Below are 144,179 nucleotides of genomic sequence, written 5' to 3'. Positions count from 1 at the left end.
TCCAGCCCTATTAAATCATGGATCTGTTTTCTGTTACTATATTTTTTCCTTTCCTTTGATTTTGTTTTGAGTGTTAACCCAGTCTTGCATTTCTGAGTTAACTTGGTCATGGTATCTTTTATAACTATTAGTGAAGTTAGTTTCATTTGCCCCAACCTTTGCTTTCTTGTACTGTCCTTGCCTGGTTGGTGAAAGGATTATACAATGTTCATAAGATAAGTTGGGGAAAGTTTCCTTTTTCTGCAGGCTGGGATTCATGTAGTATTGGAATTAGTTTTTATTTGAGTACTTGGAAGAATTTGTAGCAAAACCATTTAATTTTAGACACTTTTGGAAAAGTATTTTAAAATACTGATTCAATTTCTTTATTCTACTTATTTAAGTAAAGTTTATTTTTTCTAGGACCTTATGCTTTTTATTTGCATTTTCAAATCTGGTTTGAAGTTACTCTAATAACTATTATTTAAATCTCATCAGAATATGAATTTATGTTTCCCTTTCTATCCTGTTTCTCCCCAAATATCTTTCTGTTGTTTTAAATGTAATTTCAATGTCAGAGATAATACCTTGTGTGACTTGAATCCTTTTATATATGGTGAGACTTGTTTTAGGGCCCAAAACAAAGTATGGCCTATCACTGTGTTTTTCAGCCTTTCTTTTTTTTTTTAAAAAGTCTCACTATACACTTGAACCTGTAGTTAAACTTCCATGGCACACTTAAACTATGTTGCTTAGAAAAAGAGTAAAAAAGGCAGCGCTTGTTGCTCAGTGGGTAGGGCTCCAGCCACATACACCCAGGCTGGCAGTTTCCAATCCAGCCCTGGTCAGCTAAACAATGACAACTGCAACAAAAAATAGCCGAGAGTTGTGCTGGGCGCCAATAGTCCCAGCTACTTGGGAGGGTAAGGCAGGAGAATCGCTTAAGTCCAAGAGTTTGAGGTTGCTGTGAGCTGTGACACCATGGCACTCTACCAAGGGTAACATAGTGAGACTGTCTCAAAAAAAAGAGTGGAAAAAAAAATTCTTACTGTGCTTTAAACTTCTTTCAAAAATAATTTAATTAATGATCTTTAAATTTTTTTGCAGCACATTTAAGATACTCTCAGTATACACCATTGTGCCGTGACACACCGGTTGAAAATCACTGGTCTATCTCATCGTTGTTCCCTGCACACTTAAAAGGAATATATTTTCTGCTATTGTTGAGTTTTCTGTAAATGTCGATTAGGTTAAATTAGTTGATAGCATTGTTCAAATATTTTATATAATGTTGGTTTCCTTTCTACTTTATCAATTAATAAAAGAAAGATGTTGACATCTCTGATTATAATTGTGAATTTATCTAACTACAGTTATGGTTAGTGTTAGCATGGAATATCTTTTTTCCATTCTTTTAGTTTAAAACAATGAATTTTTATAATTACATCATATGTGTGATATATTTTGTTATATTACTGTATTTTTCGTGTAGCATATACTTAGATTTTGCTTTTTTATACAATCTGAAAATTGTTGCTTTTTAAAGTCAAGTGCCAATATGGGAGGGGTAGTCAGGAACATGAAAAAACAAAGGTACCTGCCCCCCACATTGGTATGTACCTGTTAAACTATTTAGACCATTTACATTTAATGTGGTTATTAATATGATTTAAGTTTATGTTCACCACATTGGTATTTGATTTCTATTTGTCCTGTTTTTCTTTGTTAGAATAAAAACCTTTTTTGCTCTCCTTTATATTGAGTATTTTTTTTATTCTATTTTATTTTCTTTGTTGGCTTATTAGCTATAACTATCTGTTTTCTAATCTAGTGATTGCTTTACAGTTTATAGTATACACCTTTAATTTATTACATTATGTAATCACAACTCATCACTTAAGGTATTATATTACTTTACGTACAGTGTTAAAACTTCCCCATAGCATACTTTGATTCCCCTGCCTAATAATAGTGCTATTGTTGTTATACATTTTACTTCTACATATGTTTTAAACCCCATGTGATTTAAGCAATGACATTTTAATGAGATTTAATAACAAATAGTAAGAAAAATATGTCCTAACAATGTAGTTATAGTTTTTAGCTTTCTTCATTCCTTGTATAGATACACATTTCATCCAGAATCATTTTCCTTTTGCCTGAAGGTACTGATGGAAAATTTTTTATTTAACTTGACAAACTCTTTATTTCTTTTATTTTTGAAAATATTTTTGTTAGGTATGAAATTTTAGGTTGATTTTTTTTCCTTCCAGACTTAAAAAGGTTGCTCCACTGTCTTCCTGCTTCCATTTTCTAGAAAAAAGAAAATCTTTAAGATTTTTCTCTTTTCACATGTTTTGAGTAATTTTATTATGGTGTACCTTAGTATGTTTTTCTCATGTTCCTTTTCCTTGAAATTCATTGAGATTCTTAAGTCTGTGGGTTTATCTTATTTATCTACTTAGAAAAAATTGTATTTCTTTAAAAAAACACTATCTTCTTTCTTTCTTTTTATTATATTTTAGTTTTTAATATTATTAAATCATAGCTGTGTACATTAATGTGATCATGGGGCACCATACACTGGTTTTGCAGACCCTTTGACACATTTTCATCACACTGGTTAACATAGTCTTCCTGGCATTTCCTTAGTTATTGTGTTAAGACATTTATATCCTACATTTACTAAGTTTCACATGTACCCTTGTAAGATGCATTGCAAGTATAATCCCACCAATCACCCTCCCTCTGCTCATCCTCCCCCCTCCTCCTTTTCTTCTCCCCCTACCCCCTATTCTTAGGTTATAACTGGGTTATAGCTTGCATGTGAAAGCCATAAATTAGTTTCATAGTAGGGCTGAGTACATTGGATACTTTTTCTTCCATTCTTGAGATACTTTACTAAGAAGAATATGTTCCAGCTCCATCCATGTAAACATGAAAGAGGTAAAGTCTCCATCTTTCTTTAAGGCTGCATAATATTCCATGGTGCACATATACCACAATTTATTAATCCATTCATGGATCGATAGGCACTTGGGCTTTTTCCATGACTTAGCAATTATTAATAGGGCTGCAATAAACATTCTGGTACAAATATCTTGGTTATGATGTGATATTTGGTCTTCTGGGTATATACCAAGTAGAGAAATTACAGGATTGAATGGCAGATCTATTTTTAGATCTCTAAGTGCTCTCCAAACATCTTTCCAAAAGGAATGTATTAATTTGCATTCCCACCAGCAGTGTAGAAGTGTTCCCTTTTCTCCACATCCACGCCAGCATCTCTGGTCTGGGGATTTTGTGATATGGGCTAATCGTACTGGAGTTAGATGATATTTCGAAGTAGTTTTGATTTGCATTCCTCTGATAATTAAAGATGATGAGTATTTTTTCATATGTCTGTAGGCCGTGCACCTGTCTTCTTCAGAGAAGTTTCTCTTCAAGTTTCTTGCCCAGCCTTCGATGGGATCACTTGTTCTTTTCTTGCTTATACATTTGAGTTCTCTGTGGATTCTGGTTATTAAACCTTTGTCAGAGACATACCTGCAAATATCTTCTCCCATTCGGAAGGCTGTTTGCTTGCTTTACTTACTGTGTTCTTGGCTGTGCAGAATCTTTTTAGTTAGATCAGGTCCCAGTAGTGTATTTTTGAAGCTGCTTCAATTGCCTAGGGGGTCCTCCTCATAAAATACTCACCCAGATTGATTTCCACAAGGGTTATCCCTGAACTCTCTTCTAGTTTTTATAGTTTCATGTCTTAAGTTTAAATCTTTAATCCAGTGAGAGTCTATCTTAGTTAATGGTGAAAGGTGTGGGTCCACTTTCAGTCTTCTACAGGTCACTAGCCAGTTCCCCCAGCACCATTTGTTAAATAGGGAATCTTTTCCCCACTGAATGTTTTTAATTGGCTTGTTAAAGATCAAGTAACGGTAAGTAGCTGGATTCATCTCTTGGTTCTCTATTCTGTTCCAGACATCTACTTCTCTGTTTTTGTGCCAATATGATGCTGTTTTGATCACTATCGATTTATAGTACAGTCTGAGGTCCAGTACCATGATTCCTCCTACTTTGTTTTTATTTCTGAGTAATGTCTTGGCTATTCGAGGTTTTTTTCTGATTTCATATAAAATGAAGTATTATTTTTTCAAGATCTTTAAGTATGACAGTGGAGCTTTAATAGGGATTGCATTAAAATTGTATATTGCTTTGGGTAGTATAGAAATTTTAACAATGTTGATTCTTCCCAGCCATGAGCATGGTATGTTTTTCCATTTGTTAACATTTTCAGCTATTTCTTTTCTTAGAGTTTCATAGTTCTTTTTATAGAGATCTTTCACGTCCTTTGTTAGATAAACTCCCAAATATTTCATCTTCTTTGTCACTACTGTGAATGGAATAGAGTCCTTAACTGTTTTTTCAGCTTGGGTATTGTTGGTATATATAAAGGCTTCTGATTTATGAATGTTGATTTTGTAACCTGAGACACTGCTGTATTCCTTGATCACTTCTAAGAGTTTTGTAGTAGAATCTCTAGTGTTTTCCAGATATACAATCATATCATCTGTGAAGAGCAAAAGTTTAATCCCTTCTGACCCTATATGGATACCCTTGATTGCCTTTTCTTCCCTAATTTTAATGGCTAAAACTTCCATTACAATGTTAAAGAGCAGTGGAGACAATAGGCAGCCTTGTCTGGTTCCTGATCTGAGTGGAATGATTTCAATTTAACTCCGTTCAATACGATATTGGCTGTGGGTTTGCTGTAGATGGCCTCTATCAGTTTAAGAAATGTCCCTTCTATACCAATTTTCTTAAGTGTTCTGATCATGAAGGGATGCTGGATATTATCAAAAGCTTTTTCTGCATCAATTGAGAGAATCATGTGGTCTTTGTTTTTTAATTTGTTTATGCGCTGAATTATACTTATAGATTTACGTATGTTGAACCAGCTGTGAGACCTTGGGATAAAACTGACCTGGTCATGATGTATAATTTGTTTGATGTGTTGATGGATTCTGTTTGTTACGATCTTGTTGAATATTTTTGCATCTATATTCATTGGTGATATTGGTCTATAATTTTCTTTTCTTGTTGGGTCTTTTCCTGGTTTGGGGATCAGGGTGATGTTTGCTTCATAGTACATGTTGGGTAGTCTTCCTTCTTTTTCTACATTTTGGAACAGGTTGAGTAATATAGGTACTAGTTCGTCTTTAAAGGTTTGGTAGAATTCTGTCGTGAAGGCATCTGGTCCTGGGCTTTTCTTTTTAGGGAGATTTTGTATGGTTGATGCTATTTCACAACTTAATATTGCCTGTTCAAAATTTCCACTTGATTCTGGCTAATTCTTGGAAGGTGATGTGCTTCCTTACGATTTTCATATTTCTGAGAATAAAATTTCTTGTAATATTCATTAAGGATTTTTTTGATTTCTGAGGAGTTTTTTGATTTCTGAGGAGTTTTTTGGATTTCTAGGTTAGTCAAAGGTTTATGTATTTTATTCATTTTTTCAAAAAGCCAACTTTTTAATTTATTGATCTGTTGTATAATAATATGTTTTCAATTTCATTTAATTCTGCTCTAATTTTGGTTATTTCTTTTCCTCTACTGGGTTTGGAGTTGGAATGTTCTTCTTTTTCCAGTTGCTTGAGATGTCCCATTAAGTTGTTAATTTCCTCTCTTTCCATTCTCTTGAGGAAGGCTTGAAGTGGTATACATTTCCCTCTTAAGACTGCCTTTGCAATATCCCAGAGGTTCTGATAATTCCTGTCTTCATTGTCGTTTTATTCCAAAAACTTGGCAATTTCCTTCTTAATCTCATCTCTGACCTAGCTATCATTCAGCATAAGGTTATTTAACTTCCATGTTTTTGTATGAGTATGCAGATTGCTTTGTTACTGAGTTCAAATTTTATACCATTGTGGTCCAAGAAGATGCGAGGAATAATTTCTATTTCTTTAAATTTACTGAGGTTAGACTTGTGACCTAAGATGTGATCCATTTTGGAGTATGTTCCCTGGACATATGAGAAGTATGTGTATTCAGTTTTGTTGGGATGAAAAGTTCTGTAGATGTCTGCTAAATACAAATGTTGGATGGTTAGGTTTAAATCTAAATATTTTTTGCTCAGCTTATTCTTAGAGGATCTATACAACATTGCCAAAGGAGTGTTGAAATCTCCCACTATTATGGAGCTGGAGGAAATCAAGTTACTCATGTCTGTTAGAGTTTCTCTTATAAATTGAGGTGCATTCTGGTTGGGTGCATAGATACTAATATTTGAAATTTCATCATATTGAATATTACCCTTAACAAATATGAAGTGGCCATTCTTATCCTTCCTTACTTTTGTTGGTTTAAAGCCTAGTGTGTCTGCAAATAGAATTGCAACACCTGCTTTTTTCTGATTACCATTTGCCTGAAATAAGGATGACCATCCTTTCACCCTGAGTCTATATTTATCTTTTAAGTTAAGATGTGACTCTTGTATGCAACAATATCAGGCCTGAGTTTTTGTATCCAGTCAGCTAACCTGTGCCTCTTTAGAGGACAGTTTAAGCCATTCACATTAATGGAGAATATTGATAAGTCTGGTAAAATTTTGGGTATCGAGTTTTTTGAAAGTCCAATGGACATTTTTAATCCTATCACCACTGTGGAAGTTGGAGTTTGATCAAAAGTTTCTGGGTGAGTTTACTTTTGTGGTATAGGATTGGGCTGGTCATTATGGAGCATAGGTCTGAGAATATCCTGAAGAGCTGGTTTGGTTATGGGAAATTTCTTCAACATATGAATGTCACTAAAGTATTTAATTTCTCCATCATAAAAGAAACTCAGTTTAGCTGGATACAGATCTGCAGTTCAAAGTTATTTTTCTTTAGGAGATTAAAAGTTGATGACCATCTTCCTCTGGCTTGAAAAGTTTCAGCAGAGAGATCTGCAGTCATTCTAATATTCTTCCCTTTGTAGGTAACGTATTCTTACATCTGGCTGCTTTGAGAATTTTCTCCTTCATATTAACTTTAGTGAAGTTAATTATGATATGCCTGGGGGATGTCTTATTTGATTGAGTCATGCTGGGGTTCTGAAACTGTCTGCTATCTGAATTTCAGAATCTCCTGGCATGTCTGGAAAATTCTCTTTCATAATTTAATGGAGAAGCGCCTCTGTGCCTTGTGAGACCACTTCATCACTTTCACGGATTCCAGTGAGGCAGATATTAGCTTTCTTCGAATTATCCCCAGAGCTCTCTGAGAGAATGATCTATTTTTGCTCTCTATTTCTCTTCCTCTTTGAGAGTTTGGGAGCATTTAAAGGCTTTGTCTTCAGTATCAGAAATCCTTTCTTCTGCTTGCTCCACTCTGTTACTGAGGAATTCTACTGTATTTTTCAGATCTTTGAGGGCTGCGAATTCTTGCTTCAGTGCGTCAAAATTTTTGGTGGTTTTGTCTTTAAATTTATTAAATTCTTGGGACAATGTTTGAATTTCTCCTCGAATTTCTAATTCTGACTTTTGAATTGATCCTCAAATTTCTAATTCCAAATTTTCCTCCATTCTATTAATCTTGTTTGCAATCCAAATTCTGAATTCGATTTCTGACATCTTGGCCCACTATTTATGAATGGGATCTTCAGTTACATCTGCCATATGTTTCCTTGCGGGGGTTGATCTATTCTGGTTATTCATGTTACCAGAGTTTTTCCGCTGATTCTGCCCCATGATTGTTTTACAGCATTTGATTCCCCCCCTGGAGCTTTGTTGAGAACTTGTACAGTGCTATGGCCTGAGAAACTGGGGACCTGTTTGATGTGGTGGGGCTAAGTGGTTCTGTCTTGTTTTCAGCTGGTCTTTGTCCAACCCTAGTGAAACAGTTGCTCTGGGTTGAAGTCTCAGCTGTGGAGAAATACCAGCAATTAAGTCACCCTGCCCCCTCTCCCCCCGGCAACAATTGGAAAAGGAAAATCAACCCTTCCTACAATCACACACCCAAGAGATCACTTGAATAGCCTTCAGGTGGTTGGCTCAGTTCAAAAGGTCCAAATCAATTGTCTCAGTTAGTGCCTGTCTCAGGTGGGATTGTTTAAAAGGTCTCTGGCGACTGGATTGCAAGGGTCTGGTGACAACTCAGATATGACTTGCTCCAGTGCTCTGTGAAGTCAGGAGGACCCACCCAGCAAATAGATTAGTCTGGGAAGGTTGATGCCTCCTTCCCCACCTTGCACCTGTCACACCCAGTCACTGATAGCCCCGTAGGGCTGTGACCCAGTTGCCTCTAGTGAACAGATACTCCAAGGGTTTGCACCTGCCTTAATCACAAGGAAATCTATTTCTGCTCAGCCAGGCGGCAGCACTCTGCCTCTATCCAGCAGGGGGAGGTGAGGCCTGACAACCTCGGGTGCTTGATGGAGGCTGGGAGGTATTCACTCAGTTCTAGCCCTGCCCCTGATTGATGTTACTGATAGAACAGAACAGAACAACTTTGCGGGAATTTGTTTCTGACCCTGCTAAATTACCCTACAGAAGAGAAGCTGTTTTGAGTTCCCAGAGCCTGTGCCTCAGGCCCTGTCTTTGCTCCTGCAGGTTTGTATTCGGTTAGCTATCAGTTCTAGCCTCCTGCCTTCCTTTGTCTGTAGGCTGATGATCCCTTGAGGTCTGGGTGCGTCTTAGGCTCAGTAAAGTGGTCCTCTGGGTCAGCCCTGCCCTGGGAATTTCTCAGCTCTGCGCATGCATTTTCTGGTCCCAGTGCTCCACCCAGGCCGGTACCACCTCAGGCAAACCCTTTACTCATGGGGCCTGTGTTTCCATCCCAGATCTGTTCCGTGGTGCTTGCCACCTGAGAATATGCCCACCCTCCTCTGGTTGCCCAGGGAGACTGGGGGTGTGGCCTCAGAATATCCGGGAGTGAGCCCTATTGCCAAAAACGGCTGCTGGCTCTGTGCCTCAGGGCACCGCCACTCTGGTGTGGTTTCCTCTCAGTCGACCATCCTTTCCTCATTCCCATGCCACAGAATCAGCACTGACCAGCTGCAGTCTAGGCCCTGTTTACACCCCTCAAGAAATCACCCAGGAATCTAGGTTCCTGGGGGACAGGCCTCCTTACATCAGAGTGAGAGTGGAGGGGAATTCTGGTAGCTCAGAATTGTAGGTAGAGAACATATATAGTTTTATAAAGTTTTATGTCTGGCAGGAGAATGCTGTGGCCCTCTAGTAGGGGAGGTATGTCCAGTTTTTAGAGGGTCTCTCCCGTGAAGTGTAATGTGAGGACCTTTGAACTCTGCCCGTTTGTTTGTGGGTCACTCCGAGTCGTTCTCATGGGGTAGGGGACTCCTGTCTGCTTGGAGATGGATTTTGTACCTTTTGTTTGTATCCTTGGGGTCACAGCTTGCCTCAGTAGGGTTGATGTACTTTCTTCAACCTTCTCTCTTAGTGCAGCTCAAACCCACCAGATTACTTGCTAAATTTCTGTCCTTTAACTCTCCTGGACGGGAGCCTCTGTAGAAAGCTGGCTTCAGTCAGCCATCTTGTCTCTGCCCTCAATCTCTTCTTTCTTTCTTTTGGATACTTCAATTACAGGCATATTAGATCATCTGATGTGGTCCCACTCATCACCGATCTTTCTTCGTTATTTTTCTTTCTCTGTTTTTGTTTTGAGTCATTTTAAATTCTGCATTTTAGTTCAGCTCTTTCATGGTATTCAAGCTCACCAATCCTTCCTTTTGCAATGTCTAATCTTTTGATTTTTTGATTTTTAATCTTTCTTATGGTTCATATTGCTCTTTTCTTTGAATACTTGGTAATTTTCGACTCAATGGCAAAGACTATGGACTTTACCTCATTGGGTGCCAGATGCTTTTTGCATTCATTTAAATATTCTTGAGCTTTTTCTAGAATGAGTTTGTATTGCTTGAAGACTGTTTGATCCTTTTGAGTGTTGATTTTAAGATTTGTTTAAAAGGACCAGAAAAGTGTTTGATCTATTCATTGTCCTCACTTCTGAGATAAGATCCTTATAAATACTCTACCTACTCAACAGTGGTGGGAGCAGGTGTGTTTGCCAGCCTGGTGTTAGTGCCAAGTTCTTTCCCCAACCATGGATAGTTTTCTCACATAAACACACTGATAACTACTTTATTGAATAAGTAAAGGAAAGTCTCTGCACATCTCTGCTGTTCTCTGTCTGTGCAGCTGCCATCTCTTATATGCTGCCCAGTAACTTTCAACCACCTTGATCTATCCAGATTTTTTTCTTCAATTCCCCCAGTGGGAAGCTCTGTTGCAATCTCAAACTCCATGTGATGGCCTGGAATCTCCTGGACATCTGGAATAATCTTGGGCCTTACATGATTTTTTTCCCTTTTCTCTCAGGGATCACTCTTTCATTACCGATATCCCATTGTTTCCTATATATATTTTTTGTTTTATTTATTTGTTTATTGATCCTGACATCCTGTTCCTGATATGCTATTTTGGCTGAAGGTGAAAGTTTAATCATCTGTGTTTTAAAACTAATTTGTTGTTCAGTCTTACCAAAGATGTATCAAATTTATTACCCTTTTAAAATAATCCACATTTGGCTTTCTCAAGTCTCTTTATTCATAAATTTGTTATTTGTATATTTATTTGCTTCATTATTAATTTTTACCCAGATTTGTTATTTCCTTTTTTTAGTTTGGCTTACTAGCTTTACATACATTAAACATAAACTGCAGAGATTCCCACCCATGTTAAGCTCTTGTCTGACATACAGCATAAGAAAGTTCTGAGGGAGTTTCTTGCAGAGCAATAAAGCACTCTGTGATAATGCTAACCAAACAATATCTGCAAAGACCAAAAAACATGAAAACTCCACATAAAGCCTACCACAAATAAAGTACTCAGGTGGCAAGGTTTCTATTTTTGAATTAGGTCATGGTCAGTTATAAGTAAACAGAGTCCAGGGCTGAACCAAAATTACAGTCAAATTGTGGAGCTGGTGCATTTACATGACAACATAATGAATCTACACTCTACTTTGTCCTGTACCATGGAGGCACAAAGATGATCACTATTCAAGGGATTTGGAAGATGGAGAACTAGACTATCAGAAGCTGAGATGATAAAGAATGACTTCATGGAGTGGGAAATATCTTAATATTGTAGAACTGGATGCAACCTTTGGTAATAGAATACTTGAGTTTCTTTAAGAATACTTCATAAGAAAATAGCCCCTGTACCGCAGGTATAAGAGTTTGTGATTCTTTTCTTAGTTGTTCTGGGTTCTTTCTCACAAACCTCTAATGCTATGGTCTCCAACCCCTGGGATGGACCAGTACTGGTCAGTGGCCTATTAGGAACTGGGCTGCACAGCGGTAGCTGAGCACTGGGTGAGCCAACCAAGCTTCACCTGTAATTTACAGCTGCTCTCCATCACTCCCATCACCACCTGAGCTCCATCTCTTGTCAGATTGGCAGCAGCATTATATTTTTATAGGACTGGGAACTCTACTGTGAACTACACATGTGAGGTATCTAGGTTGTACACTCCTTATGAGAATTGAATGCTTGGAGGTGAAGCTGAGGTGGGTTCCCACTGATTCTGCCTTTTGGTGAATTGTGTGATTATTTCATTGCATATTCCAATGTAATAATAATTTTAAAGAGTGCACAATAAACGCCATGTGCTTGAACCATTCTGAAACCAGACCCCCACCTTACACCTTACATAGAAAATTGTTTTCTATGAAACTGGTCCCTGGTGCCAAAAAAGGTTGGGGACCACTGGGCAACAGTGGTCAACATTTCTAGGCCCTCTGGTACTAGCACTGTTCCCTAACACAAATATTGAGTCACTGATGCTTACATTCTCAGACTCTCCCCAACTGCCTCTCCTTTCCTACACAATTCAACAATTTGGGCTTGATTTCTTGGTCATAGAGAATTACAGAAGTTTCGTGAGGAAGTAAAGGTCACATAATTCAGTGCCATTAATTCAAGCTAACCTTATTTGTACCCCAACCACAAAAAAGTGTATTTGTTTTATTCCTATTCATGGCGAAAGTCTCAGATAAACCCAGCGTGTTGTTGTGCATTATGGGAGGTGCTGGGGTTAATATGGCCATCTTCACGGAGCTCGGTCTAGCAGAGAAGCTTTACAAACCAAAACATCCAGTAATGATGTACTTTCATTGAATTTTCATGAATGCCCTGCTGATATGTGTGTATATATCTGCTGAGATTTGTTAAACAGTCTCACTATGGCTTTTCCCATTGATGCTACATTTGTTGGGGTACAAATGTCGTCAGCAGTAGTAACTGGAAAGGACCACTTGGCTTAGTCTTTACAAGTTCCCTGCACTTAAGTTAGCAGGGTTGAATCACAGCAGGGCAAGAAATAAAAGTCAATACTAGAAGTAGAAAAGAAAGTATTGGGGCTCGGCGCCCGTAGTACAGTGGTTATAGCACCAGCCACACATACAGAGGTTGGCAGGTTCACTGGTAGGTTCAAACCTACCAGGTATGAACAACAATGACAACTGCAACAAAAAAATAGTTGGGCATTGTGGCAGGTGCCTGTAATCCCAGTTACTCGGGAGGCTAAAGCAAGAGAATGACTTAAGCCCAGTAGTTTGAGGTTGCTGTGAGCTGTGATGCCATGGCACTCAGGTGAGGCTGACATAATGAGACTGTCTCAAAAAAAAGGAAAGCATTGATCTATTTTTTTCTGTAGGTATTCTCTAATTTAATTTACTTTCAGGTTAGTGAAATACAGCGAAACAATCCTAAGTATATCACAATTCTATTGTCTAAGATGTGTGGTGTGGGTGTAAGTATTTATTATTCTGCATATATGATAATAGATGGCATTTATTAAATGCTATTCCACACCATGTGCCATGTGTTTTGTATGTACAAATACTCCTCAGCACATGTGGGGATTGGTTCCAAGACTGCTGCAGATACACAAAATCCACAGATGCTCAAATCTCTTATTTAAAATGGCATAGAAAATGCAAAGTTATAGATAGGTAAGAGAAACAAGTTCTAGTCTTCTATATATCCACAGAAGCACAACCATAGATAACAATAATACACAGTTTCAGTAGCTAGAAAGAGGATATTGAACATAATCACAAAGAAGTGATAACTGTTTGAGATGATGGCTGTGCTGTTGACAGGCACCGTGGATAGGGTGGAGCCAGGGTTTGAATGAGGGAAGTTAGGTCCCACCACCACAGGCTGTGCTGCACTGTTCACTGTTCACACCTGGGGCTATCAGGTGTGAACCACAGATGCAGATATTGTCAGCCAAAGAGACCACCAGTGTGTCTGGCCATATTATTTGAATGTAAAACAGGTTTCCTCTGCAGTAGTGTTGCTGAGAGAAAAAAATATTTATGTTAACATAAAGAAGCTTCACTTACTGGGTATAGCTACTGTGAAAAATTATGTCTATTCTCTCAGTAAATAGATATACACCTGACCAATAGGAGTATATATGTATACATAGTAAATATTAGCTACAAATTTATTGTCTTAACTAACTTCTTATAAATTGATCATAATGCTTCAACAATTTAAAAGAGACACAATTTTGCCTGGACTAGTGGCTCGTGCTTATAATCTTAGCACTCTGGGAGGCTGAGGTGGGTGTATCACATAAGCTCAGGAGTTTGAGACCAGCTTGAGCAAGACCAAGATCCCCATCTCTACTAAAAGTAGAAAAACTACCTGGACGTGATGGTGGGCACCTGTAGTCTCAGCTACTTGGGAGGCTGAAGCAAGAGGATCTCTTGAGCCTAAGAGTTTGAGGTTGCTTTGAGCTATGAGGCTATGGCACTCTACTCAGAGGGATAAAGTGAGGGTCTGTCTCAAATAAATAAGATACAATTTTAAAGGTAACATTTTAAAAAACAACAATTTTTCTCTATATATGTACATATATGTCTGTATATACATATATATTTATAGAAATTATGTGTTTTTGCTTCACTGAAGACTTGTAACACCTCATGACACAGCCATGGTCATCATCTTTATTTCATATGTTTGTATATATGTGTATTTATATACATACATATGTATGTGTATATATGTACACGCATACTATCTATCATCTATATATATAGAGAGAGGAAGATTCCAGGTGTGAATTGGAATGTGTACATATATATATATACACACACTATATATATATACTTATATATACATAATATACACTGTGTATATATACATAAATATGTATGTATGTGTGTGTGTGTATATATATATATAGACACATCCCAATTCACATCTGGAAAGTGAAAACAGTGCTTCCTTCCATGCACAGTTTGTTTTTGAAAGGGAAGAATTTCACCTTAGAAGAGCCCTCTCCTGTGAACATTTCTTGCCCATTTTCCAGAACAAAATGAATTCTCTTTCTAAATACATTGCTTGCATCTCTAAAATAGGTCCATTTTCATGCTGTCATATACAAAAATCCACTGTGCATACCTCTCCCTTTCTGGAGCTAAGTAAAATCCAAGGGACCTTAGTCTGGAGGACTCTGCTTGAATGTGGCAGCTGCTCAAGAAATGTCAGTATGTGTCTGAATGTTTCTTTCAAAGTGAACCTTCTTCTGGTAAATAAAAGTCAATTTTTGCCCCATATTGCTTTCCTTTCAGATGATACCCTTCATGAACACATTCCAGTCTTTCAGAGAATGAAGGATAAGTGTGAAGATGGGTATATTTACTTTATATTTATTGCATGTTTTCATTTATTTTTAGACAAGTTGGTTCAATACATGACTTTCCCCAGGCAGAGAGGCTGATGGAATGGGACAGGAATGGAGGTAAATCAGGCTGTCGCCCACATGCTCTGTGAATGCTGGCAGCCAGCCAGAGTTCAGGCCTCAATTAAGCAGATTAGGTCAAAGAAAGTACAAATGCAAACCCAGGCAAATTACCAAAAATTGCTGTTAGTCCAGCATTTTAACATGCTGGATTTTGGCATATAAGCTGTTCCCCAAAATACTAAGGGAGAGACTCAGGAGAGCAAATCCCCTGGTCAGTTCCAAATCTATCTGTGTGAATTTTAGAGATGCAGCCCCCAATCTGAGGCTTTCTCCCTTGTGCAAGACAGGAGAGCCCCCGAGACTGTGCATGTGTGCATGTATGTGCGTGTGTAAGTTCACGGGTGCAGGCATGTGTGCACACTGCAAATTCATCATGTCAAAGACAGCACTTGCTCTGCAGGCCTCGTTAGAATAACCACATCACACAATGGTTTCTTTCTAAATAAACAGACAAGGAGAGCTGAATGATAAGGCCCTTGTCGGGTATACTGGGCCAAATTCAATCATCAGCCCCTGAACAGACAACCAGCCTTCTATGTCAGTGGGCTTGGGAGAAGATAGCATCTCTCCTGGGCACAGGCCCCATAATTGCATTTCATTCTTGACTCCTGCAAAATAATGACCTTCTCCTCCCATGGTTTGAAGAACACATGGGAAGGAAATAGGTCTGAGCTAACTGGCCCAGAAATTCTAACCAGATGATGGAAAAATATTTTGTCAAAGTGAGAGTTCTTTGAATTTTTAAAAGCCCCGCATAATCTAATAAACAGTGTTTCCAGAAAGAGTCCAAAATGGGGCCAGCCAGACTACCCACCACTATTTCTATATCCTTTGGCTGGTTCTTTCATGTCAATGGACGCAGAGAAGATTCCCAAATACAATGTTCCTTCCTAGTCTTCCCTGGTTTCTCTTTTTGGACAAGAGTATAAAAGGCTTTTTCCTCTTCAGCAAAGCAGTAAGTGACACAATTGAAGGAAAAAAATACCTTGCAGAACTGCATTGTATTTTTAAGTTTATTAAATAAACCAAACAAAGAAAAAAAGAAAATGATTTTAAGAAGTGTATAGGCTACTGTTGGTTTGTGGAGGTGTTGGCTAGTTGTTTAGTTCCCTAAGTAATTGACCTCTTTGATTTCCTTTTTTATTGTTTGTTTTCACTTTTGTCCACAACCATCTCTTCAAACCAGGAAGTCCTAAAAGCACCAAGACTCCAGAAGTTGACGCTTTTGGATAAGACTGTGGATGAGGGGCAGGGAGGAAAGAGGGCTTTACATTTAACATCTCCTGAGTTACCTTGGAATCACCGTGATGTCTGGTTTTCTGGCTTTCCAAGGAATGCGGTCCACCAGAGCAAAGGCGCTGACCAGTGCCCATGCAGTCCGTGGTGTGCTTTGTTTTGGCAAATCCTTCCTCCTGACCTTATGACCTCCTGACTATTATGCTACCCAGATATCCATATATATCCTTTGCCTGGACAAGCTGGCAGGGGACAAAGCTGCACTCTATATTTATCTCCTGTTCATTTCAAAAAATGTTCCTTCCTGAACTGCAACTAGTTGAAAGTGACTTTATGGTAAGACTAATTCACATAAAAGTGAGAATGACTGGTACTCTTTTGAGGGATATCACTCAAGTAATTTGTTTATATATTAAAAATAGGGATATTGACTTCTTAGAGTGTTACATTTTCAAAGCTTTACATAATCTATCGCTTGTGTCCCTAGGTTCCAATATTAGACTCAAATATGTTATCACTATGTTAACCCAAGGGGGAAAATCTTTGTTGGTAATATTCTAAGGACTGTGATAGATAAATAAGACCTCTCCAAGGGCTTCTATCGTATCATGTTGGAAACCAATCACTCAGTTAACTCTCTATTCCTCTATCTAAACCATGACCAACAGCTGAATGCCCTCTGAAAAGGTGCCTTTGTAGAATGCTTCCTTTGCATGGGAGATGGCGCATATGGATGCCAACACAGGTGGGATCTTATCTACAAAGTAAACCAAAAAGGGCGTAATTAATCTCCATATCCATTATCTGCTTGATGAAAACTTTACCAAAGGTTTCCACATTTGATCCTCTGTGTGAGACGTGAACACAGAAGGGGAACAATGAAGCAGCTATTGGCACAGGAAGGGGCTTTAGTGGACTCCTGGAGCTCCTGTGGGTATGAAACTGCACAAGACAGAGGTGGAGGTTGAGGTGAAATGAGACCCTAGAACCTAACAGCAATGACCAAGATAGTATGGGTTAGCATTCAAAACGTCAGTGATCCATCTGGTTTTCTTGGTGGAAAACTCATTTATCTTGACCTAAGGCAGGAAGTGAGAAGGAGGCAACAGACACCAAGACAAAAGAAAACGTAATCATTTGAGGAAGGAAATTCAATGCACTCCAGGTGCCTGTAGTGTAAACATATCAGAAAAACTCCCAGGAGGTTGATGGAGCTCATGTGTGTCAACAGAGCTGTGATATCCTCCACCGTTCTCTGGAAGGCTAGTGAAACCCAGTGCAGGTTGCCATCGTCGCCAGACTCTAAGGAGGAAGAAATGAAGAAGGATTAGAACCAGGGAGGAGGAGGGATGCTCCCAGGAATAATTTTCAAGAACATCTTAGGAGTACAGCTTCAGTGGGGACCAAAGATGGGGAGCAAATAGCTTGGAGAAGTAATATTTATACTATCAGTATGGGACAGAAAGTTTTGAATCAGAGTTCTCAGCTTTGTTCCCAACTATTTCAAAGGACCGCTTCTGGTGTTGTCTATTGCTATTGTGCAAGCTCCAGTTTCCTGCAAAGCCTCAGTGCATCATGTACTATGATGTCTGTGTTCTTTAATGCCCGAGATAACTATTCCCCACACAGGAAGGAAGTCACTAATGGAAATCCCTTTGGCTTTACCGGATAGCAAATAAAACACATGTATTCCTTCTGGTAGAATTGGTTTGAAGCAATATTACTTAAAAAGACTCTGTAAAGGACAAAGGTAGATTGACACTTACATTTTACTGAGTATTCTAGAAAGATGATGAGCTGTCAGGATCCTGCAGATGTCTTGTCTCTTCCTAGAGCCTATGAAGTCCCTCTTCCCCTCCCAGGCCATCTGGTGTTCATATTACACTTTCATGTGGTTTTTCACTCATGATACCAGGTCCTCACCCACACTCTTTCATGCCAGGAATTTCATACCAGCAATGTTGGGCCCACCCCTTCCATTGCTTCTGTCACATATTTCTTGAAGCATAAAGATGTCCCTGAACAAAAAAGTGTTTCTCTCCCTGTCTTTTTTCTTATTTAAAGCAGCTAGGTATGAAATCAACCATTGTACATAAACTGTGTACATGTTTTATTTGTTCATTCATGAGTACTAGCTGCTGTTTGTGTGTTCTTGGTAAAATTATTCTCCTCTCTATTTGTGTCAACAATGTCCACTTTCTGTTGTACCCTATTTAAAGATAGAAAGTATATTCCTTCGCCAGTAATTTTATTTTTTTTTAAAGGGATAGATAGAAATATTCCCTGAGATGCAGAGAGAAAATATGGGCGCTTGTATATTTATATACATATACAAAAATGTACCCTTGTATTTATATACACACATAAAAGTGCATGTGATGAATATACTTATGTGTATGTATACATATACACATATCTGTATGCCTATTTTAATATGCTTTTTTATTTTGTACATTTTCAGAAGAATTTGTAGAGTAGCATAGTGCCAAGATATGATTTATGTTTGGAACTATTTTTGCTAGAGGTGCATGAGCAGACACTGTCTACACCATCATGTCTAAGTACCATTTGACAATGAAGCAATGGTGCCAATGATTTCTTGCTTTTTGGTGTTTCCAAAAGTTGCTATTTAATTACAATGTAATTTTCAATATTGTTTCTTGATAAATAAAAGATAATTCACAATAACTCCCATTCAGCAATCTCTACTTTAGTAAGGTAGGTTAAGACAGAGAACAAGAGAGATTGGAGGATGCCGCGATGTGACAGAAACTCGGAGTCAGTGATATGTGAAAGATAAATGGATAAAGCATCCCCCCCTTTTCTTCTTGGTATTTATTCACTGCATGGTCAGATTTTCAGGGAGATTGGACAGTCTCTCCAATACCTTTACTGTGGAGCTCAACTCATGGTGTGCACAACAAGGCTGTGTTTAGATGGGTTGATGGTTTGTGTGGAGCCCAAGGCTGGAGTTGAGGTTGTCCAGGTCAGAGACTGGATGGAGGTACAGCGTGTGCCTGATGTGAAGGCCCTTGTGTGATCTGAGCAACAATGCCAGGGAGGAGGATTTCTTTTCCTTCTAAGCCCTCCTCCAGAGAAACTTTCATCAGACTAGCACTCACCATAGCTGTGGGACTTGCATTTCCTGGAATGGTGAATGTTCTAGACCACCAGATGCTTGTTGGGCTGGGGACATTCTGGGCTCCTTCCAGTATCTTCTGCATTGACTTCCCTTGCTCCAGACTTCCTCGATTTGTCAGCCACAAAGGCAACGGTTCCCAAAATAGAGCATTTTTGCCAATGGTTAATAATCCTGGCATTTTCTCTGTAAAGTGACGGTAAAGGAAGGGTGGCTACAGTGTTTGGAGGTGGTTGGGTAGATAAGAAAGGCAACCTGTTGATCCGGATATGGGGTCACCGTATGAGCAGAGGGAAAAGGCTGAAAAGAAATGACATCAAATGTTAATAGTATGGCAAGATGATAGGTGATTTTATTTTTTTCTTTGTACTCTATAGATTCTCTATAATGAACATGTATTTCTTTTAAACCAGGAGAATATGTAATGTTAAAATTTTTTGTACCAAAAACCTGAATACAGTAAAGTACTTTAAACAAGTATGCACTAAGGTATAGAAACTCTAAAGAAACCAAGGTTGGCAACAATCACAGAAGGTAATTTTATTCAAATTCAGAATAGGAGTTATCTCATTTTCAGATATTCACAGGATAGAAGAGCAAGACTAAACTGTGTTCACGGATGAGGAAAGATAGCTTTTGTTTTCTCTGCCTCAGATGGTTTCTCTCTCCTTAACCAAGATTACATTTCCAGAATATCTACTTCTCCGTTTCTCCTGCCTTTTATTTTTCCACGGTTGCAATCTCCCGTAATTACGGGAAGACATTTTTTTCTTGGAGCAGCCTCTCTGAGATTAGCCAGTTTGGAGCCAACCTGAGTATTCCCAGTTGATGCTAATAATCTTCTCTGTAGGAATTTAAGTTTTCAGGACATTCAGCTCTGCTGTGAGACTTAAAACAGCTGGAAAATGCATGTTTTGAGTTTTTTGTGTTTTTTTTTTTTTTTTTTAGCCCTGATGGTATTTGAATCCACTGTTAAATAGTACTTAATACCTGTTTTTTTTTTTTTTTTTTTTTGCATCTTACTTTCTTGTGCTTCAATAATTGCCACCATAATTAAAAGCAGTTATGGATTCCTGAAATGTAATTCCAAATACCTTATTCCAGTGAGTCAATATATGGCTTGGATAAACAAATACCCAAATTTCTTTGGCAAACTTTGGAGAAGGTCAGAAAGTTGTGTGTCATCTTTATTTTTGCAGCACCCTGTCTTTAAGTGACCAGCAATTGTCCTTAAACTATATGAATTTAACCTTAATAGACGAAACAATCCTCAGTCAAAGTAAGGCTTTTTGGTGATATATCTTTTTTTTTTTTTTGAGATAGAGTTTCACTGTGTTGCCCTCGGTACAGTGCTGTGGTGTCACAGCTCACAGCAACCTCAAACTCTTGGGCTGAAGCAATTCTCTAGCCTCAGGCTCCCAAGTAGCTGGGACTATAGGTGCCTACCACAATGCCTGACTATTTTTTAGTTGCAGTTTTCATTTTGTTTAACAGGCCCGGGCCAGGCTCAAACCCGCCAGCTTTAGTGTATGTGGCCAGCACCCTACTCACTGAGCTACAGGCACCGAGCCAGGTGATATATCTTTATTTAAGAAAACATGAGATTCCATTTCATTAATTTTTAGTGCTAATCTGTGCTTCTTGATAGACATTTAACAAATATTCATTGTTAATAAACATTTTATTCATTCATTCACAGCCTTCTAGCTTACATATACCAGGGAACAAAACAGGTAAAAAGTAATCTCTGTTCTTGGGGAGTTGAAATTCTAGAGAGTAGAGAACAAACATAATAAATAAGTTAAAAAATATGGTATTTTAGGTCCTATAGATAAAATAAAACATAGTAAGGGAGATTTGGAGAGAGCAGACTGCAAGTTTAGAATGAGCAGAGGGTCTCAGTGAGCTTCATTGAGAAGATGACTTTCAAAGTCTTGCAAAAGGTGAATTACCCAAGCAAAGGGTGTGACCTGGCAGGGAGAATGGATAGTGCCAGGGTCCTGAGGAGTGAGAGAGAAAGAAGGCAGGGTGGCCAAGGGATGGTGGAGCAGCTATGAGGGGTCCCTGTCGAAGGTGAGGTCAGAGAGACTGCGGGGTGGGAGTACAGTTATGAAGAGTCTCCTGGGTTCCTGTGGGATTTGAGTTTTGCTCTATCTGAAGTGAGAGCCATTGAGGGTCTTAAATGGAGAACTGGTATAATCTGACATTCAAAGGTCACTCAAGGCAGAAGCAGAGAAAGGAGGTTGGAACTCTGACCTAGGTGCCCAGACCAAAGTGGTGGGGAGTGGCCTGCCCTGAGATCTAGACTGAAGGTGATACTAACAGGGTTTGCTGCGGGATGGGATGGGAGGTGGAGTGTGAGAGAAAGACAGGGGATGAGGATGAAACAGGCCTCCAATTTTTGGACTGTACAGTGGAAAGGGTGGAGTTTCCATTAACTGAGTTCGTATGTCTTTGTTTATGAGATTCTAGAATAAACTTCTGGAAGACAGGGACCAGTGTCCTGCATTCTGTAAACTTCACAGAATCAAGAAACATAATAAACATTGTCTAAACATAAAATAAAATTAAAAATTCCCCTCATTTGTCTGCAACCCACGAGGAGCTCTGGCCTTTTCCATCTCAAGGGAACATCTCAACCTTCACTCTGGGGTCCTGGGGCCCCTTCTGGGTGGCACCAGAAGGCAGATGCTCTGGACACTGGTCTCTCCCTAGCAGGGTGGAGAGACCACCTGCCAATGGCCATGGGGATGGATTACTTCTTGTCTGCTCTGGATATTATCTTACCCTTTGAACTCCACAGGGCCCCCAGGAAGTTTCTGAAACATGTGTAAGTCCAGGAGAGTGGTAAGGTAAGATTGGAGCTAGGGAGGAGCTCAGGCTGCAGCCCTGGGTTGACTATCTTGTTCCCTTGCTCAGCACACAACACAGGCTTTATCTCCAGGGCTTGAAACAGAAATATTTGTGAATTTTTACAGAAGTCACATCAAAAACACTAATGAATGACCTTAGCCAGGTGGAAACCTTGGAGAGTTAGTGGTGCTGACCCCAGCAAACCTAAGTGTTGCAAGCGGTGGCTGCTATGAGGGAATGTAGGAAACACTGCCTGGCCGCCCCCACCTGGGCCATTGGGACAGTCCCAGGGAAGACCCTCCCTAGGTTCAAAGGCTCCTAGCTTTCCCTCCCTGGCCCTTCTGATGGCCCCTTCAATGCTGGTGGTTGTCACCCACCCCCATTATTTCCTGACTCTTTCTGCAAGTCCTATAGAAATAATCTGACCCTACATCTTTTTTTTCTCTGTCTTGCCAACTCTGCCACTGTAAATGCTTCAGGTGTTTGTCTATTGATATAAAGTAATACACACATTTTTATATTTTAGTATCTACCTGCAAAAATTTACCAATATACACTTCCCTCAGCAGGGATTCTTTAGTAAGCCAGCACTTGAGATTCATGATCATTTTCTTTTTTGCCAATCACATGGGCAAAAATAGTATCTGATTTTTCTTTTTATCTGTGTTTTCCTGACTACAGGTGAGGCTGAGCATCTTTTCAAGTGTTCCCCGACCATTCACATTTACTTCTATGGATTAACTAAATACCCATTTTCCTTGATCCCTTTTCAATTGTGTGATTTGTCTGCCTGTCCTTTAACTGTTGCATATTTTGCAATTATTTTCTTCCAAAATGCTTGTGTGTGTGTTTTAATGTTGTTTATGGTCCCTTTCATGCTGCAGAAATTTTTCCTTTTAAAGTCATTAACTCTGATTTTCTTTTCCCTTATGGGTTCTGGGTGTTACATCTTCCTTCAGAAGACTAGCCCCATATAAAGCTTGCAAAGACAGTCTCCTTTATTTTCTTCTAATATATTTATAATTCTGGACTTTACATTTGGCCCTTATAACCATCTGAAAATTATTTTTTTATGGTGTGAAGTATGAAAGTCACTATGTTCTTCAAATAACTAGCCAATATGATTTTCTGAGAAAAAAAAACACTATTATTTCTCACAATTTAAAATAAGGCCTTCATCCACTATTAAATTCTAGCTCCTTAATTTGACAGCAACCACTGATCAAGCTCTTCCTCATACAGAACTCTGCACTAACGCTCAGAGTGGAGCAAACACTAGAGGGGGCTGCTGGGCCCCATCAGTGCTCTCTTGATTATCATCTGTTTGACCTCATCTTTTTTAAATGTCGTGGATCATTAGCTTTCTAAGAACATTTAGTATCTAATTCTGGTAGTTCCAAGTATAGCAATGTTTTAAGATCTTAACATGTATTTTATTATAAAATGGTAGCAAAAAACGGGTAATCTGTAAGAACCTCCCCAGCTTGACCATGTCCTAGTTGTAATTTAGTCCCAAGTCCTCCCCTTACTCTGAGAAGAGCATATTCTCTGTCTGAGAGCTTCATGAGCAAGGATACAAGTCTAGAGTCACCTTTGTGCCCATAAAGGAAGCTTGTTAATTTACTATGTCTCTCGTTGCATCTGAGCCACTTTGGGAGGATTCCAGGAAGGGGAGCAAGCACGGCTGTGTGGCTGCAGATGGCCACAAACAAGGACGAGCCTCTTTGTTTTCACCCCCTCCCCTTTTCTCTGGTGGCATCCAAGTGAAAAGGGCTGGTCTCATACTAGACCTGAGAGAAACAGGAGGGATATTTTCACATGACTTAGGAGAAATGTGGTCGAAATGGAAATACAATTATTCTTTTATTGCACAGAGAGACATCAAATGTATTTAGGTAAACACATCTGAAAACTTTTAACTTGAACTTGCAATTCATCACTATATGGCCTCTTTGTAGTTCAAGTATAATATAGGGGGAACCATGGCAGGTTTTATTTGTCAACAGTCCTTTTTCTTTTTTTTTTTTAAAGAAAACTCTTTGAAAACTATTGATACCTGCAAAGGTTTAAACTTAAAGTCCTAAATTGTACATATAAATATTTGCACAATTCCATGGGAAAGCAAATCTTTATTTCAAGGACAGATTTTTTTTCCTCTTTATTATTCCTTTATGAAAGCCGCTTTGTACCTAAGGCAAGGTAATAGGATGGAGGTTTTGGAGACTAGGAAAGAGACAGTATTTGGGGTTGGGGGGATCCTATGTTATCTGCAATCTCAAGTGCTCTACTTTTGGCTCTTGTAAGTTCTGGTGACTGGGGCCACTTTGCAGGGTACCTCTGCCGCTCACCTCACATTCTTTCCCTTTCCTGCTCTCCACTCCAAATTGTCAGTGGAATCCAACTAGAGAATGACTAATGAAATCTACAATGAGAGCTAAGCTCAGAGAAGATGGGATCTCCAGGGAGCGAAGTGTGGGAGAAAGGACCCAGAATAAGAAGGGACACTGCCAATGGCAGGACAGGGAAACTCAAAGCCCAGGAGTCAAGACTGAACTCTTTCATCCTAAGTAAACCCCACCGCTTTCTCTTCTTCCTCCACTGTGAGAAAACATTACTGAAAGGTGGGATTACTTGTTACTAACCACATCTACTTCGTGTTTCTCATTAAAAGTGTTTCCAATTCATTTGGGGGTATTTAAACTCTAATAAAATTTTCAGTGTTTAGAGTGAGATACAATGCCCTAATTTATATTGATTTTCTTCTTGCCTGGTCTTTTAAAATGTGAAAAGCTTCCATAACAATTTTTTTCAAGTGGTTTTATCTTTCGACTTGCTTCGCTGTCCCTCGCCCTTTTTGAATGTTGACAATTCAATTATATACTTCTAGCTCCCTCTACTTTTCACCCATTTGCTGTGCCCTCCTTCTAGCTCCTTCTACTTTTAACCCATTTGCTGTGCCCTGGAGGCATCCCCAAATATAAACTGAATAGACAAATTTCTGCTTTTCTTTTGTGAATGAGCCATATCCTCTTGAGCAAATGGGCATACACTCTGTAGGCTTCTTATCCTTACTAGTGGAGGGTTTTGGACTCTGTAGAGACAAAAACATCATTTCAAATTCCCTTAGAACAAATGATCCAGATGAGAGATTAATGTATTGGCTGGGAAAGTAGGAAAGGACAGAAAGAAAATATATGGCATGTCTCTAAAACTTTAGTTTGTAAGCCCAAATAGTTTCTTGAAAGCCTCCTTTGGATGGGAGGGCTTATTGATTTTTATTTTTATTTCTTTAGTTTCTTTCCAAGTCCTACTTTTTTTGTGACTATGGCTGGATCATCAACTGTCCAACTCAAAAGAAGTCACCAAAGTCCCCAAGGCTGCCCCGTGGACAAGGGGGAGCCTACCTCACACTGATAAATTACTTGCGTTAACACCTGTAAGTCTGTTTTGCATTTTGCTTCAACCTTTATTCGCTGCTGATAACAGCTGCAGAAAATGCATTCTGACAGCATGTTGTGATTTTACAGTATCCAGCAGCAAAGCCCAGCTAATTGTGAGCATATGATTTTTTCAAGCACCAAATTTTATATTTAGTCCCTGGCTCTGACAAACCTACTTATTCAGCAGTTGCTAATCATTAAGGCATTAATTGCTTTTCTCCCAGGATTCAAGCAAGATGAAGTTTGCTTTCTAAAAAGCAACTATTGCTAAGCTGGGAAGTCATTATTGTTTCTTCAGAGACTGTCCCTGTGGAGGTGTGTTTTGCTGAACTGCTCCAAGAAAAAAACAAAAATTTGTTGGGATAGCAAACAAAGGGGCCACGGTACTGGGGTCCTGCAGAAAGGCAATTGCAGCGGTGTCTAGTTTCAGGCTAGAATACTAAGATCATAATTTCAGGCCATCGATGGCTCTCCCAGATGTCTTTGGTCAAGTTAATCACAGTTTGCCTGAAGGTTGAGTTTTCAGGTAATCCATCATGGCATAATTGTAAATCAAGAGCTCTGTCTAGCTGGAAGTTGGGAGTTTTCAGATCACCCTGAGACTGAGGACAGTGAACGCAAGGCCGCCAGCCTCTATCTTTTTACTTTCACAATCAAAGCTGTTTAAATGACACTTTCACAAATGTGGAAGAAAGTTCAAGAAATTACAAGCCAAATGAACATGAATTTAACATCCTTTGCATCTGCAGCAACACATGAATATTCCAAGGACTCAGTAAAACCAGGTCCTGTAATGGGCCCTCCACCAGCTGAAGGTCTCATCCTAACTGGTTAGGGTGTCCTCAGCCAGGCCCGGCAGAGGCGTGGAGTGTGCCCCCCAACACTCTTGCCACTGGTGGGGACAGATGTCACATTTTTCTGGTCCCTGGTCCCACAAACACTCTCTAATCTGTGTGAATCTTTCCCCTGATTCACATTTAATTCCTATTTATGTTAGAAAACCTGGTATTGAAGAAATAACCTCCAATGTATACTAGAACGTCTCCAACCCTTGATACCCAAAATGTTACATATGTGAAACCTGGTAAAATAGACACAAAACTTTCACACACACACACACACACACACACACACACACACACACACACACACCTGCACACTGTTGTATGTTCATTACATGTGTCAGTTAATTTATTCCTCCACTAAGCCTGTGAATCAGGTACTATTCATGCCCCTTCTTTCACAGATGAGGAAAGTCACCGTGAAATAAAACATTGTCCAGGGCTGCCTACATTTTTCATGTGCACAGCCCACATTTGATCCCCAATCTGGCTGTCTTCGGAGAGAATACACCACCAAAACTCCCATGCGTGAGGTGAATGGCAATCACTTAGCCTTTTTACTCTTTCCATCACGCTTTCAGACCTCCCCCCATGGTACTCCAGTTGGGAGACCTTCCAGGGGCTTCCCTAACCCTTGCTCATTCATCCCTGATGTGCCTCCCAGAGCTCTGGCCCCTCCCAACCCCTGGTAGGAGGTGTTGCTTGGTTTCTGTCCCAACCTGAGATTTACAAGGGCATCTCTTGTAGCCAGGGGACAATGGAATGGTCAGGGTCCTTTTTATAGCACACTGTCCCAGTTATCATTTTAGATATGTATGAAAAAGACTCAAAATTTATGTTCTTTGAGGTCACAACGCCATGTCACTATCTGTTTAGAAGGAAATAGCAGCATAGTCACAACACAGAAGGATATTAGAATTAGGGCAGTCACATCTATGAATCTCCCAGACTATAAAAAGTAAATGTATTTTTCCTGCATTTTGCAACCATAGAAATGGAGCTAAAAATCAAAGTCAGTTGTCAATCCCACTTTGTTACTGATTCTTCTTCTTCTTGCTCCCCCTGCCCCACATCTACAATAATTTTTAAGTTTTTACATGGAATTCTCTCCATTTGATCTCTTTCCTAGAGGGGGAAGCATTTTTCCTCAACTTCTCTATGTAGCTTCCTCTCTGCAACATCCCATCCACCTTTTGGAGGGAAGTTTACTGCTAATGACGTTGGAATCTACTGGGGAGGGCGACACATCTCCTGCCTCTGGTCACATCAAACATAGCTAACTGAGCACTGCCCTTTGTGTCCTGAGCCCTGGCACAGCCCCGCAAGACACTCACTTATCTGTCAGACCAGATGTACAGGGGAAACCTCCTTATATCATGGTCTAGAAAGACACAAACAGCAGTACAGAGTGTTATCTTTTTCTTTTTTTTTTTTGGAGGTTTCTTTTTTGTTTGTTTGTTTTTTACTGGGGCTGGGTTTGAACGTGCCACCTTCGGCATATGGGGCCAGCTCCCTACTCCTTTGAGCCACAGGCACCGCCCAGTTCTATCTTTTTCTAAGAGAACATTCTGGTCACTGCTGTCTCTGGCCCCAGTCTTCTCTGTGAATCTCCTTTTTAAATTTATTTCTTGTGTGATTGGAGACAAATGACTAGAAAGGCCCCACCAAGGAGATTTCATGGATGGCATGAAGAATTGGCTAACCCACCCCTGGGAATAAAGGAACTTCCGTTCTCAATTCCCTGTCCTTTCTTTGGTTAAGCACCTCCTGCTTAAGGAAGTTGAAAGAATATCCCAGTTGAAGAGAATTTGTTTTCATAAAGAAGCAGGCACTTTCTTGGAACTGTAAAAAGACTTCCCTGAAATAATTACTTCTGATTCAGGGCCCCTCTGCTGCTGCTCATAAATTTAGAAATCAAGAGTGCTTTAACTGGATATTTTCATGATTAGATGATTTGGACGCAAGTCAATTGAGGGGAAGATCTCCTTACCTTGTGCAAAGTTAAGGACAATCTAGTTGGAGGTATTAACAGTCACAGACAAGGACAAAAATGCATTTGCTCTTCTGGGATAGTGTGTGTACCCACAAGTGCGTACATGTGCATATGTGTATGTGCATGTCTGTAAGTTGTCAGCATAAGGAAGAGGAAGAAAGGACTGGATGTACTGAGAAGAGGAACACGGCCTTCCCTGTGTTCTTTCCCCTGAGTCTTCTCAGAGGAACAGCTTCATAGCCCACAGGTTAACAGGGAAGTTGTGTTTCTCATTGAAAGTTTCCAATGGTAGCAGAGCAAATGCCTTTGCTCCAAACTGGCTAGTGTCTGTGATTCAGAGGTTCATCTCAAGATTCACAACTCAGATGGAGAATACGGGCCTCCAATTGTTATTTTATAGGGTGTTTCGTTTATCTCTTCTTGATTTTCACAAAACATTAGTTACCTTTTCTAATAAAAATACTCAACAAACTAAAAATAGAACTTCCTACGCCTGATGAAGGCCATCTGTGAATAACCCACAGCTAGCATTACACAGAATGCTGTCTTCTTACAATCAAAAACAGGACAAGGATGGTTTTTATTCAACATTGTACTGGAAGTTCTAAGCAGAGTTGTTGGGCAATAAAAAGAAATAAAAGACATCCAGATTAGAGTGGAAAAAGTAAGGCTGCCTTTATCCTGAGATGATATAATCTCATATATAGAAAATACCAAAAAATTATTAGTACTAATAAATGAGTTTATCAGTAAGGTTTCAGAATATATGATCAATATTCCAAAATCAATTTTATTTGTATATACCAACAAAGAACAATTTAAAAATAAAACTATGAAAACAACTCCATTTATAATAACATTCAGGAAAAATTCTCAAAATACCTAGGAACAAATTTAATCAAGGAGGTGAAGGCTTGTGCAGTGGAAATTACAAAACATTATTCAAGGTAAAATAAGTATAACCATTCATGGTTTAGAAGACTTAATATTGTTAAGATGGCAAAATCACAAAGTGACCTATAAATTAAAAAAACTCAAGTTTTACTTTTATGCAAAAATTGACAAATTTATCCTAAAACTCATAAGGAAGTTACCTGGAGTTAGCTAAACTCTTGTTTAAGATCTATGAGACTGTTCTTACTTCAGCCACTAACTGCAAGTTCAGGGTTCCATAAATCCATTCTTATATCTGACCAGCTGGCTCCAAACTCAGGGATTCGCATAATTACCTTTGGGTTTGATAACTCACTGGAATGACTCAAGGAATATAGGAGAGTGTTACACTTATACAACAGTTTTATTTTAGCACATAAAGAATTATTTTAATTACATACAGATTAGAACAAGCAAAGGAGACACATGAGGCAAAGTCTCAGAGGATTCCAAATGTGTAGCATCCATCCTCCTCAGGGACTTAACACCCTCCAGGTATTGAAATGTACCAGTGCTCAAAAAGTATAGCCAACCAAAGAACCTTTCATGTCCAGAGTTTATATTGAGGCTTCTTTGTATAGATAGGATTGATTGATTGGTCACATGGTTGAACTCAATCTCTATCACCTCCCTTAAATCAGGTCAATATCACGTGGCTCAAAGCCCTAATGCTCTAATCATGTGGTTGGTCTTTTGGGCATGGCCAGTGACCATCCTGAGTCACCTTCTTAGAATAAACTATTAAGGGCTGACTGTGAATCACCTTGTTAGCACAAACTATCAAGTGTCCTTCAAAGACCCACATGAATAACAGAGGCACTCTTATTGCTTGAAAAATTCCAAGAGCTCAGGAGTTATCTCCCAGGAACTAAGGACAACCATCAGCATATTCTTTATTTTACAGAAATGCAAAGTACCCCTAATATCTAAAACAATATTGAAAAAAATAGAGGAATTATGATCCCTGATTTCAAAACTTACTTCAGAGCTACAATAATCAAGATGGGGTGATACTAGCATAAGGGTAAACATAGATCAATGGAATATTATTAAGAATCCAGAAAAAAATCCTTACATTCATGGTCAATTAATTTTCTACAAGGATGTCAAGAAAATTTACCAAGAATGAGTAGTGTCTTCAACAAAAGATGATGGAACAACTGAATACCCACATGCAAAAGAGTGAAATTGGGACTCCTACCTAACACCACATAAAAATTAACTCAAATAGATCAAAGAACTAAATATAAAAGCTAAAATGATACTATTCTTAGAAAAAAATAAAGGCAAATCTTTGTAACTTTACATGACACTAAAAGTCTTAGATATGACACCAAAAGCAAAGGAAAAACATTGATGAGCTGAACTCAATCAAAACCTAAAAGTTCTATGATTCAAACAAAAAGAATCAGAAAAGACAGAAAGCAGAGTGGGGAAAATATTCGCACATTGTATATTTGATAAGCAACTATGAATTCATAATATATACAGAACACTTATAATCCAATGATAAAGAGACAAAAAACCCAATATAAAAATAAAGGATTTCATAGAGTGTCTGCAGGGGATATATACAAATGGGTATGAAAAGTATTCGACCCCATTAGTCATTATGGATGTGCAAATCAAAGCCACAATAATATACTACTTTGCAACCACAAAGATGGCTAAAATTATAAAACAAGCAAACAAAAACCCAAGTATTGATAAAGATGTGCAGAAATTGGAGGCCTCATACACTGCTGCTTATAAATGAGTGCTCCTGGCAGCCTTGTCCTTAAGTTTCAAAAAGTAGAAACAGTCCAAATTTCATCAACTGATAAAGGAACAAACAAAATTTGGTATATCCACACATAATGGAATCTTATTCTTCCATAAAAAGGAATGAAATATAGTACAACATGTTGACCCTTAAAAACATTATGTTAAGCAAAAGAAGCCAGACATAATAGGCCACATAGTATGATTGTATTTATATAAAATGTCCAAAATACGTAAAACTATAGAAGTGAAAAGTACATTAGTGTTGCCATCGGGTGGAGGCACTGTAGAGTATCTCCAAAAGGGTACAGGGTTTCTTGGTGGAGTGATAAAAATATCTTACAATGAGACATTGGTGGTGATGGCCCCACAACTCTGTAAATATATTAAATGCCACTGAATCCTGCACTTTAAGATAATGTATATTAATTATATCTCAATAAAGCCAATATTTAAAAAAAAATCATTTCCCAAGACAATCTTGTCTTGATTTAGATTTGAACATCAATACTGTTTTATTTTCCTTCTTTTTATTTAAAAAAATAGCATCATACTGAAAACTTCTATTACTACTTTATGCATACTGTATAATCCTAGTTTCTGATATCCAGTGACTTCTATTTTTATTGTTGGTTTCATTTAGAAATGAGAAGCTCTGCCCAAGGAAAACCCTGGTTTATTTTATGCCACTTAGCATTCAATTGTACTTTTGATAAAGAAAAGATTTGTTCACCTATCCTTTTTGACCTTTTATCATATGCCAGGTGCAGTTGGGAATTTATAATCTAATAAAAGAAGTGAATAGACTATACAGGTGATAGCGATATAATGTAATATGGCAATGATGAAGGTCTGCAATAGATTCTAGAGCATAAGAAGCAAGGTTATCTCATGTTGAAGTTCTTAGATGTGGCAAAGTCTTCATCAAATCTCATGAAAAATGGGTGTTAAGTATATGAATGAATCTATTCAAATAATCTATATACTAATACGGGTTTATTTTATAGGTGCTGGACAGTCATGAAAGGTTTTCATTGAAAAAGTAACATGTTCAGGGTGGCGCCTGTGGCTCAAGGAGTAGGGCGCCGGTCCCATATGCCAGAGGTGGTGGGTTCAAACCCAGCCCTGGCCAAAAACCAAAAAAAAAAGAAAAAGTAACATGTTCAGATTCTCATTTAGAAACCTGGGACGCTGGCATCTATATGAAAAATACATCATGAGGGTGTAGAGTAAAGGCAAGAAGAGGAAGGAGTCCATTCCAATGGTCTGGGTGAGACTTCAGGAAGGCTGGAACTGGGCAGGGGAAGTAGGTGGAGGGGAAAGTCTAAGAAACCACGTGGAGGCATTGTTAGGGAGTGAGAAGGACCATAGTCGTCTTAGATCTTCCAGGTTCAAGTTGGGAGGCCTCCTATGTAATGTGCCCCCAAAGGGAGAGGCAATACCGGGGGAGACGCTGGTTTAGGGCAGAAGAGGATGACCTCAGTTGTGGAGTAAAGATATAAATTACTGCATTCTATGTTAAATATAAGTAAACAAATCATCGCAAGCAAGTTTAACAACAAAAAGGTAACAGATACTTCTGCGTCATTTCACATGTGCTTAAAATTATTCTTGCCTGCTTACTACTTAACGCTTGTGCTCTACCCCTCGAATTCCTGGCTGATAAGAATAAGTCCTTGTATAAAACAAAGCAGCACAAAACATGGTTTTACTACTCAGTAGCTGTCAGCACATGCTTTGATACTCATCTGAGCAAATCTCATTTCTCTGCACAGCCAGCTTATGTCTAGCATTGCCTTGTTCTGTGTATTTGCTCTTCTCTTATTCTTTTCCTTTGTCTTTCTTCTTCTCTCCTTTTGAGAGTGGACTCGTCTGAGGCTGGTGTGTCTCCTTCAGCTCTTTCTATTCTAACTGCCTCCTGCACTCACGTACAGTGCACATTGGCACTATCATTCCCATTGCTATCAGATATCAGAGCCTTTTACAATACAATGCATCCATGTTAATTAAAATTAAATCATCATTTATAGAGGTTAAAATAACATAGCAGATATATTTAGCAACGTTGAGCTTCTTTTTCAACTACTATAAACTCTATTTGAATGATCTTTCTGAGCCGTACTCTGAATTCTTTAGAAAGAAGAGGCCCGTTCTGAGGCAGCTCATTCTGGAGATCTATGGCTTGTGCTGGTAGCAAGTGTCGTTGGTTCATCACCACCAAGAGGCCACTTCCTCTAAGTAGGAATACACATTCTAACACTCCAGGACAGTTCTTCTAAATATTTACAAGAGAAAAGCCATAGCCAGTGCCGTTTGCTTTCCACCACAGGAGAAAGTTTAGAGAATTAAATATAATTAGGCAAGTTGATATCTTGGGATGATGATCTGAGACCAGCAGGCTTGGGAGAGGCCCTGTGATTAATGGTGTGAGGTGCAATGGAGTGGAAAGGAGCCGGGCTGGGAGTCTGAAGGCCAGCACTGGAGCAGGGTGTGCCTCCAGCCAGCTGCAGTTACCATGGGCCTTTCAAACTCCCATGAATCTGCACCCTTAAAAATCCCTGCAATAGGAAGTATTATACCAGATAGTTCCACTATCACTTTACTTCTGTCCAATTCCCAAAACACTGGATAAGTGTTTACTCTGAGTCACTAGGGTGTAGTCAGAGGATGGCACCTCTACTCAGCCTGCCTCTGGGGACTGGCATAGGATCAGGTGTCTGCAGAACTTTTCATGAGATGCTGCTTTGTGTGTTAGAATGTTCACATGAGCAAATAGAAATGTGACCTGTGTCTGACTGCAATTGTGTCTAAATCCCTCTTAGATCAATTAGTGTCAAAGCTTTCTCTTGTACTGTAATGATTAATGTACTGTAATTTGTTTTAAATTAAAACTTTTTGCTTCTCCAGGATGTGTTTTGTATGAAGGGTGGTGGGGAGGCCTGACTGGGGAAGGCAAGTGATATTCCTGGGGCTACTGTGACAGGTACTCCTATCTCAAGTTTCCCATGGACAGTGTTGTCACATACCAACCTTGGGCTTCTCAACATATTAAAGCTCAATACTCTTAAAAATTATAAAATGTTTCAGGAATACAAAAGAGGACAAAGAAAGACATAGTGACTACCCTTGCAATAACTATCTGCCTTAAAACATTATGGGGAAAGAGGAGAGGGATGGGAGGGAGGGGGGAGGATGGGTGGAGGAAGAGTAATTGGTGGGATTACACCTACAGTGCATCTTACAAGGGTACATGGGAAACTTAGTAAATGTAGAATATAAATGTCTTAACACAATAACTAAGAAAATGCCAGGAAGGCTATGTTAATCAGTGTGATGAAAATATGTCAAATGGTATATAAAACCAGTGTATGGTGCCCCATGATCACATTAATGTACACAGCTATGATTTAATAAAAAAAAAAAAAGAAATAAAACATTGCAAATCCAGATGAGATGCCAGTAGCCCCAAGTGCAGTCCTCTCTCTCTTTCTCTTTCTCTGTCTCTCTCTAAGGGACACATTATCTGATGTGGCTTTTCCCCTCCACAAAATTAAATATTACATGTAACTCCTTTATGCAGAGTGCACAAAAGCTTGATTGTATCAATACAAATAAAGATGTTTGATAGAGAATAAAAATGCTTTATCTGGGATTGTGGGAAACAACTGGTGTCTTTTCATAGCTGCATCACTTATTTATAGAATCTCACCTAATGATACATCAGTGATATCAAGGCAAGGACATGCCACCATTTTTTTTCAGCCTTTCTCCTATTACTGGCTATTCAGATTATTTGCAGCTCTTTGATTCATTCAACAATGCTTTAATGAGCATGTGCATATGTGTGTGCAGATAGAGAGAGAATGGATGGATAGACAGAAAGACGGATGGATAGGTAAATCCAAAACTACTGTGGTATTTTATTTCTAAAGGAAAGATTCCCCCAAAGTGTAGGTGCCAAGAAAAAATGTCTTTTTAATTTTAATAAATGTCGTGTGGTTTTCCAAAAGTTAATTATTTGGAATCAAAGGCTCTGCATCTGAAGCACTATGATGTAACCCTTGAATTTCTTGGCTATTTTGAAGGAACTTGGACCTGAGATTTTTAGCCATTTTATTTCTACCATGGCTGCCTATGCACAACTGTTGATAAACATGAAATTATAAAATATCTTGGTTTTTCTGTTTATGATACAAAATCAAGAAATAAAGAAAAATCTTGGCTGAATGTTGGAAAATGGAGGTAAGGACTGACTTTCTGTCTTCTTGGACTGAGTGTCTGGTTTAAAAAATGGAAATAGATCCTATTATGGGAGGAAAAGGACTATTTATCTGATGCTATATTTCAGTACAAGCATTAAAAAAAAATCTAAGTAATGGAGGAACTTTTTTCTGGTCATTTAATGAAAATATGGAATTCTACGGAGCTCTGCTTTTTATGTGAATAAGGGACCCTTTAAGGAACTCAATATCCCAGCATCCATTTATGCAAAACGAGATGAAATATATTACTTTAAAAACAAAAACCAACAACAAAAAACTCAAGCTTAGAATCACACATTGTTCTCAAAAGCAACTTCCCCCACAGTCACTGTGAGTGAGACAAGAGTAAACATAGAGTAGTGAAGAAAGCCTTCATCACATCCTTGGAGGAAAACTATTTAGCTCAAAGACTCAGTCTTCATTATCAAAACTAAGAAGTGAATTTGAACAAAATCGGAATACACAATAAATTCCTATCTGCTGCCCCAGACTTTTGGATCGCCTTTAACTCCGGCCCTGTATACTCTCTTGGTTTTTCTTCAAAAGCCCATTAACTCAGGGGAGTAGACTGACGTCCTAAACAAGCACAGGCATTCCCCCCTCGCAGCCACCGCGCATGTGCCCAGCACATCTATTATGAATCTCCAGGCCATTTCAGAGAAAGTAAATCCTAGAAAAGAAGAAAAGGAGGGTGGAAAGGGCGAGGTGGGAAGGTATGAACACTCCCAATATTCCCTAAGAAAACATCCAATATTCAAGAGTTAGACTTTAATGACGCTCTGGCATTGGGGGAGTTTGTGGGGGGAGGTAGGGAGTAGCTTCCATCTTGCACCAAAACTTTATCTGTTGAGACTTTAAAAGAAAAGAAACGGGAGGTGGGGAGTAGGGGAAACCTGTTAAAACAAACAACTAAGCATGCAAGCAAGCAAACAAACAAATCCATGGGATAAAGACAAAATGTTGGGATGCATTCAACAAAGCCCTTTTAGATCAATTAATGCCATTGTTTATTTAATCTCCAAATTCCATCACATGTGGCAGGCAGGACTGCTGCTCTTCTTTTCAACTGAAACAGTGCAAAACATAGTCTGGATCCAAGAAAATCTTGCCAAAATCCCTGGCAACGTATCACTTTTTTAAGCCCTGTTTTGCTTTTGTGCTCATGGTAACGTTTGCAGCTGTCGAGCGTGGCTTCGGGCTGTCTGACTCCCTTGAGAGAATTTATGTGTTTTTCTACTTCCTTTCCTTATTAGGAGGCAGGAATCTGCGACACCTATTAGAACAAGTATGCATAAAGGGTAATGACCGTGCAATTTATTAGTGGTCTGTTCTTCCTCAAATGAGCTCACCGCCCGGTTCCACGAGGGCCATGGCTGCATTCGAATCCATCCGCCTCTGCCCTCTCGGCAGCAGGTGGGCCGAGTGGCCTCTGAAGGGGACCTGGAGAGATGCTGGCCTCTGGGAAGAACTGATTCTTTCTTCCACACTAAAGCATGGAAGAGACTGGAGTAGCAGGGGTTGAGCTTAATGAATTTGAAGTATTGTTGGACAAAGGTATATAGGATCAACAAAAAGAGAGAACATGAGCCACCAGAATTTTCATAAGAGCTCTGTGGCAGGAAAAAGGTTCTCTGATCCATTTTGTTTTTCTTTCTTCCTTTCCCTTCCTTCCTTCCTTCCTTCCTTCCTTCCTTCCTTCCTTCTTTCTTTCCTTCCTTTCTTCCTTCCTTGTTTCTCATTCTCTCTTTCTTTTTTTTTAATAGGTAGTATGGAAGTGAGTTTCTTCTTTAAGACCTAGATAAGGAGAAAGAGCCTTTTCTAGGAAAAAGTACTGAATTCCTTGTTTCCTCCAAGTTTCCACAGAGGAAATAGGTAACCATGTGGGGAAAGGGATGGCTGAGAAGTGAAGAGTGGGCTCTACTAGAGCTGACTCCTCACAAAAATGAGTCCAGACACAAACTTTAGAACACAATGCTTGAGGCCAAATTCATTTTCTGTTAAAACCTCCTGTATGGTCAGGAAAATGTAATCAATATGATTTTTTATTCATTCACATTTAGCTTATCAAAATGTTTCAGCGAGCCAACTGATGTCCACAAAGTTTGTTGAGTCATCCTTCTTTGAGGCAGGAAACCAAGTTAGGCCACAAAAGGTAGAGTCTAACCCCAGAAAGGGGAAGTTCAACTTGGGACTCAGAATCTCATAGTGGGTGGGCACTAAGGCAGAAACATCTAATGGGTTCTACTCAGGAATATCGGGACCAACAACTGTACATTTTACTTGTTCGGTTTTTAGAGTGGTAGTTACTGCAGGGAGGCAGTGGGCCAATGTACTTTTGAACTTTTGATCATGATCTATATTGTGAAATGTAGAAAATAATCTGAATTACTCTAGGTATGCTAAAACTTCTCATCATCAATTTGTTTTATTCTCATGAGCTCTCAAAGATTGTTCTCTTCTCACATGTCTTTGAGCTCCTACCTTGTAGATTCATTCTCCCATCTCCCTAGCACAAAGTCATGTCCCGTCCACATACCTAATATTACACATCTGGCTTAGATGCAGTTATGTCAAATAGCGTGTGCTGTTAAAATCAGGGAAGAGGCGTTCTGTGTTGAGGAAGTAAAAATGATGCATGCATGTAGAAGAAAAGCACACTGGGACAGATAAGGTGGTCGGAAGCTATGTCAGAGGGTTAGAAAATACACTAATTAGTTTCCCTCTTCTATTTAGCATTCTCTGCCTTTTTCCATTTGGAACCCTTTTTCCATTGGGTTAAAAATGGAGAAACCTGTTCAAGGGTTTGTCCAGAGCTGCAGCCGCACATTTCATTATGTTGCTTCGTGTCACCAACGCAGGTCCCCTGACACATTCACCCTGAACTGCATAAATCTCTCAGCTGAGCAGCAAATGAGACCCACGTTTGGGTTTCTGACTAAACTGCTGGCTTCTTTTCACATTTTGCTCCGTCATGTCAAGTGAGCTAGCCAAAGCTGCTAATTAAAAAGGGAATGATTTATTTCATAAGTTTTCTTTCCCCCGAGGAAACATAACTCAGACCCCAGGCACAGCCAGTTTACCTCACCCTAGTCAATAAATTACACCCACCTCATTAATAGTTAATTAGGAAAACTGAAAACCCCATGACAGAACATCATGGCAGGAAGGGGTTGGCCCGCTCTGAGCCAGAGTGTACAGAGAGGCTGATGTGATGCTCCCTTAGGGCCACAGACCAGGTGCCCAGTCCTGAGCAGCAAGGGAGCCCTGGTTTGACCCTGTGAATTGAAGGAACCCATTCTGTCCTGCACTAGCCCCCACTCCCGCAGTAACTCCTTCCTTCAATTCTTTGTGAGGTGGGGAAGTAGAAACACTGTCTTTAACATGCTTAGAAAAGTGTTAGGAATTTTTTTTTAACTATGAATAACAAAAATCTAGAGATCAATTGCCCTTCCATGTATGTTTCTTATGTGTTTCTCCAACAGTGAACATATCACAGAGGGAGGTTTAACTTTCAAGAACAAGATTATGTTTTTTTTTCTTTTAATAAAAGAGAGAGGCCTCAAAGCTCATACACTGTTGACTCAGACTTTCCATATATAAATATTAACTGGAAAAAAGCCAGATCATGCCAGCTCCCCTGGTTCTCTATATATGGTGAATCTGTTCATCAGTGCAATGCAAGAAGCGGATGTAGGCTCAACAAGAAATCTAAATTAACAATGGCCACTCCCAGTGCCTTGCAGTTTTTAAGCATTCCAATAACATGACCTGATGGTTGTGTAGGTTAGACTGGTGTTTCTCAAACTTTCATGCTCACACATCTCTCTTAAAGATCTTGTCTTGTTCAAAGGTAGGTCCTGATTGGTCTGGGGTGGGCCCCAAGAATCTGTATTTCAAACAGGCTTCTAGGCGATGTCAGCACTGACACGTTGAGTAGCAGGAGGCTGGAAAACATCATCCACTTTTTGAGTTGGCCAGTGTATCAGAGAGGGCTGGTGTGAACAGGTATAAAAACCTGCCTTATATTCCTCCTCCGATAAACACCATTTTCTAGAACAGGGAAGGGCAAACTTTTTCTTTAAAGTGTCAGTTAGTAAATATTTTATGCTTTGCAGGCCACCTATGCAGTGTTGCCCAGTACTCAACTTGCCACTGGAGTGCAAAAGCAACCTTTGAACATGTGTAAATAAAGAGTTTTGGCTGCATTCCAATAAAACTTTATTCCTAAAAGAAAGTGGTGGGCTGTATTTGACCCATGGGCCTTATTTTGCCAACTAGTGTTTTAGAACAGTGGCTTCCAAAACTTTAAAGATTATACACCCAGAGAAGCAATCCCCCAACATGAATGTTTATTTATAATTTTTATATACATCCTAATGCACTGATACAAAGTGAAACAGAAAAGAAAGAAAATTGCTATAGACACTCTGATATTTTTTGTTCATCCCAGGGGCATCTTTACTTTTCCCTGGGCATGCACACTCATCATAGAAATGAGTGATGGAGGTAATTTTAAAATATAATTCTCTCAACAAAATAATCCTATCAGTCAAAGCAGAGCTTGGGGGTTTGATGGTTTGGGGGATTCTAGAACAACCATAATTTATTAGGATCTGACATCAAGCAACTAGAAAGGAAAGCATTGAATATAATCGCTTTATGTGAGTCAGTATGGTGATGTAACCACTCTGCTGTCTATGGGGCTCATCGGAGCAATGCCAAGTGCAAGAGCACTTATCATGTTCACACAGCCTCTTATTGCTCACACAGCCCTCTGGGGTAGGACAGTAGAGAGAACAGTAGAGAGAAATGAGACTCAGAGAGGCTGGTACAAGGGAATACAGTTAGTTCCTCATTTATTTAGTTAGTTAGCTGGGGGTAGGAGGGTAAATACTACATCTGCCTAATTACAAAACCGTTGTTCTTAACAGCTGCCATTTATTGCCTTATCAAATCATAATTATTTCCCAAAATTTTAGTATTTATTTATTCTCTGATATAATGCCATCATATTGATGGAAAATCCCTCTAGTTATAATGAATAGGTTTAGCATACTCCAACTCAAGTGCTTTATCCTGCCAGGAAGTTGCCATTGGAGGTAGTGGTAATACCAGGCTTCTGTGCTGAGGGAGATTACCAGCTAATTTCAACAATACTATTGGCTTCTTTAAAGAGATTTTTCACTCGTCATCAATGTACTAAGAATTCTTAGTCTTCTGAATCGTCATGTGCTAAAAACCTATTTATTATCAAAAGTCAATTAGACATGATCACGAGAGCCAAATGCCTATGATTATTTCTATGTAAGAAGGAGTTGATTTGTAAGATTAATTGCTTTACATACAGGATTTATTCCTAAGATCCAAATCAGTAATACATAGCCTATCCATAAATCTCACTCATAGAGAAAGGTCTGAACACAAATATTGGCATTACATGATAAGAAGAGCCTTAGAATTATAAACCATGGTTCTAAAGTTCGAGAGAGAAGACTATTGGCATTGAAAAAACTCTTATTTCAAATAAATGATGCATCAAGGTAAGTGTATAACAATTATATCTAGTAGCATTGATATTCAGACTGAAGTTTCTATAAATAAACTTTGAAGGATTAATCACGACCTATAAATCTAGAGTGAGAGAATATTTTCAGTGAGAAGAAAATTAGGAATAGGAGTGCAGATAAATCTACAAACAATGAGATCAGAAGCTAAGGTAATGAGATCCATATTTTGAGTTAAAAAAATCAGGACATATTCTTTTTTTTTTTAGATTGATATGAGGTTACAAATGGTTAGATTATATTATTTGCATTTCCAAGGCAAAGTTCAAGTTGCAGTAGAGTCCTTAACCTAGGGGGTGTGCTGAACACCCTCACATTGTCCACAATAGATGAGATCCCACCAATCACCCTAACTCCTCCCCTCTCCCCTCTCCCTCCGTTTCCTCTTCTCCTGGCTAGACTGTACTAGTATTTTTCTTTCCTGTGGGCATGGAATTGTTTATATATTGGTTATTAGTATTGAGTACATTGGATACATTCCCCCCCCATTCTTGTGATACTTTACTAAGCAAAATGTGTTTCAACTCTATCCAGGTAAACACAAAAGATATAAAGTCTCCATTTTTTCTTATGGACAAATAGTACTCCATGGTATACATATGTCAGTTTATTAATACATATATGGGTTGATGGGCACTTGGGTTGCTTCTACATCTTAGCAATTATGAATTGAGCTGCAATAAACATTCTGGTGCAAATGAACCATAACATATTCTGAAACATATTCCTGTTCTCCAGTATTGTCAGATTATCTTAGGTAATCATCCCTAGGATAATGATCACTGTCATCTCAATCATTAATAATGCTACTTAAAGTGTAGCATATTTCAACATTTTTCTGGTATTATATAAGGTATTTCCAACTTGACATCCTTCATTTTTATAATATGCCTTTTAGATGTAAAATTCATACCATGTATGGCACTCCTCTTACCTCAATTATAAAATTTGAAAATTTACTTTTTGAAAATATTTTAGTATCTCTGGCCTGTGACCTCAAAAATGCTATCAAGGAAAAAATCATGTCACAAGAACATGAAGCTATTTCACTGAAAACTGTTATATCAAGAACAGGATGTGCATAATTATTAAAAACATAATATAGCATGGTTTTTGCATTTTTTGCATAAATTAAGCATTTTAAATACATCAACTTCATAAAATACTTGAGAGTGAAAGAGTAGGCAATTTCCTTGTCATCTGCATGAAAATAAATTGCTTAACATCAAACCACTCATGATTAAATTATATGCTTCACCCAATAAATGAAAATATAAGTACACATCTGGAGCTAAAACCTCCAGCCTTATTGTCTTTAAGTTACACTGTCCTGAGCCTAGTTTCTTAGCACAAAATTTTAGCATTTCTTTAACTATACTTTTAAACTTTCAATGAAATTGTCTATCTTCTTTTCATCATTTATAACTTCCTTTAAAAACAGGTGAATATTTTATCTCCAAGGTTTATGACTATAATTAAAGCAAAAAATAGTTCTCCAACTTTAAAAATAATTTATTTATATTAATGATAACAAAAAAATATATGTTGGCTTCAGAAAGGAAACTTCAATAGAGATAAAATATCTGAATTGCACCTGTACTGTAGGAGAAAAATATTTTTTTATATTCCAGAATATACAATTTTTTTATTGTACGCACTACTGTGGTAATTCTATATTCTGTATCTTATTCAGAATTCTCTCAGCATCAACTGAGAGGCAATAATTCAACTGTTACTTTGAAAATAACTCCAGAAGACGCTGGTAAAAGGAAGAGAAAGTAAATAGCAAGGGAGAAGAAACCAATAAATGCTGCCTTATCAAGCAAGTCATCACTGTGGGCAATTGGAGCTTAATCGCTATGAGGAACTCCGGAAACAGTGTACAACACAACTGTCAGAGTTTTTACATTGGACCTAAACATCGGTGCTGTGATGGTTACTTTTATGTGTCAGCTTAGCTAGACCATGCTGCTTAGATGTTTGTTCAAACACTTATCTAGATGTTATATATTGAAAGGGTATTTTTAGATATGACTGACTGGCATTTATTTATTTTGATTTTTTTATTCCAGAATATTACAAAGGTACAAATATTTTGGTTACACGAATTGCTTTTGTACAGTTTGCATCAAAATCATAAGTGTATCTCTCACCCAAGTAGCATGTGTTGCCTGTTTAGGTGTGAATTTACTCTCTTATCCCGCCCTCTCACCCTACTTGCTTTCTGTTGAGTTTTACTACCAAAATGTGCTCACGAGTATTGATTCCACTTTAATAGTGAGTACATATGATACTTCTTTTTCCATTTTTGTGAAACTTCACTTAGAATAATGGTCTCCAATTCTTTTCAGGTTGTTCCAAAAGGTATTAGTTCATTTTTTTTGTGTGTGTGTGGCTGAATAGTACTCCATGGTACATATACCACATTTTCTTAATCCACTCATGTATCGATGAACACTTGGGTTATTTCCACATCTTTGCAATTGTGAATTGTGCTGCAGCAAACATTTGAATGCACTTGTCTTTTTGGTAAGATTACTTTTTTTCTTTTGAGAATATACCCAATAGTGGGATTTCTGAATCAAATGGTATGTCTACTTTTGTTCTTTGAGATATCTCCGTATGACTTTCCATAGAGGTTGTACTAGTTTGCAGTCCCATCAACAGTGTGTAAGTGTGCTTTTCTCTCTGCATCCATGCTGGCATCTGTTGGTTTGGGATATTTTTTAAAAAGTCAGTCTCATTAGAGTTAGGTGATACTTCATTGTGGTTTTTATTCGCATTTCTCTTATGATTGGAGATATGGAGCATTTTTTTCTCATGTGTTTATTGGCCATTAGTGTATCTTCTTTTAAAAAGCTTCTGTCCTTGTCTTTTACTCACTTTTTAATGGGGTTCTTTGATTTTTTTTCTTGTTGATTTGTTTGAGTTCTTTATGGGTTGTTTGTCAGCCCTTTATCAGTTGTATACGAAGAAAATATTTTATCTCATCCTATAGGTTGTCTATTTGCTTTATTGATTGTTTCCTTGGCTATGCAGAAGTGTCTTAATTTAGTCAGGCCCTGTTTGTTAATTTTTGTTGTTTTGTCGATGTGATCACCTTTGCGGTCTTCTTCAGAAATTCTTTGCCTAGGCCAATGTCTATAAGAGCTTTTCCAATTTTTTTCTAGAATTCTTATAGTTTTGTGCCTTCGGTTTAAGTTTTATACACTGTAAATTAGTTTTTTGGGATGGTAAAAGGTGTGAATCCTGTTTCAATCTTCTACATGTAGCTACCCAATTTTCCTAGCACCATTTAATTGAAAAGGGATTTTCTCCACAGTATACATTGTTGTCTGTTTTTTTTTTTTTGTAGAGACAGAGTCTCACTGTACCGCCCTCAGGTAGAGTGCCATAGCATCACACGGCTCACAGCAACCTCTAACTCTTGGGCTTACACGATTCTCTTGCCTCAGCCTCCCGAGCAGCTGGGACTACAGGCGCCCGCCACAATGCCCGGCTATTTTTTTGTTGTTGTTGTGGCAGTTTGGCCGGGGCTGGGTTTGAACCCGCCACCCTCAGCATATGGGGCCGGCACCCTACTCACTGAGCCACAGGCGCTGCCCCATTGTTGTCTGTTTTGTTAAAGATCAGATGGTAATATGAGGATGGTTTTATATCTGGGTTTTCTGTTCTGATCCATTGGTCCATGTCTCTGTCCTTATGCCTGTACCATGCTGTTTTGATTATTATAGCCTTGTAGTACAGCTTAAAGTTTGCTAAAGAGTTGCCTCCCAATTTGTCCTTTTTGCTTATGGTTGCTTTGGCTGATTCTATACAAAGCACAGAATGATTTTTTTTTCTATATCTATGAAAAATGACATTGGTATTTGTATGGAGATTGCATTGAATCTGTAGATGTCTTTGGATAGTATAGACATTTTAACAATATTGATTCTGCCACCCATGAGCATGATATATTTTTCCATTTCTTTACATCCTGTGTAATTGCCTTCCTCAGTGGCTTGTAGTTCTCCTTGAAGGGGTCTATTACCTCCTTGGTTAAATATATCCCTAGGTATTTTATTTTCTTTTTTGCTACTGTGAACAGCACTGAGTCTTTGATTTGATTCTCAGCTTGACTATTGTTGGTATATTAGAATATTATTTATTTGTGTACACTGATTTTTTATTCTGAGAGTCTGCTGAATTTATTTATCAATTCCCAAGATCTTTTGGAAGAAACTTTGGGGTTTTCTAAATATAAAATTGTATCATTGGTGAAGAGTGATAGTTTGACCTCTTCTGTTCCCATTTGGATATGCTTGGTTTCTATCTCTTACCCGATTTTTCTGGCCAAGACTTTTAGCACCATTGAATAGAAGTGGTGACAGTTCTGGGCAAACATGTATAGCTGCCCAGTTCATGGGCAAACATGTATAGCTCCTCATCTAAGCAGAAATGCTTTCAATTTTTCCCTATTCACCATGATATTGGCTGTGGGTTTGTTATATATGGCCATTATAATTTTGAGGTATGTTCCATCTTTGCCTCTTTTCTTTTCTTTTCTTTCTTTCTTTCCCAGAGTCTCACTATGTTGCCCTCAGTAGAGTGCTGTGGCATCAAAGCTCACAACAATCTCAAATTCTTGAGCTTAAGCAATATTCTTACCTCAGCTTCCCAAGTAGTTGGGGCTACAGTGCCCACCAAAATGCCTGGCTATTTTTTTGTTGTAGTTGTCACTGTTGTTTGGCAGGTCTGGGCCAGGATTGAACCCACCAGCCCTGGTGTATGTGGCCAGCACCCTACCTGCTGAGCTACAGATGTATGCCTATTTTCTAAGAGTGCTTATCATAAAAGGATACTGAATTTTGTCAAGTGCTTTCTTTGCATCTTTTGAGATAATCATATCAATCTTTGTTTTTGCTTCTGTTTATGTAGTGAATTACATTTATAGATTTGCACATGTTAAACCATCCATGCATCCTTGGGATGAAATCTATCCCAAATCCAGCATAAGAAGAGAAATAACTAAGGTCAAAACAGAACTAAATGAAATTGATAACAAAAGAGTCATGCAGAAGATTAATGAAGGAAAAAATCGTATTTTTGAAAAGATAAACAAAATCAATAGACTTCTTGCTAGATTAACCACAACAGGAAAAAAAAGGACCCTAATAAGCTCAATCAGAAATGAAAAGGAGATATTACACCTGATACCACAGAAATATAAAACATCATCTCTGAATACTATAAAAACCTCTGTGTACATAAACTGGAAAATGTTGAGGAAATGGATAAATTCTTGGAAACACATAACCTCGCTAGGCTCAATTAGGAAGAAATAGAACTTCTAAATAGACCAATATTAATGAAATTGAAGCAGCAATTTAAAAAAATCTTCTAATGAACAAAAGTCCTAGATCAGATGGTTCCACAGCCTAATTTTATCAGAACTCAAAGAGTAACTGGTACCTATACAGCAGAAATTATTTCATAATATTGAGAAAGAAGGACTCCCTCCCCAACTCATTCTATGAGGCCAATATCCCCTCTACACCAAAGCCAGGAAAGGGCACACACACACACAAAGAATGGACTAATCCCTTGTGATGCAAAAGTTCTCAATAAAATTCTAGCTAACTAAATTCAGCAGCATATTAAAACTGTAATCCACTTGACCCAAGACGTGACTGACATTTAAATCAATAGACTTTGAGTAAAGCACATTATGCTCCATAACATGGGTGGACTTCATCCAATCAGTTGAGGACTTAAGAGAAAAAGACTTCTTGCAGACTCAGGCTTCAACAGGCTCAAGCTAAAACATCAGATCTAACCTGAATCTCTAGGTTATTGTACAGATTTCAGATTTGCCACATCAAATGAAGCAATTTATTAAAATCCCCCACCCCACACACACCTACTCACGCACAATTACTCCCATGCTTACACACTCTATTGGTCCTGCTTCTCTGGAGAATTCTGACCAATACAAATATCCTTCAGTACTTGATGGAGGCAAAGGGGTGCAGGTATTGGCAGTGGGAAATTAGGCAGGCTTGCAGTGAAATGAGGTGAGAGGATGGATAGTGGCAGTTTGCAAATAGTGGCTGCTTTACTCTCCTTCTCACTACTACCAACTGGCTGGAGTGACTGGAATGATGCCAAACTATCAGCATCTAAGGAGCAGTGGCTTCCAGGAATTTAGTAGTGGAGTCCATTTTTGTAGCTGTGTCTTAAGTTAATAGTAGTGTCTTGGCCAGAAAGGCTTCCTTAAAAAAACGTTTGATTGTTATCCTCCCTAGAGCAGCCTGTGCTCACACATCTAATTCTTGTTCACTAGTTTTCTATCAGTTGCTTTCCAACAAATGCAAAAAATAATGACCACAAACTAGGTTTTTTCATTTCAGTAGGGAACTTTTTTTTTTTTTTTTTTGTAAAGACAGAGTCTCACTTTATGGCCCTCGGTAGAGTGCCGTGGCCTCACACAGCTCACAGCAACCTCCAACTCCTGGGCTTAAGCGATTCTCTTGCCTCAGCCTCCCAAGTAGCTGGGACTACAGGCGCCTGCCACAACGCCCGGCTAATTCAGTAGGGAACTTTTACATTTCTTACTACTCCTACCTCATATTTGATCAGGTCCATTTTCAATTTTCAGAGTCAGTGAACACTGTAGACTCTCTTTTCCAGGTACAAGTTGTTATTTTTACTATTTTCTTTGAGATGTAAAATAAAAGATGCTAAGTGTACATTTTATTAGGAAGTGACAACACCTTAAATACAGGGCAGTAGTAACTGTTAATGTACAAGTTTGTTCCTTTATTCATTCAATTACAATTTGTTAGATCATTACCATACTAATTTGTGTTAAGAATATAACAGTGAATTACATCTGGTCTTTGTCATCATGAATTTTAGTCTATGCTGGAGAAAGACTAAAACAATAATACAACAACAAAAACTACTACATTCTACCACCAGGGAAGAGGGAATAATTTTAAAGAATACAGTGAAACATTTATTAAACAGATGGGGGTTTTCAGCAGAGATAAAAATTATTTCTTAATGAAAGAATCTAACTGAAATACTAAAAAATAAAATAATAACATCAGAGATTTTTTTAAAAATCCTTTTGATGGACCCATCAGCAAATTGAACCCTGCCAAAGGGAGGTAAATCAGTGAATCTGAAGGTATGTTGATAGAAATTACTCAAACTAAAGCAAAAATAAGAAAAAGGCTTTTTAAAAAGAAGACAAAGGATAAGGCAAGGAATGGGAAAGGGAGGAGAAAGAGAAGGAAGAAGAAAAAGAAGAAAGATAAAAAGTGCAGATATGGTCAATCTGTAACACCAGATGAGAACCAGGAGGTGCATTGCTGGTATTGCTGCTCATGGTCTCTTTTTGACAGTGAAGGAAACTAGTCTGGAGACAAAGCTGTGGAAAGGGAGGGCAAAGCAAAGCAATAGAATTCCAGAGAGAGGTTGCTGGAGCCCCAAGGAACTTCACTGAGCATCCTCACAACCACCAATTTTATTGCTTTGGGAGATACCTGGGATTATCTTGGCCAATTGGGTTCAGATTCTCTGTTCTTTAGAGATGAAAGCGTCCTGACTGAGGCAGCTACCATCGTTTTCTGGTGTATAGATGAGGAGAGGTGAAGCCACTTCCCAGTGAGACATTTGAACCCCAGATAAATAACCGCTTTATTTTCAAGGCCTGGTCCCATCCCCTGTGCAGTGCCCTCCAGCTGAGCCTCAGTGCATGTGCTCTCATTCCATAGAAGATGTCTTTCTTAGGAGGCTGCTTGCTTCTCCGCACAAACTTACACTAGTCTATATTTATCAGGACACTGCAGATGACAGTTGGTACTCTTAAGTAGGATAAGTAAGGAGTTTAATAAAGGACTCTTTTCAAAGGCGTGGGCAGGGTTAAGGGAAACCAAAAAAGGAAAATGAAACTCCCTGAGACTAATGATTGGCAAGAGTCATTTCTACACTTACATCCAAAGGGGCAAGGTATATGAGGAGGTGAGGGACAATTAGGGGACACTGGAGGCAGTGCAGCTCTCAATGTGGGAGAGCATCACCTTCTGGAGCCAAGTGTTGCCATGAGCATTGAGGCCATGCCCCAAATTTTGTCAAGGCAGTAAGGGAGCCTGGGTCACACATATTTCGATCCTCCACCCTTGAGTCTCCTGTTGGTCTCCCTTGAGAAGCTAACGGACAAAGGGCCTAAGCTAGGGTGTCCACAGAGGAGGGAAGCAGGCAGGAGGAGGGGTGGAGGACAGCTGGAAGAGACTGTAGAAGGCACCTGAGCCAGGACCCTCTCACTTCCCACCAGTTTTCTAGACTTGCCCAATTGTGGATTGGTTTGGCTGGGAAGTAGGGGGAAAAAAGTGAAGCTACATGCCTTGATTAAACTATTGGAAATCAAAGCTAAAAAAAGAAATCTTAAAAGTAGCTAAAAAAAAAAAAAAAAAGCACAGAGCAACAAAGAAAAAAGTTACTATAGACTTCTTATAAATAACGTAAGCTAGAAGGTGGTGAGTAGATGTCTAACACAATAAAAGAAACAAAACCTTCCCACCCAGAATTCTATAACCCATCATGGTATTTTTAATATGAAGGTGAAACAACACTGAGATAAATCATTGCCAGCAACCTGCATTATAAAAAAATGTTTAAAATGTTTTGGGAACAAGGAGTATATTAACACATAAAAACACAAATCTAAATAAAGAAAGGAAGAGTTCTGAAAATAATTTGAAAATTAGGGCAAATATGAAAAAGATTTTTTCAAGTAGAGAACAGAGAAAGAAAGTAGGAGGGAGGAGTGGGGAAAGAAAGAGCAGAGAGAGGGAGGGAAGGAGGGGCTGGGGTGCCACACCTTTTGGGGGCAAGACACGATTGTAAGAGGGATTTTGCCTAACAAATGCAATCAGTGTAACCTGGTTTCTTGTACCCTCAATGAACCCCCAACAATAAAAAAAAAAAAAGAAAAAGATTTTTTCTTAGTTTTAGTCACTTTATAAGATAATTGATGGAGGCAAAAGAGTAACAGTGTATTGTAGATTCACAACATATGTAGAAATAAAATGTGTAATAAAAATTACACAAAGGCTAGAAGATTGAAGTTGGAAGTACACTATTATAAGGTTCATTCACCATACTTAAAGGGTTATAATATTTTTGAAAGTAGGCAGTCATACGCTATTGATGTAAATTGTAACGATAAATATTAGAGTGACTATTAAAAAGATAAATATTCAATTTATCAAAAGAAGGCAAGGAAAGAGTTTGAGGGGAATGAAGAACAAACAGGGCACATAAACTATAACTATAGTATATAACTATAGTATATTTAAATATAGTATATATTATAGATATAAATATAGTATATTTAAATCTAATCGTATCAACTATTATATTAAATGAAAATGCCTGTAATAATTTAAAAGACAGAGATTAACACAGGTAACACACAAAATATTTAAATTGTAATTCAACAAAATTTAAAACTTCTATGCTTCAACCAACATAATCAAGAAAGTGAAAAGACAAAAGAAAATGAAAAGACAACATATAAAATGAGAAAAAATTTTGAAAATCATATATTTTTTTTTTATTGTTGGGGATTCATTGAGGGTACAATAAGCCAGGTTACACTGTTTGTAATTGTTAGGCAAAGTCCCTCTTGCAATCATGTCTTGCCCCCATAAAGTGTGACACACAAGGATTCTGTGTTGAAGAATTTTAGAAGGCACAGCATGATGGCGGATGGAACAACAGGTGAGAGTGAGTGGGCTAGATCATTCCCAGTGTGGAATATTGGTGTGGAGGGGCAGTTTGGGGTGTGCAGCAATGTGGCAGATTGCTGGACTTGGAGTGTAATCCAGAGCCACAGAGACTGCCAGGAAAGGTTCTGCCATGAACTGCAGCAGCTGTGGGCGGCAGTGGTGGCAACAAGCCCCGCCATGTAGGATTGTAGTTCCCAGTTTGTGGGAAACTAGGTATCCTGTAGAAAGATTGTGAAGAGTAGACTCCAGAGTGGAATTAGGTGGCCAGAGTAGGGTGCCATCTGGTATGGCACCACCGCAGTTAGGCAGCGGGGCAGGCACCTTTTCGCATGGGCCAGGTGCAGGGATTTGAGTCTTACCCACAGACAGTCGTCCTACACTCCGAACTGGCCCAGGATATCCAGCAGTTCATGGGAACTGTTGCAGGAAGAATTTGAGAAACCTGCCTGTGAAGATTTTGAGAAATTGGTGGAGTCAGCAGTTCAGCAGGGTCTAGGCACCAAGCAGGTAATCAGGCAACACCAAGAACAATTTAAGCCAGGAGACACGTGTAACCCTGGGAAAGAACCACTCAAGGCACCACCTGGTGTCCAGAAAGTATATTGCAACATTATAAAAAAATGTTTAAAATGTTTTGGGAACAAGGAGTTCCCAAATATAAATATATTCCTACTAAAGTCGATCCCTATGGCATATATATAGTCGTATGTTTTTTATATATATATATATATGTATATATACATATACATATATATGAATAATTTTGTTGTCTTTTCTCTCTTTGTTCATTATTTTTGCTTTTTTTCTCTTTTCTCTTTCTTGTAGGAGTTATTGTTAAAAATTATTTTTCTTTTTTTTTTAAGACAGAGTCTCACTATGTTGCCCTCGATGGAGTGCTGTAGCATCACAGCTCACGGCAAACTCTAACTCTCTTGGGCTGAGGGGTTCTCTTGCCTCAGCCTCCCAGGTGGCTGGGGCTGCAGCCTCCTGCCATAGTACCTGGCTGCTTTTTGGTTGTAGTTGTTGTTGTTTGGCGGGCCCTGGACCAGGTTGGAGCCCACCAGCTCTGGTGTGTGTGGCTGTGCCCTGGCCACTGGGCTATGAGTGCTGAGCCCTCCCCTTCCTCTTAGGGTTGCTGAGATTGCTTACATCAGGCTATTCGAGTTTTTTTTCCATTTCTATTTTTGATTGTTTGTGTGTCTGTTTGTGTGTTTGGTTTTTTTGTTTGTTCATTCATTTTGTTTCAATGTGCTTTGTGTTGTTTCCCTAACTCTAGTTGTTACATTCAATAAGAGCAAAGGGGAGTGGGGAATGATATCCAACTGGAGTCAGCTTTCAACAGAAACTCCTATCCAAAGGGAGCGATATCAACCAGAAAGAACCCAACAAAGCTGAAGGGTGGGAGCCAAGCTGAGAGAAGAGATTGATAATTGCACATCTTCTCTGCTGAGGCAAGCTGCAACTCCAAGGAAACAAATTTCAGGTACAGAACCCACCCCAAAGAGGAAGCATGTCCGTCCCCTCCCCCAAGAGAGTTGCTTGCTTGCTGTGAGATCTCTACTAGAGAGCAGTGAACTGAGGTCCTCTTCTCTCACCCCATGGGAGCAAGTTGCTGGAAGCTGGGGCTCCTTCTCCAAAGAGTCCCTGATGTGAGCCTGGGCATTCTCTTGTCTGGCATGAAGGTTGAACAAATATTTTCACTGCCACTTTGAACTCTGAGTCCACCCTTCCCCCTGACCTGGTAGTCTAGAAGCCCAACCCCTGCAGAGACAAAATGTTTCTTTGTTAAGACAGGGCATTGCATGGTCTGAGGTAGTGCAGCTACACTATAACTGTGAATCTGGTAACAGTGCAGAAAGGCATGGGGGAGAGGTGGCTGTCTTGGCTCTGAGAAAAAAGCAACTCATCAGTGGGCAGAGGCTTTGGTTTCTATACGATGGGTGGGGGCTTCAGAACCACTGAGCTGTGGGAACCTGAGTGGAGACACCTCCCACCTAGCAGCAGCATTAATAGATCAATCTCACCAGAGTCAAATTTCGGACAGACACCTCCCTTAATTCTGAGGACTGCCGGAGGGAGCTAAAGCTTGCATTGCAGAGATACCACAGGAGCAGAGCTGCTGGGGCAGAGGCATGGTTTCTGAGGGTGAAAAACATTTGCTGCTTTATTAACCTCTAGTTTGGAACAAGCTCAGGTGGAACACTCCTCAGTTTCCATTGAGCACCTAAGGTAATCAGACTTCAAATCCCCCAGCCGGCTGGTTGCAGAGTGTGGTTGCTTGGCTGACGAGGCATTGACTTTCCTCTGACTCTAGCAGGCCCAAATCTCTGGTGCATTTTCTCATTGGAGGGAACTGGGCCACAGCCCTGTGGGAATACCACAGGGTTGTGACAGAGGTACAAGAAGAGGAAAGAGGCATCAGTCCCCCTGGACTATTTTGCTGGGTGGGCCTCTCTGACTCCACAGAGCACTAGAGTGAGTTACACTTGAGCTCCGCCACCTAGATTCAGGGACTTTTTGAACTCTCCCACATGATCGATGTTTGCGTTGACCAGGACAATTGGTTTGGAACTCTTGACCTAGGCCAATTACCTGGGGACCCACCAAGGTTGTACCTGCTTGTGTTGTTGTGGAAGTGTGGGATTCTTCCCTTCCAGTTGTCACCTGTGGGGGGGCGGGGTGTATTTGTTGCTTATATATCTCCACAGCTGAGATTTCAGCCCAAAGCCACTGATTCACTAGGATTGGATAGAGACTAGCTGAATACAGGTCAGAGCTATCTATCCCCACCATACAAAGCAGGTCCCCAAAGTTTTAGGCTATAGTACTGAATGTGACCTTTGTAAAGCTCCAAGGGAAAAGCTGCAATTACCGGTCCCAGTTCTTCAGTAATGGACTGGTTAATTACAACTCCAGGAGCCCTCAATTCAATTTCACCTTACCAGATTCTCTAGCCAAATGGTGAAAAATAATCATGGGATGGAATCAGTGGAAAAACTCTGGCAACATGAATAATCAGAATAGATTAACTCCCCCAAGGAAGGACAAAGGAGACACAACAGGAGATCCCATTCATAAACAAATGGCTGAGATGTCAGAAATCGAATTCAGAATTTGGATTGCAAATAAGATTAATAGAATGGAGGTAAAGTTGGAATTAGAAATTCAAGGAGCAATTCAAAAGTTGTCTCAAGAATTCAACGAATTCAAAGACAAAATCACCAAAGATTTTGATGCATTGTGGCAAGAATCTACAGCCCTCAAAGATCTGAGAAATACAGTAGGATCCCTCAGTAACAGAATGGAGCAGGCAGAGGAAAGGATCTCTGACATTGAAGACAAAGCTTTTGAATGCTCCTAAACACTCAAAGAGGAAGAGAAATGCAGAGCAAAAACAGATCATTCCCTGAGAGAATTGTGGGACCACTCCAAAAGAGCAAACATTGGCCTCATAGGAATCCCTGAAGGAGAAGAGGATGGTCTGAAAGGTACAGATACTCTACTCCAAGACATAATTGAGGAGAACTTCCCAAGCATGGCAGACATACTGAAATTCAGATAGCAGACAGTTTTAGAACCCCAGCATGACTCAGTGCAAATAAAGCAGCTTCTAGACACATGGTAATTAACTTTGCCAAAGTTAATATGAAGGAGAAAATCCTGCAAGAAAATCAAAACTTACAAGGGGAAGAATATTAGAATGACTGCAGATCTCTCTGCTGAAACGTTTCAAGCCAGAAGAGGATGGTCATCGACCTTCAATCTCCTAAAACAAAACAACTTTCAGCCCAGGATCCTGTATCCAGCTAAATTGAGTTTCATTTATGATGGAGAAGTTAAATACTTCAATAACATACACACATTGAAGAAATTTGCCATAACAAAATCAGCTCTTCAGGATATCCTCAGACCCATCTTCCATAATCACCAGCACAATGCTCTACCACCAAAGTAAACTCACTCTGAAATTCTTGACCAAAACCCAATTACCACAGCGGTGAAAAGATTCAAAATGCCTACTGGACTTCAGAAAAACTTGACACCCAAAATACTACCAGGCTTATCAATACTCTCAATTAATGTGAACGGCTTAAAACTGTCCTCTTAAGAGGCACGGCTTGTCTGACTGGATACAAAAACTTAGGCCAGATATCTGCTGCATGCAAGAATCTCATCTTACCTTAAAGGATAAATATAGACTGAGGGTGAAGGGATGGGCATCTGTAATCCAGGCAAATGGAAATCAGAAAAAAGCAGGGGTGGCAATTTTATTTGCAGATACACTAGGCTTCAAACCAACAAAAGTAAGGAAAGACAAGGATGGTCACTTCATATTTGTTAAGGGAAATACTCAACATGAAGCGATGTCAATTATTAACATTTATGTACCCAACCAGAATGTACCTTAATTTATAAGGGAGACCCTAACAGACATGAGCAATTTAATATCTTCCAGCACCATAATAGTTGGAGATTTTAACACCCCTTTGGCAGTGTTGGATAGATCTTCCAATAAGAAAATAAGCAAAGAAATTTTGCACTTAAACTTCACCATACAACAATTGAATTTAATAGACATCTATAGAACATTTCATCCTAACAAAAATGAATACACATTCTTCTCATCACCCCCATGGAACATCCTCCAAAATTAATCACATCTTAGGTCACAAGTCTAACCTCAGCAAAATTAGAAGTAGAGAAATTATTCCTGGTATTTTCTCAGATGATCATGCAATAAAAGTTGAACTCACAAATAGCAGGTATCTGCATACTCATACAAAGAGATGGAAACTAAATAACCTTATGTTGAATGATAACTAGGTCATAGATGAGATTAAGAAGGAAATTGCCAAATTTTTGAAACAAAACGATAATGAAGATGCAAATTATCAGAACCTGTGGGATACTGCAAAGGCAGTCCTAAGACAGAAATTTAAATCACTGCAAGCCTTCCTGTAGAGAATGAAAGAGAGGACGTCAATAACTTAATGGGACATCTTAAGCAACTGGAAAAGGAAGAAAATTCCATACCCAACCCCAGCAGAAGAAAAGAGATAACTAAAATCAGAGTAGAATTAAATGAAATAAAAAACAAAGGAATTATTCAAAAGATCAATGAATCAAAACCTTGGTTATTTTAAAAATTCCAGAAAATTGATAAACCTTTGGCCATCCTAACCAAAAATAGAAAATTTAAGTCCCTAATATTATCAATCAGAAATGACAAAGGCAAAATAGCAACAGACAACTCAGAAATTTAAAGAATCCTTAATGAATACTACAAAAAATTTATTCTCAGAAATATGAAAATCTGAAAGAAATTGACCAATACTTGGAAGCATGCCAACTTCCCAGACTTGATCAGAAAGAATTGGAAATGCTGAACAGTCTTTTATCAAGTACTAAAACAGAATCAACTATATGAAATCTCCAAAAAAAAGTAGAGTCCAGCACCAGATGACATCACATCAGAATTCTACCAAACCTTTAAGGAAGAACTATAACCTATATTACTTAGCCTTTTCCAAAACATTGAAAAAGAAGGATTACTTCCCAACACATTCTATGAAGCAATTATCACCCTGATCCCCAAACCAGGAAAAGACGCAACAAGAAACTAAAACTATAGACCAATATCTTTAATGAAAATAGATGCAAAAATATTCAATAAGATCCTAGCAAACAGAATCTGGCAACACATCAAACAATTATACAACATGACCAAGTGGGTTTTATCCCAGGGTCTCAAGGTTGGTTCAATCTGCATAAATCTATAAATATAATACATCACATAAACAAACTAAAAAACGAAGACCATGTGATTCTCTCAATAGATACCGAAAAAGCTTTTGACAATATCCAATATCCTTTCATGATCAGAACACTTAAAAAAATTGGTATAGAAGGGACTTTTCTTAAACTGATATAGAAGGGACTTTTCTTAAACTGATAGAGGCCATCTGTAGCAAACTTATAGCAATATCATATTGAATGGAATAAAATGAAAACATTTCCACTCAGATCGGAAACCAGGCAAGGTTGCCCATTGTCTCCACTGCTTTTTAACATTGTAATGGAATTCTTAGCCATCATAATCAGGCAAGAAAAGGTGATCAAGGGTATAAAAATAGGGTCAGAGGAGATCAAACTTTTACTCTTCACAGTTGACATGATTTTATACCTGGAAAACCCCAGAGACTCAACCACAAAACTCTTAGAAGTGATCAAGGAAGGGTGGCGCCTGTGGCTCAGTCGGTAAGGCGCCGGCCCCATATACCAAGGGCGGCGGGTTCAAACCCAGCCCCGGCTGAATTGCAACCAAAAAAATAGCCGGGCATTGTGGCGGGCGCCTGTAGTCCCAGCTACTTGGGAGACTGAGGCAAGAGAATCACTTAAGCCCAGGAGTTGGAGGTTGTTGTGAGCTGTGTGAGGCCATGGCAGTCTACCCAGGGCCATAAAGTGAGACTCTGTCTCTAAAAAAAAAAGAAGTGATCAAGGAATATAGTAGCATCTCAAGATACAAAATCAATACTCACAAATCAGTAGCTTTTATATATCAATAATACTTAAGCCAAAAAAACAGTCAAGGACTCCATTCCCTTTACAGTTGTACCAAAGAAGATGAAATATTTGGGAATTTACCTAACAAAGGACATGAAAGATCTCTATAAAGAGAATTATGAAACTCCGAGAAAAGAAATAGCTTAAGATGTTAACAAATGTAAAAACATGCCCTGCTCGTGGCTAGGAAGAATCAACATTGTTAAAATGTCTATATTACCCAAAGCAATTTACAAATTTAATGCAATTCCTATCAAAGCACCATGATCATACTTTAAAGAACTTGAAAACATAGTACTTCATTTTATATGGAACCAGAAAAACACCTCAAATGGCCAAGACATTACTCAGAAATAAAAAAAAAAATTAGGAAGAATCATGCTACCAGACTTCAAAATATACTATAAATCTATAGTGATCAAAACAGTCTGGTATTCGCACAAAAATAGAGAAGTAGATATGTGGAACAGAAGTGAGAACCAAGAGATGAACCCAGACACTTATCATCATTTGATCTTTGATAAGCCCATCAAAAATAGAAATTGGAGGGCGGCGCCTGTGGCTCAGTGAGTAGGGTGCCGGCCCCATATACCGAGGGTGGCCAAACTGCAACAAAAAAATAGCCGGGTGTTGTGGCGGGCACCTGTAGTCCCAGCTACTCGGGAGGCTGAGGCAAGAGAATCATGTAAGCCCAAGAGCTGGAGGTTGCTGTGAACCATGTGATGCCATGGCACTCTACCGAGGGTGGTAAAGTGAGACTCTATCTCTACAAAAAAAAAAAAAAAAAAATAGAAATTAGAGAAAAGATTCCCTATTTAACAAATAGTGCTGGGAGAAATGGCTGGCAACTTGCAGAAGAGTGAAATTGGACCCACACCTTTCACCATCAACAAAAATTGATTCTCACTGGATAAAATATTTAAACTTAAGACATGAAACTATAAAGATTCTTGGAGACAGTGCAGGAGAAACACTTGAAGAAATTGGCCTGTGAGAATACTTTATGAGGAGGACCCCCTGGGCAATTGAAGCAACACCAAAAATACATTACTGGGATCTGATCAAACTAAAAAGTTTCTGCGCAGCCAAGAACACAGTAAGTAAGGCAAACAGATAGCCCTCAGAATGGGAGAGAATATTTGCCGGTTATGCTTCTGACAAAGGTTTGATAACCTGAATCCACAGAGAACTCAAACTTACTAATAAGAAAAGAACAAGTAATCCCATTTCATTGTGGGCAAGGAACTTGGACAGAAGCTTCTCTGATGAAGATAGGTGCATGGCCTACAGACACAAGAAAAAATACTCATCATCTTTAATCATCAGAGAAATGTAAATCAAAACCACTTTGAGATATCATCTAACTCCCATAAGACTGGCTCACATAACAAAATCCCAAACTACAGATGTTTGCATAGAGGTGGAGAAAAGGGAACACATCTGCACTGCTGGTGGGAGGCAAACTAATATTTCCCTTTTGGAAAGAAGTATGAAATATACTCAGGTATCTAAAAGTAGACCTGTCATTTGATCCTGCAATTCCTCTACAAAGTGTATATCCAGAAGAACCAAAATCACTTTATAACAAAGATATTTGCACCAAATTGTTCATTGCAGCTCAATTCATAATAGCCAAGTCCTGGAAGAAGCCAAACTGCTCATCAACCCATTAATGGATTAATAAATTGTGGTATATGTATACGATGGAATATTACACAGCCTTAAAAAAGATGGAGATTTTACCTCTTTTACATTTACATGGATAGAGCTGGAATATATCCTACTTAGTAAAGTATCTCAAGAATGGAAGAAAAACATCTAATGTACTCAGTACTATTATGTAACCAATTTACAATCACTCACACTTTCATATGAAGAATAGATCACAACTATGGCCCAAGATGAAGCAGGGAGGAGGGGGAGATGGAAGGGGAGGGAAGAGGTCAGATCGAGGGAGGGTGAATGGTGGGATCACACCTATGGTGCATAATGCAAGGATGCATGTCAGATTCATTACTATAGAGTATAAATGTCTTAACACAATAATTAAGTAAATGAGATGAGATATATATTATCCAGTGTGATGTAAGCGTTCCTAATTCTATATGAAATCAACACATTGTACCCCATAAATGCATTAATGTATACATGATCTATGTGTTTATGACTTAATAAAAATAAATAAATACTGATTCCATACCCAGAATGTATAAAAACTTTTACCACTTAATAATTTAAAAGGACAAATAACCTGGTTTTTAAAAGGGGGAAAGGATTTGAATAGAAATTTTTTCAGGAAGAATAAACAAATGCTGAAGAAACATATGAAAAATATTTAACATCATTAGTCATTGGGGAAATGAGATAAAAACCATAGATACTACTTTACATTCAGTGAAATGGCTATAATAAAAAGATAGGTATATCAGATATATAGGGAGAAATTAGAACTCTCATACACTGCAGGTGAAAATGGAAAATGGCACAACCACTTTGAAAAACTGGAAGTTCCTCAAAATATTAAACACAGAGTTACCATATAAACCATGAATTCTATTCCTAGTGTATCCCTAAGCAAATGAAAACATATATCCACTCAAAAACTTCTTCAAAGACATTCATAACAACACTGTTCGTAATAGACCAAATTGGGGACAACCAAAATGTCCAGCAACTGATGACTGAATGAATAATATGTACATGTCCAAATGTAACATTTCTATAATGGAATATTATTCAGCAAAATACTGATCCATGCTACAACATAGATGAACCTTGTAAACATTATGCTAAGTGAAACAAGCCAGTCACAAGAGATCACATATCATATGATGTCATTTATTAAAACTCTCCAAAATAAGCAAATAAAGAAAGTTGATTATTGACTGTAGAGTGTTGGTATCAAAGTGGGAATGGGGAATGATTGCTAATGAAGGCAGGAGATTTGGGGAGGAATCATAAGCATGTTCTAAAATTAGACTAGGATGATAGTTGCACAGCTCTGAGATTTAATAAAAACAATGATTTTTTTATTGCAGCCCAATTCACAATTGGTAAGTTATGGAAGAAGCCCAAGTGCCCATTGACCCACCAATGGACTAGCAAATTGTGGTACATGTATACCATGGAATATCACGCAGTCTTAAAGAAAGATGGAGACTTTACCTCTTTCATATTTATATGGATGAAGCTGGAACATATTCTTCTTAGCGAAGTGTCTCAGGAATGGAAGAAAAAGTATCCAATGTACTCAGCCCTACTATGAAGCTAAATTATAGCTTTCACATGAAGGCTATAACCGAACTATAGCACAAGACTATGGGGAAAGGACCAAGGAAGGGGAAGCGGGCTGGGAGTTAGTGTGGAGGGAGGGTAATGGGTGGGGCCACACCTACGGTGCATCTTAGAATGGGTACAGGCGAAACACACTAAATGCAGAATACAAATGTCTACATACAATAACTAAGAAAATGCCATGAAGACTACGTTGAACAGTTTGATGAGAATATTTCAGATTGCATATAAAACCAGCACATTGTACCCCTTGATTGCACTAATGTACACAGCTATGATTTAACAATAAAATAAATAAATAAATAAATAAAAACAATGATTTATATACTTTAATGGGTACATTTTCTTGACGGTGAATTATATCTCAGTAAAGATACATTTTTTTAAAGGCAAATTATCAGATTGGTTTAAAAAACAAGACCTAACCATATTTTGTCTACAAGAAAGCACTTTAAATATAAAGAAATCAAGTGGTGAGTATAAAGGCTGCAGAGGTGTACAAGGATAAGATTATCTATAATCTTTAATGCTCCACTGAGATTTATATCCAGGGAAACAGAGATTTCACAGAAAGATTTTAAGCAGAATAGTAATATGATAAATCAGGCCAGTACTAGAGTACTTTACAAACTTCAAGGTGACACTCACTGTGAGGTTGTGCACTTGAGGGGTCAGCCCCTAATTATGAATGCCTCCTTAAATGTTGTGTCTTTGATACCGGGCTTACCTCCCCCTAGCCTGGCCCTGGCAATAAGCTCTATGAGCTTTAGAAAAAGCACCCACCACACCCCACAGTCTGATAGTACACTCAAAAAGTGGAAAATCAGAGACAAGGAGATCACTAGAAAGTTTATTCATTTATTGTGCACATTTCATTACTAGCTATGTGATAAAGATAAAGCCACAATTTCATGAAGCTTATGTTGTGACAAGGACAAGGGAAGACAGATAACAAAAAATAATACATAAATCAGATCATTTCAAGTGTGTAAGTGCTAAAAAGACAGGAAAGTAGGGTAATGGTGTACATAGTAACTGGGTAAGCTACGGATGACTACAGGTAGGATAAAGGTGACCATTACAATTTATTGTGCAGACAAACATAGTTGTGAGAATGAAATGGATGTTAATGCTAATTAAAATGACATGATTTTGGAAATTTTTTTGAGCAATAATTTTTAGAAGCCAAAATCTCTACCCTTGAAAAACTATAATAACACAAATAAATAATCTATAGGCATTAAGTCAAAATTTACATCTATATGCATTGTATGATCTTAAGAAATTATCCTTAGAAATATGTTTATCACTTTCACCTTAGACACAATGTATCTCTATTTCTGTATCACTAGTTTTTCTAAATAATGTTTTAATCTTACTATTCTTATTCATACAAGTGTCTACTACTGTCTTCAAATCTGCATTTTATAGTTAATAAATTTGAAATTGTTGAGATCTCAAAATAACACTTATTTGTAGATAAATAAAATAACTCATCTTTTTAATTGAGCAAAACTTCTATGAAATGAAGAATATTTTCAGCTATATTTTGGCTCCTTTTTCTGTGGAGATGTATAAATATTTTATCACACTCCATAAATGGCTCTACCAGCAGAAGAACTGAGCAAAGTTAAATGATGTTATCAGATACATAAGATAAGAGATCAACTGAGTTAATTCCAATAATCATCTGAAGGTTTTTCCACTCAACTCAAGGAAGCAAAGTGATACTTCTTAAAAATCCCTTCTGTTTAAGATGAAAATTTTGTCATTGTTGTGAATACTATTAGTTTTAAATAATATTAATTCATTTTAAAAGTTCTGTATTGAAGATAAAGATATTTGTTTTGCAATGATAACATGAATACAGGTCTTGGTTGGAGCGCAAATTAGTTATTTTATTTGTTGCAGTAAAACCTTACCACAAACTTAGTGGCTTAAAGTAATATAATTTCATTACACTTCTGGAGGTCAGAAGCCTCACTAGGTTGAAATTCAGCTTGTTGTCACAGCTATATCCTATGGGAGTCCCTCAGGGAAAATCTGTTCCTTACCTTTTTTTTACTGCTAGTGGCCTCCTATATTCCATGGCTCACAGCCCCCCTCACCATCTTCAATGCTAGTAGTTCAGTATCTTCAAGCCTTCTACTCTGACTTTGATGCTCCTGTCGTCCTCGTATCAGGATGACACTGAACTTATCTGGATGATCTAGGATAATCTCCTCACCTCAAGATCTACAAAGTATATCACAAGAGCAAAGTCCCATTTACCATGTAAGATAACATTCCTAAATTTCAAAGGTTAGGATGTGGACAACATGTGGGGGAAGGATATTATTCTGCTAACCATGACATGTCTTAGTAAAAATATTTTCAGTAAATTAAGAAGACTATGGAGCAGAAATGTACTTGGAAAAGTTTAGGTGTAAACATAATTTATGATTTCACAAACATCTTAAAATAATTACTGGTATGTTGAAGTATATGCTGATGCTTCTTGATGACATCACATAATAAATGATAGAAACCTTGTCACAAGAGCTTATGATGGACACCAGCATCTGTTATCTTTTTTTAATAATAGACATTCTAATGGGGGAATGATTATATCTCATTGAAGTTTTGATTTTTCCCTGATGATTAATGATTTTTCTATTTTTTCATATACCTGTTGGCCATTTCTATGCCTTCTTTTGAGAAACATCTATTTATGTCCTTAGCCCACTTTTAAATGTGATTATTCCTTTTCTTTTTTTTTTTTTATTATTGAGTCATTTGCATTCCTTGTATGATATGGATATTAGTGCCTTGTTGGATGGCAATTATTACAAATATTTTCTCCTGGGGGGTGGAGACAAGATGGCTGACTGAAGCCAGCTTTCCAAAGAGGCTCCCATCCAGACTGAGAGTTAAAGGACAGAAATTTAGCTATGTTACTTGCTAAATTAGATTAGAGCTGTGCCAAGAAAGAAGGTTGAAGAATGGACATCAACCCTGTTGAGGTGAGCTGCAACCCCAAGGATACAAACAAAAGGTACAAAATCCATCACCAAGTGGACGGGAGTCCCCTCCCCTATGAGAATGGCTCGGAGTACCCCATAAACAAACGAGCAGAGTTCAAAAGTCCTCCCATTATACTCCACAGGAGAGATCCTCTAAAAACTGGACCTACTTCCCCTACTAGGGTGCCATGGCACTCTCCTGCCAGGCATAAAACAGTGTAATGCTGTATATATTCTCTACCTATAATTCTGAGCTCCCAGCACTCCCCTCCATTCTCACTCTGAGGTCTGGAGGCCTGTCCCCCAGGAGTCCAGATTCTTGGGTGTTTTCTCAAGAGGTGTGGACAGGGCCTGGACTGCTGCTGGTCAGTGCTGATTCTGTGGCACGGGAGTGAGGAGAGGATGGTTGGCTGAGAGGAAATGACACAGGAGCGGCGGTGCCCTGAGGCACAGAGCAGCAGCCGTTTTGGGCAACAATAGGGCTCACCCCTGGATATTCCGGAGTCACACCCCCTGTCTCTCTGGGCAACCAGAGGAGGCTGGGCATCTTCTCAGATGGCAACCACTGGGAAAACAGATCTGGGACAGAAACACAGGCCCCGTGAGTAAAGGGCTTGCCTGAGGCAGTACTGGCCTGGGTGGAGTGGGGACTAGAAAATGCACGGAGCCGGCTGATTCCCAGGGCAGGGCTGACCCAGAGGACTGCTTTACTGAGCCTAAGATGCACCCAGCCCCCAGGGGATCATCAGCCTAAACAAAGGAGGGCAGGCAGAGTCTGGAACTGACAGGAAACCATGCTGCTAATACAAACTACAGCTGAGACCAGACAGCAGCACAGACAGGGCCTGAGGCACAGGTTGTGTGAACTCAAAACAGCTTCTCTTCTGCAGGGGAATTTAGCCAGGACAGAAACAAATTCCACAAAGTTGTTCTGTTCTGTCAATAACATCAATCAGGGGAGGGGCTGGAACTGAGTGAACACCCCCAGCCTCCATCAAGTGCCTGAGTTTACCAGGGCTCACCTCCCCCTGCCGGATAGTGGCAGAGAGCAGGAGCCTGGCTGAGGAGACATAGATCTCCTTGTGATTCAGGCAGGTGCAAACCCGTGGAATACCTGCTCATTGGAGACAACTGGGTCACAGCCCTGTGGAGTTATCAGTGACTGGGTGTGACAGAGGTCCAAGGTGGGGAAGGAGGCATCAAACTTCCCAGACTAATCTATTTGCTGGTTGGGTCCTCCTGACCTCACGGAGCACTGGAGCAAGTCATATTTGAGTTGTCAGCAGACCGCTGTGATCTAGTTGCCAGAGACCTTTTAAACTCTCCCACCTGAGACAGGTGCCAACTGAGACAATTGATTTGGACCTTTTGAACTGAGCCAATCACCCAAGGACTATCGAAGGGGTACCCTGGGTGTGTGGTTGTAGGAAGGCTTGATCTTGCTTTTCCAATTATTGCCTGTGGGGGGCGGGGTGACTTAATTGCTGGTATTTCTCCACAGCTGAGACTTCAACCCAGAGTACCTGTTTCACTTGGGTTGGACAGAGACCAGCTGAAAACAAGACAGAGACACTTAGCCCCACCACACCAAGAAGGTCCCCAGTTTCTAAGGCCATAGCACTGTACGGGTCCTCTGCAAAGCTCCAGGGGAAAAGGTACAGACACCAGTCCCAGCTTTGGGACAAAGGGCTGGTTAATCGCTACTCCTTGAGCCCCCAAACCAACTTTTCTTTATCCACTCATCTAGTCAAATGGTGTAAAATAATCATGGAGCGAAATCAGTGGAAAAACTCTGGTGACATGAATAACCAGAGTAGATCAACCCCCCCAAGGAAAGATATGGCAATGTAACTGAAGATCCCATTCATAAACAGATGGATGAGATGTCAGAAATCAAATTCAGAATTTGGATTGCAAACAAGATTAATAGAATGGAGGAAAAGTTGGAATTAGAAATTCGAGGAGCAATTCAAAAGTTGGAATTAGAAATTCTAGGAGAAATTAAAAAGTTGTCTCAAGAATTCAATGAATTTAAAGACAAAACCACCAAAGATTTTTGACACGTTGAAGCAAGAATTTGCAGCACTCAAAGATCTAGTAGAATCCCTCAGTAACAGAGTGGAACAAGCAGAAGAAAAGATTTCTGACATTGAAGACAAAGCTTTTGAATGCTCCCAAACTCTCAAAGAGGAAGAGAAATGGAGAGCAAAAATGAATCATTCTCTCTGAGAGCTCTGAGATAATTCAAAGAAAGCTAATATCCACCTCACTGGAATCCCTGACAGTGATGGAGTGGCTTCACAAGGCACAGAGGGTCTTCTCCATGAAATTATAAGAGAGAATTTTCTTTCTTTCTTTCTTTATTTTTATTAAACCATAGCTGTGTACATTAGTATGATCGTGGGGCACCATACACTTGGTTCATAGATCGTTTGACACATTTTCATCACATTACTTAACATAGCTTTTGTAGCATTTTGCTAAGAGAATTTTCTAGAAAAGCCAAGAGATTCTGAAATTCAGATAGCAGACAGTTTCAGAACCCCAGCACGACTCAACCTGAATAAGACATCCCCCAGGCACATCATAATTAACTTCACTAAAGTTAATATGAAGGAGAAAATTCTGAAATTATCCAGATGTAAGCAGACAATAACCTACAAAGTTTCTCTGCTGAAACCTTTCAAGCCAGAAGAGGGTGATCATCGACTTTTAATCTCCTAAAACAAAATAACTTTCAACCCCAGATCCTGTATCCAGCTAAACTGAGTTTCATTTATGATGGAGAAAGTAAATACTTTAATGACATTCACATGTTGAAGAAATCTGCCATAACCAAACCAGCTCTTCAGGATATTATCACACCTATCCTCCATAATGAACAGTCCAATCCTCTACCACAAAAGTAAACTCACTCAGAAACTTTTGATTAAACTCCAACTTCCACAGTGGCGAAAGGATTAAAAATGTCCACTGGACTTTTGAAAAACTCGATACCCAAAATTTTACAAGATGTATCAATATTCTCCGTTAATGTGAACAGCTTAAACTGTCCTCTAAAGAAGCACAGATTGGCTGACTGGAAAAACTCAGGCCATATATTTGCTGCATACAAGAATCTCATCTTACCTTAAAAGATAAATATAGACTCAGGGTGAAAGGATGGTCGTTTATATTTCAGGCAAATGGAAATCAGAAAAAAGCAGGTGTTGCGATTCTATTTGCAGATACAGTAGGGTTTAAATTAACAAAAGGAAGGATAAGAATGGTCACTTTATATTTGTTAAGGGTAATACTCAATATGATGAGATTTCAATTATTAATATTTATGCACCCAACCAGAACGCGCCTCAATTTATAAGAGAAACAGACATGAGCAAATTGATTTCCTCCAGCTCCATAATAGTTGGAGACCTTAACACTCCTTTGGCAGTGTTGGATAGATCCTCCAATAAGAAGCTGAGCAAAGAAATTTTAAATTTAAACCTAACTATCCAATATTTGGATTTAACAGACATCTACAGAACATTTCATCCCAACAAAACTGAATATACATACTTGTCATCAGCCCATGGGACATACTCCAAAATCATTCACATCTTAGGTCACAAGTCTAACCTCAGTAAATTTAAAGGAATAGAAATTATTCCCTGCATCTTCTTGGACCACAATGGAATAAAAGTTGAACTCAATAACAAAAGCAATCTGCATACTCATATAAAAACATGGAAGTTAAATAACCTTATGATGAATGATAGCTGGGTCAGAGATGACATTAATAAGGAAATTGCCAAATTTTTGGAACAAAATGACAATGAAAACAAATTATCAGAATCTCTGGGATACTGCAAAGGCAGTCCTAAGAGAGAAATTTATAGCACTATAAGCCTTCCTCAAGAGAACAGAAAGAGAGGAAGTTAACAACTTAATAGGACATCCCAAGTGACTGGAAAAGGAGGAATATTCCAACCCCAAACACAGTAGAAGAAAAGAAATAACCAAAATTAGAGCAGAATTAAATGAAATTGAAAACAATGGGATTATACAACAGATCGATAAATAAAAAAGTTGGTTTTTTGAAAAGGTTAATAAAATAGATGAACCTTTGGCTAACCTAACCAGGAAAAAAAGAGTAAAATCTCTAATTTCATTGATTGGAAATGACAAAGATGAAATAACAATAGACTCCTCAGAAATTCAAAAAATCCTTAATAAATATTGCAAGAAACTTTATTCTCAGAAATATAAAAATCTAAGGGAAATTGATCAATGCTTGGAAGCACATGACCTTCCAAGACTTAGCCAGAATCAGGTGGAAATGTTGAACAGGCCAATATCAAGTTCTGAAATACCATCAACCATACAAAATCTCCCTAAAAAGAAAAGCCCAGGACCAGATGGCTTCACATCAGAATTCTACCAAACCTTTAAAGAGAAACTAGTACCTATATTACTCAACCTGTTCCAAATATAGAAAAAGAAGGAAGACTACACAACATGTTCTATGAAGCAAACATCCCCCTGATCACCAAACCAGGAAAAGACCCAACAAAAAAAGAAAATTATAGACCAATATCACTAATGAATACAGATGCAAAGATATTCAACAAGATCCTAACAAACAGAATCCAGCAACACATCAAACAAATTATACATCATAACCAAGTGGGTTTTATCCCAAGGTCTCAGGGCTGGTTCAATATATGTAAATCCATAAATATAATTCAGCACATAAACAAATTAAAAAAAAAGACCATATGAATCTTTCAACTGATGCAGAAAAAAACTTTTGATAATATCCAGCATCCCTTCATGATGTTCATGACTTAAGAAAATTGGTATAGAAGGGACATTGCTTAAACTAACAGAGCCCATCTACAGCAAGCCCATAGTCAAAATCGTATTGAATGGACTTAAATTGAAATCATTTCCACTTAGATCAGGAACCAGGCAAGTTTGCCCATTGTCTCCATTGCTCTTTAACATTGTAATGGAAGTTTTACCCATCGCAATTAGGGAAGAAAAGGCGATCAAGGGTATCCATATAGGGTCAGAAGAGATCAAACTTTTGCTCTTTGCAGATGATATGATTGTATATCTGGAAAACATCAGGGATTCTACTACAAAACTCTTAGAAGTGATCAAGGAACACAGCAGCATCTCAGGTTACAAAATCAACATTCATAAATTGGTAGCCTTTATATATACCCACAATAGTCAAGCTGAAAAAATAGTTAAGGACTCTATTCCATTCACAGTAGTGCCAAAGAAGATGAAATATTTTGGAGTTTATCTAACAAAGGACGTGAAAGATCTTTATAAAGAGAACTGCGAAACTCTAAGGAAAGAAATAGCTGAAAATGTTAACAAATGGAAAAACATAGCATGCTCATGGCTGGAAAGAATCAACATTGTTAAAATGTCCATACTACCCAAAGCAATATACAATTTTAATGCAATCCCTATTAAAGCTCCACTGTTAAAGCAGGCATCCTCAAACTTTTTCAACAGGGGGCCAGTTCATGGTCCCTCAGACAGTTGGAGGGCTGGACTATAGTTAAAAATATATATATGAACAAATTCCTATGCATGCTGCACCTATCTTATTTTGAAGTAAGAAAACAAAATGGGAACATATACAATCACGCCACCTCATGTGGCCCACTGGCCATAGTTTGAGTACCCCTGCTTTAAAGATCGTGAAAGAATAATACTTCATTTTATATGGAATCAGAAAAAAACCTCGAATATCCAAGACATTACTCAGAAATAAAAACAAAGCAGGAGGAATCATGCTACCAGACCTCAGACTATACTATAAATCAATAGTGATCCAAACAGCATGGTCTGGCACAAAAACAGAGAGGTAGATGTGGAACAGAGTAGAGAACCAAGAGATGAACCCAGCTACTTACCGTTATTTGATCTTTGACAAGCCAATTAAAAACATTCAGTGGGGAAAAGATTCTCTATTTAACAAATGGTGCTAGGTGAGCTGCCTGGCGACCTGTAGAAGACTGAAACTGGACCCACACCTTTCACCATTAACTAAGATAGACTCTCACTGGATTAAAGATTTAAACTTAAGACATGAAACTATAAAAATACTGGAAGAAAGTGCAGGGAAAACTCTTGAAGAAATTTGTCTGGGCAAATATTTTCTGAGGAAGACCCCCCTCCTCCCCCCAGCAATTGAAGCAGCTTCAAAAATACACTACTGGGACCTGATCAAACTAAAAAGCTTCTGCACAGCCAAGAACACAGTAAGTAAAGCAAGCAGACAGCCCTCAGAATGGGAGAAGATATTTGCAGGTTATATCTCCGACAATTTTTAATAACTAGAATCCACAGAAAATTCAAACGTATAAGCAAGAAAAGAACAAGTGATCCCATCACAAGCTGGGTAAGGGACTTGAAGAGAAACTTCTCTGAAGAAGACAAGCACACGGCCTACAGACATATGAAAAATGCTCATCATCCATAATCATCAGAAAAATGCAAATCAAAACTACTTTGAGATATCATCTAACTTCAGTAAGATTAGCCCATATCATAAAATCCCAAGACCAGAGATGTTGGCGTGGATGTGGAAAAAAAGGGAACACTTCTACACTGCTGGTGGGGATGCAAATTAATACATTCCTTTTGGAAAGATGTTTGGAGAACACTTAGAGATCTAAAAATAGACCTGCCATTCGATCCTATAATTCCTCTGCTAGGTATATACCCAGAAGACCAAATATCACGTTATAACAAAGATATCTGTACCAGAATGTTTACTGCAGCCCAATTCATATTTGCTAAGTCTTCGAAAAAATCCCAAGTGCCCATCGATCCATGAATGGATTAATCAATCATGGCATATGTACACAATGGAATATTATGCAGCCTTAAAAGAGATGGAGACACTTCTTCTTTCTTGTTTACATGGATGGAGCTGGAACATATTCTTCTTAGTAAAGTATCTCACAAATGGATGAAAAAGTATCCAATGTACTCAGCCCTACTATTATACTAATTTATGGCTTTTATATGAAAGCTATAACCCAGTTATAACCTAGAATATGAGGAAGAGGGAGAGGTAGGGGAGGGAGGGGGGAGGATGTGTGGAGGGAGAGTGATTGGTGGGATTACACCTATGGTGCATTTTACAAGGGTACATGTGAAACTTACTAAATGTAGAATATAAATGTCTTAACACAATAAGAAAATGCCAGGAAGGCTATGTTAACCAGTGTGATGAAAATACGTGAAATGGTATATAAAACCAGTGTATGGTGCCCCACGATTGCATTAATGTACACAGCTGTGATTTAATAAAAAAAAAATTTTTTTTCCCATTTAACAGGTTGCCCTTTTGCTCTGTTGATTTTTTCCTTTGCTGTACAGAAGCTTTTTAGTTTACCATAGTCTCAGTTGTCTATTTTGGTTATACTTGTTTGTGCTTTTGCGTCATTAGCCATGAAATCATTGCCTAGATAGATGTATTGAAGTGTTTTCCATATTTTTCTGGTGCTTTTATTGTTTCTGTCTTATGTTTGGTCTTTAATCCATCTTAATTGATTTTGTATATGTGGTGAGATAGGGGTCCAGTTTCATTCTTCTATAGATTAATATTTAATTGTCAAAATACCATTTACTAATGAGGGTGTTCTTTCTCCAGTGTATAATATCCGCACCTTTATAAAAAATTAGTTAGCTTTAAACACTTTAATTTTGAGTTTCCTATTTCGTTCCACTAATCTGTGTGTTTCTCTTGTATCAATACCATGCTATTTTTGTTACTATAGCCTGGTAATATATTTTGAAGTGATATAAGTGTGATGCCTCTATGTTTGCTCTTTTGTTCTCAAGATTACGTTGGCTATTTGGGCTCTTTTTGGTTTCATAGAAATGTTTTTCTGTTTTTTTATCTATTTCTGTGAAAAGTTACATTGATAATTTGATAGGAATTGCATTTAACTTGTAGATTGCTCTAATAAGTATGGTTATTTTAATAATAATTCTTCTGATCCATGAGCAAGGAATGTCTTTTTTTTTTTTTTTGCAGTTTTTGGCTGGGTCTGGGTCTGAACCTGCCACCTCTGGTATATGGGGCTGGCGCCCTACTCCTTTGAGGCATAGGCGCTACCTAACAAGGAATGTCTTTTTATTTGTTTGTATCCTCTTTAATTTCTTTCATCAGTGTTTTTAGTTTTCCTTACAGGTATCTTTCATCTCTTTAGTTATATCCGTGATATGTATTTTATATACTTTTGTTGCTATTATAAATAGTATTTCCTTCTTGATTTCTTCCTCAGCTAGTTCATTATTAGTATGTAGATAACTACTGATTTTTGTATGTTGATTTTGTATCCTGCAACTTTATTTTCAAACCTAGGAAAATTTTTTTGCTGGAGTTTTTTAGGTTTTTCTAGATATAAAGTCAAATCATCCTCAAAGAAAAACAATTTGACTTATTCTTTTTCAATTTGGATGCCTTTTATTTCTTTATCTTGCCTGATTGCTTTGGATGGGTTTTAGTACTATATTGAATAGAAGTAGCGAAAGTGGACACTCTTATCTAGTTTCAGATCTCAGAGAAAAGACTTTTCACTTTTCCCCATTTAGTATAAGTGAACTGTGGATTTGTCATAAATGGCCTTAAAATTTTGAGGTAAGTTCCTTCTATTCCTAGTTTGTTGAAAGTTTTTATGAAGGGATGTTGAATTTTATCAAGTGCTTTTTCTGTGTCTATTGAGATGGTCATTGGGTTTTTTGTCTCTCGATGTGATGTACACACTTTTGATATATTGAATCTTCCTTGAATTCCTGGTATAAATCCCACTTGATTATTGCCCAAAATTAGCAAAAGGAAAAAAAATAATAAGGATCAGAGAAGAACTAATTGAAATAGATACTAAAAAAAATACAAAGGAACAACAAAATGGAAAGTTGGTTTTTCAAAAGACAAATATAATTGATGAACCAGTAGCTAGCCTAAGTAAGAAAAGAAGAGATAAATAAAAAAAACAGAAACAAAAAAAGAGACACAACACTTGAAACCTCAGCAATACAAAGAATCACTAGAGTCTATTATAAACAACTATATATGAACAAACTAGAAAACCTAGGGGAAACTGGTAAATTCCTGGATATATACATCCTATTAAGATTGAATCAGAAATAAATAGAAAACCTGGACGACTAATTATAGGTAATGAGATCAAATTAATGATAAAAACTCTCTCAACAAAGAAAAGTCCAGGGCCAGATGGATTTACAGCCAAATTCTACCAAATGTATAAAGAAGAGTTAATACCAATCCTTCTGAAACTACTCCCAAAAAAGTGAAGAGGAAAATACTCTCCCTGAATTATTCTATGAGGCCAGCATTACCCTAATACCAAAACAAGATAAGGACACAGAAAAAAAAAAAAAGAAGAAGAACAGGTTAATATCCTGATGAAATAGTAAGCTCAATGTATCAATGTAAATAGTATGTCAAAAAGCAGCAAAATATCTTAACAAATAAAAAATACAACATTTAACTAAGGGATATGACTCATAACCTTTCCCCTGAATTGATAAAACTAAATATTGGAACATTTTAGTTCTTTAAATTGATGGGCTTTTCATGCAACTCAAGATGCCAAATTTTCTTAAAACTTGAAAAAATGATCTTAATGTTCCTAAGAATTTTTTCAAAAATTAAAGTTATTATATTATTTCCAAATAATTAAAATCCTAAGAATTTTTCCAAATAATTACAATTTTTAAAATGAATATCATAACAAGAACTAAAGCAGACAAGTGAAATAGAAGAGAAAATCTTACAATGGTATAGATTTAGTTTTTAATAATAGTGATGTATGCCATTATTGCTTAAAAAAGGAAAGAAGATTCAATCTTATTCTAAGTGAGAAGAAAGCCAGAGGGAGACTTTAAATAGGGACTAATGCAGTTTATATTTCAGAATGATCATTTAGCTTTTGCATGGAGAATGATCACCAGGTGGTGGTCAGGGTGGACACAGGAAAAAAAGAGCAATTATTTCAATACTTGAGCTGAGGACCAGCATGGAAGTGATTAGAAAAATGGAGGCACTCATAGTGAGGCTGCATTTTGAAGGTAGGCTCCAGATAATTTGCTTCCAAATTCTGGATTCTGGAGTGGACAAGAGTGCCCATTCACTGGGATAAGATGCCAGAGGTTGGAACGAGGTGTGATTTCTTGTTTGTTACTGTTTTATTTATGGAGAAGAAGAAATCTAGTGACTAAAATCTGGTATGCTGATGCCCCCAGCTTTATTTTTGTTACTAAGAACTGCCTTAGCTATACGGGGTCAAGACAGCTTGGTACTGGCACAAAAACAGAGACATAGACACTTGGAATCGAATTGAACACCAAGAAATGAAACTAACATCTTACAACCACCTAATCTTCGATAAACCAAACAAGAACTTACCTTGGGGGAAAGACTCCCTATTCAATAAATGGTGTTGGGAGAATTGGATGTCTGCGTGTAAAAGACTGAAACTGGACCCACACCTTTCCCCACTCACAAAAATTGATTCAAGATGGATAAAGGACTTAAATTTAAGGCACGAAACAATAAAAATCCTCAAAGAAAGCATAGGAAAAACACTGGAAGATATTGGCCTGGGGGAAGACTTCATGAAGAAGACTGCCATGGCAATTGCAACAACAACAAAAATAAACAAATGGGACTTCATTAAACTGAAAAGCTTCTGTACAGCTAAGGTGACGATAACCAAAGCAAAGAGACAACCCACACAATGGGAAAGGATATTTGCATATTTTCAATCAGACAAAAGCTTGATAACCAGGATCTATAGAGAACTCAAATTAATCCACATGAAAAAAGCCAACAATCCCTTATATCAATGGGCAAGAGACATGAATAGAACTTTCTCTAAAGACGACAGACGAATGGCTAACAAACACATGAAAAAATGTTCATCATCTCTATATATTAGAGAAATGCAAATCAAAACATCCCTGAGATATCATCTAACCCCAGAGAGAATGGCCCACATCACAAAATCTCAAAACTGCAGATGCTGGCGTGGATGTGGAGAGAAGGGAACACTTTTACACTGCTGGTGGGACTGCAAACTAGTACAACCTTTCTGGAAGGAAGTATGGAGAAACCTCAAAGCACTCAACCTAGACCTCCCATTCGATCCTGCAATCCCATTACTGGGCATCTACCCAGAAGGAAAAAAATCCTTTTATCATAAGGACACTTGTACTAGACTGTTTATTGCAGCTCAATTTACAATCGCCAAAATGTGGAAACAGCCTAAATGCCCACCAACCCAGGAATGGATTAACAAACTGTGGTATATGTATACCATGGAATACTATTCAGCCATTAAAAAAAATGGAGACTTTACATCCTTCGTATTAACCTGGATGGAAGTGGAAGACATTATTCTTAGTAAAGCATCACAAGAATGGAGAAGCATGAATCCTATGTACTCAATCTTGATATGAGGACAATTAATGACAATTAAGGTTATGGGGGGGAAGCAGAAAGAGAGAGGGAGGGAGTGGGGTGGGGCCTTAGTGTGTGTCACACTTTATGGGGGCAGGACATGATTGCAAGAGGGACTTTACCTAGCAATTGCAATCAGTGTAACTGGCTTATTGTACCCTCAATGAATCCCCAACAATAAAAAAAAAAAGAAAAAAAAAAAAGAAATCTAGTGACAAAAAAGAATCTGAACAATGATGGTGGACTCAGACAAATGGGTGTGGTTGGTAAAGAGGCAGGACTTACGGATGGATGTGATGCTGGGGAAAAGGTGGTGTGGTATGAGAAATCAGGAAGAACATCCAGTGTCTACCTCCAGCATAAAGATAGTGCTAACATGGGCGTTGGTGGCTTGAATATGTGAATTTTTAAGCACCTGTGGTATATCTACATAGAAAAAGTCTAGATGCTTTTCAAGTGAAAATATCTGAAGTTCATGGGAGATGATGAAAAGGAAAGATTTACAGATATTTCAGCAGAAATGGTGGGTCACAGGGTATAGCCTGAGAGTTTAAACTCTGAAATTGGAAGAAGGGGTAAAACATTGGGGATAAGGAGGATTCCTGATGGGGCTTGGACTTCCTAGCCCTGGGGAGGTAATAAGGCCACTTCTAGCCTTAAGAAGAAGGAGAGAGAGGGGAAGATGAGGGGTGACTGGGAAAATTGTACTTTACTGTTTTACCTAAATCTTGCCTTCATACAGGGATGACGTAAGATTTTATTTTGTGAGTGATTCTCAAACTTATCTTTGCAGTACAAACCTACTGATTTAGAATCTTCTGGAGCAGGGCAGGGAATTTGTGGTTGATTTCTACAATGGATGCTAAAAACTTGTGAAGGATGCTTGCTGAGGTTTCAGATACCCATGAAGTCTCAGACCCATACATGAATGGCTGAAGCTATTCCTACTTAACACACACAGGTGGTTCTGGGCCATTAGCTCACACTTTTAGATCAAGCCACAAAAGTCTGAGTCTTACTCCAGTGAGTGCTGAACTCATCTAATCATGAGAATCATCTGGGATCCTTACTAGAAATACAGATTCAAAGCCAATTTCCTAGAAAGTCAGATTTGGTGATGCCTGGGTCTGTGTGTTTAAGAAGTCATCCCCAGGTGATTCTCATGATCCCGCAAAGCTTGCAAACATTGCTTTAGTCGAAGTTTTTTTTGTCACATATGTGAACATTTAGAAGCAGATCAGAAGCAAAGGGCAAACAAACCCCCAGCTGAAGAAGCAAAGTAATTCCCAAGTCTTCCAGATGTTTCCCTGTTTGTGAAACAAATTCTAGTTTCATTAGTTGTTTCACTTTCATCCATGCCTCTGGCTGAATTAAGCATTCAGACAATAAAGTTTAGGGCAGAGACAATGCTGAGATTTATCACTTAGATTATCAAATAAACAATGAAAGAAGATGCTAGAGAGGTAGGGGGAGGAAGGAAAGTGGGAAATTCTAACATTTCATTGAAGAGTAATTAGAAGAGTTTTCTGAGCTGACTATAATGTCAAAGTATCTCTGCTCTATAGAACTCCTTTCTGTTTCCCAAATAATTTCTCAGCATTCTTACATACTTATAGATCTTTTCACTAATTTATAATTAATTGCCTAAAACAATTAGACAGTGGGATATACTGAGCTTTCTCTAATCCATATAATTTTACTCCAACATTCCTTCTCCCTCATGACATATGCACTAAAATATCCATCTCCCAATACTCAAAGAGCTAAAAATAGATCTTCCGTTTGCTCTTACAACCCCATTACTAGGTATCTACTGAAAAGAAAAAAAATCATTTTACCATAAGGAATTTGTGCTCAGATGTTTATAGCAGTTCAATTTACAAAAGCAAAGACGTGGAAACAACCCAAGTGCCCATCAACTCATGAATGGATAAGTAAACTGTGGTATATGTATACCATGGAATACTATTCATCCATAAAGAAAGATGGAAACTATTTACCTGGAAGGATTTGGAGAACATCTTCCTAAGTAAAGTATCACAAGAATGGAAAGTAAGCATCCAATGTACTCCGTATTAATACGAAACTAGGAGATGAACATCCACGTGCCCTCACAACAGAAAAACACATTTAAATTCAAGAAGTGGGGAGGAGAGACAGGGGAAGGAGTATGGTAAGCTCTCACCTACAATGTAGGGATATGTAGCACACCACCTGGGCTCAACTGCAATTTGGACTTTACCTAACAAACAAAAACAATGTAACCTAATTGAATGTCCTTTAGTAAGCATTCCAAATTATATATGAAACCAGCACATTGTACCCCGTAAATGCATTAATGTATACATGATCTATGTGTTTATGACTTAATGATAAAGAAAATGAAATTTAAACAAAAACAAAGTTTGCAGCCTTAAAAAAAAGATCCATCTCTCATGAATACACTCAGTCCCTGATTCAAATAGCAAATGTTCACCTGGTGAGTTTGAACAGCAAGGGAGGCAGAATTTATTTGGTTCTGAATCAATTTGTTTCCAAAATTTCAGAGAGCAAACAGCAAATCTTCGACTAGCAAGGAATTTATCCAAATTTTAAAAAAATCTTTATCATGGAGTTAGAAAACTCAGCTACTGAGTTTGAATGGTAAAAATGTGGAGAGCAAAAGTGAGACAAGACATTACCACCAGTGTATCATCAGTGAACACTATTAGTTAAACTTGATAGTAGTCAAATATTTGGAAAAGAACACCAAAATACTGTTATTTCTAAAATATTCTTTACAGAACCGGCATTGGATTGCTTTAAACGCAGATGGACATGGAAGGAAAATTCATATGTTTGGCAAATTATGGCTCCAAACACCCTCCCTATGGCACTTGTGCCAACCGTGACACGGGGACCTTGTAACCTTGAATTTCAACTATATTTGAAGACTGCATAAAGGAATTTTCTACCTGACCTAATCTTAGGCTTGGAATTTCTATGATGTTTCTCTTTCACTTCATCAAATACCCTTATCAATAATACTTTCTCATTTTAATATAAAATATTATGTATGCATGCCCAGCTCTGATGTATGATATCTATTTATTTAGATCATCTAATGCATGCCCACATAAGAGAAAAACTCATTTCAGTTGGAGTTGGGGGAAGGAGTAATGAGGGAGGGGAAGCGGGGGATAGGGTGCTCCCACTGAATGGGCACGGGGTGGGGTGTTTGGCACACCTTTTGAGTTCAAGACACAGCCACAAGAGGGACTCTACATAACAGAATCAAATATTTTGACCTGGCATAATGTTTGTACCCTCACATTAACTTGAAATTAAAAAAATAATAATAAAGTAAATGTAAGGAATAATGTATAGTTTTAAACTCTTCTCACTCCTTGTTTATAGCTATCTGACATCTCAGAATTTCCTGTCAGTCTTGTCTCTAAGCCTCCTACAACCTTTCTGGGCATTTTGTTGGTAGTGTCTTTAGCAAAATACAACACAGAACTGTGTCTGAAATGTACCTGCTGTCTTTTGATGGTGCACCTACACTACTAAGACTGGCTAGCTGTTCCCGTTGAGTACAGAGATTGAGAACCTGAGGTAAGTGGGAAACAGGAATGACAAACTATGCTCAGAGAAGAGTTCTGTGGTCTGGGGCATTGCAGGAGGAGTGGGTGGGAGAGCACAGAACCCAGTAACCAGGGTGTGAAGAGGAATTTGGGATTAAGTGTGGAGGATGAGGGCAGGGGAGTACTCAAACAGTAACATGTGGCCATTGAAGGGCTGTTAAAGTTTGCCTATTCGTCATTTTTTCTTGGTATCAAATCAAGCTCTTAATTAATAATAACTCTAAAACTTAGCTCAAAGATTAGAGACTTAACCAAGAGATGGTTTATAAGCAAGCATGAGATTTGGAAGTGAGTTTTGGGTTCTATATTTTGATAACAGTCAAGATACCCAGCTTTCCTCAACCTCAGTTCTATTAGGGATAGAAATTCCTTTGACATAGGATCACTGGGATGAGTTATAAAACATTTAGCAAGGGCCTGGCCCATGGAAAGCACTAGATAAATGGAGCCTGCTTATATTCCCATAAGTTGTTACTTTTAAGAGACTCCAATTTCTAACTAATCAAGAACAGTCTTTCTGCAATGTGCTATTGCTGTAAAGTGAAGAAGCTCAGGAATAATAAGTAGAGAAATGCTATAAGTGCCATAGGAAAACCAGATTAGCTCATCACAAATTTTCCTGGACAAAGGGAGATAGAAAAGTAGAAGTAGAATTATAACTTTCACAAAAAAAAATCTCTTAACCTGACTGCTACATCTTAGAAAGAGCCTTTTGAGCTATGTTTTAGAAATTAGATTGTTTCTATGTTTTGGTGATTGTAAATTGAGCTACGATAAACAATCTAATATCAATGTCTTTATGATAAAATGATTTTGATTTTTCTTTCTGGGTAGATGCCTATAGTGGGATTGTGGGATCAAATGGGAGGTCTAATTTGAGTTCCTTCTGGATCTATCTACTACCCACATAAGAGAAAAATTCAAATCAATTCAAAGTGGGGTGTGGGAGAACAAGGGAGTGGGAGAGGAAGAGGGAGGGAAATGGGTGTGTTCCCACTTAAAAGGCACAAGGGTGAGGGCACATCTCTTGGGGTGGGACATAAGTATAAGAGGGATTCTACCTAACAAATGCAAACATTGTAACCTAATTCGTTGTACCCTCAAGTCAACCTGAAACAATAAAAAACAAAAACTATAATCTAAGAAAATTAAAAAAAAGAAAAGAAATTAGAAACAAGTTCCTGTGTCCAGGTTTCCCTCCTCTCTATCACACACTCAACTCTGTGCAGCTCTGGGCTAAGGGTAGGTTGCCTCCCGTGGCCACCTTAATAGCTGCCACTTCCACCCTGCCTGGTCTCAGCTCTCCCAGCCAATCCAAGGGTTGCTAGTGGTTTCATTCATTTCTTATTCATTTTTAATGTCTGATGGCAGGAAAGTGCATGACATCTTCCTCAGGTTCAAATCATCGCTTTTGTTGTGCTCTCAATACGAAACCATGTGAGCACTGAGGATTTTGCCTCTTCCCCTTCTTTGCTTCCCCCCCCCAAAAAAAGCTCTGTTGTATTTGATGCACAATTTTACAAAATGTGGAGTTTTTTGGGACTGCACATATTTCTTTATTTCAAAAACACCTCAAGTGCCATTAAAGACCTATGGAGGAATTACTCATCACACTCTCATATAAAATAATTCCAGAGTGAAACTACTGGCTCCAGTTGAAGACCTCACCTCAGTTAACATCAGTGCCTATGGGGCAAGGTCAGGAGTGGAAGGAGATTATAGAGAGACAACAACTAAAAATGAGAAGAAATGAGGGGAAGGACAGCACAGATTGTCCTTCTAAAATGCAGCCATAAATCCTGAAAACACTATTTGGTTTTGCAATAGCATACCCACAGACATTCTTTCTAGTTAACTTTCAGATTTGAGGGTTGTGGGTCATTCACAAAGTACAGTGTGTGTGTATTTCCATTACACACTTGGCTCAATCCTAAAGATGAAGTGGGATTAGAGTCGACAGTCCCCCATGCAGTCTGAGAGATGGGAACCATAGCCCTGTGATTGAGTGGCTGGAACTGCCCTGATAAGGTCATTGTCTTTGAGAATACAAAACTTTCAAAGACAATAAAATTTAAGACTTATCTGACTTCATATGTTAAATTTCTTTATCTATTGCCAGCAATTGATTCAGAAAAAAAGTTTACAAACTCTGAGGTTATTTATATTTAAAAAGCATCAGTTTCCTATTTAGTTTTCACCAGGTGCAACAGTAGTTTTTACCAGAAGTGAGACAGGGAGAAAAAAAAATTGAGAAGCAGAGAGACAGAAAGAAGAAGAGAGGGAAAAAAAGAGATAAAATGGAAACATCATTGGAAAAATAACTTTTAATTTGTAAGCCTTATTCAGGTCCTTCTGAATCACATCCCAAAGGCTACCTGGGCCCAAGATTAAATCATGAACCTTCTTAGAAGAGAGACTAAAAACATCTCCTTAGAAGCCACTTCTTTGCTTCACAGGCTTTCCAAAGATAACACCTTCCCACTTGGGAGCACTTTGAATTATAATTCAACCAAGGAGATTAACGTGGATGGTGTTGTGGTGGCCACTGCAGTGGAAAATAAACAGGCTGTCTGACCGTAGAGCAGGCGTGGGGGAGCAGAAACACATATAATTGTCATAGATCAGCTTACAATTCCGTTTAAAAAATAATTTATGAAGTTATGCTTGAAATTATGCTCATAAAATAGAACAAACGTCTGATACATGCAATGACATGCCTGGATCTCAAATGCATTATTATGCTAGGGGCAAAACCCTGCTCAGAAGATTACCGACTGCAAGTGCATGGTCTCACCGAGAGGATATTTTGGAGCAGGAAAAACAGATCAGCGGTGACCAAGGCGGGGGGTTGGGGAGAGAGTGGGAACAAAGGAGCATGAGGGTGCCTGTGCACTAACCCAAACTCCCAGAACCGTGCACTAGAAGGGTGAATCATACTACAGATGCCTGTATATTATACTGCCATAAGCCTGACTTTTAGAAAACTTAATAGCAAACAACAACAAAGTGTATGCTGACAGCAAGAACCTGGTGGGAGTGGCCATCTCCTAGACTGTGAACCTGTGGACTTGGCACAGAGGTGGGAGGAAGGAGGGAAGTTTTCACATTGTGGTACTTCTTGGATTTTTGAGCCATACATATATTCTTCTCACTCAAACATGCTAAAATAGCAAAAGAATTATGTGGGGGTCTACACTATACTTGTTGATGCTAGATGCAAGCTTTCCCACGATTTAGTATCTCTAAACTCTGCAGTGCTTCTGAGCACCAGTGACAGCCTTTTAATTTCTTAGTGGCACACACAGCACTGATGTGTTTTGTAACAAATGGTGTCTTAGGGCTTAAACAATAGAGGAGCTCCCAGGATTTCCTGGTGCTGCTCTGAGAGAGAGTGAGTTGCTAAACCTGTACGGAGTCGGCTGGCAAGGGCACCTGAAACAATTCAAAATATCTCAGGCAAAGATTAATGTAAACTATCTAACAAACAGCAATAAAAATAAAGTTAAGAGATGTTCTTGTCTTTAATCTGGAGTCATGTGCTTCTGCCTTGTGCACCCCACGTGGTAGGAATGGGGCTTTTCTTGTCCTCTGGAAAACAATATTGAGCCACACACCATCTGTCGTGGGCTAGAAAGGCAGGAAAGCAGAGTGGGGAAGAGTCTGGGGAGTCAGTGGCACAAACCCACTGCCAACTTATGCTAAAGTTGGCACTTCTAACTTATCAAAGGGAAAGGATTGTCCTCAAGGCAGCTCTTCAAGGAGCCTGAAACCGTAATGCATCAAAGTCTAGAATCAAAGATATTCCTGGGTTTAACGTGTAGCTCCAGCTCCAGAAAAGTTTCAGGATAAGTCAACATCCATTGGTACTTTGCCTGGAAAGAGAGTCTGGAAGAAGACTTAGCAAATACAATAAATGAAATGAAATCAGAAAGCTTCTGGATTCATATGGATGTTTGTGTTATTTTACATCTTGATTTAACACCAAGCCTTTCATCACATGTAATATAACTAGAAAATGTAATGTATGTGTGCACCAATTTTTTTCTCCACTTGATGGCTTGTTGAAACATTTCGGGCCTTGCCTATCCCATTTGTGTCCCTCTCTGGTACTCTGCCATTCCCACATGGATTTGGTGGGGCTTTTGAGATAGTGTAATGAGAGGACTGCAGTGAAAGGCATTAGGGTAGGGGGACCCAAAAGGAGCTTAATTCAAGGCTAGATGTGGATTCAATTGTATCAGAGCAAGGACGGGACACCTCCTGGGGTCTTATGGGAGACAAAGGGGATGCCATTATAGAGGACTTTGTACATCCTATGTAATCAAAATTTACAAATTTGGGGCTGGGCATGGTAGCTCATACCTGTAATCCTAGCACTCTGGGAGGCTGAGGTGGGTGGATTGCCTGAGTTCAGGAGTTTGAGACCACCCTGAGCCAGAGAGAGATCCCATCTCTAAAAATAGCCAGACATTGTGATGGGCTCCTGTAGTCCCAGCTACTTGGGAGGATGAGCCAAGAAGATCACATGAGTCCAAGAGTTTGAGGTTGCTGTGACATCACGGCATTCTACCAAGGGTCGAAAAGTGAGATTATCTCAAAAAAAATTTTTTTGTTTTTAAATTTGAGTAGTTATAAGATTACTGTGAGGTTAATGGAATGCATTTCTCTGTGCACTGCTCTGAGGCTACACCCCATAGATCACGTTTTGAAGTGAGGCTATCTCAGGAGTAAAACTGTCACTAGACATAAGTCAAGAATGCCTTTTCCCACAGGGCAGGCAGACTCCCGGAACAAGGATAGAGGTCAATCTAACCCAACCTTTGATGGTTACTAGAAGAATCCTGAAGAGCTAAAGAGAGGTCATGCAAACAAATAATAGCTGTTGCAATTAATGGCAGAATGTAGGAGATGAAATTTTGCAGTTCTAGGTGAGTTTCATATGACCATAATATTTAAAATCCCTTTTTTGAACTGTGTAGCTCAAAATATTTTCACCCAACGTCTTCTGACACCCAGATTTTAAAATGTTAAAGTCCTTTGAGGTAGAGAAAAAGTGGGTGCTAGAAGTACCCAGAATAGTTGAAAGTTCTTTCCATGTTCTGTCAGGTGATGTGCTGTGATAGACTTTGCAATCACTGGTCCAAGTACTCTCTACTAATGGTAGACGGTATGCTGGGGCCTGAAGAGCCAGGATGAATATGGCTAGAACATGTCAAAGAATTGCCACAAGGAAGGCAAGGCTTAGAAGCAGACAGATACGGCCATCAATGTGAGAGTTTACTGAGTATGGACACAAAACTGTGGATTTAAATTTGTAAAAGACCAGTCAGAAAAAAATGATTCCCCACAGATTCTTGATTGCCTGGGGATGAATTAATGATCATATAAATGAATTTGGTAGGGTACCTCTAATTAAAGTGGTCCCACCACTGCCTGATGAACACATGCCCTCAACTATGGTCATTCTGCTTCTGGATACTGGACAGCAGCTGTGTTTTATACCTTACCCATACTGTAGGGGCATCTGGGCCCACCATGTCATCTGTCCCACTTGTCCCTAACAAACAGGAAGTCTATGAGTAGGAGAGTAGAGAATCCAAAGCCTTCACCCTGACTTGGGGAGATCAGAGAAGTCTCACTGAGAGGTGACTTTTGAGCTGAAGCTTGAAGAATAAGGTTCTGAGGGGTGGAAAACATGGAGAAAAGGATCGCAGATATGGGAAATGGCATGCTCTAAACTACAAATGTACATGTGTATATTAAATTCAGAGTATATTGAGATATTGTGTGTGCGTTGCAATTTTTTAAGAACATAAAAATGGTGGAGCCATATAGAAAGTAGTTGGGAAGACCACAACAGACTTTAAATACCACCCAAAGGCTATAATTTTTTTCCTCCCTTCTCTAACATTTCTCACCTGGTAGCAAAGTAAATAGTCAAAATTTTGCTGATGTTGCAGGAGATAGAACAACTCCTGACTACTAGTTCAAAGCTGATTTAATTGTTAATCTAAGGCAGAGCAGTGAAAAGTTGTTTGGGTCTATGATTGTAATGGCCAAGACTCAGACACACGAGATAAAAAGAGTAAGTCAACGTCAGTTTTTTATGTAGGCCAATTTCTAATTGTGACCACAATTCTCAATTCCCCTATATCTCTCTCTAGAGTTAACCGAAATTAACAGTGACTCACCAATGATCAAAGGGATTCACAGGCTTTAAAAAGCTGAGCCATTAATTAAGGTTTCTCTGTATCAGCTTCAAATTGATTTTTTAAATCATGGTTGACTCCTTGGCATTCAAATATGAGGCAAAGAGGCTCATTGTTTTTCTTAAGAGAGACGTCCCTAAATCATAACTGGTTTAACTCCAACATAATTTTGGCAAATAAAAGAGAGTAAGAATTAAAGGAGAAATGCCAGGTTTTTAGTGGATCTGAGAATGAAACAGTTAACAATTTGATTTTATTGGGGACGAATCCACATCTGCTTATTTGGATCTTATATTCTAACAAAGACAACAAGTTCCTGAGAACCAGTTTCATCTGATGCTGCTTGTAATTCTGTGAGGATGCCCCATGAAGTTTGGATGAGATGTTGTCTACTGAAGTGTTCTGCATATTACTTGACACAAAATAGCAACTCAATAAAGATTTATATTATCAAAATTTGAAAATCAAACAATGCTTTTAAGAGATCATTTCATCTGAGCCTCCCCATAAACCTGTAAATGGAATCATTTCCATTTCACCAATGAAGAAATCTTACCTTAGTTTTGAGTGCCCCCAATTATCACCGGATGGCATCCCAGAAAAGAAGACTAAGTTGTCAAAAGGTACTGACTGCTAGTTTACTTGCTTGTTTGGAGACACAAGCCCCTACAATATATTTCCTAAATGATCTGTTTATTGTCTGTCTGTCCCATCGACTTGAGTGTTCCCAAGGAAGGGATCCTACCTGTCTTGTTCCCGTCTTATTTCCCAAACCTAGGACAGCGTCTGGAACACAGAAGGTTCTCAATATCTATTGAATAAGTGAATCACAAAATGTCCTTTTACATCAATTTGTCCCCTCTCCCACTACTCTAGTTTGTCCTATTATTCAGAGGGTTAGCATTAGACAAATGGATGATTATACCTAGATACTCATTAACAGGTTTTATCTCAAAAGGAAAGCAGTATGATGACCAAAGGCTTAGATAGTTTTGTTTGTTTTCTACACAGCAGAAATGAACAAACAGGTGTGTAAGTTCTAGAGCCCTGAGAACTGAGCCAACATGGGGACTTCATTGCTGTGGTAATACTGAGCTCAAGCTTAGTGCTGCAGCCAGGTTTGTGGAAAAGAAGATCTGTGAGATTACTGTCTTAAGATTTCTGGGATGGCTTTTCACCTGCTCCTTTAATCTTCCCTTTACCTGATCCATCTTGAAGAAGGAAAACTAAGCAAAGTGTAAACTTTCTGTGGTTGATTCTGAGAAAGATCTTATTCAGAAGCTATAGAAAGAGATGCCATCATAGGCTTACATTTAAGGAAGCATAAGCCTAGAGTACTTCATTTTTTTTAATTAGAAATTGTCTTGAGTCCTTTATTTAAATAAAATCCCCCAATCACATTTGGGGGCGAATTTGGCAACAAATAACATAAGGATATTTTTTTCAATCTCTGTTTTATTTTCTTGTAGTAGCCTGTATAGTCTATGGCTAGGAGGAGTGAGAATTATAAGTAACACCTTTAGCTCAATAATGGAACACCTTGGTGAAAAGGGCATGGGGAGGGATTTAGCTCTCCTAACAAGCATGAGAGAGCTTGTGAGATGAGAGCATTGGTGAATTGGCAGTCTCAACACCTGTGGTGTTGAGAGGCACAAGATCAGCCTTATACGAGGCTAGAGGAGAAGGCAGTCAGGAGTGAGCCCATTGTATCACAGACCCGCTTATTCTGACTCTGTCTCCTCTCCTGCTTGCAGAACACCAGCACTGGCATCTCTCTGCTGAACTAAGCTCTGCTAAAGACTGTCAAGATCTATTCTAAGACTGCTTTACCCTCAAAGACTATCTTTCTCTCTCTCTCTCCCTTCTACTAAAGTAAATAGCCCAACGGCACCTAAGAGCAATTGTTCCTGAGAGAGATAATAGCATAGCCAGCCGAGACTTGGCCAGTCTTGGGCCCAGACAAGCGGTAGCAGCGGTGGGCTGTGACATTTTCTGAAAGTGTCTTTTAAAATGCCAGAAAACAACTTCAATTTTTGAAAGAAAGAGAAGAAAGGACTTGAGTTTTGACATCTAGGGGCAAATTAGATGCCCTATGACCGAGTTTTGTACAACATCAAGAAGCAACTAGTGATGTGCTTGAAAACACAGAAGTTTGGCTCAGCACCTGTCACTCAGTGGCTAGGGTGCTGGCCACATATGCCAGGACTGGCGGGTTCGAACCTGGCCCAGGCCTGCCAAAGAATAATGACAACTACAAAAAAAAAAAAAAATTGTGAGGCGTTGTGGTAGGCGCCTGTAGTCTCAGGTACTTGGGAGGCACTGAGGCAAAAGAATTGCTTAAGCCCAGGAGTTTGAGGTTTCTGTGAGCTGTGATGCCATGGCACTCAACTGAGGGCAACATAGTGAGACTCTGTCTCAAAAAAAAAAAAAGGAAAGAAAACACGGAAGTTTGTACCTTTGTTGAAGCAGACTCGATATTTTCATTTGTAGCCATCTGCACAAGAAGGTTTAATCTCTCAGTGTACCCATACACAGATGCCACATTTGTGAGGGGAACCTATCACTAGCGAATTTGTCTGAATGGAGTTTGCCCCTTCCTCCTTCAGGGTCTCCCTGCACTGGTAATAAGTTGATAAATACAGTCTTAACACACGTTAGGGACCCTCTGCCGGACATCTCTCAACATCTTTCCAAGCTTTCTATTTCACAGGTAAGAAACTGAAGCCAAGAGGAATTAAATAATCTCCCCCAAGGTCACCCATGGAATAAGTGGCCCAGCAGGAATTTCAGCTTGTAAAGCTCCAGAATTTGAGTATTTAAACATGATTCTTCACTCTCCTATCTCTCTAACTGTGCATTCCTCAAAAACAGGAGCTCTTCTTCGCCAAAAGAACACCGGTGAGATCCTTCCAGAGCTAATTATGTCTTTCACACCTTTGGGATAATGATGGTGATGGTGAGCCCCTGAGGCATTTTGCTCTTGTCAGCTCACCATCACCTCTAGCTAATGAAACAGGAGTCAACAAAAATAGTCCTTGTCTGATCCGGCTTACCAAAGAGGTAAAACTCACAAGACAACATTTGTAAGACCAAACAGTCCATGATAACAGCATGGCTGTGAGCACAGCCAGCGTGGTGGGATTTCCCTGCTGTCCCTGCAGGAGGGAAGCCCAACCTCCGGGCTCAGGAAACCCTCTAACCTTCCACAAGAGACTTAACCCTTCTGAGTGTCAATTTCTTCAAATGTAAAATGAGAGAGCAATATTCGTTCTGCCTACTTTCCCCTAATTATTGTGAGGGGAGAGAAATTGTGCCAATAGCAAACATCAAACTCTGCATCATGTCCATTCACTTATTCATTCAACAGATATTTACTAGGTGCATTATCTTCTGCAGACAACGGGTTCCATGGCTGCACGGTCTTACCTCTGGGGGAAGATTCTGTATTGAAGTTCAGTTTGGGGAGAGGAAGGGCAAGATGGCCGACTGGAAGCAGCCTCCGACATAGGCTCCTGTCCAGAGAGAAGGATAATGTCCAGAGGGTATCCAATTGAGCTGAAGACAGGAAACCCAGCCAAGAGAGAAGAGAGATAACTGCAGGTCACCCCTTCTGAGGCAAGCTGTGATTCCAAGACAATAATCTTCAGGTACAAAACTCAACAGAAAGGAAAAATGCCCTGCCCCTCCCCCAGGAAAGCTGCGGGTTCTTTTTTCCTTTTCCTTTCGCTCTTCGTTTGCTCCTGTGGGATTTCTACAGGCAGGTAATGAACTGAGGAACTCTGGTCTCAATCCACGGGTGAGAGCAGTAAGAAGTGGGGACTACTTCCTCCAGAGGGACCCTGCAATGACTTTGAACATTCTCTTACCAGACAGAAAAATTGAACTAACATTTTCCCTGCCATTCTGAACTTTTAGTCCACCCTTCCCCCCTCACCAGATAAACCAGATCCCTAACCCCTGCAGAGACTGAGGGAGGAGGCTCATGAGCAGCGCCCCACTCCCTGCCTCCTGCCTGGTGGGTCCCCCAAGCCCTCTCTGTCTCCAAGACTCACAGTGCCCCTGGTGCCCTCCCTGCCTCTGCACCTCGCCCCACCCATCCAGAGACTGACGAGGCCTCGCGCCATGCCCCACTGGTCCAGAGACCGCTCAAGCTGCACACTGTACCCACCCTGCCTCCACACCAGGCCCCCATCCGAAGAGAATTGCCAGTGAGTAGTGTTCTCCTTGCTGAAGTCACCAGGTGCTGGATACTGCCAGAATCACATGCAGCATAACCCACTCTGCTGCCAGATCCATGTGCAGCACACTCCTAGAGCTGCTCCTACAGCCAGAATTCTCTGGCTTTGGCAGTGGCAGTGCACTGTGCAGGGGCACTTTCAACCAAGATCCAGCAATAATAGAGTGATCACGCCAGTGTCTAATCTTGGAGAAACAGCCCCCCAACTCTGTGCATTGCCAGAGGAAACCAGAAATCACTCTATGGGGAGACCGGTGCTGCAGAGCGGCAGGAGCAAAGGTGTGGTGGCTGAGGGAGATAAGTATTTGCTGGCCTGGTACCCCCAGGATTAGACTGAGCCCAAGTGGAATGCTGGCCAGTGGATATTGAACACCTGAGGCAGGCAGGCCTCAGCTCCCCCAGCTGGCTGGTAGCCAAGGGCAGTGGCCAGGCCTTGGGGGCATTGACCTTCCTTGGACTCTGACAGGCGCTAAGCCCTGGCACTTTGCATTATTGGAGGGAACAGGACTGCAGCCCCATGGGGTCACCAGTGATTGGGCATGAAAAAGGAACAAAGTGGAGAAAGAGACTTAGCCCCCTGGTCCTACTGTGCTACTGGGTGGGCCTTTCTGACTTTGTAGAGCACTGGAGAGAGCCAAATCTGAGCAGCCAGTAGACCTCTGCTATCTAGCTGCTAGAGACCTTTCAAACTCTCCCATCTGAGAGTTCATACTGATAGGGTCAATTGGTTCAGAACCGCTAACTTGGGACAATCACCCAAGGACCCTCTAGGGTGATACCCTGGTTGTGTAGTAACAGGAAGGGTCGATTTTCCCATTCCAGTTAATGTCTGGGGAGGTGGAGTTTCTTTCTTTCTTTTTTTTTTTTTTTTTGTAGAGACAGAGTCTCACTGTACCACCCTCGGGTAGAGTGCCGTGGCGTCACACGGCTCACAGCAACCTCTAACTCTTGGGCTTATGCGATTCTCTTGCCTCAGCCTCCCGAGCAGCTGGGACTACAGGCGCGCGCCACAACGCCCGGCTATTTTTCTGTTGCAGTTTGGCTGGGGCTGGGTCCAAACCCTCCACCCTCAGCATATGGGGCTGGCGCCCTACTTACTGAGCCACAGGCTCCACCCGAGGTGGGGTTTCTTAATTGCTTGCATTTCTTCATAGCTAAGACTTTACCAGACTCACTGATCCACCAGGATTGGACAAGAACCAGTTGAATACAAGACTGAGCCACCTAACTCCACCACACCAAGCAGATTTCCCCAGCCTCAGACTGTAATACTGTACAGGTCCTTTGCAAAGCTAAAGGGGAAAAAACTGCAGTCATCAGTCCCAGATCCTTAACAAAGGGCTGGTTAACCACAACCTCAGGAAACACCAATCCAATCTCACCTTACCAGACCACCTAGCCGACAGTGAAAAACAATCATGAGGCGGAATCAGTGGAAAAACTAAGGCAACATGAACAATCAGAGTAGATCATCTTCACCAAGAAATGATAAAGCAGACACAGCACAAGATCCTATTCACAAACAAATGGCTGAAATGTCAGAAATCGAGTTCAGAATTTGGATAGCAAATAGGATCAACAAAATGGAGGAAATGATGAAATTAGAATTTAAAGCAGAAATTCAAAAGATGTCTCAGGAATTTAATGAATTTAAAGAAAAAATGACCAAAGATTTTGACACATTAAAATAAGAATTTGCAGCCCTCAAAGATTTAAAAAATACAGTAGAATCCCTTAGTAATAGAATGGAGCAGGCAGAAGAAAGGATCTCCAATATTGAAGACAAAGCTTTTGAATGCTCCCAAACACTCAAAGAGGAAAAAAAGTGGATCCTTCTCTCAGAGAGCTCTGGGATAATTCGAAGAGGTCTAATATTCACCTTATAGGAATAACTGAAAGGGTATTCTGCAAAAAATACAGATGCTTTGCTTCATGGAAATAATTAAAGAGAATTGCTGCAAAGGATATAGATGCTTTGCTTCATGAAATAATTAAAGAGAATTTTCCAGACATTCCCAGAGATTCTGAAATACACACAGCAGACAGTTTCAGAACATTGGCACGACTCAACCCAAATAAAAATTCTCATAGACACATTATAATTAATTTCACTAAAGTTAATATGAAGAAGAAAATTCTGAAAGCTGTAAGACATAAGAAAACTATTACATACAAGCGGAAGAACATTAGAATGACTGCAGATCTCTCCACTGAAAACTTTCAAGCTAGAAGAGGGTGGTCATCAATCTTTAATCTCCTTAAACAAAATAACTTTCAACCCAGGATCCTGTATCCAGCTAAACTGAGTTTCATCTATGATGAAGAAATTAAATACTTTTATGACATTCACATGTTAAAGAAATTTGCCATAACTAAACCAGGTCTTCGGGATATTCTTAGACCTATCCTCCATAATGAACAACACAATTGTCCACCACCAAAGTAAAATCACTCAGAAACTTTTGATCAAATTCTAACTTCTATAGTGGCAAAGGGATTAAAAATGTCCACTGGACTTTCGAAAAACTCAATACCCAAAACTCTGCCTGGTTTATCATTATTCTCAATTAATGTGAATGGCTGAAATTGCCCTCTAAAGAGACAGAGGTTGGCTGACTGGATACAAAAACTCAGGCCAGACATCTGCTGCATTCAAGAATCTCACCTTACCTTAAAAGATAAACATAGACTGAGGATGAAGGGATGGTCATCTATAATTGAGGCAAATAGAAATCAGAAAAAAGCAGGTGTTGCAATTTTATTTGCAGGTACAATAGGCTTTAAACCAATCAAAGTAAGAAAAGACAATGGTGGTCACTTCTTATTTGTTAAGGGCAACACTCAACATGATGAGATTTCAATTATCAACATTTATGCACCCAACCAGAATGTGCCTCAATTTATAAGAGAAACTCTAACTGACATGAGCAACTTGATTTCCCCCAGCACCATAATTGTTGGAGATTTTAACATTCCTCTGGCAGTGTTGGATAGATCCTCAAAAAAGAAGCTAAGCAAAGAAATTTTAGAATTAAACTTAACCATTCAACATTTGCATCTAAGAAACATCTATGGAACATTTCATCCTAACAAAGCCAAATACACATTCTTCTCATCAGCCCATGGATCATCCTCCAAAATTGATCACATCTTAGGTCACAAGTCTAACGTCAGCAAATTCAAAAGAATAGAAATCATTCCTTGTATTTTCTCTGACTACCGCAGAATAAAAGTTGAACTCAGTAACAACAGGAATCTTCACACGCATACAAAAACATGGGAACTAAATAACTCCATGCTGAACGATAGCTGGGTCATAGATGAGATTAAGAAGGAAATTACCAAATTTTTGGAAAAAAACAATAATGAAGAAATGAACTATCAGAACCTCTGGGATACAGCAAAGGAAGTCCTAAGAGGAAAATTTATAGTGTTGCAAGACTTCCTCAAGAGAACGAGAAGAGAGGAAGTCAATAACTTAATGGGTCATCTCAAGCAACTGGAAAAGGAAGAACTTTCCAACCCTAAACCCATCAGAAGAAAAGAAATAACTAAAATTAGAGCAGAACTTAATGAAATTGAAAACAAAAGAATCATACAATAGATCAACCAATCAAAGAGTTGGTTTTTTGAAAAGGTCAATAAAATAGATAAACCATTGGCTAACCTAAACAGAAGTAGAAGAGTAAAATCCCTAATTTCATCAATCAGAAATGATAAAGTCCAAATAACAACAGACTTCTCAGAAATTCAGCAAATCCTTAATGAATACTACATAAAATGCTACTCTCAGAAGTATGAAAATCTGAAGGAAATAGATCAATACTTGGAAACACCCTCCCAGACTTAGCCAGAAAGAAGTGGAAATGTTGAACAAGCCTATAACAAGCTCTGAAATAGCATCAACTACAAGAAATTTCCCCCAAAAGAAAAACCAGATGACTTCACATCAGAATTCTACCAAACCTTTAAAGAGGAACTAGTACCTATATTCTTAATCTTTTCCAAAACATAGAAAAAGAAGGAATACTTTCAAACTTATTCTATGAAGCAAATATCACCCTGATCCCCAAACCAGGAAACTACCCAATAAGAAAAGAAAATTATAGACCAATATCTCTAATGAATATTGATGCAAAAATATTCAATAAGATCTTAGCAAACAGAATCTAACAACACATCAAATAAATTATACACCTGACCAGGTGGGTTTCATCCCAGGGTCCCAAGGATGGTTCAATATATGTAAATTCATAAATATAATACATCACATAAACATAAACAAATTAAAAAACAAAGACCATATGATTCTCTCAATTGATGCATAAAAAGCTTTTGACAATATCCAGCTTCCTTTCCTGATCAGAACACTTAAGAAAATAGGTATAGAAGGAACATTTCTTAAACTGATAGAGGCCATCTACAGCAAACCCACAGCCAATATCACAGTGAATGGAGTAAAATTGAAATCATTTCCACTCAGATCAGGAACCAGGTAAGGATGCCCACTATCTCTGCTGCTTTTTAACATTGTAATGGAAGTCTTAGCCACTGCAATCAGGCAAGAGAAGGCAATCAAGGGAATGCAAATAGGACCAGAGGAGATCAAATCGTCACTCTTCACAGATGATATGATTATATATCTGGAAAACCCCAGGGAATAAACTACAAAACTCCTAGAAGTGATCAAGGAATATAGTAACGTCTCGGGATACAAAATTAACACTCATAAATCTGTAGCCTTTATATACACCAACAATAGTCAAGGGGAAAAAACAATCAAGGATTCTATTCCCTTTACAATAGTGCCAAAGAAGATGAAATATCTGGGAGTGTATCTAACTAAGAATGTGAAAGATCTCTATAAAGAGAACTATAAAACTCTGAGAAAAAAATAGCTGAATATGTTAACAAATAGAATAATATACCATGCTCATGGCTGGGAAGAATCAACATTGTTAAAATGTCTATACTACCTAAAGCAATTTACAGATTTAATGCGATCCCTATTAAAGCAACTCTCTCATATTTTAAAGATCTGGAAAAATTAGTACTTCATTTTATATGAAAACAGAAAAAACTTCGAATAGCCAAGACATTACTCAGAAATAAAAACAAATCGGGAGGAATCATGCTTCCAGATTTCAGACTCTGTTATAAATCGATAGTGATCAAAACAGCATGGTACTGGCACAAAAATAGAGAGGTAGATGTATAGAACAGAACTGAAGACCAAGAGGTGAACCCAGACACTTATTGTCATTTGATTTTTGATAAGCCTATTAAAAATATAAATTGGGAGAAAGATTCCCAATTCAATAAATGGTGCTGGATGAATTGGCTGGCAACTTGTAGAAAACTGAAACTGGACCTACATCTTTCTCCTCAAACAAAAATTGATTCTCACTGGTTAAAGGACTTAAACTTAAGACAAGAAACTATAAATATTCTTAGAGAGAGGGCAGGGGAAACACTTGAGAAAATTGGGCTGGGAGAATATTTCATGAGGAAGACTCCCCAGGCAATTGAAGCAACATAAAAAATACATTATTGGGATCTGATCAAATTAAAAAGCTTCTGCACTGCCAAGAACACACTAAGTAAAGCAAATATCCCTCAGAATGGGAGAGGATTTTTGCAAGTTATATTACTGATAAAGGTCTAATAACCAGAATCCACAGAGAACTCAAACTTAGTACTAAGCAAAAATCAAGTGATCCCATTTCATTGTGGGCAAGAGACATGAACAGAAGCTTCTCTGAAGAAGACAGGCACATGGCCTACAGACATACAAAAAAAATGCTCATCATCTTCAATCATCAAAGAAATGCAAACCAAAACTACTCTGAGATACCATCTAACTCCGGTAAGAGTAGCCCACATCACAAAATCTCAAAACAACAGATGTTCGTGTGGATGTGGAGAAAAGGGAACACTTCTGCCCTGTTGGTGGGAATGCAAGCTAGTAGTTTCCTTTTGGAAGGAAGTTTGGAGAACACTCAGGGATCTAAATGTAGACCTGCCATTTGATCCTGCAAATCCTCTTCTAGGTGTACACCCAAAGGACCAAAAATCATTTGTCAATAAACATATTTGCACCAGATTGTTCATTGCAGCTCAATTCATAATTACCAAGTCATGGAAGAAGCCCAAGAGCCCATCAACCCATGAATGGATTAATAAATTGTGGTATATGTATACCATGGAATACTATGCAGCAGTAAAAAAAAAATGGAGACTTTCCTCCTTTATGTTTACATGGATGGAGCTGGAAAATATTCTTCTTAGTAAAGTATCTCAGGAATGCAAGAAAAAGTATCCAATGTACTCAGTACTCCTGTGAAACCAATTTATAATAACTCACACTTGCATGTGAAAAATGAAACACAACTTTAGTCTATGATGAAGGAGGGAAGGGGAGGGAGAGGAATGAGGAGGGGTGGAAGGGATAGTAGGGAATAGTAGGAGGACCACAACTATGGAGCACATTGCAAGTACAAGTTAGAACACAAATGTCCTAATGCTATAATTGGGTAAATGAGATGAAAGCTATGCTGATTAGTATGATGTAAGCACTCCAATTTGTACAAATAATCAACACACTGAAATGGGCAGAAATGTATTTATGATCTATGTACAAAAGACTTAGTAAAAAAATAATAAAATTAAAAAATTTTTCAAATATCAAAAAAAAAAAAAATGAAGAAGTTCAGTTTGGCTTACCATGTGGTTGATGACACCAACTTTGTTAGATTTCATTTTAGAACTCAGAGTGTATGAACCGAATCAAACACTTCAGGAAGCTCTTCCTCATATTATATTTGGCCACACAATGCATGCAGGAAACAAAACAGCCAGCGTGAATCAACAGAGCTCAGCCTAGATGTAGCACATCAAGAGAGATCCTGGCTGTCAAGAGGGTGACAGGTCCTGTGACAAGCACACTGCTGGTGTGTGTGTAGCAAAAGGAAAGTAAACCCTGCAGGAACTGGGACCCACATAGCCGCACCCCCTCTGCTTCTCCGTGTGCTGGGTACCCAGGTCTGCGATTAGCTGATTGACTGATGTGACTGGAGTTTCCTGGGTAGTGAAGGGGCATGTGCCAGCTCTTGGGGGCTCATGCCCATAACCCTTCTTAAACCCTTCTATTTTCTCCCATTCCAATGTGCAATAAATCTTCTGATTTCTGAGCAGTCATTAGAGGAAGAGACCCCACTTTTAGAAAAATAACTGTTACAATAAGCATGCCTTCTGGCTGCCTTGGTTAGGAAGAGGGTTGGCTTCATAAGCCTGAGGCCAATGCATCGGCCCAGAGCCCTGACCTCAGCAGGGCTGCCCTTAGACTTCAGTATTCTGTGGTTGCCATGTTAAAATTCTTAATTGCCTGATCTTTGATTCTGGGTTTTGTATATGAATTCTGATGGAACAGTGAAGCAAGTGCTGAGGCTGGGGACTTGGAGGCTTGGATGACACATAGTCCTGCCAATTTAGGGCATGAAGTCTCCCCCTCCCCACTCTCTGGAGTTCTGGATCCTGTTTAGTCTCCCTCCAAGGCCCACCTATCCAGTGCCCCTGGTGGGGGCCTGGGCACAGGCATGGGGAGGGCTGGGGTATCTCAGAAGGCAGCGCCATGGTGTGTTGGGTGGAGAACTAACTTGGTGAGGATGAGTCTTTTATTCACCATGATTGGGGGTACAGAAGTGGCAATACCTTGGGGATGGTCCATCTGCCCTGGGTTGGGGCAGTGGGTCCAGGAGAAGGGAGGGGCCACAGCAGCAAGTGTAAGAGCTCAGCCTCTGAAGGGCAGGCCCTTGGGGGCATGTGAAGGTCTGCGCCCACCCCTTGGGCACAGACATTAAATAGGAAATATAACACATCATAGCAGATGGAGAGAGAGAAGAAAGAGAGAGAAAGAGGAGAATAAATAAAAATACTTTGTATTTTAATAACTTTCCTAGCATTACTCTTTGCCTTTTGAGTAGGAGCCCTGCAATTTGACTTTACACTGGGCTCCACAAATTATATAGCCAGCCCTGAGTGGGGCACTCCAGATTTCCAGGATCCTAAGACTCTGGTTCATTCTTCTAAATGACAAATAATAACAGTATATATTTCAAAAGTTCAGTGTGATGGTTTGAGATATAAATACATTGTGGAATGATTAACTCAAGCTAGTGAAAACATTTGTAATCTATTGTCTTAGAAATTTTGAAACACCTAGTACATGAACTGTTTAACTCATTTTTTAACACTTACAAATTAAAAGCAAAAACAAAACAAAAATGCTGATGAGAAGGACTCATCTCCCCAGTGAAGGGTCAAGGGAAATAGAAGAGAAGTCACTTTTACCAAGTGCCTTTTTCCTAGCAGAAGCTAGACAGGAGCTTAGGGACATCACAGAGAATTTATTTTGCTGTTGCTGGGATGCAGGGTGGTGGGTAGATATTATCTTTGTTTTAATGATGAGGAAGCATGGACTCAGAAAAAGTTTGCCCAAGACACGGAGCCAGTGTCTGACACGGCCAAGTCAAGCTGCAACCTTAAGTCAGTGGGTGCTAAAGCCGAAGCCATCGTGTTCCTCAAGGCTGGGCACTGAATCGTTTTAAAAAGAGAAAAATGTTCCAGACCTCTGCTTCTGACTAAAATCATCTTTATTATCAAATCATTTAAATATGTGAGAACCTAAATCTAAGTATTACCTCTTTAGGTTTCTGGAGCTTATGCAACTATATAACCAAAATAAAATTTCATGTTCAAATGAAATTACAATTAAATTAAAATTAACAACACTAGCGTAATAGATGGCATTTTGCTCAAATTAAATCAAGTCGATTTAATTAATTTAAATTTAATGTGGAAAAATACTTTCATGGCTTGTTCTATGTTAAATATTTCTAAATGTTGACTTAAATCACGCCTATTTGGGGGAAGTCCTGAACACATGAACATGGAGTATAAAATGATGTTAATAATTTCATGCCATTTTTATTCTTTTGTTTGGTTTTATTTTACTTTTTTCTTATGATTATATTTCTAGTTCAGAGTCATTTGACTTCATGCTTGACAAAAATTGCCACTATTGAGGATGAATCAATTGGTCACATTATAAAACTTTACTATTTGAAGATAAATCTTATCATGGCAACCTTAGCACATCTGCCCTAAATGGGTACCTAAGCCAATTATTTCTGGACTTAGGATTGGAGCACTTCCATATTGTACATTTACTATTATATTTTTTGCTAAGAAAATATTGTAAGTAGTTGAATATGCAGGGCAGTGGCTACTTACCAATGGCTTTGCGGGTATTTCGGTATTTTAACACAGGATATGGCTAAACCACACCAGCTCAGTGTCTGTTCTGCCTATTACAGAAACTCACACAGCCTTTGTTCACAGTTTTTCCAATCATTGTTCATTGTTGAATGTACAGAAATACGTGTGTGTGTGTGTGCACCAGTAGCATGACGTGTGTGTGCTGAGTATACATAGATGTACATGTGCACGGATGTGTATGTATTTCTATGTGTATATGTAGCTGTTAGGAAACTTGGGACCTGCAGGTAAAACATAAGACTCATCTTTTATCCTTGCTAGTTAAAATATTTGTTCTGCACATAGTAGGTACTCACAAAATGGAATTTCTTATTAGTTATATATCACTAGGTGTTCCTTTTAGGTACAGTGTTAAGGGCATATAGGTGGCAGAGCAGGCAGTAAGGGGCCAAGAATGGGAACCACGAAGAACAGAGAAAAGAAACTAGAATAGCAGAAACACGAGGTTAGGGACGGTTCGTGACTGGGAGCATGTGCAGAAGCCAGGAGCTTCTGACCGAAAATGAACTTTCTCTATTAGCAAAGAAAACTTATTTTGCTGTTGCTGGGATGCAGGGTGGTGGGCAGAGATTATCTTTGTTCTAGAGATGAGGAAGCACGGACTCAGAAAAAGTTTACCCAAGACACCAAGCCAGTGTCGGACGCAGCCAAGTCATGCACACCATGACAGCTTATAAATGCCACGGCAACCCTCAGAAGTTACCCTAGGGTAGAAAAAGAGGAGGAACCCTAAATCCAAGGACTCTTCAGCCATTTCTTAGAAAAACCATGAATATTCCACCCCCAGTTTAGAATAAAATTATGGAACTAGCATAAAAAAGAGAAAGGACTTTACGTTCAGGGTTTCCTACAGGTGTGGAGCAGGCCCGTTCCTCCTCTTTTGCTTTGTAAAGCTTTCTTTTTCTCTACAAGAAAGCTGCTGTGCGAGTGGCTTGTGTGTGTACAGGATTGACCTGCCATCCACTTGGTACCAATGTCCATTCTTCAGCACTGGAACCTACAGACCACGGAACAGCAGGGCAGACCTGACTCTCTCTTTCTCTAATTCTCTAATTTGGCTTAGTCTTAGATTTCCTGCCAAATCCAAGCTAGTTAAGCATTCTATCCTATAGTCAGATTATCTCAGGCTAATACAAATAATTTACATGTTTAGTTATTACATTAACCCATATTTATCTAATACTCTGAGTAAGGTAGGTTGTAAACATTTTGTAATATTCAATTACTCCATAGTTGTTTTAGGTTGTTTCCCTGTGACTAGAAATTTGGGAAAGTGGGCTGTTCAGGAGGAGATTCCAAGGAGCACAGGTTGGAGAAGCGGGCCTGGGAGGGAAGGCAGCCAGAGTGGGGTGCATTCGAGAGACCAATTACCCCTGAGAGCTGCTGGGGCTTTGATTCAGCTGGGGACCTCTGAAAGGACACAGAGCCTCAGAGCTGCCCTGTTCTCTCCACTGGGACCAGGAGGCTGAATCAGTTGCTCACCTCATCCTTCATTGGTGAGAAGGCTGCTCCCATGAACCGTGAACTTCCCGTGGCCTGTTTTACCCATGTCCTGTTCCTCCCATGGCCTGTTTTACCCATGACGTGGGTGACTTGGTGGCCAGGAACCCCTGCAAAAAGCATCAAGAGGACCTGCAGTAAGAATACATTAGCGTTCACAGTGAAGAGTGCCCAAGGGTTTGAGGGGTGCTCCGACATCGCCTGCAACACTCACAGCACCGCTGTTGTTGCACACATTTTGACGAGTGAAGAAATGGAGTTACAGAGAAGTTAAGCAACTTTCTGAAGGTCAAATGGATAATGAGTGCAGGATATGGGATTCTGACCTGCCCATCTGCTCAGAGTCTGTGCTTTTAACCACTATGGTGATAATCAAAATGAATTTCGTCCCTCTATGCATTTTTCCTCCAAAATCTTTGCTTTAAAACATAAACAGATCTTAACCATGCTACTTCATGATTCACTGAAGGAGACATCCTTGGATAAACATCAGACCCTTAATAATAACTTCTTTTCTTTTCTATTCCTCTGGGCAAATATTTCTGAGTGCATTTCTCTTTTTTCTAAGATGACTCTCCAAGATAAGGTCTGACACTTTTCTACTAAGACTGACTGCGAAGTGTCTAAAAAGAAATAAGAATTGGTATCTGTTAAATCCGAAAGAAGATAGAAACCATGTAACCATTAAGGGTGAAACTGTGAATCCCAAGGGTCAGGAAAGGAAACTGGATAGCTCAGGAAATGTAAGTATTACAACTTATTTATAACAGTTGCATTAAAGTAAAAGGGCAAAAGGTTTGGTGTTAACAACAGACTACATGGTCCTTGTTATAAGATGAACTGGAGTAACTCCTCCTTTGTGAACCAGATCCAAGGCAGACACACCTTTCATGGAATGCAATCTGGAATAAACTATGTGACATGGAGACTCCCTGAATCTAAGACTCATGAATCAAAGTCCTCCCAGCAGTTCACATCCATTTCAATCATTACGACCCAATTCAGACGTGCACAGAATAGGTCTTGTGCCTGCATTCCAGATCTATTTACTGTGTCCAGCACTGTGTCCATCAGGTGACATAAATAGTATCACAAAGGCACAAGGCATGGTCTCAACTGCAAGGAAACTTTGAAGCAGTTTTAAAGACACTTGACTGCTTGAATTTGCAGAATGTTTCATATTCAGCACTATATAACAACGTGCAATGCGCGTTTTCAGTGTGCCCCACACAGAGCTGAAAACTGTTCATGAATTTCTCACAGTCCTCACAGAAATCTGTGAACTGGATAGGTTTTTTTCCCCCCATAGGTGAGGAAAATAAGGCTAAGCGAGTTCAAGTCTTTGCTCAGACTCACATCCCATCAAGGTGAGCCTTTAGCTAAGCCAGTGGACTCCAAAGCCCAGGCCTTTACTCACAAGTTGAGCGTCTGAAACAATTAGGGCACCACCCAGAAGACTATGTAAGTAGGAATTCAATTCAGTGCTTCCACCTGTAAATGTCAAAGTACTTCAGAGCAAACAAGACCCATGAGGGTTCCAGGGAGGAATGTAAGCCCCGGAGGGCTGACAACTATTCCAAAACACATTAGGACAAGGCCCAGTTCATGGCAGGAGCCTAATAAATATTTGATAAATAGATGAATGAATGATTGACAGGAGCCTAGAATTCTGCCTCACGTGATGACAGAGGTTTAGAAACAAGGGGAAATCTAAGAAGGGAAGTTTTAGGGTAGCAAGTACACGGTAGTGTGAATTTAAGAAAACTCACAGTTAAATACAAGTATGGGGCAACGTAACAACTTGGAACACAAACCCTGACAAACAAGTGGCTTTGTCTCCATTTTACTGTTGGTGCAAGTGAGAACGAGACACCGTCAGGAATTTTCCCAGAGACAAAACATTGATCCAAGACCAATGGATCAGTTGTTCATTGTCAAATCTATTGACAGATTATTTCGTGATCAATAAAAATACTGAAGGAAAAATCACCTATTAACTTTATAGGACAGTCTGCAACTGAAATTAAGAGTGAAACAAACTAAGGAGAAACCCAAAATATTGTTCATCTCTTCTGTGAACTCAAATGACCTTCTGCCTTCTCCAAACGAGAAACCTGACATTTTCCCTGGCAATGTTGCTGACAAGATAAGATAAATTAGAATTCCTGAGATGATCTGGGATACTTATCAGTGGGAACAGCCTCCAGGGAAATGTCTGCATTCTATCTGTTAGAATTAAGAAACCATTGACAGGGAGAAATTTTGGCATTTGATAATAAGAAGGCAGCATGGATCATAATATTCTAGGGAATGTCTATTTAGTATGAAAAGAAATTTTATCTGCATAACAACAGATAATCCTTAGAACACCAATCTCTGCCTATTACCACTTAGCCAGCGGCTGCCTGGCCAGTTTTACAGAGTTACTCTGAAACAGTCCACTATCCTATTTGTGTCCATTGTGGCCGGTGTTACTTTGATCTAAACCTTGACCCTTTGGTGACATTCACAAACACCAAGTGTTCCTTCTGGCTTGCAAGAGAAGGGAATGTTGACACTGACAACCAGTGTCTAGGGAAATAGTTTATAGTGACAGTGAATCTCTTCTACTTCCTGAACTTCAGGGTAGCATCCACCACTGTCCCACTGTGTCCCCCTGTGGGAGTGACACTGGCAATTCCCCAAACAGACTGTGTATATTTTTTCGTTCTTTCCTAACAGCAAATTCAAGCCTCAAAAGCAAACATTCATTTTACTTACTCACTTCCTGGAGACTCAGTACTAAAATTCTAGCGTATTTCCCTGCTGCAAGATTTCAAGTTTTTATTGGTCCTGGAGGGGCCAGAAAAACTACAGAAAGGCCCTTGCTTGCAGTACCTGCTTTAAAACCTTCAAGCTAAAAGCAGGAAACTCAAAAGCATCGAACATAGTCTTAAAAAAGGTTTTTTGATTTCGAGAATCCTTTTGAATTTGTATTCAGATGTAAAACCTGAAGGCAAGATTAACACAACTGGTGTAGAGAAAAATCTGCATGGGAATGAGATGCCTGTTTTGGGTGGGGGTGGGGGACTGGAAGGATGGGTCACAGACTGGGGGTGGAGCCGTGGGGCCTCTGTCCTGCTCAAAACTTTTCACAGGTTCCCTATGACGCTAATTCATAGTCGTTAGAATTCATTTGGCACCAAGGCACAAAAATCTAACTTTAAAAGGTTTTAGGTAGAAAGTATGCTTATTGGCTCACGTGGCTAAAAATTCCAAGGCATAGGACTGGTTCCAGATGGATCCAAGGATTCAACGCATACTGCTTTGTTTAACTCAGGTTGGAGCTGGGCAATTCTGGATACCTGAGGTGCAAAATTTGAGGTGGTCACATCACAGGAGAGCTGGCCCTCTCCTCGCAGGGCCCTGAGAGGCAAAGCCCACTTGCACAACTTGCCTCCTTAAATTTACAACATGAGGCATCTTGCTGGCTTCTTTCTGGCCTAGGTCCTGGGCCACCTCCATCTCTCAGCTCTTGTCTTCGTGTTGCCTTCTTTCTCAGGCAGCTCTTCTCACACGGTGTCCAGAAGCTTGCAGCAGCTCCAGGCATCATTCTAGCATGTCAGCAGACTTTCTCCTTGTCACCTACGCCTCCCCTCAAACCCTTTCCCTAGTAATTTCAGAAAAGGACAATCCCAGGACTTGTGCTCACTGGCTCTGATTAGCCCTGCGTGGGTGTAGAATCACTCCACGGTGCGTGCTCCTCCAACTGCTTCCTTCTTCTTCTGCATATGGAGCTAAACCTCTTCCCCGCGTCCCTTGTGTCTGGTCTGGGCAGGTGCCCAGCTCCACGTGGTGAAATGTGAGTGTAAATGAAGCCCATTTCCTCCAGGCCTAGACGCTCTCCACATCACCTCTGCACTCATTTATTGGCTGGACGCAGAACATCCAGCAGGTGACCCTGGAGGCTGCAGAGGATTCTGAGACTCCAGGAGTGATGGAGCCATTAAATGAAATGAGCCTGGATTTCTGAGCCACCATTTGGAGGAAGCCGTCCCAAGGAGCCACTTAATCAAGAAACTGTACAATGGATTTTTCTGTGAGGGAGAAACTAATCACAGAGATTTGGACAGAGTTTATTACAACACCAAGTAGTACTTGTGTGGCTGTTCCAGAAACTATGGCTATTGTCAGAAAAGATGGCATGTTCCTAGTAGCAAACATGGAGTGTGTCTTTGGAGCCCTGAATTAAGTAGAGACCTTTCCCAGACCACAAAATGTTAGTGACAAAAGGAGCAATTCCCCAAAGGAAAACCAGGTGCTATTACCAGAGTAAGCTGGGGGAGGAAACTGGACAGACAGAGCCAGCCGACCACTGCTGCCCTGCTCGGCACTCTCTCACCTGGCACACTGAGAACGTCGGCATTTTGAGGTTTCCTGTACACACCAAGCTATTGCTGTCATTTCTTGTCTTCCTCCCCGTTTTCTTGTCTCCCCTTCTGCTCATCTTCTCAGCTCCCACTCTCTTATGCTCCCTTCAACTTCTGGAAAATCTTACTGTTTCTTACAATGCCATTTGGCTATCCCTTCCTTTATGGAGTTTCTTCACACCCCAGGTAAGTTTTACGCCATCCTCTGTCTCTCATCAGGCCTTTGATTTCATTATCTTGGCTTCATTATGTATGTAAAAATTATTTACCTGTGAAACTCTCAAGGCAGGGAGGGACCGAGTCATCATTTTGTCCCTAACACCTACCATAGTCATCATTTTGTCCCTAACACCTACCATAGGGCTTTTCATAGTCAAAATGTCCAGCTGAATGAAGAAAGGAATATGGTCTAATTAGCCAGCCGGGGGCTGCACCCACCTTTCCAGTGCTTGTCCACAATGTAGCTAAATTCACATTTCCACTCCCATCATAAAGGAAGTAAAAAGTTCAGTAATCAAAAATGACCGTTTGCATGAATGTTCCTGAAACCTTTTATCCATTTTGTAAATCTTATTGTGCTAATGAATCTGAGGACTATTTAGTGAGAGAAGGTGCTTGTAGTTTATTTCATATAGCATGATTATGAGAACTTAGTTATACATAAGTTTTTTAAACTTCCTTGCACTATTTTTCTGTGTGTTTTTATGCGTGTCTGTGTGTGTGTGTATATCAGAGAAAAACAAAGATAAAGAAAATACTTTGAAGTAAAAGCTACTTTGTGGGAGTGGAATTTATTTTTTACTTTCATAATTCCTTCCCTTTCCCACTGGTGTCCGACACAAGGCTGGTAGGAGCGGAGAGCTGTAATCAATGTCTGATTGTGATCTTTCCCTCTTTTCCTTAAATAAAGAAAATGTCCTCATTGTCTGATTGAGACAGAAACTCTCTACCTCCCTATTAATTTTTTTTTTTTTAACTCTGACCAGGAGGTTTCTGAAGCCTCCATTGATAACACACAATGGTCTGTTCTTGCAGGAGGTTTCATGGCCCTTAAGTGAGTCACTGTTAGCACATGTGATGAAAAGATGGGAGACGAGGAAGGGAAGCTGAGGTTCATCAGTGGGAGCCTGGCCTGGCGGGGGACTCTGGCCATGAGCCAGAATCCACCAATAACAGGCTAGGCTAAATGAAGCCAAATTGGTATCTCAATGACAAGGCAAAGATGAACCTTCAAAGTACTTCCCAGCACCTCTCAGCTTAGGGGGGAGCGGGGGAGGGAGGCAACATAAAGAGATGTGTAGGCCAGCACCTTTATTCCTTTCTCCTCGAAGATTTCCCATGCCAGTCCTCACCGTCCCCACCAAGGCTGAGACTTTCCTACCACACAGACAGGAAGTATCCTAAGTAAATGTACTCTGTCGAGCCATGTCTGCTAATCTCCACACCTGGAAAATAAAACTGCCACTTGTCTGTCAGCTTGACCTGGCATTCAGCCATCATGAATGTCCTCACCCTAATCCCTGGAACCCGTGACTGTGTCACCTTATGTGGTGTGAGAGACTTTACAGATGTGCATAAGGGTGTTGACTTTTAGATGGAAGATTATCCTGGATTGTCCAGATGGGCTGCATCTGACCACATGAGTTCCTAGCTGTGGTCAAAGAGAGATGTGACAGCGGAAGGAGGGTCAGGAGGAGGCACTGTCACTGACGTTGAATACAGAGGAAGGGGCCACAAGCCAAGGAATGTGGGGAGCCCTGGAAGCCATAAAAGATAAGAACATAGATTCTCTTCCTAGAATATTCAGAAAGGAAAGTAGCCAAGCCCATACCTCAATTTTAGCCCTCTAGGACCTATATGCTTCTGGCCCACAGAACTATAAAATAGCAAATTTGTGCTATTTAAGCAACTAGTTTTATGGCAGTTATGCCATTTGTTATGGCAGTTACAGAAAACTAACATATTTACTAACAGATCTTGAAAAGAACTAGTGAGTGACTAAAAAAAGACTTCGTCATCTGCTTGTTAGCTAGAAGCCGGAAACAAACATTACGTAAAAGCCTGTAAGGAGAGGAGAGAGAGGAGAAAGAACTTTGAGTATTCAGAAGGAGATGACCAGGGTCACATGAGTGGGACTGTCTCCCACTATTAGGGCAAATAAAAGGCTGGTGAACCACAAATTTGTGAAAATTATATTTTAAAATCAAAGTTGGATTTTTTTTTCAAGTTCCAGTTTTATAAATACATTAAAGTAAGATGATGAATGTGTAATCTCTTTGAAATCTATAAAATATTAGGTGTAAAAGGCTGGGTGGTGACTCCCCCCTGCAAAAAAATATGTGCCCTGATTCCTAGAACCTATGCATGGGATCTTATTTGAAAAAGGGATCTTTGCCAAGTGATCAAGTTAAAGATCATGAGAAACGAAGCTTATCCTGAATGCAGTAACATGTACAGGCAGTCTCTGAGTTACAAACATCTGACTGACATACAATTTGCACTTGTGAATAGAGGCTACTATAGATAATAGGTAAATGTTCCCACTTACATAAGTATACAAATTCAACTTAAGAACAAACCTACAGAACCTATCTCATTTGTAACCCAAGACAGACACAAAGAGAAGGGGAAAGCAATGTGCCTATAGAGGCAGAAACTGGAGTCACGTAGTGACAAGCCAAGGACTGTTGGCAGCCACCATATGTTGAAGGAATCGAGGCACAAAATCCCTCCTTCAGATCTGGAGGGAACAGCACCTGGCCCGTACCTTGATTTCAGACTTCTGGTCTGTAGAACCATAGGAGAATACATTTCTGTTATTTTAAGCCACCCAGTTCGTGGCAATTAGTTACGGCAGCCACAGGAAACTTATACATGCAGGCTAGAAAATAAAAATGTTAGTAGAAATGGTCCTCTCTTTGTTTACTAGTGCTATTAAGTTGTCCACTTGACATCCCCTGTTCCAGAAGGATTATGTGATTATCTTGTGAGCTCCTAATTCGATTTTAAATGGGTGATTACGTGGGGAGAGCCTGAAGGATCCTGTATTCCTTGGTGCCCACCATTGTGCTGGGTGCCCATAGGTGCCCAACAGGTATTTTCTGATTCGCATCACATAACAGGGAATAATTCAGCCAATGAGGAACTCTTTGAGGATGTGGACAGGTAGGACTACCCAGATCTGGAGTTGTAGCCCTGTGGGACCCACCCTTTCTCTTGCTGGCCTAAACCAGGTCCAGTAACTTCAGGGTCATCTGTGACATTCCATGGAATCTCCACAGATGTTTTCCCTCCAAATCCTATAGAAGAGTAATTGCCAATGTTCCAGAGTTGGATTAGAGGCCAAAGCCAAGCTGGCCAGACAAACCCACACAACTGGAGAGAATGGGATCAAGTTCCTTAAGATGAGGAGGGCTGGAGCTACTCTGCATCAATTGATCACCTGGGAGCCCACTGGGTCACGTTCCCACTGGCATTCATCCAAACCTGTGTCCTACCACACTGGGAGTTGGAGAAAATTTCTGATCTTAGCCTTGCTACCTCATTTGTTTCTAGAAACTTCTAGACAGTTTCTAGAAATAGTTGCTTTCTATGGAAGCAACCCAAAGTCCTTTCCTGGCTAGCTTCCACTTCTGTCACACCACCTCCCTTTCAATCAGCATGACAACCATCTGCCCTTCAGGCCAAATAAACGTGATTAGGGCTGCTATCTTCAGTGTGCTGACAGCACCCGTGGTGTTGGACAGCAGGCACAGTGGTTCCAGAGTTGTCCGCCAGCCAAATGCAGCCAGCCCAAGTCACTGTGCCAAGCTCAGGTTCCCAAGGGCTTTGCAGAAACTGCAAAGTGAGAGAGGAAGCTGTACATATTCAGATGAGAAAAATTGCTTCCCCCAGCACCAGGTCCCCACCCCAGTGCAGCAATGCAGGGAGCCTCTAGGAAGGCTGCATTTTTGATGCTGAGTTTTGGCAGTTGTTCATTTACCACCATGTAGTCTCCTTCTACTCAAATATGCCCAGGAGTCAAATGACCAGATCCCTTTACTCTTTCATGGATGAAATTAATCATTTATCCAAATGAGATTTCATACTGGCACACCACCCCTGCCCACGAACCCACTGTCTCGTTCAAGAGAATGGCTCACTTGTTCCCCCTTTTCAGACTGAAGCCCAGAGCAACTACTTTGCCTCTGCATGGCAGCAACCTCCACGTTGTCTGAATTCGAGGTCAGGAAGTCAGTTAATGCTTTTCATTATACAGCTTCTTTTCTTGCAGCAACATTTAATGCATCTAATCTGGTCGTGTACTTAGGATTGCCACTGTTCTTGTCCTGGTAATTGGGTTATAGTCCATTCTATTTTAAAAGCAGATGCTTTATGTTTTGTTGAAGAAGAAGCACTTCCTGCTGCCTCAAACGCAGGCACCTTATAGAACAAATTTGACCGTTAGTGATTCTGGGTTTTGAGCTAGAGTTAAAAGGCATTTGAGAAATTGTCTGGCCAAACACTCCATTTTTACAAGAAGATCAGGATTCTTCCAAAGTCAAAAGAAGTTAGACTACGACAGCAGGATTTGCAATGGAACCTTGTTCTAAGCGCTAAGACCTCAAGTATCCCCAGGCAATGGCTGTCTGAAGACACTTGCCACTCTGCACTTCCTGATAGTAATGCCATGTCTCAGACATCTCCCTGAAAATAATCTCAATGTCCATTTACTCTGAGAGAAATGTTCCGAACATCAACCTGCATGAGCCTCTGAGGGACATGTGTGGGTGGGAGGCCGATGGTTTCTCATCCTCACTTCTACTCAGCCTCCAAGACTCCAGATGTTAGGGTGAAGGCATAGTTGCCTTGAATATTGGCTCTTATTTATCACACACTTGTACTGCTGTGACTCACATGTGGCAGCAATATGGCCCCTGGATGGGCGAAGGTGGGCGAACTGATGGCCCTTCTGTACTGTGCCAGGTGGCACCTGTGAACCCAGCTGACAAAGTTCAGCCGAACTGGGAAGGTGACGTAGGCAAGCCAGATGTGTTTTTCTCTAGTATAAAAGCGCTATTCAAGCAATTTTCAGGTTGCAATTCTTAACAAGACTCATAATCCCATTTTACCTTCCACACAGTGTTGTGGTGCGGATAAAAATATGAGATGACGTGTCTGTGTAGAAGCCCAGAAATTTTTCATCAGTAAAAATCACTGTGGCCAGTATAACTTCCAAATACTTATTGTTATATTATTTGTCCCTTTTAAAATGTGTCTTAAGAATGGAGACAGAATTGCCACATAAAATAAATATAAATTATCTGGGAAGAATTTGCTAACCTTCTTATTTTGGCCAAATGACTCCCCCAGATGGACGTGGAACCAAGTCCCAGATCCAATATTGGCTGTGCCAAATGAAGAAATGGAAATAGATTTGAAAGGTGGGAACTTTGAATGGAAAACTTTTTCTTTCCCTCACTTTCCAACGTAGGATCTGCTCAGAAGTGTTAGACAGCTCTCAGGTTCCACATGGGAAAGTGGGATTTCAAATGGAAAATTTTATTTCAAGCGCCAAGAGCCTCTCATCTGTGTAGGATAACATTTTGTTTTTTCTTTCTTGAATTCTCTTTTTTCCTTCTTTTACTGAACTATTTTCCAACCATCTTATTAGTATTTATTATCTGTTGCAATGGACACATTTTAGTCTGAGTTTTCTGAAGGTTTTTGTGGGCATGTGAAATAAGGTTGGATTTTGCATTTTGTACAGTTCAATCACTACATCCCACGAGAAGAGTTTAAGGGGTGGTCACAGAGAGAGAAACGCAGGCCACATGGCTTATCCTGACACTTGACATCGCTCTCCTCTTTTGGCATGTTGGGTCTCAGCAAGGAACACATCTCTCTTGAGCATGAACTCTCAAACAGATTTGATTTGCAGTAGTTTTTGTTTTTACTTTTTTCTGGAGTTCAATGCTTACTTGAAAGTTGTCAAAGATGTGTTAAATTTGTTAGAAAACAGATGCATTGGACCCTTGAGTTGTTAAATTTGGAGCTACCATGTTTGCCTAGGTAGCTCATTGATGTGTTTTATGGGATTAATCAATGCAGGTGAACATTATGTATGCATTAGATTTCAGACTGGCTGGCCTCAGACACAAGGACATTGCTGGCAAATATGAGATAAATAGGAAATCTTCAGTCTTTAAGTTAGAACTGTTGTCCAACTCAAAAGATTGGTGCCATGAGAATAAAATCCCTGCCGTGTCAATCTTGGGAGAGGGCCTTCTTCCTCTCTTGCTCTCTGATATGTGACAGTTTATAACTTCACCTGGGATGTTTACCTGGATGTAATGGTGGCTGCAGGGTAAATTCCCAGTGATCACAGAACAGAAAGACTAAATTAACATCCCCTAAACACACAGTTTATTAATTCAGTTTAAAAAATTTAGCCAGAACTGGGCAAAAGTTAGCATGCTCACATGAAGGGGTGGAAGGGGCCACACTCTCAGGATCCACGTCATGCAGTCCTGTTACATCCTGCCCTTCTGTTCTTCTTTCCTGCTGACAGACTTGCTTTAAGGACCTAAGTTGAGGCTTCAGCACAAGAGCCCAAGGAATGAAAGGGTTCTACAGCCAATAATGTACACTCACTGGGGAGATGCAAGCTGGGGCTTGCCTATTAGCCAGATAAGTAGCTTGGATTGCATCTGTCTTTCTTGAGGAGAGGACAAGTCGGGTCAGAATAGATGTCACTAACAGCAGCTGATGTGAGAGCTCATGAATATTGAGTGCCTTGTGTGTTTTATGTATATTTAGTATATCATGACTATTCAGACCCTCATATATTTCATGAATATTTGGTGTCTGTTATCCTGTGTATTGGTCAAGGTTCTCTAGAGTGACAGAACAAATAGATAGATGATAGATAGATAGATAAGAGGGAAATAATTAGGGGAGTTGACTCACAGGATTATGGATGGAGGAAAGAAGTCCCAAGCTAGAGACCTTGGGATACTTAGGTCCAAAAGCCTCAGAACCAGGGAAGCCCACATGTAATTCTCAGGCCAAGACCTAAAAAAGTCGAGCACCTAGAGCAGGGGGTGGGGGGTGCAGGTATAAGCCTTGGGGTTCGAAGGCCTGGAGCTCTGATGTCTAAGGTCAGGAGAAGAAGGGTTTCTCAATTCCAGGAGAGACAGAGAATTTACTTTTTCTCTGCTTTTTTGTTCTGTCAAGACCCCCAGGAGACTAGCTGGTGCCTGCTCATACTGAAGACAGCTCTTCCCTGCTCAGTGCACTGACTCACACGCCCGTCTCCTCTGCCAACACCCACATCATGCTTACTGACTTTCTAGGTATCCTTTAATCTGGTCAAGTAGGCACTTAAACTCAACCACCACCCCTCGCCTTCCCTCTCTGTCGTGATGTAGTGTACATACACTCTTCTTACTTGTTTTATGCACAGCTTGTCTCCAGCTCACTAGCATCTAATGCATCATGAACTCTGTACATGCCTCATACATCATTTTCCCATACGTCTGACAACTTACATTGCCCCATTTCGTCTTCTTGTCTTCTATAGCAGAATTGAACGTTTTCAGATAGTACAGCAAACACAACACAACAACATTCACAACTGATTAAGTAGTGTGGTCGGAAAATGTAGAATTAGTGGACAATTCAACAAAGAACATTCTTTATCACTGGAAGATATTTCTTTGGACTAAAATCCATCTAATGACCATACTAACAGCAGGACCCAAAAATAAATAAAATAAAATAAGACAAATTTTAAAAAACCAACTAATTTCTCTTTGCAGTTAATAGCACCATGATTTTCTCGGATGCTGAAGTCCAAATCCCAGTCCCTTGTTGATTTCTCTCTTCCTCTCCAGCCGTCAGCGAAGCCTGTTGATTCTGCCCACATCTCTCTCCATCTGTAATATTACCTCTTATCCCAGTTCAGGCCACCATGGTCTCTTGCTTGTTACCAAGCACATCCTTCTGCCCACTCCTGCCTCTCTGTAGCTCATTTTCCATGTGGCAAACAGAGTGTCCTTTTGAACATGTGACTTGGTACCAGTGTCTTCCAATTGCTTCTACATCAATGTCAACCAAAGTGTGGTCAGTGGAGAGGAAACCACCCAAACATCCATAAACTGATAAATGGAGAAGCAAAATGTGGTCTATCCATGAAGTCTGACATGTACCACACATGGGTGAATATTGACATTATGCTGAGTGGAAAAAGACAGTTGTGCAATTCCATATATGTAACACGTCCAGAGCAGGCAAATCTACAGAAGAATAAGGGACATTAGTGATTGTACAGAGCAGGGCCGGGTGAGGGAGGATGGCAAGGAATAGCTAAAGAATACCTGGTTTCTCTTTGTAGTAATGAAAATGTTCTAAAATTCACTCTGGTGATGGTTGCACTTATCTGTCCATATACTAAAAATAAATTCAACACTTTAAACAGCTGAATTCTATGGGGTGTGAATCATTTCTCAATATAGCTTTTGTGTTTTGTTTTTTAGGTGGTCAGGGGGCAGGCAAGATCTAAATCATATGGGAGTTTGGAGAAATGTAAATTCTTAGACTCCATCCCAGACCCACTAAAGAATCTCTAGGGGTGGGTCCGGCAACCTGTGTTTTAACAAACACTAAAGTTTGATAAACACTGAAATAGATTAAAATCTAAATTCTATACCACAATCTCCCAGGCTCCATGAGATCTTATTGTCTCTCACACACCAACTCCTAACCCAGCCACACTGACCTTCCCACATTCTCCACATGCCAAGTGAGTCCCCCTCTTGGCATTCTCGCAGTGGTAATTCTCTTACCTAGAATGCCTTTCCCTGAAATCTTTATATGTTTGGTTCCCTTTTGCCAATCAGTTTTCAGCTTAAATATCATTTCCTGGAAGAAGGCCTCCTAGACCATCCCAGCTAAATTAGTCTCCCAGTTACCTGGCCACATCACCCTGTTATATTTGCTTCACCATACATACAACTATCCAACTAGCTGATATTTTTTATTTCATTTCTTTGTAGACTATTCATCTGCCCTAGAATGTAAGCAAGTCCTTTTCTCTAAGAGGCACTCAGTAAATGTTGGTTGAATGGGTGACCAAGTGCTCACCTCAAGCCCGGTGCCCTGGAATACATACCCTACCACTCCCTGTCCCTTGTATCTAGTTTCTGCCTCTTGCCACAGGATTGTGTTGCAAACTGTTCTGCAAATTAGCTACATCTCCTGGTGACACAAGTAACCACCCCAAGGACTGGTGTTACAAACTAAGCTAACAACAGCAGAGGGAGACAAGTGAAGTGAACGAGAAAGTAATATTTCTTCTTCACCAGACTCTAAATTCCTCAAGAATGGCTCAATGCCTCTACAAATTGGATGCTAAAAAATGTTTGCTTAACTCCTGAACTAAATCCTCAGGAAATAAAAAGGAATTCATTCTTGCTCTGTATGAAACCAGAGGTTGGAGAGATGCCCCCTGCACTCCTCCAACCCCTTTGAGAATGTCCTGGACACCATATTCCCTGCCCTCCCCTGTTCTTTCTGTTTAATGAGATAGCCATGTTTTAAATGATAACCATTGTTTACCCATCACTAGTGCAAAAGAATCAATGTGCATGCATTCCATATGTATTAAGAAATAAATCCCTTAAGCCTGTAATTTGCTCCCACTGGTTTTGAATTTTGAAGTTCAAGAATGCATCTGCCATAGAGGAAGCTAATTCCGGGCTGGCTGGCTCCGGAACTATGTATGTGGCTATTGTTCGTGCTCGGGGAATGGTCAGGAGGGGCTAAGTGCCCTGTTCCCATAATGAACCTTATGTTTCTAAACACAGGTGTGTTCGGATAGAGACGTCTGTGTCATTAAATGGGGAGACAGAGGGCACAAAAGCAGCTCAGAAACGGACCCTTTGGAAATGCAAGGGGGGTATTATTGCAAGAGCTCTTATCAACATCATCATTATTTCTTTGATGATATGTCCTGGTACACAGATAATGCTGACAAATTAAATTATCTCACCACTGTGTTTTCAACATGTCCACTTTCAGCACAGGGTAAATGGAGGGTTCTTCCCCGAGTTCACCCCATTGTCATCCTATTGAAAAGAGTTGTCAGAGAGCCCCTATTCTGTTCCACAATCGTCCCAATCTGCTTTTGACTTTCCAGCTTCGTATTTTATCTCTGCTATTTGATGTGTAAGAAGGCAAGAACTCCTGGGAAGTGCTTTTTCCCCAATGGCTCGGATGAAATGTCCTGGGAGATTATCAGAAATGTGCAGGACAAAGAGAGGCAGGCTATCCAATGACACACGGACAGTCTCCTGCCGCCCTTACTGAATTCAGCATGTTGTCTGCGTCACAACTGCTGAATTCCAGTAATCCAGACACCTCTGGGTATTCGGGACAAGCATAATACTTACCATAATTGATATGCTCGGCCATTTCACAGGTACATATATATCCTAGGAACTTAGAATATTTTGTGGTTAGTTATATGCACATTATAATTTGCACTTGTCCCAAGTTAATGAATTTCTTTAAAACAGTAAAATGAAAGAGTCCTTCAATATCAGTAAACGAAGTTAATTTTATTATTTATTTTATAAACTGCTTTACTGGGGTATTAGTGACACACAAGCAGCTGTGTGTATTTAGTGTGTACGACTTGATGTATTTGGAGATAAGCACACACTCATGAAACGATAATCAGTATTTGAAACATACACATCTCCTCCAAAATTTTCCTTCTGCAGTCTTTATTATTATTATTTTTGTTATTGTTTTGTGATAAGAACACTCAACATAAGAACTACCGTCTTAGGAAATTTTTAAGTATACAATATAGTATTGTTAACTATAGGCACTACACTGTACTGTACAGCGGATGTCTAGGACTTACTGATTTTGTATCACTGAAGTCTTGTGACTTTTGAACAATACTGCCCTATTCCCCCTCCCTGCAGTCACTGGAAATCGCAAGTCTACTCTCTGCTTCTACGAGTTTGTCTTTTCAAGGTTCATCATTTAAGTGGTGTGCGTTTTAAGCCATACACGTTCGGCTTCTTTTACTCGGCATAATGCTTTCCGGGGTCATCTATATTATTACAGATACAGGATTTCTTCCTTTTGTAAGGCTGAATGATATACCTTTGTATGTATATACCTCGATTTCCTTATCCATTTGTCCCTCAATGGATATTTAGATTGCCATGGTCAATGCTGCTCCCATGAACAATGTTCATTGCAAAGTTAATTTTAAACATTCTGAACTGCAAAAATATTAACATACAAAGTTAATTTTTCATAGAGATCTTAGATACATAGCCTCATTTGACTGACACAATCTCTAAGTCTTTTCTAATTTTAAAACTCTGGGTGAATAGATTGTCTCACTGAATTGTGGATGACGTGGAGGTGTTCTACTAACTTCCTCTCCCTCGGAGCTGGAGCTGCCACTCACCTTCATCTAATCTGACAAAACAGATGCACAGGGAAGTCAGGGATGTGCCAGGCACACACAGGCAGGCAGAAGTAACGTCGGACTAGAATCCAGTCTCCCGACTTGAAGTGCATGACTCCAACCTGCACCTGCCCCCACCTTCAACGGCAATGACGTGGGTAATTGCTGTAAGAAGCTGGCAGGCTTTGCCACAAGCCACACCTGCACCTGGCCCAGGACTCAGACAAGCAAAGGAGCTGGGCCAACCAAGGCCCAGTCGCTGCCCTGGCCACCAGGGAAGCCCAAAGGTCAGTACCCATGCGGGGAGCTGCAGTGACACCAGGTGCCTCCTACATCGATCTTGCGGGTGTAATGGCTGCTGCTTCACTGCCACCTTCCAAATGTCATACAAATTTCTCTCCTAGCCAACTCTGACTCAGAACCAGACAGTGAGACACAGTCTGCAAAGCCAGATCCAGCTTGACTAAGTAAAAAGCCGCCACACTAGGTTATATCCTGTGTATGTATTCACAGATGCCTCTTGTTTTTGTTTCTGCTTTTTTTTTTGAGACAGTCTCATTCTGTTGCCTGGGTAGAGTGCCGTGGCATCAGCCTGGCTCACAGCAACCTCACACTGGTGGGCTCAAGCCATCCTATTGAGTCAGCCTCCTGAGTAGCTGGAACTACAGGTGCCTGCCACAACACCCAGGTAGTTTTTCTATTTTTAGTAGAGACAGGATCTCATTCATGATACGGCTGGTCTTGAACTCCTGAGCTCAGGCATTTCACCGGCCTCAGCCTCCCAGAATGCTAGGATTAGAGGCATGAGCCACTGTGCCATCCCTTTTGTTTTTCTTTATAACAAATACAGAATAATTCAAATACACAAGAGAATACATATATACAGACCTTTCCTTAGTTTCCTTGATGCAAGTATAGATTTCTTTCTTGTCACTTTTAGTACTGAGTAGCCTGGGGTCATTTTCTTGCCAAACTGTGTTATTGGGATAAATTAAATCTACCAGCCTATTTTTACTGTTTATATATCATTTATATCACTTACATATGAAATATAGAGTCTATTAATCATACTTGCAGCAAAAACATGTCCTCCAGTATTACATGTGTCAGGTAAATGAAAATCATAAAAAAAATCACAGTCTATTTTGTATTAAAATGTGTGAAAGTACCCACTTCCATATCTAAGCATCTGGATAGGGAGGTGTGTATATGTGTCACTTGTCTCTATTATCCATCTCTCTGCCTATCACTTGCCTAAAATCACACAGAGCTACATAGACTTCAGAATAGTTTTGATGAGCATACAGCCAGACATAAAGAATGAGAGCTGAGAAGCTGAGAAATTGGTATTATAATTTCTGAGTAATTATTTCAGCTACTAAACACCTGTTACTAATCTAAAACCCCCAAAGAACCGACAGTTATGTAAACTGTTTCTTCCGTTTGGACTCCTGAGATTACCGAGATAACTCTATATAGGAAATTCAGAAATAGTAAACAAATAAACCAAAACATCTAATTGCATGTATTATGGATTTGTTAAGCTCTCAGACTCAACATCTGACTTTCTAAGCACTTTTTGGATTCTCTAACCTTATAGCTTTTTTTTTTCTTTCCTCAGTAATGCTTCTTTTTATTCTTTCCTCCCAAGCCCAGTAATGCTCCTTTTCTTGCGATTTCCAGGGGAAAAAGCAAAATTAAACCTGTAGGCCAATTATGTTTACCTTTGACTCTATTCGACTCATAGTTTCCAAAGGAAGTCATCAAATGACGGATACATGCAAATGTCACTCTAGCTGGAATAACATTATTATTAAATGTTAGAGCATCAGGCTCAAGTAGCCAAGTAGAAATTTTAAAGAAATTTATTTTTTAGACTGACAAATACTATTTATGTTGCTTCGTGGAAACAACTGGAGCAACTCAATTTCTAAGAAAAAAATATATGTATCAGGAAAAATAGTGAAAATTTTTGAAATGGGCAAAAATTTCCTGGGTACCTCCTCCAGAATACCCGTCCGGGACATTCATGTCTTTCGTTGTCTTCGAGCTATGTTACAATGCTGAGCTGTAGATTATTAATAGCAATGCCAATAATTCTTGCTCAAGGACAAATACTGTCTAATTATTCACAGTAATTATGTTCTATAAAGTTCTTGTGAACACTGAATTAAAGATTATTGTTCTTAGGGAAAATACACAATGAGGTTCCTCCAATCCCTTGGTCATGGCATTTTCATCAACTGCTCAATATGTACCCTTGATGTTTGTGTCTGTTTAAAGACGTCTTACTTAACATGTATTGTTGATTCATTAACTTTGAACCCATGGCCAACTGACGCCTGAACAAAGCTCGTCTCACCCTGGCTCTCTCCATAGGCACTTCTTGCACTTAGAACACTAGGCAGCACATCAGCAGTACATGAAGGGCCACTTGTAATAGCATACACCAGCAAAAAAACCCAGAATGTGGCATAAGACTGTAAAGGAGATACCTGTTTATGGTATAGCGCTGAAACAGGAAGGCAGAGTGTGCCTGTGTGACCTTGGCCGGGATCGCAGGGGTTTCATTGCTCTGTTCATGCACACTTCTGTGAATGAATGAAAAAGCATCAAGGGTACTACTGCTTTGGGGGTTATAGATGAATTCTAGCAAAAAGGCAAATTCAGAAATACTGAACCAGCACATAATGAGAACTGACCATACTGGGTTGAGTCAGAGCACACTGATTTCTCTCCCTACCTTCCCACCATGGAAGAGCCAATTTTGCAACTACTAAGCTAACTCCCTTAGGTCCTTCCTGATCACCTGTACGTGTAGAAGAAGCATCCATTCTTTGCATTCTCCTTTTAACTGCCTGTAGCATATTCCTGACTACCTCATTAATTAATAGTGAGATAAAAGTCTGAGCCACATGTTCAATTTATTTTTATAGGAGAATCATGTCTTTGCCCTTTTTGACAAACATTATCTTTTAACATTGGAAAACGGTGCAGGCTGAATTATCATCTTCAGCGTGGGAAGTTTTATGGAATGCTTTGAGACCACCTTCTCTGAGAACATTTTGGAACATGACTCTTACTTAGCCATAATTCCTCTTAGGGCATCCTGTATTTGCCATTCCAAGGGTTCGATATGTGAGAAAGTGCTTTTAAAATGGAAAGCCCTCTGCAAATTAGTGTCTCATTAAGTCTTTACGGTCCATAAGGGCTATTATTTCCTATATTAAAGGTTGAAGAAACTCACATTCAGGGAGATTGTGACTTGCTAAAGATCACATACAAAATTTTAATTTGTTGTTAAAGAGTGAAGACAGGAGTTTAAGAAATAATAGATTCAGTGCACTTCATTTATAGAAATCAATCCCAATTACCTTAAGAGACTAAAAACCTCTCTCACTTTTCTGTACCTAAGGAGAATAATGTCCATTCCTGGGCCTTATTACGCAGACCAGGAAATGGGTAGGATTAGTGGGAGTGTTGAAAGGCACCTATCCTGACTTGCTGGATTTACATTGGAAAGGTAGATCATGACTGCACGATAAGTGATCTTTATTTAGGAGTGGTAAGAAGGACTAGGTGGGCAATTTTCCTGATGTGATGAATGGGGCTTTGAGAAGGTAGGAGAGAGGGTTTTTACATTCTACTGAGTTTGAAAGATTTCAGTAAAGTTCTAAAATACTTTTGTGGGAATGTTGGACTTTTTTTTTTTTTTTTTTAAGTGTAGCATCTTGCTGAAAGGCTTGAGTACTTTTCCAATGATGTAAAGGACCCATCTAAGGAGTGATAAAGAAGTTCTGGCCCAAGATTCAATGTTTATGTAAGTGATAACAGTACTTTGGCCATAATTATGTGTTTAAGCACCATTTGATCAGCAAATTCTTCTTTTTACTATCTTTTTGTCAAGGGTCGTCAAGTAAGTGAAAAGAGAGAAAACTTTGTTGGCTGTGATAGCAGAAGAGTTAATCTCAGAGTGAACTGCCCCTGCCTGGAGCAGTTAGAAATGTTATGTTATAAGCACTTAGGTTGGTCTGGAGAAAAGGAACCAGAAAGTAAGAATATAATAAATAGAACAAAAAGTACATTTCATTATTAGGCCTTAAAAGACTGAAGGAGAAGGAAGCATGGGAAAATACTTTAATTTTTTTTTATTTAGTAATAAAAATGGTTGCTTTAGTCATGTGATAGTTGCAAAAGATGTTAACCTTTTACATATATACTTTGAAATACAAATATGCCCTTCTCTCTTCCTAACTTTTAGAGTAGACGTTTTTGTTTTGTTCTTTCTTTTTTTTTTTTTTGTAGAGACAGAGCTCACTTTACCACCCTTGGTAGAGTGCCATGATGTCACAAGACTCACAGCAACCTCCAGCTCTTGGGCTTTCACGATTCTCCTGCCTCAGCCTCCGGAGCAGCTGGGACTACAGGCACCCACCACAACGCCTGGCTATTTTTTGGTTGCAGTTCAGCCGGGGCTGGGTTTGAACCCGCCACCCTCTGTATATGGGGCCGGCGCCCTTCTCACTGAGCCACAGGCGCTACCTGTTTTTTTGTTTTCTTATGTAGTATGACAAACACCTGGCAGGTTGATCAGAAAATTCAGATACTATGTTGACTGACTACAAAAAAAAAAAAAAAAAAAAAAATGATGCTTCACATAATTTGCTTTAACTCAAAACATGTACATTTACATTTATTTGCCAACATTTGATACAGGACCAAGGATTATTGTTTGTTTTTAAGACACCTGATTAGAGCTCTTTTGGTCTTTTGTAAATGAATCACAGCAATAATACATATTTTATAATTTCCAGTTTTAACTTTTTCTTAAAGAGAGCAAGATCGTAAATCAAAACTAATGACATAATCAAAGATCAGAATCCCTCTAGAGTTTTAAGATGATATTTTCTAAATCTAAAGCTTCACAGTTTTTCTGTAAGTGTTCAAAGCATGTAACATAATTTAATACAGAAAATTTTATTTCTAAATTCATTTTCACTGATTTATATTTCAGTTAATGGAAGGTGATCCTCAAGCAACCTGAAGTTGGGGTGCCAACTCCTACAGACTGTGTATAACTTTTGACTCACCAAAAACTTAACTACTGGTAGCCTACTGTTGACAGAAGCCTTACTGATAACATAAGCGGTTAAGTAACACATATTTCGTTTATTGTGTCTGTGTTTGTTTATTACATGCTGTATTCTTGCAATAAAGTAAGCTAGAGAAAATAAAATGTTATGAAGAAAATCTAAGGAAGAGAAAATATATTTAGCCTTCATTAAGTGGGAGTGGATGATCATAATGATCTTCATCCTCATCATCTTCACCTTGAGTAGGCTGAGGAGGAGGAAGAAGAGGCGGGGTTGACTTTGCTGTCTCAGGGGCAGCAGGGGTGGAAGACCATCACATAGAAGTGGACTCAAGCAGTTCAAATTTGTTGTTTAAGATTCTACTGTAGGTTATAGTATCACAACAAGGACAACTGACATTAACAAGTTTGGGAACAAATTCAGCTGACTCTGCTTAAACATCTAACTCAGATGGTAAGAGGATAATTCACAGAATACTAAGTAGAATCCAGTTCAACAAAGATTCAGCATATTGTGGGCAGCAGTCAATGTATGTAAAAAAGGAACTGCCAGCAAGTAGTTCATGGTGAGGTAGATCTCCCTGGGCAGGCCCTAAGTGAGTCTACCCACCCTGGAGTGTCTACAGATCAACCAAAGAGCGCAGGGAGACTAAGCGGAGCCAGGCTACAAACTAAGTTAATCCCAACTGGTGATGTGGCTTGGAAAAGTCACTCAGCTCCTGGCTGTCTGTTTTTATTATCCATGAAAAGTAAAGTCTGAACTACACTAAAACCATGTAGGTCAATTTTATCTCAAAAGCCAATGGTTTCTTTGTCTATTTTTTTTCATTGTCTGTCTTATTTTGCTTTGTAGAATGCCTAAAATTCCGAGCACTGTTTATATATAGCAGCAATGACAGAGTTGAACTTAAGCTAATGCTTTATAATTCATTTCTTGGCCTTTGGGTTGGCAGTGGGAGTGGAAACCATTGCCCAAGGCCTTTGAGAAGAGCTTTAATCAGTTGCTTTGGGCATCATGGCAATGAGTGGTGTGGCATGAGGACACCAAGAGAAAGCCTGCAGTGACTCCCCGCCTGTCAGCGTTTTCCCAGCCACCACTGCTAATGCAGACAGTCAGGCTGATGCCTCTGCTCTACTGATCTGAGCTGGAGTGAGTGAGCGCTGCTCCGGAGGAGGCTTCTTTCAAGGCTTGGAGCAGCTGAGAGGCCTCCATGAAGGGGAGGAGTGAGGTCCAGCAAGTGGTCCTGTCTTCTTCCCCAGATAGATGAAGAAGAGTCAATTTGGCAGCTCCTTTCTCAAGGCCATTGCTTCTGTGGAAGTCCCTGCAGTTACAGAAACGATCAAATCAGACCTGTTGTGCTGCAGGTAAAGCTCAAACAGACCCTATAACTATTCCTCCTCCTTCTTCAGAACACTTTTAGTCCTGGGTAGAAAAATCCATTCTGCACCCAAAAGAGGGAACCTTTTGTTATTCATGGAAGAATAGGTGTACAACAGAGAGGAAGTCCATAGGAGACTTTGGTGCAGCATATATAATTTGGGGTAATTCATCTGAAAGGCCATGATTAGCATGGAGAACAGGCCTGTGGTGTAAGAAGATATTTATTTGTCTCGTATGCACACCTTTATCCCCCTCAGGATTTCTAGGAATATGAGCATAAAATTACTACTCTGAGGTTGATGATGAGTCATCATCTCTTTGTCTTCATCTATTTATCTATAAAGGAATACTTGAAGCTAGGTAATGTATAAATAAGAGAGGTTCAGTTGGTTTATGGTTCTCTAGGCTACACAAGCAGCAAAGTGCCAGCATCTGCTTCTGGTGAGGGCCTCAGGTTGTTTCCACTTGTGGCCAAACATGAAGGGCCCCCACCTGTGCAAAGGTCACCTGGTAAAAGATGAGGCAGGAGAGAGATGAGGCCATAATCTATGCATGAGGGACTCCTCCATGACCCAACAACTCCCAATAGGCCCCACTTCCAACATGGGATCCAATTTCAATCTGAGATTTGAAGGGGACAAACATCCCCCCAGCATATCCCGTGCTCCCTTCCCTTAATTGATATTTCATGAATTGAGGTGGCTGTTGAGCCTTTATTCAATTTATTTAAGAATATATTTATGTTCCCTGTTCTGAATTTTAAAATCAGTTGAGCATGACGTTTCAGATATCTTTCTCTTACAGAAACAAAACAAAACATAAGAGAACTGAATTAAGTTTCATTCATTAAGTTTCATTCAATTCCATGTGGCTGGGATTTTCTTTTAAAGCAGGTCAGTTTGCCCTTAATAGTAAACTTTCCCAATTTTTTTTTAGAAAAAAAGGAGGAGGAGAAAGTGTTGGGGAGGCGAGCACTTCAGACATCACAGTTCAAAGTAGCACTGAAAAATAGAAAATAGTGCAAACTTAGACGAGGTCAGACAACTGGCCCCTGCCCATGTCTGTCTCATTATCTTTATTATAATATTACAACATCATTATCTCTATTATGGGATTAAATGTTTGTTGAATGAGAGAAATTTAGTGTGAAGTATCAGCTTTTAAACACACACACACACACACACAAAAAAAAAAAACCTGGTCTGATTCATTATGTTGCACCAGTCCCTGAGCTGGTCAGAATAGAACCACATTTCATTCTTCTCTGTGAGCCAAAGTGTAATGTATGGTCCATGGCAGATGCTCAATGCCTTTAGCTGAAGGCAGGATGCTCTACCCTGTTCCCTCACCTTTGACCCTTACAAGTCATACACTTTCATCAAGACCCAAGTCAAGAGTCACTTTCTCAAGGACACCTGGTGCTGGTCAGTCTCACAACAAGCTGATACTTCACACTGAATTTCGTTCATTCAACAAACATTTACTGAGCTCCTAATTTAAACCAGGCTAGGGGAAGATGATAAAACCCAGATATGTTCCTAAATTCAAAGGGAAGGGGGAAGACATAGAAAAAAATAAGCATATTGAATGTTGTGTTTTTGAAATACCTTCCTGGGTAGTTTTCGTCCTGGTCAGTGTATATTTTTTTTCCTGTGTTTTCTTTCTCTTCATACTCTTTCAACCAGTAAGCCTTGAAACTCAGAGTCTCAGAACAGAGACCACAGGTTCTGCTTGGAACAAATATCACATCACAAAGGGTAGGAAGGAAGAAGTCTCCAGTCAGGTCCGAAGGAGTGCAGAGTCGAGAGAGAGGGAGAGAGGTGGAGAGAAAGAGGGAGAAAGATCTGGAGGGAGCTGAAAGGAAGTGAGGGGAACAGAGAGAGGTGTTGTGAGCAGGCCTCACCTTTTTCTGCCAGGAGCTGATTTGAGTCTCACCTATGCTAATTAGAAATCAAAAATGTAAACCAGACTTGACTAAGTTTTAAAATATAAATAACTAATCTCTCCACTGCCTACCCCATAGAGAGTGGCTCAACAAACAAAACAAAATGAAAGCGTTAACTGGAGATATTAAAACTGGTCCATACTTGTACAACATGGAGTCAGGCCTCCTAGTGAAATTCACTATATTCTGCATATGGGAAGGGATAAAATTTCAAACCAAGTACTTTTCATGTGGCTAAAGTGGCTCTCTTAAAACTATATTTCTTTCATAAATGATTACTTCTTTTTAAAAAACCTTGTTGGAGGTTCAACTGAGAATATCACAGATGTAAGAACATAACCAATCAATTGTTATGAGAGGCCTTGTGCATAGTATCTGCCCAATAAATATTTGTTGAGTCTATAAATTTATTAGTGGCCTGTAAAAGAAGAGACAGTGTCTATTTTTTAAAGGTCAGTTGTCTTAGCAAGATCTCAATAACTATTCTTCTGAATTATTCAGAAGTTCAAAGGCATGGCGTGCCAGTAATATGTGTTTTCATATACAAAAGAATTTCTCAAGCTTTTCTATTTTTAAGAAATTCGTGTTTAGATGTTCATCTTCTTAAAAACATTTTCTAGACATCTGTACATTTTTGTAAACAAATAAAAAAAAAAGCTGCAAAGCCTGATATCGTCTAAGGAATACAAGATATAAAGACAGTGTATAGATTTTGTAACCAGATGAATCTGGACGCAAATCCTAGCTCTTATATGGTGCACCTGTGACCTTGATCAAACAACTTAACTTCTCAGAGTCTTCATAGTCTCAGCAAAAGAAAGAAAGAGGGTGGGAGGGAGGAAGAGAGGGAGAGAGAGAGGAGGAAGGGAGAAAATATCCTCCTTTGAGAGTTGGGGGGAAGGAGATTAGACACAACGTAAGGAAATACCTGCTGTGGTCCCTGGCACAAAGTGGATACTCACAAAGGCTGGTTATCATTGTCATCATCAGTGACTACTGATTGACTCATCATTCCTGAAATAAGCACATTTTTTTCCCTGAGAAGATACAATTGCTTTTTGTCCCTGGTTATTCCTCACATTACCCTCTTTGTCACACTTACTGCAATTATGGTCTGACTGACAGTAGTAATTTGTAAACTGGTCTCCATCTCCGGGAAGAGGATTTCTTCTCCACCCTTCGTTATACACAGACTTGGTTTTGAGCAGTGGCTCCCTCGTCAGAACCTCCCCTTCTTAGAGGTGGCTTGGTCAGGGCAGATGGGGAGGGGGTAATGAGTGTGCAAGTCATTGGGTATTTTGAAGGGTACTTTGAAACCACACAGTACCAAGGCATTCATAAATAGCATCAATAAGTATCATTAAATACAGAGTCAGTACCCTGCCCACTGGGTGAGCCATGGGCAACTGCAGTTGGAAACACCAAGAACCGCCACAGCAGTGTTGAAAATTGCCAAAGATAGGGGGTGGTGGCTCATGCCTGTAATCCTAGCACTCTGGGAGGCCAAGGCGGGTGGTTGGCTTGAGCTCAAGAGTTGGAGCCCACTCTGAGCAACAGCGAGACCCCATTTCTAAAAATAACTTGGCGTTGCGGCAGGCACCTGTAGTCCCAGCTACTCGGGAGGCTTAGGCAAGAGGATCACTCGAGCCCAAGAGTTTGAGGGTGCTGTGGCTATGACATGAAGCCAGGGCACTTTACCCAGGGCAACAGAGTAAGACTCTGTCTCAAAAAAAAAAAAACTTGCCAAAGATCCTGAAAACAAGGACATGACAAACCACAGAGCAAGAACTCCAGGCTGCTCTGAAGAGGAGGGCTGGCCAGAGGATGAAGGGGAGTCCAGAAACACCTGTGCCTGGTGCCAAGATGGGCCTCTTAGCCTCTTGGCCTTCTCACCAATTTCTTAAGGAAAAGAAACCCTCATTTTGACTCCCCACTCCACAAAATTTTTTTCTTATCTATGTGTTTATGCCTGAGTTAAACTGTGGGAAAGTGCTCACAGCTACCATTGCGAAGTGTGGCTCAGCCTGTACTCAGCAAAGCCACTGCACTCAGCACCGTCTGCAGGCAGTGAGTGCTGCTGCAGGGGCTGGTGGCAAGGGGCCCCGGATGGTGTGGCCATGGCCAGAGGACTTGTATCAACATTTCAGTACCCAGAAGATGTGTGGCTTTGTGGGGTGTCCCTCCGGAAGCTGACAATGAACTAAAGATTCACGTGTGAACAGTTTGAGAGATCAGAGTTTTAAACACTGGTAAGGAAGCAGGGAATTGGCTTATGGAGGGAGAAGGACGAAGAGTTGGGGGGTATCCACTGGGGTGTCTCTGGGAGCTGTGTGGGCCCCCCACAGAGGGCTGAGGGAGCCGGGCATTTACACACCAATCTGGAGCATCAGCAGTCTGCTGCCCGAGGGGATTAAGACCCCGGCGCTATGGTCATCATCTTTCCAACTTTTATTTTAAAATGAAATAAAAATTAGATACAATTACAGGTAAAGAAAGGAGAAAGAGGGTGATGGGAGGGGAGTGATGGAAGCAAAGCCACCCCTCTGTCATAGCAGAGACTGAGCACTCTATGTGCCTCCTCCCACATCGGGTGCTCACTGCAAACCTAGTGCTCCCCAGAGGCCGGTTTCTTCAGTACTGAGAACCCACTTGTACAGCGAAGAAATGTTCTGAAGGATTTTGACAGGGCACCATTAGAAAGTTCTTTTTTAATTGTCAAAATCTAAATTAGATCAATTAAGAAAGTAAAGAATATATAACAACAGAACATTTAAGTGTGTGTGTGTACTTATAAATATATGGCTTCTTTTTTTTCGTGTGAGACCGAGCCAAGATCGTGCCCTAAAAATCAAGCACCTGAGGTTCAGAGTCTGTCTCAGAAAAGCCTTCCCTTGCCCCAGCTGCACTGTCACTATGCTGTGACACCCAAGTGACTCAATCTCCCCAGACCCACGACTCCCAGATCTCTCTCAGCAGCCTCTCCCCAGATCCCACCCCTAGAAGCCTCTAGACGTTTTGGAATCTGTGCTGCTGGCATTTATCCAGGGAACAGTCATTTCCTACACAGAGTACTTGTGGCCCCAAAGAGTTCATGGGAGCCTCCCAAAATATGTCATTCTCTTCCCAGGACTAGTTCTTGTCCTGGGAGATCTGAGATCCATAAAAAAGTTAAAACTAGTTTTCATAGAAAACCAACACAGAATCCAATACACTTTTGAAACTGACATGGCTAGGAAAAAATGAGTGATCATGTTACTTAGATCATAAAGAATCGGGTTGGGAAAAATGAGCGATTTATTGAAATTAGAGGCATTATCTTGTTGCCTGCAGGACCCAAAGAAAACCTCTTTGGCTTCAGTGAACTATGTGTCCTGGGGCTTTAGCTGCTTATTAAGGAAAATTTCTTAGCTCACAGAATAAGGAATCTTTTCTTTTCCCTGACTTGCACCACCTGTCTCTTGTGTTGAGAAATTCAGTACAACCTTGAAGAGCCAAGGACTCAACAGGCCATTGTAACTGATGGGGTGTTTGGGCTGTGTCCACTGCAAATGGGTCATCACTGTCCCTGGGAGGTGCTAGGCCCAAGCACTGATCTTACTAGGATGGCAGGATTGCTCTAGCTCCTACAAATGTCACATAGTCTTACAAGTGCCTCTAAGGTAGACTTCTTGAATCCTCTCAAGAGTACACACACGACAGAGATTTCCTTTAAGCCTGGGATTCCTCAGGTTTGATTTCAAGCTAGACAAGAAATTTTTGTTGGGGAGAAACTTTATAGATAAATCATGAGGCTGTTTAGGAATTTCAGCACTTTGAAAAATGAGAAAGGGTTTTTTTTTTAATCTTTGCTGTGTTTCAATCCTTTCTTTTTTCCCCCATAACTCAAAAGAGAAAACCTTTTTATAAGGTCACGCTTTTTACAATTTAGTTTTCATGTCAGATTATTCAGGAGAAATATAAATTTTTCATTTTATAAATGCACCAATTTGAGAGAAACACAGAACCCCATACACTTTGAAAAGTGACTTTGCTAGAAAAAAAAATAAGTTATATGACTTAGGTCATAAAGCATCAGGTTGGAAAAAAAAATTTCCCTTGTGAACGAAAAGTTCATTACTGACCAAAGAGCCAAACATAAGTGGTTTAAAAGTTTCCCACTGTTGCTGAAATAGTAAGTCGTGCAAAGATGAACATAAAACTGGATATTTGTTTTTCATCCTGAAATATCTTCTTCTTGCCACTTTTGACCTTAAATGGAGTTTCTACTGTCTCTGAGCCTCGATGGATGGCTCTGATGTGACTGCAATACTGTTTTCAAATATCTGTGCTCATGAATTTGTATTTAACATTTACAGACTCTATAGCCTTTCTATCTCATGTCTTAAATACAATTTCTAAGACATATATTTTATCCAAAGACCAAGAAAATTATAAGAAGTGCAGGTAAAGAAAAACCCACTTACTTAACAGTTAATTTTGTTTACCAAAATACAAAACTATATGGGAAATCTTTTACTTATCATCACCTCAATCTCTTCCACCATAGAGTCTACTCTCATTGATTCTGGATAGTTCCGTGAACAAAGGAAGTATTTCTGAGAACAAAGGATCAGTGGGTTTCCAGGTTCGCTGGCTTGACAAAATTGTCTAGCGTAATTTCTGTGTCCAAAACTTGCATGTGTCTATAGCACATGTGGTTTTGCTTAAATGCCATCACCTTCTTCCCTTACACTGCATGCAACTCAGTGGAGGAGTTGTTTTTCTTATGCACTGTCTATTTATTGTTGGTTGATATGTCCTCAGATTCTTAGAGAATAATTTTAACCCCATTTGACATTACAAGTTTACCCGTTAGCAGATTCTCGTTTGTCTATCCCTGGGGCCTCTATGCTGCACTTAGACCTAGAGAACTGTTTTGTTTCCTGCTCTATCTTTAGCACCTAGATGAATGTTCGACATACATTAGGTAAATGCTTTCTTGCTAGTGTTTCTGAACTTTCCCCCTTCCTAACATAACTGTGAACAGAGATTTTGCTGGGCTGCGACCTAGTTTAACGTCCCTTCATTACCCTGGCTGATTATGTTCTAAAAATTTCTTTTTCCCACCCTTTGCCTCTTTGCACTTCATTCATACAGAGTTTACAAAGAGGAGCCCAACATACATAGAATATTTCATAAATTCTGAAGAACTTCTGTAATTGGATCATCTAAGAGACTGTAACAAACTGGTTGACATAGGAGGTGGTCAACACAAGGAACTAGGCCTACTGTATTGATATGCACATGTGGTATGTGTCTGGTCTATATGAAAATTAGGTCAATGTAAGGAGATAGTCAACTAAGGAGGTTCTATTGATATCCAAAAATTTAAAAAGACATATTTATAAATGTCCCAGGATGATGACTTGGAGCTTTTCCATGCAGGGAATCATGTCTCAGAGTCATTTCTGTTTCACTCGTGTTTGGCGAATAATACAATCTCCATAAACATTGAATGAAAGACAAAACAATCTTTTCCATTTCTAATGAGGGAGGTTATGTGAAATCCAGGAGGTATTGGTAGTTATCCTGGGGCCAGGAGGAACATTTTAAGGAGAAGCCAAAATCCAGATGAAGGCAGATTCAAGTCAAAGGTAGAACAATTCCTGGTAGTATTACTATGTAACTGAATTGAGATTTCCCTCAAATCCATAGGTAGCCACTACATTCTGTTTGTCAATTTTTTCTTTCAACATTATTATTATATATTTCAAACCTGCAGGAAAAAAAAAGAAAAGAATACATGCTAGCATACCTACAATCCAGCATCTTAAAAATTTCATAATTTCTTTTGCATTTTATTTAAAGAAGTCAAACATTAAAGATGCTGTTGAGACGCTTTCTGCCGCACCACGTGATTCAATATCCCTACTTTCTACTGCTCTCTAGGATTACCTGCTATCCCAATGAGGGCTACATTATTCCCATGTTGTTGGTTATGGTACGGCCAAGCCGCTACAAAAAAGAGACACAATGCTTTAGCAGTTCAAGAGTATACACCTTTATTTCTTTGTCACTCAGCCCCTGTGAGCAGCCCAGGATGGGGAGGCAGCTCTCTTCCACAAGGTCTTTCAGGGAACATAGTTCTTTCCTTTTGTAACTTTATCAACTTCTGGACCATCATCACCTGCATGGTTGAAGCTGGTTTCCTGACACTTCCAGGTTCAGGTGAAGTCTGAACCTGGAAGTCAGATGGTGAGTCTGGACGGAGCACGCTCAGGTATTAAGACACAGACCTGTATGTGGCAAATACCCCTTTCTCTCGCATTCCAGGGGAGAGAACATAGGCACCTGACCACACAGCATGTCACAGGAGGTAGGGAAATATGGGCTAGCTGGAACCCTATTGCAATGAAGGAAGAAAAAAGTGGATTTTGTAGCCAATTAGCAGCCTCATGGCATATGCTTTGAAACTATTACCACCTGCATATGGCTACCTCAACCCTATAGAAGGAAATGGCAAACTAGCCTAGGCCACCCAAACCTAGAGGTGCCAAAGGAGCATCAGTGAATGTGGGCATGCTTTCTCCTCAGTCTAAAAACTGGAAAAACTTCTAAAATCAATCATATTTGTCAATATGATGCTTGCTGCTTGTACTACATGGCTCAGATGTGACTGCTTTGCTAAAAGTTTTTACATTTTCAATTATAAATAACATAGGGCTTCCATTTTATGCTTTTTTATTATTAAATCATAGCTGTGTACATTAATGCGATCATGGGGCACCCTACACTGGTTTTATAGACCGTTTGACACATTTTCATCACACTGGTTAACATAGTCTTCCTGCCATTTTCTTAGTCATTGTGTTAAGACATTTACACTCTACATTTACTAAGTTTCACATGTACCCTTGTAAGATGCACCGCAGGTGTAATCCCACCAATCACCCTCCCTCCCCCCCCACCCCCTTCCCCATATGCTTAGGTTATAACTGGGTTATAGCTTGCATGTGAAAGCCATAAATTAGTTTCATAGTAGGGCTGAGTACATTGGATACTTTTTCTTCCATTTTATGCTTTTTGTTCATAAATTGAGATAATCATATGATTTTTTATCTTTAATACATTAATAATAATGAATATTTCATCGAGAAATTTTCCAGCATTAATCTAGTCTAATAAATTACTGGGATAAACCCTATTTTGTCATTACACATGGTATATTTTCTTTCTTTTTTTTTTTAATTAAATCATAGCTGTGTACATTGATATGATCATGGGGCATCATTCACTAGCTTTACAGACCGTTTACCAAGTTTCACATATACCCTTGTAAGAAGCACCCCTGGTGTAATCCCACCAATCCTCTTCCCTCTACCCACCTCCCCCCCTCCCCTCCCTTTCCCCCTTCCCCCTATTCTTAGGTTGTAACTGGGTTATAGCTTTCATGTGAAAACCCTAAATTAGTTTCATAGTAGGGCTGAGTACATTGGGTACTTTTTCTTCCATTCTTGAGATACTTTACTAAGAAGAATATGTTCCAGCTCCATCCATGTAAACATGAAAGAGGTAAAGTCTCCATCTTTCTTTAAGGCTGCACAATATTCCATGGTGTACATGTACCACAATTTATTAATCCATTTACATGGTATATTTTCAATGGCTGAATTTAATTTGCTGTATTTTATTTGGGATTTTTGCATCCACAATTTTAAGTAGGATTGGTATATAACTGTCTTTTCTTGTACTGTTTTGTCTAGTTTTCATACTAAAGTCCTATTAGCCTGATAAAATTATGTTGGTAGCTAACCTTTTAAAATATAAACTCTGCAAGGATTTGTAATAGATGGGGAGTGTTTGTTCCTTGAAGTTGCCAAAAGCTTGCCAGTAAAACTGTCTAGGCCTTTTGTTTTGGGAGGATAATATTTTGTTTCCTGATCCAACTTTTTGAGTTGAGTCAAGTAGTTTAAATGTTATTTAAAGAAAAGAATATTTGCACTTAAGGCTATATGTTTACATCAAGGTATGATTTTTCCTGCATTCCACATCTTTGATACACATGACATCCATGATCATTCATAATTCTCATTGTAACTTTTTTCCTTAACCCATATAGTAGACTGAATAGTGCCCACCCCCCACTGCCACGTGTTCTAATCTCTGGAACCTGTGACTATTTATATAGCAAAAAGGCAGATTGTCCCCCATAGCCTCCAGAGGGAGTTTAGCCCTGACATCTTGATTTTACCTCAGTGATACTAATCTCAGGTTTCTGATCTCCAGAACTGCTAAAGAATAATTTATATTATGTTAAGCTGCTGAGTTTATAATTTGTTATAGCAGTAATTAAAAACTAATACACATATATCAAGGAATTATTTGGAAGTATATCTCTAAGTTTCCCAATGTATGTTTGACAATTTTTTTTTATTTTATTTTTTTTTTTTTATTGTTGGGGATTCATTGAGGGTACAATAAGCCAGGTTACATGATTGCAATTGTTAGGTGAAGTCCCTCTTGCAATCATTTCTTGCCCCCATAAAGTGTGACACAAGGCACCAAGGCCCAACCCCCTCCCTCAATCCCTCTTTCTTTTAATGCTATTTTTTGTTGATGTCTATCCTAATTGCTTTTAATTGGAAAACTACCATTCACAAGACATTAATTAGTTGAAATTTTTAGACAATTTATGTTTAAGCTATACATAGTAAATGTTTATGAATACTTTACTTGTACTTGAAAAGCATATATAGTCTTCATTTTGGTTTGTGGTTTTTTCCTTCATATTTATTAGAATAAAGATTTTATTTTCCTGTTCACATTTTCTCTATTCTCATCAATTTAGAGTCTGCACAATCAAACAGTTCTGATACACATTAAATTATCCCCATGGTTTTATGATTTCATTCATTTTTCCCTTATAATTATGTCAGTTTTTCTTTTTGTATTTTGGGTCTATGTTGTTAGATGCATACAATCTCAGAACATTTATATTTCCTCTCCCCAAACCCTTGAAGCCCCAGTTCCACCCCTGTGATGTCTGTACTCCTGTCCCATATCATGTCACCAGGTCAATGGCTGAAATGACTCAGATCCTAGTTAAGAGGTTGTGCCTTTCCCCTCTAATCTTATACATTTATAGCTCTGTGACCCGCCCAGCACCTACCTGACCTCCAATTCCTTTCTTTTCTTCTTTGCATGTAGAAATACCATCCAGATAATGCTGTCTTCTTCCGGACCTCTGGCATTTTGTGTTGTCTTTCCATTCATGGTCCTTAGGTATATTTAAGTGGGTTTGAGACCAAACAATGTCTTTATCTTATCTATTCTTTCATGTATTTGGAGGAGCACCCAAAGCTATCTTGCCCGGAAGTACTCCTGTATTGTTAAAACCAATTGGAGCAGGGTATTCTTTAATTTGGCCCTTGGTGACATGATACTATTCTCTCCATTTACAGACCAAAAAAAAAAAAAAAATTGTCTGAGAAGGCCAAGAAGCTAAATGACTATCACAAAGGCACACAGCTCACAAGCAAAGGAGCCGCAAAATCAACCTAAGTCACGTGCATACGAAGTCTGGGTTCTTTCTTTTACCATGTTGCGAGGTAGAGAAGAGGGCAGACAGGTGGCAAGGCTGAGGGTGGAGAAAGTGAATCAATCACAATGTAGAAAAGAAACCACAATATAGATACTTATGTTTAGAGACTTTTCTCTAGTTGGGGCATTTGCAGTAAGAAGCTCCTGGGGAACTTAAGGGACTGGGGCTTCATTCCATCTAATTAGCATTATGGTTTTGACCCCCAAGGGTTTTTTCATGAAGGATTCTGGGAAGACACAAGTGTAAAAAGGGAACTATTATATTATATAGAACCTGTTATGTAATCTATTATATAACCCCCACCCTGTCAATCACCCAAATACAGAAAAGGCAACCAGTTCTATCCAGGAGAGAGGCAGGACAAATAAGTGAGCAGTTAAAAGAATGTGCATACTAAGACTTCGAGGTCTTTACTCACCTGGGGAGAGTGACCCATCCCACCCTCTGAGTTGTACTTTCACTTTACAGTAAATGCCATGTGAGATTGCTTTGTATTTGTGATCACTCTGTCACTCACTTAACTTGGTACCTGTACTCATTCCTGACACTGGAAACCGAGGACCAGGGAACATCACGATGGACCTAACAATACTTCTTCCAAAAGAACATTTCTGGAGTCTTAAAAAGAATAGCCCTTCTACCTACAGTTGGGCCAACACACCTCTATTCCACCTTTGCCAACCACTTTCTGCCTCTTCCACTATATACACCCATGACTCTAGCTTGTTGCATTGATAACACCACCATAGCTGGTTTAAATGGATGCTCTCAGCTCTGGGGTTTTCTGATAATTCCCGCTTTTCTGGCTTTGTTTGGATCACGTACTTCCCGTGTGCCTGCCAAGGAGAGAATACAGTCTCTCTGTGATTCATGAATCCTCCATTTCAACCATCCGTCCATGAAACAGACTCTAGGGAGCAAAGCAGACCTCTTAAAAATGGACTCCTCTGCTATGTCTGAATCTCTTCTTGCAAATGTTTTTGAAGGACTATCAAATGCGACCGTACACCATTCATCATCAGAGAAAATTAATGCTCTCCCAGCCATGTTCCCCATCATTACTTTCCTCTTAGCCTCAACATTCAGCCAATTACAGTCATTTCAAAGGAATCCATTTCCATTTTCTGATCCTTTTGTTTAATGTAACTGTCTTGAAATTTGAACCAGGCAACACTCTTTCTTTTCCTTTCTTTTTTCCACCCATTGAGCTAGACAAGAAACTTCTGTGTATTCTTTTTCCCTTCTCTCTTGGTAAGATGATACTTACCCCATTGGCCAAGTGACCAGAACTGGAAGCTTTCCATACCCCTAAGAAACTTCCCAATTATCACAACACGCAGTCAGCAGATATGATACAAATAAAGTTAAAATTAAATCAGCTGCAGGAATGTGCTTTCCAGTGTGTGTAAATAGTTCTTTCAAGAATGAACTCTCTCCTCACTTAAAAAAAAAAAAAAAAAGGCAATGTATTTTGTGAAATTAGATGATTGATAGAAACCTTACGTGTAGAAGAGGGAGCATATGGAACATACAGTAATACCAGAATGCACAAATAGTGTTAGAGTAATTTTATGGATGAAATGATCATATTGTGGCAATTTAATGACGAAATCAGTTTTCCTAAGAGCTTTCCATGGAGCATTTATTTCATGGGATGTTCTCCAAACTAATGAGCCCAGGATTTTATCAGACATCTCTTCTGCACACCTTCAAGTTCTCCTAAAGCCAGAAGCTGCAGTGCAACTGCTTCTGCATAGACTCTGACCAGCTTCCTGTTGGTGCCAATGCTGTGCTTACCTCGTGGAGACTTGCTAGGTGCTCAAACACGCAGGGCCTACATGGTAAAGCCCTGTAGGGTGGACTTTAATTGTGGAAAGAACCAGTGGATAATTGCTATCCCCTTCCCTCCTGTATCAAGAGCAAACCCATTTCATTTAGCTTTAGGAGATGACTCCACAGAGGGGCCCAGATCCAGAATGCACTCAACCCTGGCTGTCCCTCTGTCTGTGCAGATCCTTGTCCTTCTCCCTGGATCACCTTCCCCCTGGGAAAGCTTGCACTTGAGCCTTCTTTCAAGCCCTGTTTTCTGGGAAACCCCCGCAAAACAGAGTTCATAAACACCCTCAGGTGGAAAAGCCACATACCATATCTCATTTCTGAAAAGCTTCTCGAAGGTCCTGAGGAATCCTGCACTGAAACCTCTCTTACTATTTAAGTCTATTTACCAAATTACCAAACTACCAAAACCATTTGACTGTGAAACATACTTGGAAAGCAGCAGCCCTTCAAAACTGGGTGCAAGAAACACACCATGGAAAATGAAGATCTATAATGTACTGTATCCACATTGAGGACTTCGGGCTGTTTCTGAGAGTTTGTTTATATGAGTACTTATAGTGGGTTGAATAGTGGCCTCCCCAAAAGGCATTTCCATGTTCTTCTAATGCCTGAAACCTGTGAACTTGACCTTATCTGGAAAAAGGATTTTTTTTTAATTAAATCATAGATGTGTACATTAATGCAATCATGGGGCACCATACACTGGTTTTATTTGCCATTTGACATATTTTCATCACACTGGCTAACATAGCCTTCCTGGCATTTTCTTAGTTATTGTGTTAAGACATTTATATTCTACATTTACTAAGTTTCACATGTACCCTTGTAAGATGCACCTTTTTGCTGATATGATTAAGACTATTGGGAAGGGAAAAATCATCTTGCGTGAATGGGTGTGGGCCCTAAATCCCATGACAGATGTCCTTATTAGATAATTACAGGGAAGAAGGCACCAGTACAGAAAGGTCATGTGACCACAGAGGTAGAGATCAGACTGATGCCACCACAAGCCAAGGGACAGCTAGAATCACCACAAGCTGGAAGAGGCCAGGGAGGATTCTCCCCTAAAGCCCTTGATACCTTGAGCTCTATTGATACCTTCATTTTGGACTTTTCGGCTCTTGAACTTTCAGACTATGAGATAATAAATTTCTGTTGTTTGAAGTCCCCCAGTTTGTGGTGATTTGTCACAGCAGCCACAGGAAAACAACATGGATGCCTTGAGCCCAGTGGAAAAGACACATGGAAGGCACCTTGCTTTGTCATCTGGACCCCTCAATTTAGGGTTGTTTAAAGCCTGGGGTACTCTCCTTGGAGGATCATTCTCATATAGAGATATTCAGGGGACTGTGTTCTGTATCAGGGCAGGGCAGAAGAGAGGAGGGGGACAGCTAAGAGGGACCTGGCACCCGGGAGATGCTACTCTGTCTTGGACCAACGCCTGAGCACAGTGCATATCAGCCCACAGTCCTGGTTCTTGGGTGTCCTCATCTGTGAGCAGCACTGAGCAATTGCTAGCTTCCCTGCTAGCTCCAAAGTCCTGGGGTCACCTGCAGGAATCCTTAAATGACAAGCTGTCCCCATGCACATTAAATTTTTTTTTTTTTATTAAATCATTAAAATATTTTTTTAATAGCCCAAGAAAGGAAAGGAAGGAATGAGGGAGGGAGGAGAGGGAGAACGTATCCTTTCAAATTATCAGGAACATGCTAAATACATAAAAATTTATTCAAATTTAGGCTTATCCCAGTACAAATGCCCAGGCAAGACTGTCTCCTCTTCTTTTCCACTTCAATTGAGTTAAACTTGGAAGTACTAGAAAGGCTACAGGTGATGTTAAAAATGGGGTAACAACAGCCGAGTTGTCCTCAATATGATCAGACCCTGCTCATTAACTACCTTCTGAAATTTGACTTCCAATGACCTATTCCAGAAGAAAGAAATGGGCAGCAGCCTTGACTGCAACCCCTTTTAAAACACACATTTTCCTGAACTTTCTGCAAAGCTGAGACTTCTATCATCTCACTGGTCTTTCTTGGCAGGGGTGACAGGACAGCCAACACCCTAAAGCAAAGGCTCACTCATCATCAGTCTTCCAGAAATTCAAATGTTTCACTTCAGCTTTATAAAACCTGTGACCTTTGAGGGTTTCAGGAAAGTCAAAGTTAATTATTTTCATATGTTGAGTTGCGTTTTAAAATTTCACTAGAGTTATTTATACTTTAAAAACACTGAATAGTAAATCAGCTGGCAGTTATGTGCCATTGAAAAACTACTGGGAAGACCCATCAGGGAGCAAGTTTGTATGGAGTGAGGTGAGTCAGGGAGTGAGTTTGCATAATGAGTGCATCTGAGAGTGAGTTTGCCCATAGTGAGTCTGAGAGTGAGTTGGCATAGTGAAATGTGTCTGAGAGTGAATTTGCCTAGGGAAGTGTGTCTGAGAGTGAGTTTGATAGTGAGTGTCTGAGAGTGAATTTGCCTAGGGAAGTGTGTCTGAGAGTGAGTTTGATAGTGAGTGTCTGAGAGTGAGTTTGCATAGCAAGTGTCTGAGAGTGAGTTTGCATAGTGAGTGTCTGAGAGTGAGTTTGCATAGTGAGTGTCTGAGAGTGAGTTTGATAGTGAGTGTCTGAGAGTGAGTTTGCATAGCAAGTGTCTGAGAGTGAGTTTGCATAGCAAGTGTCTGAGAGTGAGTTTGATAGTGAGTGTCTGAGAGTGAGTTTGCATAGCAAGTGTCTGAGACTGAGTTTGCATAGTGAGTGTTTGAGAGTGAGTTTGCACAGTGAGTGTCTGAGAATGAATTCGCATAGTGAGTGTGTCTGAGAATGAGTTTGCATGCAGCGAAGTGAGTCTGAAAGTGAGTTTTCATGTAATGAAGTATTTCTGAGAGCGAGTATGCATAGTGAGTGTGTCTAAGAGTGAGTTTGAAGGTAGTGAGGTGTGTCTGAGAGTGAATTTGCATCAGTGAGTGTGTCTGAGGGTGAGTTTTCATGGAGTGAGATGTGTCTGAGAGTGAGTTTGATAGTGAGGTGAGTCTGAGAGTGAGTTTGCATAGTGAGGGTGTCTGAGAGTGAGCTTGTGTATTGAGTATGCCTGAGAGTTAGTTTGCATAATGAGGTGTGCCTGAGATTAGTTTGCATAGTGAGATGAGTCTGTGAGCAAGTTGTACAGAAGTGTGTCTGACAGTGAGCTTGCATAGTGTGTCTGAGAATGAGTTTGCTTAGTGAGGGTGTCTGAGAGTGAGTTTGCAAAATGAAATGTGTCTGAGAGGGAATTTGCACATAGTGAGGTGAGTCTGAGCGTGAGTGTGCACAGAGAGTATGTCTGCCTACCTACCTGTCTTCTCTCTGGGGGAAGCTGCGGGGTGCCTGCCTTCCTGGGGGGCTGACCTGCCAAAGGTACTGTAGAGTTGGGCAGCCCAACCTGCAGGCTGTAGTAAAGAGCAAAGAGATTCTTGAGAAAGGGCCAGATGGAAAACACAACGACAGCTTTGGATTCTTTCCAGGGGCCAGGAAAGAAGCACTACAGATACAATCATTTCTCCACAGCGTTGTCTCTAAAATCTTTCCACAGAGTCAGAAGTAAACAAGCTTAGCAAAGGCATATATTTCATATGGACATCTTCACGGGACAGTTGTAGGATGTTAAAGTCACTGTGTTGGTGGAGTGAAGGAAACCCAGGATACAAAACAGGGAGGCCTAAAGTGCAATGCTGCTAGCAGGCCCCGGCTGTGCGGAGCCTTAACTCTTCTCTGTCAAAAGAGAGGTGGAGGAGACCAGCTTCTCAGGGTTACAATGAGGGCAAAATGCAATTGACGGAAATATAGTTTGTCATGATGGCATCCGTCCCGCATTTACATATGTAAAATATCATTAGGGAAGGTCCCAAAGAGCGCTATCTTCTTGGAAAGTGACAGGCCTTCCTTCTTGGATGGTTACCTGATTCTCCATGGAGAAGTAGGGGGGTACCCTGAATGTCCAAAGTCTTTTTTTCCCTCTTTTAAGAAAAGAGATCAATATTGACCTTCTTCACCTTGTGAGGTAGCAAGACATGATTGTGCACTGTGGCCCCTCCTGAGGATGCCGTGATCACAGACTGTCTTTGGAATAATTTGCAATTAAAAGACCTGTAGTGCTCTCATGGGGCTACATTCAAGACCTAGAGGACTCAGTTTTGGTGACAGAACGCGCAAAGCTATAACCTCAAAATACTCCCAGTCGTTGAGAGGCTATAAGCCTACAAATGCTGTCACTCTCCTCCCCACCCACCATGTCATTGGAAAAATATGTCATCAAGTAGAGCAAAGAAGCTGAAGGAACTTTCCTATAGAAATTATGCCTAAGTATGGGTCTCTGTTCTAGGTCAACAGCTTGGCATTAAATGGACATTGATGTCCTGCAAACGGAAAACTACCACAACTGCAAATCACTACGCTTATTTAAAAGAATATTTATGCTCCAAATTGTAGACACCTGAAACTAATGTCTCAGGAAAAGGAAAGGAAACTGAGGCCCAAGGTGTCTCCTTTGGTCATATAGCTCGGTTGGTATTTTCCCCATATTCTCCTCTTGCTTTGTGAGTAAAGGTCTGTATAAAGAGTATGCTGGCCCCATTGCAGTCAAAAGAGTTAAAAATCCCAAAAAACTGTGTACTTCTTCTTTCTTATAGATAAGGAACCTGTAACTCAATTTAAAATGCTTGCTTGAAATTGCCTGGCTCTGAACCAACTGATGTTAATTACTGATCATTATGGTCACTAGAGCAACCACTGACTAGTTTTACAGCCTGAATCTGATCACTCAAACTCCACCCTTAATAAGAGTAGTTTGTGGATTAGCAATATCAGCCTCACCCAGGAGCTTTGCAGAAATGAAGAATCCCAGGCCTCACCCCAGACAGGCGTTTGAATGTTTCTTCTAGAAGCATTCCCTTTTTATGGCCATCCATAAAAGAGGCCAGGTCATGGGATATTCTATCTAGACTTTCTCTTCCAGCTTTAAGGAGCTCTGAAATCTTCCCTCCTTGCCTTACTAGCCCTTCAGAACATGCCAGTTCTAAAGAAATTTTTGAAGGAGAAAAGTGATTACAGCAGGAACCTGAAAGTCAAGGTGAAAGGAAAAAGGATAGGGGGACATATATCTTTTTACCAGGGATGCTGGTTTCTGGGTGTTAGGAATTGGCTGTTCATAATAAGCTTCAGAATTATTCATTGAGCCAAATAAAATCACTCCTTTTTTTTTTATTTTCCTCAACGCCTTTCACAAAGCCTGAAGTTGAAAGGCCCCTACAACAGAAACAGAATAAGGATGCAAAGAAATGAAATCAATTCTGCATTTCAGAAGTGAAACACACATGCCAGCAGAGGGGGAAGGAAGGAAGCCCGGGCAATTAGCACCAGCTGTGGGCCTTCCTGCTCCTCAATCACTGCCCTCAGAGACCCTCCTAATTCTATGCAGTTATATATGTGACGTTTAGACCCAATGATTGATGGGCCTGTTCTACCGGAAAGAACAGAGCCCTCAACCTGGAGGCAAGGGGACCTTGGCACTTGTCTCATTTCTGCCACCAGAAGAGCTCAGAAGCTGCACGGTGAGAAAGCTTGAGATTGGCCATCACCTCTCTGACACTATCAGCCGACAAAACCGGTTCTTAAAAATTACAGACTATCTATTTCACTTGCCTGTGATTTATTGGTATGTGTTTGCCAAAAGATTCTTCATTTCTAGTCCATGACTTTGGTGCCAAGGACGAAAACAAAGGCATTCTGGGTGAAGTTTTGAGAGTTACAAGAACCAGCATTTCCACAAGCAATGAGATCTGAGCCATCTTTCCACTCAGTGTATTCTATTCTCTTGTGTCAAATGATACATCGATCATTTTTACTGTGGTCCTGAACTTACTTAAAAGTGACCCTTTTTCTCCCAGTCCACTTATAAACTTCTTCTCCTTTACGCAAATTGGGGTGCCCACAGAGAGCTCTATCTGCTGACCCCCACCCCCAAACACCTGCAAAATATGTATCCTCATCTATGGAAATCAGCCCAAAGGCAACCCAAATAGTGAGATGGAATAAATTTCCTCTTTATGAAGCTCTGCCTACTTTCTCCTGGATTTAGGCTCATTTCTCTGAGGCTGGAGCTGGTCTTCATGTTCTAAAATTCCATTACTCCATCTTCAGCTACAACTTTCGAACACAGAGCAATACAGAGCTCTTCATACTCATCAGGCTGAACAATGGTTCTGATCTCATAAACATGAAAGTTTTTAGGAGTCTAAAGTTGTCTTTGAAAGTGACACAGAGCTACACAAAGCTTTTGCTTGCCAAACACTTGCGAATCACTTTTCTCCATGAAAGCTTTCAAGATGTCAGCATACTGAACATCTTTGCCCACTGGCTGCTCTCTTCCACCTGACCTTGGCAGTGATTTACTGACCAGGATCCACCAGCCCCAGCCCTAAGCAAGGCTGTGAATGTTTATGGCCCGCCAGGCAACAGTCTTCTGGAAATATGTAGGGGAAGCAAGGGCCCTATCACCTCCCTCTATGGCACTGAAACATTTTGTGAAAGTATTTTTATTTTAAATAAGTGAGCCCAACAAATAAATACCAAGTCAAAACCAGTGAAGTGCCTCAAAGTGAAGCAGATTGAACTAGGAAAGGCCTTTGGTGGGGTAACGTTCTGTTTCTTCTTTTTTCTTTTGTTTTTTTATCTCCCTCTTTTTTCTTTTTTTGGAGGAGTGGGTACATGGAAAATGGGCATTCAGCCTCTCCTTAAGAATCAGTTCTGTGTGTAAATCACAGTCATACAGGCAGTTAACATATCCATGGAGTGGGGGGGGGGGTGTGGCCTTCGTTTTCTTGCACAGGCACCAGTGAAGCAGACCGTCAGTCACCCTCACTGTCTCCTGTCTAATCAAGACTTCATGAAGACCCCACTCAGCTGTAGAGACCACCATGAATCATCAGGAGCAAAGTAGAATTTATTTTGATTGATAAATGGGCCAAAGAAGCGTCTGGTCAGATTCAGAGGAACTCAAGGCACAGCAAAGAAAAAGAGTTACAACTGACTTTTTCTCCAGATTTCTCTGTATTTGACTAACCCAAGATTCTTAAAAGCAGATGAAGAAAACAGTACATTATTTTTCCTCCACAAAGGACAACTTAAACCAGGTCTGAAATACATCATTGCCGTCTCCGTAAGTAATTAAAACATACTTGGAGCACAATCAGCAGGGGAGTGGACGCCCTCCGTAGGTCACATTCTCCAGGCAGGGAACAGGATGTAAGGAGAATTACCAAGTCCCCGTCAGGTCATTTCTCACGCTGAACTCCCTTTCTTAGCACTTAACTAGCTGGAGGTTCAAGGAGGTCAAAGGGCTGTTGGAGTTTGTGTACTAGTTTCCACAAATGAGAAAAGTAAAAACGTTCTTCATGAATGAAAAATTGTACAGAGTTTTGTGCAACATGGTTGAGCAAAGCATGAATACCATAGACATGACTAGATTTTATTTTGCTTTTGTGTCAAATAAGTCGAAAGAAAATAGAAAAAGCAGAACTTTTTAAAAATCAAGGAAATTTTGCCAGTAAGGATAATGGAGAACTTTCAGGCCCTCCAAAAATAGATGGATGTTCATATAAAAATGTAGCTTTTAACTGCATTTCATTCTTCAGAAGTTTTGTTTATGCTATCTCCTTCCTTGTAGTTTTCACATATGGAGCAAACATTTATAAAAAGCTCAGTTCTCAAAAGATCCAACACAGCTATGAGATATCAACTAGGCAGTTTCATTTCTAGAAATCTAAATAAACTCATTTGTTGTAAGGTCAATGAAACAACAATCACATGAAATAACAGGCTTACTCTTCATGCTTTGTGAGTAAGCATACATGTACATGTGTGTGCACACACAGACATGCACACAACCTCACTTAGACAAGCATGACTACTCTAAAACAAAATATAAGGGCTTACTTCATGACTTAGAAGATCATTAGTTTTACTTGAAATTGGTGGAGAAAAAAAAGTACAATCAAATGTTATATACCAAGGGCAGAGTAAGGAAGAGACACTGTGACGAGGCATTTTTTTCTTCCTCCATGCATGAGTTCAGATCATCCATGTCTCCCCTCGTCTATAATGTGACAAGACAAACATTCTTCATGGGGAAGCACCCATAGCATTCATCATTTTCACATTGATTTTATTTTGCTTTATTGAGCTAGGATTGCGTATATGGCAGAATAATCGACCACCTCCCTACATTGACCACCTTAAGTTGACCTGATTTTCATAGACCAGACATGCACCACCTATACTAAAGCCTAGTTCCTTGTGTTGACCACCTCCATATCTTAGCCAGTTTGCTACAGCCCCTTGGATTGTCAACTTACAGAAGTTCCACTGTATTTTTTAAAGTGCACAAATCTGAAGTGTACAACTTGGTGAGTTTTACCTCTGAATACACACCCGTTTAGCTACCACCTAGATCAAATATAGAACATTTCCGTCACCTCAGAAATTTTCCAAATCGTCATCCCAGTCAATACCAGAAGGCTTTAAGTTTCATTTGTACACCACCAGGACAAAGATTTCTGAAGACTTATAA

This window comes from Nycticebus coucang, chromosome 2 (genome assembly GCF_027406575.1).
Source record: "Nycticebus coucang isolate mNycCou1 chromosome 2, mNycCou1.pri, whole genome shotgun sequence".
Taxonomy (NCBI): Eukaryota; Metazoa; Chordata; class Mammalia; order Primates; family Lorisidae; genus Nycticebus; species Nycticebus coucang.
This window is presented reverse-complemented; position numbering follows the sequence as displayed.